The sequence below is a fragment of the Diplotaxodon limnothrissa genome, linkage group LG3, assembly GCF_057381915.1.
Source record: "Diplotaxodon limnothrissa isolate DT_005_m linkage group LG3, D_limnothrissa_male_GT1.1, whole genome shotgun sequence".
Lineage (NCBI taxonomy): Eukaryota > Metazoa > Chordata > Actinopteri > Cichliformes > Cichlidae > Diplotaxodon > Diplotaxodon limnothrissa.
In genome coordinates, this window is record NC_140598.1 from 55,138,672 (window position 1) to 55,282,235 (window position 143,564).

The window sequence follows — 143,564 nt, forward strand, 5'->3', positions numbered from 1 at the left end:
GATACAAACCACTGCAGTGCAGTACCTGTAATACCTACAGCATGTTCTAATCACTCTAATAGGATATTATGGTCGACAGTATCGAATGCTGCACTGAGGTCTAGCAGGACAAGCACAGAGATGAGTCCACTGTCAGAGGCCATAAGAAGATCATTTGTAACCTTCACTAAAGCTGTTTCTGTGCTGTGATGAGCTCTGAAACCTGACTGAAACTCTTCAAATAAACCATTCCTCTGCAGATGATCAGTTAGCTGTTTGACAACTACTCTTTCAAGGATTTTTGATATGAAAGGAAGGTTGGAGATTGACCTATAATTAGCTAAGACTGCTGGGTCTAGAGATGGCTTTTTGAGTAAAGGTTTAACTACAGCCAGCTTGAAGGCCTGTGGTACATAGCTGATTATTAGAGATAGGTTGATCGTATCAAAGAATTAATTAATGGCAGGACTTCTTTGAGCAGTTATGCAGGAATGGGGTCTAAAAGACACGTTGATGGTTTGGAGGAAGTAATTATTGAAGTTAACTCAGAAAGATCAATTAGAGAAAAAGAGTCTAACTTAACATCAATGGTACTAAGAGTAGCTGTAGATAATATTACATCTGTGGGATGATTACTGGTAATTTTTTCTCTAATGATAAAAATTTTATTTGTGAAGAAGTTCATGAAGTCATTACTAGTTAACGTTAAAGGGATGGTTGGCTCAAAAGAGCTCTGACTTTTTGTCAGCCTGGCTACAGTGCTGAAGAGAAACCTGGGGTTGTTCTTATTTTCTTCAATCAGTGATGAATAGTAAGATGTTCTGGCTTTGCGGAGGGCTTTCTTATAAAGCAGCAAACTATTTCTCCAGGCTAAATGATGATCCTCTGAATTTGTGACACGCCATTTCCTCTCCAGCTTACGAGTCATCTGCTTTAGGCTACGTGTTTGAGAATTATACCACGGAGTCAGGTACTTCTGATTAGAGACCTTAATTCTCACAGGAGCTACAGTGTCCAGAGTCGTACGTAGTGAGGAGGTAAAATTATTAACAAGATAATCGACCTCTGACATAATCGACCTCTGTCGTACGTGAGCTAACAACCCCAACTACCAGATTCATCTTGTAATTGGCTAAAAATAACTTAGCCTACCTGTGAGAGGGACGTGCTAGCTGGCAGTTTTTTCAAGTGATGTTGAAATTTCCACATTCCAACACTAAAAATGCGTCAGGAGCTGTACGCTCAGCACAGCGTCAGCACCGCAGAAATAAACGGATGCATCCGTAGACTCGAGGCAGAATTCACAATGTGTTTTCGGGACTTTCAGGTGTATGGACCAATGTTTGCTTTTCTAATCAAACCAGAAAGCTTTAATGAGCAGCTGGATTTGTCTCACATTAACAGGCTGAGAAAATGCCAGTTAATGCGACATTGAATTGCAGCTGATTGAACTGAAAACCTTGACTCTGTGGGGGTCAAAGTTTGCGGAACTATGAACGCAGCTGGAATCCACAGCTGTGCGTGTTCATGGAGCTTGTATTTTCACCTGCTGGACATCACTATCTCACAAGTTTAACTGTCTTCAGAACATTGCAGAGGCCTTATTGACAGTATTTGGTTCTACATATCTGTGTGAGCAGATTTTCTCTCACACGAAGAGTGTCCTTAGGTAGCCGTCTGAACACTGGACACTCGGAGACCTTTTTATCTGAGTGGGAGACCAGATATCACATTAACATGTGTATCTCTGTATTAACAAACATGCCATATTTGCCCAGTTTATTTTTCTTATTTTTCTTTATTGTTGTGAGGAGACCATAAATAGCATTTGCATTTTCTGTTGTACAGTTCATTTGCTGTTATGGAGTTCTTCTTATGGATAAAAAGTGTCTTTTTTTGTTTCAAAATAGCTGATAACTATTTGCTGATAGCTGCCAACATCTGCGAACAAAATATAATTCTATAAAGTGGTTCTATATAGTGTGTAACTGTTCATAAAGAGCGTTATTAAATGTATTGCTAATGCAATCATATGGCACATTGACTTCTGAGGAAATTTTAGAGGGCACTACTCATCAGAAAGGTTGCCGACCCCTGAACTAAAGGATGAATTCATTTATATTCGTTAATGGGTAAAATAAATAGTAAACCTCAGACGCTTGTATTGCCATCTTTGAACTAAACCTTCTATGGGGATTTTACATAATTGTTCACCAGTTTTCAGTATTGATTTGCTGTAATGACCAGTGTTCTCTGCAAAGTTCCATCAGCGTCGGGGTTTTCTCACCTTTAATGCCCATTTCAAATCCTCATACAACATTTTATTTTTTCAAGTTGTTATGTTAATTTGCTAACATAATTATAGATTTGTGCAGCATTGAAGCCCATAACATTCTAGCATAGAAAAAAGAAAGTTAGAGGGTTCTGGTTTAGTTGCCTGGTAGGTACCTGCATGTTTTCTAGATGCTGATAAAATAGATCTGATGTCTGGTGTGCTATTCTTGTATGGTTAATGGAAAAACTGAAAGCTGTGTTTAGACCCACCTGCCAGCAGGTTTAGAAACAGTGCATAGTTCATGGTAGCAGCTGATGCTTATCCAAGCATGAGGATGTACAACTGATACTACTGCAAACACAAAGAGAAAACAAATTCAGTTCATTTTTCCTCTAGAATTTGTAGTGAAAAGCTTCATTCCATCAGAAGAATCTTTGACATCATGTTCAAGTTCAAGTTATTTTACTATGTGCTGTGCATAATGCACATTCTTATGTCCACTGATAAATATAAAAAGCAAGACTTTAAAGGAAAAGATCTGATAAATGAATCGGGTAATAAAGTCAAAGTGAATCTATATGTACATATACTGTATGTGCATAAAATATACATTACAAGGTGTAGTATTTTCCTCCAGTAGACAAACCAAAAACATCTTTTTATGTTGTTTGTGTTATTGTAAATTTAAGGTTGTACATTAAGTTGTACTTGTTTTACTGGACAAACATGAGGACTTTTGCATTAAATGTTGCCCTTTAGTACAAATGATTGTCAACAAAATTTAATACTATGAATGTGGGAAATAATACTGCTTTACCACCAGACTCTCCGCACCTAAAAGGCATGTATATTATGGATAATGCATATACATATATATATGTGTGTGTGTGTGCATACACATGGGGAATACTTTTATATACAGGTAAACAGCTATAGTAAAAATGTAGGTTTTCAGGAAACTCTGTAAGTATTTGGAGCAAAGGTGTTTTTACAACCAATCAACATATTACCTTAACAAAAAAACTGGTCAAATCATAGAATATTGTCTGAACCTCTGATTAGTGTCTTAAACATGTGCACTTTTCTTCCCGCTATTCCCCCCCTTTCCTTCTGATTCTAGAGAATCACAGTCTTAAAAAGATGTAATAATTAAGAGTTTAACGGTGGCCAGATCTAACTTGGACACATTCCTGAACCAACGTGAAACAGACAGAGGAAGAAGTTCAAATATGGCAAGTTGGGAAGACCCAAGGTTGGGAGTCATAAAATCTAAAAATCATACTCACCTTTCAACACCACTGATACTTAATCTAGTGCAAATCTTCAGTTCACCATCAAGCGTAAATAAGATTAAAAAAGAAATAAAAGATGAACTGTGTAGAGTCACTTTCTGAAACCAGTTGTTCCTGCTTCATACACCTGTGAGTGTGGCATCTCACAGCCGTTACAATGTAAACAGGTCAGATGCAAATCAGTGACTACTGTGACTGCTGTAAATTTAAGGAAGTGGTTTACAAAGAAGGAATATATGACTAGTGCAAATGTTTTATTTCAAATAATTAAACTTCTATGAGTTTGTCACCTGAGCAGTTGCTTTTCATTGGAAAAAATGACAAAACATGATGGACTTCTTTCTCGATTGTAACTAAAAATGTTTCCTCATCTTTTCTGATCATCAGTGATACCTGGGATCCTGTTCAACAAGTTTTTCTGTCTCACTATGACGCAGAAGTCTGGCCCCTGCACAAAAAAATCTCCATGAATTTCTTTAACACTGTTTAGACACACCCAACACAGACGAACGGAGTAAAGATCATGGCTGATAACTGATCATTTTTTATACCAGAGCTTGATTGTGCGTTAGTAACTAAAGAACTATGTTTTGCACCTGAGCAAAATCTCTTATAATTGTTATAATTTGATTACTGAGAGTATCTAATTTCCAAAAGTAGCAGCCAGTTATTTACCTGTGTTCTTGTGTGTGCAGCCACATTTTAAACAGGGCTCTCTGAGAAGATCGAAGGTAACAAATGTGTCAATTTGTTTCTTGTTAAGATTTAGTATAAATGTTCTTTGAAAATAGCAAAACACATAAAATGAAAACTATGCAGCACAATAAAATATACACTACATGAAATACAACAAAAAAATACACGAGAACAAGAGAAAAAGATTACAAATGAGACACGGTACACTGAAAAAAATCTACACTACAAACCTAACTTTTATATTTCAATTTTACTTTATTTTTTAATTTTACTGTGTTTCAGGTTTATGTGGTCGTACTGTACTCACTTATGTGCTCACAGACATACATTTTTTAACTGCACTTTACAATGACATAGGCAAATATGTAATACAGTTTTTATTCATTTTTTAGCACTAAATCACAACAGCAGTCACCTCAATGTTCTTTATATTGTATATTGAAAACCATCAACAAACGAGCAGTCCCCTGTGAGCAAGCACTTGGGGAGGGTGAGAAGGAAAAACTCTCTTTTAGCTGAAAGAAACTTTTGTCAGAACGAGGCTCAGGGAGGGGCAGCTATCTGCCCCAATTGGTTGGGGTGAGGGTAAGGAGACAAGACAAAGACACACTGTAGACGTGTGTCTTTGTCTTAGATAATGATTAGATATAATTGTTTTATAAGCTGTAGTTGTTTTAGAAGTAATGTAGGCCGGGTTTAATACTTAACATCTCAATTTTTACTGATTTCACTAGAAATTGCACGTATGTTGTCACTGTCAAATTGAGTACACAATATTAAAACGAGTCAAGTGAATAACACTCTTAACAAATGAAATGGCAAGCAGATTATCTGCTGAGAGGCACACCTGCTGCAGGCCTTTCTGACTCTGTGGTGCACTTTGCACTTTCTTTGGAATAGTCTGCTAGGGCAGCTGCTTCTAAAAGGATGACAGAAAATAAATAATCAACACTGTGCACCCTAGAACCAGGGCAGTATTAAATACGGTGTCCTCCTTGTTAGAGGAGGATGCCTGTATAGGACACTGAGTAAAAACTGAGCAGCTCCTTCAATAACGGGCTGCTTCACAAAAACGCACAGCTTAGGTCCGGCTCCATGAGCACCACTGCTCCCATTTGTCCACACAGACAGGATTGAAATATGTCACTGATGTGCAGTTTTATTGTTGTGTAACGTCACATGTCGTCAAATGTATTTACACTTCTGTTCTTTCAACTATAACATGCATTTTCTCCATTACTGCATTTTGAACAACCCAAGTCATCTACTGCCAACATCCCCTAAGCATGTTATGTCCATGCTTTAAAGACTCAAAGCTGTTTTTACTGAACACGGTTCTAGATAGGTGATAATATGGATAATCAGTGTATAATAAACCAATTTATGCATATTATTAGATATCTAAGTGAGTTTGGGGTTTCTACAAAGTTCATATGAAACATGGTTTGTTGGAAAGTTATGAAATTTTAAAAAATCACTTCTGTGCCAAGTTTCATCAACTGACTGCAGTCAGATGTTCCTCTGTGTTCAAACCTGTTAAACAAGCAACTTCACATTTCTTGTAGTTGGTTGCAACATAACCAAGCCAATTATGGTAACTGACTAAAACAAAGGACAGTTGTAATAAAACAAGGAACTTTCTGCATTTTCCCAGCCACTCCTCTCACATGGCTGTGCCACAGCTAATAATAACACATTTCTCACGTATTTGTTTGTGGAGCGGATCCTTTCTTTATCATTTCATCCACCATGCAGAAAATATCATGAATTATGATCAGTGACACAGTCACACCTACCTTTATCAAGTTTTTCATACAAACTGCGTGATATGTGAAAGCTACTTGTTCATTGTTTAGGGTTCAGCTAAAGCCGCTTTAGCCTGCTATAAAAAAAAAAGAATTTAAAAAAATATATCTTTTTAATTCATTTTTTAAATATAACTGTCTATTATTTAGTTATTAGGGAATACACAATGTAACCCAAATAATAAAAGATAATGAGTTATAAAATATTCATAAAATACAATATATGGTTAACTGATGTATTTTGTGTTGTTGTTGTTGTTACACAACCCAAACTGTATGTTACATTCCAAAACTACCTTTCCCATACACGTCCGCCCTCATCAGTATGGAAGCCGGTCAGTCCAAAACTGACGTTGTCATACTGGCTCGTCTGCCGCTGTTACTCTTAAAGGAGACGTACCTCATTCGAGGGTACTCCCGGTCAAACAAATATGAGGTATGCTATAGCTTTAAGAACTAAATAATACTGGATATTTCTAAAATAATATGCGTCATTAAACTTATATATTTTAAATAATCTATTTTGCTATTTATGCAGTGGCACAAAAATTGATCGTTGGCCAGGCTAACGAAACTTGGGCTGGCTCTGGCCTTGTATGGTGGGCCTTCATTGTGAACGCTCATAAGTAACTAGACTTAAGTAATCACTAAAGTCGGTAAAGGCTATAACTGTAAGAGCGAAATGGAGTCTGGGAAAGGCGAGGTTTCAGGCACTGGTCCTGGAACTCGGACCGCAGAGTCGACAGCGGCCTCAAAACCATCCGCGGACTCGAGTGAGCCCTCCTGCGGTAGAGCCAGAAGCAAAAGGCGGACAAAAACATCCTTGTTCTTCCCGGACTCCGGTGAGACTCGTTCCGTCACCTCAGGCTCTGTGCGTGTGTTACGATCAAGGGAAGCTGGAGCTGGTACGACCTGCGAGTCCAGAAATATCACATGCAAGAAAAAAGCGACCAGTTCAGGGGACGCACGCAGTCGACCTGCAGGATCACGCACCAGAAACACACCTGTCATACAGTAAGTGCGTGCGCTGCTACTTTGATGGACGAAACTATTTGAAGAAGCTAGACACATCCTTGACAACAAGTTTGTTTACACCTCAGAAGTGTTATTTCAGTGGGACTTCTTAAAACTGTGTATTTACTGCATACAAAAAATAAATAAAATAAAACTAAACCTTTAAATGTGTTGATTCTTAACTTTCTTTCTTGCAGAAGTGCAATAAAGAAACCAACAGCCAGTCGGGGTAATGCACATATGTGAATCCCGTTCATCTGCAAGCAGTCATTTTACCTTTTACCACTTAACAAGTGTGTTATTAACCCATGTTCACATTTATTTCCCCAGCATCCACAAAAACAATTGGACCAAAGCTTCCCAAAACTAGAAAAGGTGGGGGGAAACCTTCAACCAGAGCCTCACACACATCAGCAGCAACATGCAAGCTCGAAGCTGAGTCAGGGGCGTTTTCATGTGGTAAGAGAAGACCCCTTGCATCCTTTTTGTTGTGCACTTGTTGAACTGTGTGAATATCTTGAAATGAAAGTGCAAGCAACTCAAAATAAACTGACAGACGTGTGTGGTTTTTTTCAGTGAGGGACACTGGTTCTGTGAAAGAAAGCAATGGCAGGTGAGTGATAACTTATCAAAAGCACATCAGAGGGAACGAGGGAGGATGTTACCAGCGGTACTGTGAAATTCAACATGTCCAGTGTCGTGTTAATGTCCCTATTAGCGTTGCAGATCCAGATGTGGCTCTCAAGGAGGACCTTGCATTAAGAGATGATCCAAATGACCTTGTCAAAACTGAGACAAAGACGTACGTCGATTATGCTACCTGATCACCGATCGTGCAATTTACTTCACATCAGATTAAGCACATTAGTGGTAAAATTTGCTCTTTTTTCTTTATTTTTCCCCTCTGCTTAGGAATAAATCAAAGCGCCACACAACATCACAACACAATGAATTCAAGAAAGAAGAGTCAGAGAAGGAGGAAGAAGATTGTGGCATTAAAAAGGAAGAAACCACCAGGAATGTAGCTCAGGGTCAAGATGGAGTCACTGGCACTGATCCTGAGCCAGTCAGGAAGTAAGTAGGAGATGATAGTAAACCAAAAGATAATAGAGGGGGGGTTTTGCCCATGTGAGAATTTTTGGCACCTTGTTTTGGTCCCAAAAAAAAAAAAAGAAAGTAAAGGAAAAATTACAAGAATTTATCAGCTGTGGTTCACTTACTAAGATATAGCATTTTTTACTTATCAAAAGGCCAATAAAGACAAATAAAGCACCCTGATTTCTGTCACATCAGTTAGCCGAGATATGAGTGTGAACACGCTTTTTAGTTCGTTTGCTTTATTTTTGCTTTTGTTTGTTTTTTAAATCAAACACCCAAGCACATGCCTTTTTGTGTGAGACTGTGTGATCTGAAATGAAGACTCTTTAGCTTTTAAGAAAGTTTGAGTTAAAGAAAGTCCCAGCAGTAGAACTACACACTGAGTAGGGGTCTGGGGGTCATCCGACATTACGAATTTGAGTGTCGGACAGTTTGGTTTAGATTTTTAGATTGTACAGCTTTTATAGAATTATTCTCAGTTTTGCTTATTTAATAGCTTATAGGGTAATGAGCTGTAGCCAATTTTGCTTCAGTTGTTTGGGGCAGTAACCCGTTTTAAGTGTGTTTCACATTTGGCTTAATATTCTGGATTGGATTTTAAACCAATCTGAGTTTCAAGGGTCGGATGGATTTCAATCTAAACATTCAAATCATATCACACACACAGGTTGTTTTATTTTGTTGTTGTTGTTGTTTTTTGTTTAGAAATGTGCATTGTTATTGAGGCTGACTAAAAGAGGGATTCGTTGAGATTAATTGACAATATAGCATATAGATTGTGTATTTTATTGTTGATTTAGTGACTGTGTGTATTGTATATTTTGAATTTATTATACACTTTGGTCAGCTGAGTTTGTTTTAATTGTGTTATCGAAATAAACTGACTTGACTAATATAACTAACTCATAACTGATGTAGATGTTAAGGGGTTGAAGAAAGCTCACTGACGTAGTTTCAGTGACCATGCCAGTGGAAAGCATTCTTTCCACAGCGAGTCACGTTGTAGGTTTTGGTTTCGTCTCTCTAGTTCTCATGTTCGTGAAAGTTAAACAACTCAAGAGTGGGATTGTTAACAGTAAAACGCATTACTGATTTTTATCATAGAAATCTGAATTCATTTAAAGCCAAATCTGAAATCTGTTTTGAATCTAAATCTCTCTTCTTCCTTTTTTCACTGTAGGCGAGGTAAACGAGATGATAGATCCCCTCGGCAGCCAAAACGAAGGTAAAGTGTTCGTTATAACTCCCTAGTGCTTTTTTTTTGTTGATGTTGTTATTTGTATTTAAAAGAGCGTCCTTTTTAATTACTCTAGTCATTACAGTTCATAACATACCACCACACACATACATACCTAGGGGGGCAGGTGCATTACCCATAGGCTGGTGAGTGGGCCTGCTGCAGTGGCCCCATTCAAACTCTTGGGGGCACTGCAGATGGTGCGGTTGAGCCACTATGTCTGCTTGTGGGTCCTGGGGTGCATTGTTGTGGCTTCCCTCCCCCATTATCAAGTACATTTATGACAAAGACACAGGCATTCCTACACACTCTCGCTCTGTCTCTCACACACACACTGTAAGAGGATTGTTGATTTATATATCTGTGTATGTTCTAATTTGTGTGTTACAGGTGCTGTGTGTTTGTTTTTTTCTTCATCATACCCCCCTCCCCCTTCTTTGTAAAAAAATAATTTTTCCTTCCTGTCCTGCCTCATACATCATCATACTATACAACATATAAAGTAATAACTGAAGTAACACAAATATAAAATGAATAAGTAAACAGACAAAAGTTTCACATGAACAAGTAGAGCAAAAGCAAAATATGTTTGGCACCACAGTGCATTTAGATCAGAATTCTGATTGCAAAAGCCGCCAGACAGGACGGGATTTTCTTTAAAGCCTTGTTGATTATACATTTCTTTTTTCCCATCTTCACAGGAAAAAGCCACCGGTGCAGTATGTCCGCTGTGAAATAGAGGGCTGCGGTACTGTTTTGGCCCACCCACGCTATCTACAGGTCTGCTGTCACCAGGGGAACTGAAATGGATCGATTACTCTGTGATGTTTGCCTTTTAACCAGTTTCATTTCTCCTCATCTCTCGATTTCAGCATCATATAAAGTACCAGCACTTGTTAAAAAAGAAGTACGTGTGTGATCACCCCTCATGTGGGCGCTTGTTTCGCCTGCAGAAGCAGCTGCTGCGCCACGCTAAACATCACACAGGTGATACAAAGATGTTTATACTCAATGCTGGTAACAATTTTCATTAGACTAGGAAAAAGATGTACCCACAAAGCAAAAAGATGTTTCATTTAAAACTCAATTACATTCTTTTTTTTTCCATACTTAGTGTTCTTGTCTTCTTCACATGTTTCTCTCAGATCAGAGGGACTACATCTGTGAGTATTGTGCTCGGGCCTTCAAGAGCTCCCATAATCTGGCTGTGCACAGGATGATCCACACAGGAGAGAAGCCAATACAGTGAGTTTATACATCTGATAATGTAACACAAGTAAACAAGGAAGAAATGAAATGAAAAACAAACAGTCACGTCTGAGTGTCTGACATAAGTTCCAGTAACAAAAGAAGGAAGCACGTCTTTTTCAAGAAAAATCTTGTATAACCCCACTGTGGGATCACATGTCTTAAAATTAGCTACAAGAATTTTTGGCAGACAAATGACATCAAGTGACATCAAAGTCATCTATGTCATAGCACTCGCTAGTATAAACACGTCACACAAGTGTTTGTATTACACATGCAGAATATACTGCTGACTCGTTTCAGTTGAATGAAAACGTTTCAACTCCTCTTTACAAACAATGTATCAGCGGATGGGAGAGGTTGGATTATTATTGTTTCTTATTAGATAATGATTTAATCATTAGTGCGATAGCTTTTTTTCAGCTGATCATCTTAGTGATACAGTATTCATTTATTTAAACGTCACTCAAAAGGATTTTAATTTCTCCCTAAGGCTCCCTGAAACCCTTTTTCTTTTCTCAGCAGGGAACAGAGTGCAAAGTTTACTGGTACAGTGTGGTAAATAAAATTCTAGGAAAATTATACTTTATTTAGTTTTTTATTTTGTAACGTTACACATTAGAGCCCAACTGATGTAGACGTTTTAAGAAGGGTATCAATGTTTGGTGATTTAAAACCACATTGTACTGGCTGATATTTTTTCAGACACAAGATATAAACAGATTTTTGTAACATTTGTTATTGTCAGTTATTTGAGAGTCCTTAGTAAGATATAAGGGAAGGTGTAGAGTGGCCTCAGGTGGTGAAACTATGGTAAATGGCCTGTATTTATATAGCGCTTTACTAGTCCCTAAGGACCCCAAAGCGCTTTACATATCCAGTCATCCACCCATTCACACACTGGTGATGGCAAGCTACATTGTAGCCACAGCCGCCCTGGGGCACACTGACAGAGGCGAGGCTGCCGGACACTGGCGCCACCGGGCCCTCTGACCACCACCAGTAGGCAATGGGTGAAGTGTCTCGCCCAAGGACACAACGACGGAGACTGTCCAAGCCGGGGCTCGAACCGGCAACCTTCCGATTACAAGGCGAACTCCCAACTCTTGAGCCACGATCGCCCCGGCTTGGTGAAACTATGCAACATCACTCACAGCATGGTTGAAGGTGTTTTTTCTTGTCTAATCTCTACTTCTTTAATTGTCTTTTATCGGTTGCTATAAACATGAGTATCGGTATGTTGGTCAATTTCACACATGATTTTTACCTTAAAGGTCATAGGTCAGGTTTGTATAAATTAGGGTTTATCTCGCATATTAAAAATGTTATGCATCCATCAAGGAGATTTTGGCCTCCCACCCAAAAACAAACAAACAAAAAATCAAATACAAATATAGGAATATATTAGAACAATTTTTAATTTTTCAAGTATGGTTCAATTGCTTAAACTTAAAATACATTTTGTTTAATCATATGGCCAAATGAACAAAAGAAATGTGTAGACCTGTGTTACTAAAGTTGCTTAACTCTGTCTTGGTTTTTTGCTGAGTCATTCCCAAAAGGAAGCACTCTTTATAAGGCAGTGTCAATGACAGTAACAATCAAACATTATGATTGTGACATTTCTTGTTTTTACATATTTTGCTGATACAAAATGTTGATCTTAAATGCTGATTTTTTTTAAATTTTAATAAAATCCATGCCTTTAAAAAAATGAACTGCTCTTCCTGTTCCACACAATAGTCCACATCCCAGCAAATAAATGACCTGTTTAACTTAATTCTCCAAAAAGAAATCTTTTCAGAAATTCAGAAGTACAACAAACTTTTCTTCTCGCTCATTCTCTGCAAGAGAAATCGAGGTCTTGCACACATTTCCATAAAGGTTCTCCAACCCTGTTCCAACAATACTTGTTTATACTTAAATTTGACATCTTTCCAGTGGAAGGTCTGAAATATTTTTCCTATTCACTCTGCAACATTTGGTCAGTGAGGGAATGTACTGGAATTTATTCTACTCTAATTTTAATTAAAATACATAAAACTTCTCTCACTGATTCAGGAAAAAAATCAACTAAAACTAAAGTGTCTTAAGTGAGGCTTGATCTCAGTGTGCGTTCAGACCTTAAGCTGTTTTTTGTCTCCATCTTGTGGCAGGTGTGAAATCTGCGGCTTCACCTGCCGTCAGAAGGCCTCCTTGAACTGGCACATGAAGAAGCATGACGCAGAAGCCTCCTACCAGTTCTCTTGCTCCATTTGTGGAAAAAAGTTTGAGAAAAAGGACTCTGTTGTTGCCCATAAAGCCAAGACCCACCCTGAGGTGCTCATAGCAGAAGCTTTAGCAGCCAACGGAGGAGAAGTAATAAGCACACCCACCCCAGTCCTCGAGACTCTTCCAGCAGTCATCCAGCCTGAGCAGCCTTCTGTCAGCCAGCAGAGTTGCTCAGTAATAAGCACTACCACCCCGGTCCTCGAGACAACTCCACTACTCACTAAGCCTGTGCAGCCGTCTGTTAGCCAGCAGAGCCACAAGGACCAAAAGAGTCAGGAGAGCCAGGAAGCGGCAAGCGGTGGGCTCACTCCACTGCAGCAGGTGGTGCTCCCAGTTGCTCCACAGTCTGAACAGGATGTATCTCAAGGACAGTTTCTCCAACTGCCCCACATGGTGCAAGTTTCACATCAGCAGCAGGGCCCAACCTTGATGCACTTCTCCAGCACCAGCTACCCTCAGCTCATCCAGCTCTCCACTCTTCCAGTTAGTGCAGTCACATCCGTGGCTTGTGTGGAACCCCAGAGCACACTCCTCACCCTGAGCTCCGTCACCACCCTGGCCTCCACAGCATCTGTGGCTCCCCAGCAGGCCGTGCACTGGGGGAGGGAGGGGGACGCGGATGCGCAAATTTGCGGAGAGGGTGATCTGTGGGAAAGGGTGGTGGTGGCAGGGGGCGGACAGGATGTAGGGGAAATGATGTGGGGGGGTAACGCGGAGAGGAGGAAGGAAAATGAAGGCACTGTTTGGGAGAGGGAGGGAGAGCGGATGTCACAGTGTGCAGATGTAGGTGGAGACAGTTTGATCTAGATGTAAAGAGGGCGAAATGAACTGAAGGGCGACTTTATGTTTATGAAGGAAACGCACATTTTATTCCAATAAAACACTGAAACACTTGAAATGCATACATGATGGATATTTAAAATAATAGAAGCTGTCTTTGTGATCTATATACAGTCACTTTCAGTACAGAGCTACTTTGTATCAGGGAGTTGTTGTTTTTTTAAATTAATACAATGGATTACATACTTTTTGACCACCTAATATTTTATAAATTTTGGAGTTTGTCATGTAATTTCGAGATCAAATGATTGTTGGTTATGCACAAGAAGATCACAGCTTATTTGTATTTCCCTGTAGTATTCCTGTTGTGTTGATGTGTGTCCTTTTGAATGGTGAACTAATGAGAATTACAAGGTGCAATTAATCCTCAAACTATAAAAAACAACCATACCTGATTTCAGTTTGGTTGCTTGTCCTTTTAAGGGCAAAACCTTACAAATCACTGTGAGGCTGAGCTTGGATCGCTCCTTGAAAGGCCCATTGTGACCATTTGTATTTGGAGAGTCTCAGGCATGGGGTTTGGACATTCATGGAGTTGTGCACCATAAATTCTTCCTACATGGGAAAAAAAGAAATCATCTGGAGGCATCTGAGGGAAAATATTCAGCTTAAACGACCTGAATAATACAGTCGTCACTCACCACCTTCATCTTTTTCTCATTTTAACACTATCTCGATACATAAATGCACAAGTTCAAGTGGTCTGAACAGGACTTCCAGGGACTGATGTCAAAGTGACAGGACCCCAGGAAGAGACCCGGCACTTCATAAGGATCTGATGAGGCTGATGTCAAAGCCAGCACATTTCGATTCCACCTTGTACTGATGTAACTGAGTTCAAATCTGTTAACATATGTCTCACTCCAGTCCTCGTGAGTTGAAATAGTAGGACAGTGGGTTATAAACACAAGGCCAGAATCGGCCTGGGAAAGACTCCGGTGTAGCTTTGGAAAATGTGAAGGAGTGCTTAGATTTGTAACTATTAACTCTTTCATCAGGTAAACAGCTGTTCCTATTAACAAAAATATCCCTCATTGCCATTCATTCTACACCAAAGTAATTAAGTAATAGAATTTTTTTTTACATTTCACAGTAAAAAAGTAAAAAGACTGGTGGAGTTTCCCTGATCTTGTTATTTGAGATCAAAGTGAACTGTATGTGGTCCACAATGTAAGCTGATGCTGTAGTGTATAAATGTTTCTGTTCTAGTGGCCCAGCCACTGTGACAGAGAGTTAGCGTGAACAACTCTGAAAACCACCTACGTTTGTTCTTCTCTTGCTCCTCTTCCTTCTCATATGTTGCAGTTTGTAAAGAAAAGATTTAAGTTGCTTTCTGTGCTTCATTATATTTCAGTAAACCAGGAGCATCACACTTGGGAAATAAACTGTTTTTCCAAATCTTCACGTTCTTCACAGGCAGCAGTATCATGTTAGGAAAATATGTTCCCTCTGAAATTAATTTGATAATTTTTGTGTGGTTTTATCAGACCACTGTAATATGATACAAATTATATAAACCTCTGTATGTTGCTAATATTAAACATACAAGATAAGTTCAGAATGTGTTCAGAATAATTATTAAAAATAAATCTGTTCTCAACTCTTTATGTGTCACATGTCATTGATGTGATATACTTCACATTTCTTTCTTCTCCTTAGCCTCTCTTGTCTGGCAGTCTTTGCAGAAGTGTGATCTTAATGCACTGTTTTGTGATATTTACATGACAAAATTGTAATATAAATATGGCACTTTAAAGCACTAATTCAACCTCTGGACAGTTGGGCTCTAATGCGCCTGGTCTTTAAAGGAATAAAATGCAAATGAGAATCAAGTTGTATATAGAAAGATAGTATAAATACAAAACTAGGAAAGATTGCTAAGAGTCTGTGTTGCTAGGTTGCTCAGGGATCGGGCACACTTTTGAAGTGCAGCCACAACTTCCTGATTGGATTGAGAACCAGGCTAGAAAATATATCTTCTCTCCAGTCGTAGTTCTCCTGTGGATATAGAGTATCCTCCAGGATCTGACCAAAGAACCCTCTTCCAATTAACTTCAGAGTCTCCGACATCCCTTTGAATGAATTCCAGGCAAGATTTCATGCAAGCTTTTTTCAGTTTTCTCTTTATCACTCTCCCATCCTGGCAGACAGTTCTAATATGTACACTCTTTCCCATCAGATCCACTGAAGCTCTTTCAGTGTTACAGGTGTATTGGTGGCCTCTCTTATTTAGTTTGTGAGTGATGGCCAGATCTATGCAGCTTTAGACTAAGTGATATACTTCTTCCATTTCTTAAAGATGGATTTAACTGAACTCTGTGGGATGTCCAGTGAACTGGAAATCTTTTTGCAGCCATCTCTTGACTTCTGTGAGTTGCTTGGAGTCAATTGTAGCAGGAATACTGATGAACCAGAGACAAAATGTTTTCACTACATGTCAAGTCAAAGTAAACTTTATTGTCATCTCTGCTATATACAGTTCAGTATATAGAGAGACGAGATGACGAGGCTCCATTTCCATACATTGCAAAAGAACAACAATAAATATAGCAAGAGTAAGAATAAGAAGAATAAATATATATACACTTTGAGACTGAGGTAAGGGGAGCAAATATACACTTTGGGGTAAAGGGGTTAATAACAGTCTAAAATTTACAATTGAGATTTAAAGTGACTTTGACGTGGTTTAAAATGACCAACATAGCAACTTTACGGTTTACAGTGTGAATACACATCAACTGTAGTCAGGTGGTCACCGTTTCACTAATTGTGACACTTCTGGAATCAATTAGATGTACCTCTGTTGAATTGATTGTTAATTTAAAAGATTCTCAAAGTCAGAATTTCTTCCCCACTTTAAGGCACTCCTTCTTGGTATGGCTTCTTCCTTGCTAGTGCTTCCCCTGGTGGACACATTGTGCAATACATTTTATTTATGTTCATTTTCATTTCTGTTTTAACAAATAATTTTATGCATTGATACCTAGAGACTAGCAGAGTAGAGCATTGGCTTAGCATATTATAGTGAAAACTTGGGGTGTTCTTTTTATGATCATTTCTAACTGCTTAAGTATATTCTTCTGACTCTATTGGAGTAGTTTTTTGCTCAGAGGTATGAGCTGTCACACAGGTCAGAAATCTTTAAATCATCCATCCAGGTGGTCGTAGGAATAGGAATATCTATATTTTAAAGGGTTTTGCTCATTAGCAAATGTATTCAAGCACTTTGCAACTTGTCCTTTTAATGTGTGCCTTTCTCTTGTTTTGTATATATTACTCTTGTTTGTTATTTATTCGTGTTGTCTTACTATTTATATGTCCTGTACAGTTTGTGTGGAGTACCCACAATGTTGTTGTACATGTACAATGACGATAAAGAGCTATTCTATTCTATTCTAGTCTATTCTGCATATTTCTGGCTTTCTTCTGATCTCTGTCAGATTAGTTTTGAATGAATTTTCATTTGAAAAATAAAATGAAATAAAATAAATAATTTACTTACACTGGGTCTTAGGTCAACCTCTCAGTTAACTTAGAGCCTGAAATTAGCGTTCTTTCCTTTTAAGGCCCACTCCCTTTAAGCCAACGTTCTCCTGATAGGCTATCCCTTACAAACAGAAGGTTTCAATACTAGGTGGGTGGGGCCTCTGTGCTCACAGCCAAAGCTGTGTGTCTCAGATATTAGATGTTAGGCATATCCACTCTTTTTGACATCATACTGTGTTTAGTGCAGTCTGTAGCCAGAGATTTTCATACCCTGACTTCATTGTTTAACTCTGGTTGTGTTTAATATGTTCATCAACCACCGTCACAGTGAAAGAAAATGGGAAATAGGTGCAGCGATTTATTGAAATATCCAAATGTGCATGGTAATACAGCATATACAGCTAGGTCAATATATATTTGGACACTGCCTCAAGTTTTGTTTTGTTTTGTTATCTGTTTACTGAAACATATTCCAATTATAATTCTATGATGGACATGGACATATTGTGTAGAATGTCAGCTTTCATTTGAATTGGATGAAGGGTTTAGAAGTTTCAGCTCCTTAACATGTGCCACCCTCTTTCGAAAGGGACCAAAAGTAAGTGGACATTGACTCAAAGGCTATTTAATGGGCAGGTGTGGGCAAATCCTTCATTATGTCATTATCAATTAGGCAGATAAAAGGCCTGGACTTGATCTGAGGTGACTGTGTAGTGTTTGCATTTCGAAGATTGTCCAACATGCAGTCAAAGGAGCTCTCCGTGCAAGTAAAACAAGACATCCTTAAGCTGTGAAAACAGAAAAAGTAAACAAAAACATGTGTTAAAACTGTGTTATCTTTGGCATTTTTTGTCACTTCAAGAAATTAGGGGAAATTTTGCAATTTAAAACTGGTCCTCTGCTAAGTTTTCTGTCACGTGTAGACACAACACTGGTTCATCCCTTTGAGTTAGGTGCGTTTATATGGTTGAATGATTAATAGGTCGGTGTAAATGGTTGAAAAAGCAAAAAACATTCCTCTGAAAATGGTCAGGCACAAGGACACAGCAGCTAATGTCCAAAGAAAAACTTTGACAGACCTACAGAAACCCTAAAAAACTATTATTTAAGACCACTTCAAAAATAAATCACAAGAAGTAAAATATAAAGAAATGAAGGGTAGCGCTAGACTTTTTGCACAAAGCTGTGTGTAGACACAAAATAAGGAGAATAAAATGGGTCCACGTTAAACATTAATTGAGATATACTTTCCCACACATCTCCAGCGCATTGCAAAATTAATTGTTAGCCTTGGCCTTTTAATAAAAACTATAAAAAATTAAACAAGCAATGCATTGAACAAAAATAAACTTGTTCTCTTTTTTTACTTATACAATAAACCTATGTAGTTTTCCATCGTTGTTTACAGCTGCTGGAGAGAAGGGGGGGGAAAGCTATTCCAATAAACAGAGTTTTTATTATGCGTGGAAGGGTGGGTGGGCCGCATGGTGACGTTTTCTGTACACCCCACCACACACACGCGCACAGACACGCACATCGTGGCTGGCGGAACCAATTACATCCCCTCTTGTTGGTGTACATGCCAAATGAGCACCCGCACAATCGGGCTCCACTGGCTGTCCCCCCGCGTGCATCTCCGGCTCGTGTTCGGACCGCAAAAGTATCCAGAAACAGCCACACGGCGTAGTTTCGCTGCCAGAGGGGAGGGGGACTGTTTCTGCTCCTGTCGGTCGGTCTGCGCCCCGCTCGCTGCTAGCCCACCTTTGACATAAACACGGCTGAGAGCAAATGGCAGAGCAGGAGGAGCAGCCGATAGCTGGCCGGTCGCTGACGGGACAAGCGGTGGCTCTTGCCCGGCTACTGCACCATGAGTGTACCAGTCTGCTCCGGCTATACGTGAGTGATCAGAGTAGCCACTCTTTCTGCTTAGCTCATGCGGGTCATTCTGTCTGGGACGCTCCCCTCCCAGTTATTTGGAGCTTTCTTTAAAGCCGTAGTGTTTCAGTATCCAGGCAGCTTGCTACCTGTCGCTTTTGGACTGTGTCTGTCTTTCACAGCAGGATTTAACGCTGACTAGTTTGTTTTTGGAGCAGATACTGGAGGGAGGGGGGTAATTACACTAAAAAATACCCTCCACCCCCACCACTCAATTTCCCAAGGGGAACCTAATGGATAGATTGTATTGGATTTTTTTTTCCCCTGCTGCCATCCATCCTTTTAGAAAAGCTCTTAACCGATCAGTTTAATCAATGGTTATCTCTTGGTCCCTGAAATAGACTTATACTAAAATGAGATTAAAGGGTGCAAGGTAAGTGACCTGTTTGCATCGGAGTGGGACAAATTTATATTTATTTATCTTTTCAGACGGAGAGGGAGACCTTCCTGTCCAGCTACACCCCAGATGGGAAGCGCCTCGTGTCCGCGTCCCCAGAATCTGAGGAGCCCAGCACGGAGGAGCAGGTGCACTTGCTGCACTCTGCTCTGCGACAGTGCCTCGGGCTGCTCCACCGTGTCATCCAGAAGGAAGAGGAGGAGTGGGGCAAGCTGGAGGATGAGTACGAGTCCATGAGGAAGAACGTGCGAGCCCGACTGGAACACTTGCTCTACAGCACCAAAAGTTTGGTGGAGACTGACGGCACCAACCTGGAGGTTACCCCTGATAATCAGTGTAATGAGGTAAATGAGGTGCCGTTTCGGGGGTTTTGTAGTTAGTCATGTCCTTGTGGCCTTTCCTCTATTATGGTGACACTCACAACTGTCCACAGCCCATAACACATTAAAAGTGGCAGTGGGCAATACGGCCTCAAAATATATCACAATATTTCAAGAACGTTTGGGAGATTTCTGACAATCTAGGGGAAAATACCGAAGAACGTTTTATTGATACTTGCAACCTAGCAGCATTTTTCACCCTTTTCCAGTGAGCTGACACACTTCCTTATTGTGAAGTGTGAATCTATGGAAACAGGTGCCAGCAGCAGTTGCATTATAGTGCAATAGCAGTGACGAAGGACAGGAAAATGTGAGCTCAGAAGTAGCTTAGGTAGAGTTTTCCCCGGAAATTTTAACTAATGTATAAAATAACTTCTTCACACTGAGATCCAGTGTGAACCCTCTGCTCCCTCTAACTCTGCAGGAGCAGCACAGTATCATCACATAATAACACTGAAAATATATGCTTTGCCTGTGATGTTGTATCTCAGCTCAAGCTTTTTAACCAGCTGCTTAAATCCCTCCTTCACCGCCGTGTAACCGCATCAGTAATTTCCATCCACTGTCTGCTCTTCCTGACGCATCGAGTGCAGCTAGTGAGCGCTCCAGCGATGCTCGTGGAGTCATCTGATCGCTGTGTGGTGGCGCATCACCAGCTGATCATCTCTCCTCCTTCATTGCTTGGTAGTAATAGTGTGGTTTCTGTCTAATGTAGTGAACCAAGCTTGTCATTTCCACCTTCAGTGGGAGCAGATGTTTTCTGTTTTGTTTGGGCTTGTTGCAGTAGCTCCCTTTTTAGGTACTAAATCATCATCACTGGAGGCTGACGCACAGCTCTCGGCGTCAGACATGCCCAGGTTTGTCTCCTTTATTTATATTTATACTCTAGGGAATGTAAATGGTGTCGGAATAGCAGTAAAGTCAGCAGTGATTTATTTTACATCACGTAAAAATTCATACAGATATCATCGCATGTGATATGGTTCGACACAACCCTGATTAAAAATTAAACTTTGTGGCATCATATAGACTAAAACCGTGCATGCAGCGCAGTATGCTGTAAAGGTTTATTATGATGTGTCTTTATGTCCCTGGCTTTCTCCATGTAACTGATTTCAACCCTTTGACATCAGGTTGACCAAGTAAACCCCCTGAAGTGGATAAAATTCAGTTTCAACACCTACATCTATGAGCTTAAATGCATTTATTTTAAAGTCATCACAAAATCTGACTAAGAACCCGAAAAAAAAAGTTTATTTTAGAGTAGCCAGGCTCTGACTTTACATTCTCATCAGATGGAAAACCTAAAATCTCAGCACGGTTGTGACTAAACCCTGTATTACATGAATTACAGCTTTTGTGTGAATGTGACTAACGCTGTTTACAAACAGTTCAAATCATTAGTTCAGGCCCTGAAATGTTCAAGAAAACCCTGGTTGTATTTGTCCTTTTACATCGACAACAGACTAAACGGATGGATATTTCTCCCACAGGTTGGTGGGGAACAAAATAGAGGGCTGTAGGTCACCCCAATAGAGCACTTCTCTCCCAGACTGCTGGCTTACTTGGTGTTACTAGAGTATTTAAAAGTAGAATGGGAGGCAGAGGCTTCAGCTTTCAGGCTCTTCTTCTGTTGAACCAGCTCCCAGTTTGGATTAGGAAGACAGAAACCCTCTGTACTTTTAAAATTCAAATTCAAATTCAAATTCAAATTTTATTTGTCACGTACACAGTCATACACAGTACGATATGTAGTGAAATGCTTGGACAACTGCTCGTGACCTAAAGAAAACAAAAAAGGAAAAGGCTATGAATAAGATAGGAAATAAATATGAAAAATTAAAAAGGGTAAATTTAACTAGGAAGGAATAAAATATAAATTAAGGTTAAAAATGAAATAACTGTACAACACAAATTAGAATGAAGGGTAAATTTAACTGGGAAGAATAAGATAAAATATATAAATTAAAGTTGAAAATAAAATAACTGTACAACAAAATACACAATATAGAACTATATAAGAATGTATGAAGAAATCTAAATATAAATAAATATATACACAATAACAGCAACTGTACAAGTATTAACCGGAAATGAAGAATATAGTGACCAGTGTTGTGCAAAAACAATGTCCAGAAAGTCCAGTGTGTGTGTAAGAACCATATGTGTGGGTCAGTACTGTGTGGTGGTGTGATTGAGAGACCGTATCGCCTGCGGGAAGAAGCTCCTCCTCAGTCTCTCTGTGTTAGTCTTCAGGGAGCGGAATCGCTTTCCTGACCTCAGCAGAGAGAACAGTCTGTTGTTGGGATGGCTGAGGTCCTTCACCATCTTCCTGGCCTTGGTCCAGCACCGCCTGCTGTAGATTGAGTGCAGGTCAGGGAGCTCGGAGCGGATGGTGCGCTCAGCTGATCGCACAACCCTCTGTAGAGCTCGTCTGTCCTGCATGGTGCTGTTCCCGAACCAGGTTAAGATGTTTCCCGCCAGGATGCTCTCTATGGTGCACGAGTAAAAGTTCCTGAGCACCTTGGAGGGCAGTTGGAAGTCTCTCAAGCGTCTGAGGTGGTAGAGACGCTGTCGGGCCTTTTTCACCACGGTGTTGATGTGACAGGACCATGACAGGTCCTGCGTGATGTGAACTCCGAGGTATTTGAAGCTGTTCACTCTCTCCACTGGGCACTCGTTGATGACGGGGGTCTGGTAGTTCCTCTCCTGCTTAGTGCTGAAGTCCACTATCAGCTCCTTTGTCTTACTGACGTTTAGAAGGAGGTTGTTCCTCTGGCACCAGTTCTCCAGATTCCTAATCTCCTTCAGGTAGGCCGTCTCGTTGTTATCAGAGATCAGGCCCACCACGACGGTGTCGTCAGCAAACTTGATGATGGTGGTGGAGCTGGTAGTGGCCACACAGTCATATGTGTACAAAGAGTACAGCAGGGGGCTCAGAACACACCCCTGGGGGGCTCCAGTGCTGAGAAATTAGGCCTAAAACTTTCCTTTTTGATGAAGGATATAGTTAGGGCTGCATCAGGTGACCCTGAATCCTCCATTGCTGCTGCAAGCTTCCCATAATCCACTGTTTATTCTTTATTCACTTTTTTCCACTCACTGTGGCTCTCTTCCACAGTGTGTCTCTGTCCTTTCTTCCTCCCCTCACATCCAGCAGATCCAGTCCCATGTGGTCCCAGCAGATAGCCGCTCCTCCCTGAGACTGGTTCTGCTAGAGGTTACTTCCTGTTAAAAGGGAGTTTTTCCTTCCCTTGGTTGCCAACTGCATGCTCATAGGGGATCGTCTGATTATTGAAGTCTTCACCTTACAATATAAACCACCTTAAAGTGACTCCTGTTGTGATTTGGCACTATATAAAACTGAATTGAAGCACCAAATATTTAATGTGAAGTCATCTGGTTGTTGATAACTTCAGATGTATGCTAATGGTACTTTGTAGCCATTGGATGTGTGATTTAAGTGCTTGTGTGTGTGAAATTGTCATTGTCAAATATAAAGGGCGGCATTAATTTTAATTAGTTATTTAGTAAACAATCCAAATGAGTTTCACCAAGTGTGGACATGTTCATTAGGCCAAAACAGTTTCTTAGCAGATTTTGAATGCAAGGGCTCACTCCTAATGAGAGACATCTATTGCTCTGTCTTGCTCTCTTCTGTGTAGGAAACCGACGGCTCTGGGGGAGTTTTCGGGTTCAAACTCTGGACCTACCAAGTGCTGCTGGAGCTGATCCACTGGTCTGATCATGCTGCGAAAACTCTCCATGTGTTGCACACGGAGAGAGAAGGAGCAGAGGAGGCCTAAATTCCCTAGTTAGAGTCGATCGGCATCTACGAACGAGCTTATTCAGCAGCCAGCTTTCCCCTTGATGTATTCCAAATTCAAAATTGTAAGGTGATGTGGAATATACTCTGTGAACACTCAAATAAAATCCCAGCTAAGCTCCTTTAGCCAAGTAAACAGCTTTTCTTAGGCATTACTATTTCCACAGCAAGCGCTAAAGAGCCCTCTGGTTTCCCACAGTTGTCGGTTCTTTGGACAAAAAAAAAGAGTGTGCAGACTTTACACTTGTGTAACCATCAGTTTGCTTTGTGCAGTGGCATTTAAGAGCGTTTGAAAGTGACTTTTTTGTGTATGCTGTGTATACCGTAATTTATTTTATTTAAGTAGATTTACTTTTGATGACTAACTACCTGCTGTTCTTAACACTCCAAAATCTGACTGCTAGACTAACACCATAAAAACACGACTGTTAAACTGTGACTGACATGCAGCTAAATATGTAGCCATTTACTAATTTAAACAGCTTTTTTTCATGTACCACGTTACTAACACATCTAACGATTCCAAATTAGATTTCATGTTGTCGTGTATAGGCTGGCCGATCGGATGTTTATGGGGCTGGCACAGTCTCTGATGATCAAGTGTCATGTTTTGCTGCTTTGGTCGCCAGGTTCTCTCCTGTTGTTATACTTGAATTTGCTGCTACACTGTTCACAAGTTGGAACTATTAGACCAGTGGTTCTCAAACTTTATTTTTTTTCTCTCCTGCCCTCGGATGGATATTTTACAGTAGAGCCGTACTGTCTGTTACCAAAACTATCAAACATTCTGAAACGCAGCGATTTCACTGTAGTCTAAAATGCCTGACACAGTATACGCTCACGCAGTGAATGAGCTGTGACTTGCACACTTGCCGGTATGGTGAATATCCGATGACCATGCTTTTCTTTTATGTCTGTGATGAATAACTGGATGTTTATTGAAGATTAAAAGCTCATCTTAATCTTTGTTTTTTGTTGGTATTGGTTCTACTTTGTCTTCTGGGTCGTGTCCTATGAACTCTGATGTCAAGCGTGTCGCTGTGGCATTGGATACAAGTTAATTCAAGCCACACTGTAAAAGATCAAATATCTATAATAAACATGGCTAGGGCATCAAGTCTGAGGCATGCAGACAGTATGATGAACTGCACTTAGGATTAGGTTTTTAGACAATTGCACATTTCGGTCTAATTTTTTTTCTTTGCAAACCACTACGGAGGGTTTTAATGCAGTTTTCAGCTTTAACTTCAGGGCTTTAATGAAAATACTGCTTGACCTTTTTAGAAATTACGATCGTTTTTATACACAACCCCCATTTTTAGGAACTGAAAATCCCTGGACAACTGGCTTGTCTGTTTATTTAAAATCCACTTTGGTGGCATACAGAAGCATAATGACAGAAATTGTGTCAATGTTACTACTGACCTAACAGCAGGTCATACCCAGCAAACATGCCCCCTTCCTGACGCAGCCCTCAAGGGATAGTTATCTCCTAGCTGTTTTGGTGCCAAGAAAATAAACCATTAGTATAGATGAGGGGTGGACACTTAATTTTCCAAAGACCTCCTGTGAGAAACTGGGACTGTTGTGAAAGGCTGCACCAGTAAGATTAACTCCATTCTGCTCAATTTCATCTTTTTATAAGCTTGGTGCGGACCTCCACTGCAGTCACAGTTTTTCAAATAGCCTCTTAGGAAAATGAATTGTCCACCTCTGATAATAAAAATATGATTTAGACTTGTCACATAATATGTAATAATTGGTAAATCATTTCAATTTTGTGTTTACTTTTTCTTTGCTTTTTAAACCAGTCGCACTTTGTTTTAGGTTCTTGTTAAGATCGCTTGAGCAGTACAATTGCTGATCATGGATGACCCTGAGGACATGTAACGTCTAGTGAAGTAAGAGAGAGGAAGGTTCGGTAGTGGTGTAAGTCGGGGGAATGATTGAAGAAAAAGCATAAGAGTTCAAAGACCTCTCCCATGTGATATATAAGCCACAACCATCTCACAACCTACATGCTACAATGTAACAAGCTCGTCGACAAGTGTGTCCTCTCTCTGAATAAAATCAATGTCTGAAAGTCGTGATGCACACAGCATAGCACCCATGAAGCTATTACATACAAACGTTGCATACTTAAGCGTCAGTATATAACAGAGAGGTAATGCTGCTGCAGCTGAGATTAGGTCAAAGGTCATTTTACTGTACATCTGTTGATATATTAAGCAGTTATCATAAAATGTACAATGTTACTCTTTCCCATCATTGTTTAATATATTTTATGATACTTTAGTCCTTTCTCTTTAAAAAAAAAGTGTGAAAAAGTCAACACTGTATTCGAAACTGTTTCCTGCTTTGTAACCAACAAATCACTCAACATAGAAAGAAACTGTGTGTTTACTTTCACTGAGGCCAAGTAATCTTACATTAAAGATGAATTTCACTACAGGACATCAACACCTGTAGGGATGGTGCTTAGGGAACGCTGAGAAACTTTGTTACATGACATAAAAGAATACAAACACAAAAATGCATGCATTTTCAAAAAGATTTGAATTCTCGGATATTGTAGCACAAAAATAAATAGAAACTGAGGGAAAAAGGTCAATGCAGAATAAAAGGATTTCCATGATCAGTTTGCCACAGCAGCATTTTGTGTCTTTTTTGGGGTCAGGTCACAGATTCTCAAGATTATCAGACACAATTTTATCCCGAGCTAAAGCAGCGTGAAGAAATATTCCACAACAAGTAAACTGATCCATGCCACCCACCATTTTTATCCTGAAGCCATAACTGGTTTCCATGAGAAACAAAAAAAAAAAAAAAAAGCAGGAAGAAAATGACTTTGCGTTTTCACTTAGGGAATTGCATGTAATGATTTTTCACATTTGCGAAGCTACATTTCTTGAAACCTTCCACCTTTTTATCTCAAAAGTGCAAAAGCCAGTTGTTAAAAATACATTCACAAAATCTCCGACTCTTGACAACACCAAACATCAAAACAGTTTTATCAATGCTCACAGCCAATGTTTTCAGATCACACACACAGCGCACCGATGGTAAAAAAAAAAAAAAAAAGAACCACACAACTGTGTAAAAAACAAAACAAGAGAAAAACATGCAGTTAAATCATATATTATCATTATATGATGTGAATATGTATACAGCAACATTCAGGATTGCTACAAAATGATAAATGATACGTGACCTCTTTGTCCTGCTTCATTCATCCATATATGCAAACCAAAGATAAAATTGTTAATAAAGCCTTATGTAACGTGTACTTTATGTCTCGTGTTTTCTGAAATTTTCTGAAATCGTTCGTTTTTGAGTGAGAAAATGAGTTTCAAAGTATTGTAATTATTTAAGTGGCGTATTAAACATATTAAACATTCACTAGCAGGGGAAACAAGTAAGTCTTTCATTTTTGTAAAAATGTGTTATGTATATGTATTGTCATTGAGCAAATAAGAACATCACCAGCCAACCCCCCTTATCTCTAAAAAAAAAACAGCTTTTCGTGCACTCAGAAAACCTGTTTTCATCTTTGTGATAGTCCATTTTGCAGATGGTAATTAAAAATGTTTATTTAGCTTTTCAGCTTAAAAGTTAGGGCAATTTTATCAACGTATAATCATTCTGTATATTATACACTAACATTTAGTTGGTTTTCACTGGGATTGAGGGTATGAAAGACTGTAATCTGAGACGTAATGACTAAAGCTGTAAAACAGCCTAGACTTTAAAATGCTCTTCTGTGTTATCGTGAGGTATACGAAATTTAAACGCACTTGGATACGTGTATTTAGCAGGTATAGTTATATTAGTTGTATTTCACTCGTGTCTGCTGCTAGTCTTTATTTCTGTTTTAGGTCTTTGAAAGTTAAACTGTCGTCATATGAAGTAAACATATACATAAATAACACGCCAATAAAATTAAACTAGCTTCTCGCTCATAGAGGTGAGTGCACCCCATTTTACCAATAGAACCCCAAAGGATGTTGTGCACATGCGCGTTGTGCAATCTACCGGAGCGCGAGAGGTAGGGAAGGCAGTTCTAATGGCGGAGAATGTTCGGTCGCCTTTTGACTACCGGGAGCCACCGACCCTCGACAGCGACGGGGATGGAAGCAAACCGCCGCCACCACGGGGGTGAGTGAGACCGGCGAGCCTCCGGTTTGTGGCCGCGAGCGATCCTTTTTTCTCAGCGGAGATTTGTGAGCAAAATGCAACGCCGTAGACGCACGCGCCGTGCGCGTCTCTTTAGTTACCATTAGAAGCCCTTTTTTCGCGTGCATGATTTCAGCGTAATATTGCAGAAAACGGGGAATGGAAAGTGATTTTCGTTCAGCTGCGGGTTGCAGCTGGTGTGCCCGGCGAAGGTGCATCTCTCCCCCATCCAACCCGCTGTGCATTTAAGCGCCATCCTTTTATTTTTTGAGATTTTGACGGGACAGAAGTACCAACGTTAGCCGTTGGAAGCTAACGGGGCTAGCCGTGGTTTAGCATTAATGTTAGCATGTCCTCAACAGGAGCCGTCAGCTGTGTAACCCAGACTGTCAGTTATATCTCTCCCTCTCCTCGGTAACGTCAGTCATATGATTTCTTAGACTGAACGTATTATTCAAAGACAATGTCGTTCAGCTCTCAGCACTTCTCGAGTGCTCAGCTGCTGTAGATCATGACTCGTGGCTTGTGTGGTGTAAGTAAACAAAGTTGCTGACCGCGACCAAAATGCCCCCAAAAACACTTAACTGTCACCGTGCTCAGTGAATTAGGCACGCAGTGTTTTGCTAATCATGCTTCTTTTTTTTCTTTTTTTTGGTCATTTCCTTTTTACAGACTGACGTGATTGCTTAAAGGGGTGGGGCCATTTTTGATTAATAAGTGTAGTGTTAAGCCTCACAATAGCTGTGCAGTAGATCAGGGTTTGTTAATCCTCTCCAATGATCACCTCTTCTCTGCATTTTTATTAGTTAGCCACATGATGTAAATCCAGTAGTATTTGAGTAGACTGCATGAGATTATTTTTCCGTTGAATGCAATGATCTATTTGTTTGTAGAACAATAACTTAAACACAAATATGTCCCTATGAAGCTTATATGTTGTCTTATATTAAACTTATAGGGACATAATGCAAGAGATTTTCTGGGAAGTAGTTTGGAATTGGTCTCCAGCAGCTTTGACGCCATGCTTTTTTACGTGTGTGTGTGTGGGGGGGTTGTTTTAATACTCTTGGCACCATCTGCAGCACATGTTCACATCAGTGCTTAGCAGGTGGTGGTGCAGAGTCCAGAGGGGTCAGATAATTTCTAAATGGGCGACAACTACCACCGTGAGGACTTCCTGTTTCATTGAGGGTGCTGGCAAAATTGTGCAGAATGAGTTGAGCCCTCTGAAGCTGTAGACCTACAATGTAATCTAATGTTCACGATGCGATTTTTAAAAAATCTGTTAGTTTTCAGTGTAAGGCCATTGCCGTTTTAATTTCACACAAACTAGCAGCAGCCACGAAATAATAGTTACGGTCCACCACCACAGCAAGCTGGGTATTTAAACTTCTAATGTGCATGGTAATTTGTGTAGTCACACTCCCAATGATTGCAAATTGTGTTTATCTTTCACAATCGATGAGTCTTTATCCAAACAATCAACACACTTTACCAGGCTGCCAGCATTTTAAAGGCAAAGTAACCTTTCCTGTAAGAAAAGAAATAATAATAAAAAAGAATAACATTCATAGTTTTTAATAGAGCAGGGCGATATGGCCAAAAATATTTATCACGATATATATTTGAAAATTTGCGATAACGATATAACCGACGATATAATTGATGCGAGACAAAATACAACTCCACAACATTACTAGCGCAAAAAGACAACCTTCCATTTATTTTCACTTAAACAAGAAGCTGGTTTTTATGTACATTAAAGCTTTATAAAAATGTAACAGTGCAAATGCAAATTCCTTGCTGAAAGTTTAACCAAAAGGCATTTCCAGTAGAAATGGGCTGACATATCCTGAGCATAACCATGTATAATATCCACTGAAGTTAAAAAGAGGTGCTTTGCAACATTAAACTGCAGTGTGCAGTACGCATTTTTCAGACCATAAGGTGCACGGGATTATAAGGCACATTAAGCGAAACAAAGCAGTCAGGAAATCAAACTTTATTAAACTCATTCTTCTTGCTTCCTCCACTTCTGTACCATTGATTCATTAATGTTGAATTCTCTGGCAGCTGCTCTATTCCCATGTTGTTGCAGTATATTAATGACTAACCTCGTATTGTGGATGGATTATCTCAGTTGTTCTCCTGACTGAAGTTTGGTCCTTTTACAGCATCCTGCCATGCGATTGCATTTGTTTCTAACCATGAAGAACCTTCACGTTAACTTTTATAAGTGGAAAAGTGTTAGTGTTCGTCCTCCAGCTTCACTGTTTATGTTATGCTAACATAGCTGTGTCGCTAGCGATCACGTAGCACATCATTATATACCAGCTAGCCCAACTTCAGTAACCCTACAAACGTCACTGCTGTTTAGTTTCCTGTCTTCATTTATGTTGGAAGTGATAGCAGAGCTGTACGTTTGATTTTTTTCAGAAATCTCTCAGTCAGAACATGCAATATCATGCTTAGGTAACTAGCGAAACTAGCGAGCTAACTTCCGCTAGCTTCCTGCTAACTTCTAACTCCGTTAAATGTAATAACTTTTGTTTTCATGGATGCCTGGAAGTTAAACTTCATAGTTACACCTGGTAAAGCAGCAATGCTGATCGTTTTATTAAAGATGAAAGAATTTAGACAGTTTTTAACTCTAAGTGATGCTGCAGTGTTGTTTGACCTGAAGCATACGGAGTTTAGGACCCAGATTACTCCCAGATTTAAGAGCATCTTAGTCCGACAAATATGACAATAACAACGGCCGCTTGCATGTTCTGCAAAAAAATGTGCTTTGTTGTGTATCTGACGGACAAACACCAAACCAGTTCCACATCACTGAAGTTGCACCATTTTTACAAACCAATTCTGGTTCATCTGTTTCACTCAACAATCGGCCATGTGTGTATGAAAACAAAGGCACTGCGCATGCGCGTTTTACTCCCATTCTATCGCGATATTTCATTTTCCTATCGTTGCCTAACATTATACCGGTATTACCGTGAACGGTATAATATGGCCCAGCCCTAGTTTTTAATTAACGTTCAGACATATAGTCAGTGTTACATCCATCTACAAATATTATTTTGTGTGTAAATAATTGTATTTTTTTCACCATGTAGGTGAATTGAAGTCAAAGAGTCAATGTAACTGGGTTCATCGGAAGTGAACAGGTTCTCCATAGGTGAACTCTGTTGATATAAGAGGTTATAAGTTTCTAATGTTTGTGAAATACATTAAAGATTTCTTTAGCAAATCACTAATTATATAGAAGTGTTATTTATAAAGACAGCAGTCAGTACAAACGTTACTGAACATATATGTTGTCCTGTAAAAACAAGTACACCTTTACGCCTTCCACGCCTCCTGACAACCGAGGATGCAAGTATCTTATAGTTTAACTCTTTTTGGGAAGTCCTGCCTATCTGAAGTTAAGAGGCCACCCGAACACATGAGATATCATTGGAAAGGCCAGGATGTCCTCCTTTGAGCACAGCAGAACTTTTCAGGGTAGCTCAAATAAGTCAAAAGATATAGACCAACAGAATGGCTCTTTTTTTTTTCTCTCTCTGCATGATAATTGTATAAAATGACAGAAAAGGTTCTGGTAGCTTACTGCCCCGGGTGTCTTGAATCTATACAACATAGTGTTTGATTTTTTTTTCTTTTTAACCAAAGCCCGTCTATAACTGAAATGGAAGTAGTAGACCTGTTTTATTTAATCTGTAGTAGATAGCGGAGAAACATGAACTTCTGTCATTTAGTTGTTTATCTATGACTTAACCACCTTGGTGTAGTATGAATGATGATGGCGGTGGAGACTTTATCAATAGGAAAAGCTGAAAAAAGATTAAACATTACAGCTAAAAGGTCAAAATCTAAGCACTCCTTCACATTTTCTAAAGCGTTCCAGTGGGCCAGATTGGAGTCTGGTCAGTTCTGGCCCTGGGCTTTAACGTTTGACATCCTTGATCTACAGGCCTCAGTTAGCATGTTAAATATTAAAGTTCATGACAGTGAGCAATTAGAAAAAACTGAATAAGTATGGCTTGTTGGAAAAGGTTGCTAGGAGGAAGTCTGTTTTCTAAAAGGAACATGTTTACAAAGTTACATCTGAGCAAACCATAAGACTTCTGGAGCGATATCCTTTGGCTAGTTTAGACCAAAGTGCAGATGACCTCTTACCAGCTGTCAGCAGAGTGGTGGAGGGGTGATGATTTGGGTTTTCTGTGCAGCCACATAACTGAACAGCTTGTAGTCATTGAGTTAACCACGAGCTCTCTGTATACCAAAGTATTCTTTAGTCAGATGTGAGGCTATCTGTCTGACAGCTAAAGCTTGGCAGAAACTGGGTCGAGCAGCAGGACAGTGATCTCAATCACAGCAGCAAATCTACAACAGAATGACTGAAAAACAAAAGAATTGAGGTGCTGCGATGACCCAGTCAGAGTCCAGACCTCTACAAAACTGAAATACTGAAGCGAGACTCGAGCATAAACAAATGCCTCCAAACCACAATGAACTGAAGCTACGCTGTAAAGAAGGCTGGACCAAAATTCCTGATAAAATCATGGAGAACACAATTCCTTCAAGCTGAGGTGGTTCTTTAAGCTGTTCAATCATGGTGTTGTACTATATTAGAGTTTGTTTGGTTGTTGTTGTTTTTCTTTTTTAAACTACGTCAATCTCAAAATTCAATGCTAGTCATGCCAAACAAATTTAAATATGTTTGGTAGGGTTTAGTACAATTTTCTGTGATACTTGTATGTATTTGTGTTTTTAAAGCATTTGTTAGATCACAATATCTAAACTTTGGGCATTTGATGAGACAGATTACTGATTCAGTACCAGTGTTGAGCTAGTACAATATATTCCTCATTGAGGAGACTGGGGATATTTCAATGTATGTGATGACATCAGGCTTGACTTAAACACTGCATTCCTAACTTTATAAAACAAAATGTAGAAAATTGAATATTTATTAGTAAAAGAATTATCGAAAGCACACATTTTATTTTTATTATTAACCTAATTTATTAGAACTGGTCTCATTTCAGCTCAGCTGTAAAGATTTTACCACATCCTCTTGCCACTTAAAGTCAGACTAGTTTACTCTTTTCCCTGCTGACACTGTGAGTGCACCTGCTTTCTCTCTCTCACACACACACACACACACACACACACACACATATGTAGAGTAGAGCTGAGATGTATTAACATGAAGTTGAGTTGACAACTAAATATTAAGTTACAGTAAATGCAATATAAAAAAAATTCCACACAGATGTTGCATCAACATAACGAGAGTGACAGCGAGTCAGAGCGCGAGAGAAAGAGAGGTGCTGACAGGGAAAGTGTTGACATCAGTCGTGCCAGCTCGCTCAGCCACAATTTGTGGTTAAGTTACAAATGCTGTTGGCTGCACCGGCAGCAGACTGTTTCCTGTTAGCTTCCTTCTTTCCTTGTTTGCTCTCCCACTAGCAGGTGGTGCACTGATGTAGATGTGCAGTGTAGTAAATGCATAAAGTCACAGAATCCATTTTTAATAGATCAACCCACCACTGAAGTTTCTAGATCCTGCTCTAGTCCTCATCATATATCCCAAAAAAAATTTTAAAGTCACAAGTTTAAAATGGTTTTCTTATCACTTTTTACCACCGTGACTAGTTAAGTAGGTCATCCACGTGAGCATACACCTGTATTGCTTTGCTGCAGGTACACATGATCACTTTGTTTGCTCTGCGATCCATTCCCGTGTTTATACAAAGTCTTCATGTGAGTGTGCTGGGTTTTTTTGTTTGTTTGTTTTCTAAATGAAGACCTGACTTTGTTTCTACAGCCGTGTGTGTGGGAGGAAAAGGAAGGGAACACCTGTAAAGGTGTGTGACCGAGCATATGTGACAGAAGATGAAGAGGAGGAGAGCATGTCAGAGCACAGCTACAGCCCCGGTAAATGTGAAGACTCACACAATGTGTTTGCCACCTGGTGTTGATGTGTTTTTGTCCACTGATACCTAGGTGAGAGAAAGAAAATGTTACTTTCCAAACCTGTGAAGTGATAACAAGTGTGAGTGGAGCTATTATGCTAATTTCCAACTCAGATGACCCAGTATATAACAGCTTGTTTCAATCTGTTTTCTTTTACTTTAAAGGCAACCTCCATTTACTGCTACTTTCTTTTTTCTTTTCTTGCTGATTGGATGTCCCTCAATTTTTAGCAGCAAGTGGGTGGGGATTCTGTATCCACAACCAAAGCTATGTAGCTGAGAGGACCTTGTTATGGATAGCCTTTAACGGCATACAGAGCCAAGCATAAAAAAAAAAACAAGCTTCAGGGTCGTTCTGAGCTCATGCAGACCTGAAGTTTTGAAACTTGCCATGCTTAATAAACGAATTCACCATTTTAACATTGTGTATATATGGGAAAAGGAATATGGAGAAGCATAATGGGTCCTATTTAAAACGTTTACTCTGTCCCAGGTGATGGCCAGTACCCTGAGGGTGCAGAAGACCGCCTCCCTCCACCAGGGAGTCCCTACTACCTGCCTGACCCCACTCAGCTCTGGTAAGTAGGACCCTCACCACTTTGCTCAGATGATCTTTGAGGGGAAAAAAAGACTCATGTGGAGCTAGCCACACCTGCAAGCTAGCGCAGTGTCACAGAAAAGGAAAGTTAATTCTGTAGGCAGAAAGTTTCAAGAGAGGTGCTAAATTGAGTTTGCTTTTTCGTCAGCGAAAAAACAAAGGCTCCTACATTCATCAACCTCAGAACATTCATATGTGCTTTTCATTGTCATTTTGAAACCACACACATGTAAAGACGTGGAGCCACGTAGGGGTACAGAGGCTTCAGAAAGTCACTGAAATGGAAAAGAGGCAGAGAGCTGCAACTTTCTGGTTCAACTGTAAAGGAAAGTTTCATTATATGAAAGGAAATTGCTAAGTTGGTTAGGCCATTCAGATGGTGATTTTACACCAAAAAAACCAAACTGTGAGGTTGATGATTTGTAAGTTTTTATGTGCATCCATGTGTTTTGCTTTTTTTGAAATTTCCCACTGAATGATAGTCATGTTCAGGCCTGTGAAGCAAGCAGTGTACCTGTATAAATTAGAGATGGACCGATCCGATATTACGTATCGGTATCGGTCCGATACTGACCTAAATTACTGGATCGGATATCGGAGAAAAATAAAAAATGTAATCCGATCCATTAAATATCACGAAAGCACCTCACAAAACTTGCAACACGCCGTAACTCACCTCAGAACGTTAGCACTCGGAGCAGTATGCATCACGTGATAGAGCGGCTGTGGCATGCGGGACCTGTCGGTGGTCTGGATAGCATGTGGAGCTTCGCTAGCAACCCGGCATTTCATCTCCGACAAAGTTATCCCGAGAGAAGTAAAGCAAGTGTGTAAGTCCATCTCTGAATGTAAAGCATTCCTGCGTTAAGCTTAACGAGCGACTGCCTCTCGCTCTCCGGCTGCTACTTCAATCATGAAACTGCTTAACGATCAGCTGATCGGCTTTTCTGTCGCGAGTCCGTCTCTCTAGTTTGCTTTTGGCCCACTTTGCACCAGAAAGAGGAAACCAGCGGCTGAACAACAGCAGAACGTTTAAGCTTGATCAGCTGTTGTTAGAATGTATTTATTATTACTTTCTACTCGAGGATCTTTTTCTACGTAGCTGACGCTGGTAACTGTGCAGGGGCGGATCTAGCAAAGTTTAGCCAGGGGGGCCGATAGGGCATGAACAGGGAAAAGGGGGCACAAAGACATACTTTTCTTTCTTATTCTCATTTAAAATGTCTCGCTTTTAATAAATAATTATCTGACACCCAAAGTTTTAATTTGATGCAAAATGAATAGAAGTCCATTACTGTATATAGTGACTATTAAGTCTAATATATATACCCTAGTAAGCTATAGTACTTTTTCCTTTGGGAAGGTACCATCTGTGCAGTCTGCAATTTTGTTGAAGAAAGATGTTGAATCTATTTAATATTTCTTGAAAAATAATTGATTTCTGTGCATTTTTTTTCACACTGCATCAAATTAAGGTTGATTACGTCGATTAAGCATCATGAGGTGGAGCGTGAGGGGTGGTTCCCTATTTTTTTATTTATTTATTTTTGTTGTTGCTGGGAGTTGGAACCCTATTAGTTAGGTTGCTTAATATTTACGCTAAGTACTCTTTAAAATACCAGAATAGGGAGGATGGTGTAGGTTTAAGTTTATTAGATTGATCAGTATTGCTGAACTATGAAATATTTTTTTTTTGCATACAGGTATAACAGAATAGCTTTAGTGTAGTTGTTGTTTTAAACTTGAGTATGAACTTATACAAAATGCAGCAAGATATTTAAAAAACAGTTTTGTTGATTAAAAAACACTATATCGGATTCATATCGGTATCGGCAGATATCCAAATTTATGATATCGGTATCGGTATCGGACATAAAAAAGTGGTATCGTGCCATCTCTAGTATAAATATAACTGCAGAGAAAAAATAACTAAACTGGCTTTAGCATAAACATGTGACTGATTTTTATTAATGCACCACACTCCCAGCAGATACCATATTCATGTTGACGCAGGTTGGTTTTATTGTGGCCTTCTTGTAAAACACTTTCGGTTGATTAACTGGAGTAATGGCTAAGCAGGGCTCTAGAGTGCAACCAATTTGGTCACAAATACGACCAAATTTTTCAGTGGTGCGACTAAAAAAAAAAAAATATTTGGTTGCACCTGTGAGACCAACTGTTCGGGTAGGGAAAAAAAAAAAAAAAAAAATCTGCAACCTTCCCTGTGGTCAACAACAGACACACATTATGCCCCTATCGTGGACTAAACCAATCAGAGATAGTAAGGGGCAGGACCTCTCTGATTGGCCGTGGTCCAGTTGAAAGTGCAGGTGGAAGTGGGAGGTGAGTAGCTTGAATAAAGCGATATCAATTCATTAAATCCTGAATCGACTTTTAAATATAACTGTGTTTTGCCAGAAACGCCAGATTCTCAGATTAAAGCTCACAAAACCATTTCAACAACAACCAAACAGCAAATGAGAGCAGGTACACGGATTCCACACAAAGACGTAAACACAGAACGGACCGACGCTTCAGAATCAACTTTGTCTTTCTCGGCTTTCTCACCCGACGGCCCGTAGACAGACACGCTGTCGGAGCTTGCGGTTCTGATGCGTCCGGTCCGCGCTGTGATTACGTCTTTTTGTGCTGATTCTGAGCTGCAGGTTTTGTCTCTCTCCAACCAAAATTCACCGAGCCAGCAGCAAAAGAAGCAGCAAACTGCGCTTCACATTTGATCAATGTCGTCGTGAATTTTGCTGTTTTGCTTCCACGACTATTAAAATCACACTCCATGCACAGCTAGCTCTCTCTCTGTACTTCAAGAACAGTTTCCCGTCTCCAATCTCTGTTTTCTGTATTATTCATTCGCTTATTACCCACCAGTCTACCGTTGTTTACAGCGCTGCTGTCTTTTCTTTTCTTTTTCTTTTTTTCACTTAAATGACCTCGGACAAGAAAGCCTATTTTTTCTGTTGTTCAATACTGAAGAAATTTAAACTTAATATGCAGAACATTGTAGAATATTTTTAAGGTTATCTGCTATAAAAAGCCAGACCAGGAAAATCTCCTTCATGTTTTTCTGTGTTTTATTCTCAGTTACTTTCACACAAAGGCATCTGCTGTGATGCTCACAATTCTGATGAAGTCAGTACTGATAAATGATCAGAGTTATAATATTTCTGACTATCTGAGGCTAAATTGAATCGAATCGGGACTTTGAAAACCGGAATCAAATGGATTATAGAAATCAGTGATGATACCCAGCCCTAGTGAGCAGCCTAGGCACGACAGAAGTGGATGTAGCTGTAATAGGAAAAGAACTATTGCTAACTTTTCTGTTAAGTTAAGGCCTGATCCTTCTGAAATTCATAGCCAGTGCTCTGACACGGTGTCATCAATCTTTGAATGCTGAAAAAGCACAGTGTATCCAGAAAAACACATTATATTATATAAATTATTATAAAATTTGTGTGCGCCTAACTTTTGTGCCGGTACGCCTAACTTTTTAAAGTTAGGCGTACCGGTACACCCATGGCAAAAAGTTAGTCTAGAGCCCTGCTAAGACTTGTTGAATTGTTTTGATTTGTTCAAGCCTTTATGTGGACCACTTGTGTTTAAATCAAGTTTGACATCATGTTTTCTAGTGTGCCAGAGTTGGGGGAGGAGGGGGGAAGTGGTGTTCGAGGACCCGTGCTCTTCCACCCTCCGCCAAACTGCCGGATTCGAGAAGTCCACTGCGGAACCCAGGTGCGATTAGTTGTCATAGCGATCCGAGACATCGCCAAAGGGGAGGAGATCACAGTGGACTACAGCCTAACGGACTGGGGCGAGAATGCAATGGTGAGTTACCAACTGATGGAAACGTGACATGTTTGGTGTTATTCTGTATTTGTCTCTGGCATGAAAAGATAAAAGCTCAACTGCGACTAGAGCCTTCTAAGAGTTTTCCTTACAATTGTTCTGTGTCATAGACCCCTGTTGCTATGAGGTGACAGTCCACCAATGCATAATCAAGCTTTAAGCCCTAATGCTAAAAGCTACAGATGGTAGCTGTGTGGGGAATTATTTTCCCGTTCATAAACGTGACTGTGTCCTCAGTAGGATCCAGGAGACTCTCAAATGGGCACTGCAGACAGAATGAAGTTTGAAACGATTGAGAGACACACATGAGGACTTTTTTCTTTTTGATTTTTGCCTGTGAACTAAAAAAAAAATACATCTTTTATTTTTTTTTAATCTGTCCATTTAGGAGGAAGAGGCTGGCCCCCACCCTCTATCGCTCTCTGTTTCTGATTACCTTACCCCCTCGTGGTCATTATCGCCCTCTTCCTCCCCACTCACCCACTCTGAACCCAGTGACTCAGACCGGGAGGAGGATGAAGAGGAGGAAGATGATGACGACGACGACGATGATGAAGAAGAGGAAATGGAAGAGATAAGGGGTCGAATGCTTCGGCGCCGCAAGAAACGCAAGTTGCCTGCGGCGGTCAATTCGAAGAAGAAGAATAATGCGCCCACTTCTTCCAGAGGACCTGGGCGCCCCTGCTCCTCCTTCTCCCGCCCGACACCTGTTGCACCCCCACCTAGATCCCAGCCCGCAGTCAGTTCTCTGACACCCCCAACCACTAACATAAACAATAACATCAACATAAACATCGGCAGTTCTAGTAGTCCCACGGTGAGCCGGCGGCAGCACTGCCCGTACTGCGGCCGGCACTACCGATCCCTGGCACGCCACCTGGAGAAGCACCACGCCAACCAACCGGAAGTCAGAACAGCCATGGAGCTGGCTCACCTCCACACGCACAGCTCTTCAAATGGCAGCGCCTCGCAACCCCACCCCTCTTCATCCTCCACCTCTGCTACTCACAGTCATTCCTTCGCAGTCCCTCAGTCGTCCTCCTCCAACCCAACTCCCCCATCTCTCTTCCCCAGGGAGAGGGAATCACCTGCCACCCGTTCGAGCACAGGCGCCGTCTCGTTCTCCCTTTCGCTTTCACCAAATGCTTCGGCTCAGCCTGCAGCTGCTAAGAAAGCACCCAGCTTACCACTGCCCGCTACAAAACCCCCAGCACCCCCGATGGTGCCCCGGGTAAAGAGTCCGTCACCTCCGCCACTGTCTACCCCCAGAAGGGGCCGGAGGATGAAGAAAGAAAAGCATGAAGAACCGCAAAAAGTCGAAGTGGAGAGTCCAAGAAATCAAGAGGAGTTAGTTCCACCTCCTACACCGGACCCAGACATCGATCCAGATGAAGAGCTGGAGCTGAGCGCGGAAGGGGAGGACGATGCACCTGAAGAGAAGAATGGAGAGATTGTAAGGTGTGGTGAATTATTGTCTTTTTTCTGCTCTGCTGTATCTGAGTGTTTTTATGTTTGAGGTTTTTTGAAAGTTGGTTGAGATTCAACTGTTAATTTAAAAGCATGTTTCTCTTTCTTCCCTTTCCAGCACACACAGACATCACATGTCTCCACTACTCTCCTCCCTTTCTTGCCTGGTCCTGTATCTCCGTCGTCAGCAGCACTCCTCCTTCCTTTCTTTGACTCGTTCTCCTCATTCTGCCGAGGCCTGGCGCCTGCTCTGCCACTCCAGCCTCTCTCTGCTCATCCTCTACAATCGCCACCGAGAATGCGAGGTGGCCAAGCTCACTATCCAGGACTACCGTAACCGCATCACCCCTCAGCCCAACGCCAGCAACAGCTCCCCTTCTGGCATGGAAGCTTTCCTGTCCCCCTTTGAGCGCCAGGTCTTGTGTCATCTCCCACGGGCTGGTGTCTTAGGCAAGCGAGGGCGCATTCAGCCACTAATTCTCCCGCCACACTGCGAATCCTGCCTCGACCTGCTTCTTCGAACCAGCCCCAACGTAGGGGTGGACCCAGAGAGCCCCTATGTCTTCTCCCGGCCCTACCACTCCCCTGCTACCCCACTCCGTGGCACAGACCTCCTGAGAAACCTGGCTCGAGCCAGTGGTGCTAAAAACCCCGGAGCATTAACGGCAACACGAGTGCGGCGACAGGTTGCCATCCTTACCCAGCTGCTACTGCTGGAGGAGGGTGACACCCAGGGAGGAGCCATCAAACGACTGGAGGACTTCCTGGAGCACGAGTACCACGTGATCCAGAACTGCTCCACTATCATACGAGACCCAGCACTGATGGGTCGTGTGGGTCGAGTCGTTCTCTATGGAGAGAGGGAGGGAGTGCTTTTCAGAGGGATGAGCCTGCAGCACATCTGCCTCGAGTTGGACGGTAAGGAAACCCTTTTTTTTTTTTTTTTTTTTTAACTTAATTTTTTTTCTATTCAGTAGAAATGATTGAGTGTTTGAGGAGTGTTTGCCCATCAACGTCTATTTAATGCATGAATTTCTGTCTTCCTTTTTTTTTCTTTTCTTTTTTAAATTTTTTTTTAGAAAGTTCAGTGAACCCTAATTTCACCGGTTAAGAGTGCAGCTTTCATGGATTTAAAACAAACTAGTGCAGCTAGATGGCACTAGAGGTTAATATGAAACTTGGCGGGGGAGGGGGGGTTGTTTTTTAAACAAGGGTAAAGAATTGTCAGTGTGTTTGAGTGACTCTGTAGTGTGCTCATTGAATAAAATAAGAGTATCAATGGAACTCCGGCTCATCTTTAAAAAATGAGCATCAGCCAGCTGCTGGTTAGCTTTGCTTTGCATAAAATCAACAGGGAAAACGATTAGCCAGTCATTATGCTATGTTATGCTAAATCAAACACCTGCTGGCTGGCTCATTTTAAAAACTTGAATAATGTAAATTGTAGTTCTAAAAATGCAAAGTAGTTACTGAAATTTCATTTTTAAAATGTATTCAGTTATTTTCATGCAACATTATTTAAATACTGTAGTCTCCAATTTAAACTGCAACACACCCATGAGAGGAAGTTTACAAATCCGAGACCCATTTTAAGCCCTCGAGAAAAAACTTCATCATTTTGTCTGAGAAGAACATTTTACAACTTTGAACTTATTTATTACCATTTGAAGTAACATTAACCGTGTGGTTGAACAGTTTTGCTTTGCTAGTACGTTTGGATAACTAACCTCTGTTTGATCTCTTTTCATGCAGTCATGTCTGGCAACTCGGCAGATTCCTTCTCAGAAGATTCTGAGGCAGAGGAAGTGAAAGAGGAAATTAAAGAGAAGACAGAGGTCACGGTGAAAAAGAAGGGACCGGGCCGACCTCCGCGGAAGAAAAAGGCGCCCGTTCCATCACCTGTCGTCAGCCCGTCTTTAGCTAATGCCCATAAGAGAAGAAACATTCCACCTAAATCAGGTAAAATCTGTCATCATTAGTGCGTGACCTCACAAACATCTGTGTTAATACTTCAGTCATTAAACCGTGTCACTCCTCTGCCTCGGTCACACAGGGAAGCGCGGCGTCCTGAAGCGTCCCTGGTCAGAAGCCGAGCGTGTAGCAGTGGAGACTCACCTGAAGAGAAACCTCATGGAACTGCGCGTCCCTGCGAAGGCGGACTGCGAACGATGCCTCGAACTCTGCCCTCTGTTGGTGAGCAACCAGCGAGACTGGAGGGCGATCAAGTTCTACGTCCACAACCGCATCCAGCTGCTGAAGAAGCAGGGGAGGAGGGAGAGCGCGGCTGCAGTCTGCTAGGGCCGAGCGCTAGCAGGACAGATATCATAATGTAAAAACCACCAGCAATCACAATGAAGAGGAAAAACTCTAGATCACGATCGGACGCAGTTTCTCTTTCCCCTTTATTTTTATTTTATTTTTTACATGGGTGCCGTACTCTGAAGTATAGCTGCATTCCCCGTCTCTGGTCATATGGGAGTAGTGTAATAACAATGAGTAAGCTAAGAAGACAGATGGGTTACTCCAGTTAAGGATGATGAGTGTACTCGGTGTTGCGGATGCCCGGTGTCTCTTTTTTTTTTTTTTTTTTAAATGTCTTTTCAAGCGGTTGTACAAAAATGTACTTTTGTGTGAATATGCATTGAAACACAACGAATGATTTTTTTTTTTGTATTATTTTATTATTATTTTTTTATGTCATTTTGCTTTACTACAAAACAGTGGCAAGCGAGTGAGTGTAACGGAGAGAGAGAAGAAACAAGCAACAAAGGTCTGTGACTACAGCAGGTAGTCCTTGGTCCAGCATTTCTTTCCACTGAAGGCTGAAGACCAAACATGAATGTGTAAAGCTTTGGAAGAAGAAACCAGTGGTTCTGATCTTTATAACTAGACTACATGTCATGTGAAAAAAATGTATGAAACTGTATAGTTTGTGTTTGATACTGACTGACGTTGTTCTCCCAACTCATGGCTCCCACATGAAGAGTGTATTAAAGTATTCTTCAAAATCTCGGACCATGATGCACCTGTGAAGTGTTTTTTGCAAACCTCTGTACCATGATCATAGTCGAACTAGTATGTATCAAGGCACGCCTGAATTTATTGCGTAACATAATTTAAAAAAAAATAATTGTATTTCAAAATCAACATATGGTCTTATTCACAATGTAAATACTTACTAATCTATCAAAGTATGCAGTAGTGATTACAAAGTATTGTGTTATTGTGTACATACTGTAAATACTATCTGTACTTATTAAAGTGTATGACATTTTGCTGTGTTTTCGTAAACTGGTTTGTGTAAGCTGAAGACAAAAATGAAATGACAAATTTTCTCATCCTGTATCGATTTTGTTTATTTAAAAAAAAAAAGGCAGTTCTGCAAAATGTCAACATTATCAAACAAAATGCACATCAATCTTTTACATTGTTTTACAAACACAACGAAAAATATCAGAGCTTTGCAGTACACAAACAACATGTTGTCAGGTACACTGCTTTCTGATTAGTATTCAAAATGCATGCTAATTACTGTAATGCTTAATTCAGAGTATTTGAAAGGCTATTCTATTTACATATGCATACCATCAAAACTTGACAACAATACAAAGACCACTACAGTAGTGACCCATCACAAAATTTAAAATGGAAAGTGATCTAACACATCAGTACACCCTCACCCCCACACCAAAAAAGAAACTTAAAAATGGTCATGTGATGCTAACAAATCTTATAGCTACTGCACAAGCAACACATGTCCTAATCACACTATAAATAAAACGAGATGGTGTTATTGGCATACAAATACACTCCGTATACAAAGTAAAACACGCAACATCCAACATTGGTTCCACATTAAGACGAGAGGGGTTTGAGAACAACTGTAAAACTAACCAAGCCACAGACACTGCTGCAATCACAGTATCCTACACACTTGGGTATAAGAAGAAGGTACTGAGTGATACTAACTACTATGTACAGATCTGTGGTATTCTCCAGGATCAATTATTGTGCTCTGTGTTACCACAGGGTCAGCTTTGTCAACAACCACAGTAATCATTGCATCACTGAAACACTGTCAGATACTGATGGCTGGATGTGTAGTGTTCTCTGTTTGTATTAATATTTTTGGTAGTATTTTACTATTTTGTCGTATTTTTGGTTTGTAACAGTGATAAACTATCAATGATCGGTTATTGATAAGCTAACCCTGTGGTATTTGTGTTAGCTTATCAAGAATCATAATTTATGGCACTATCGTCATCATTACGCACATTAACTGTTGTTTCACACAAGTTGGAGATGCAAGGCAGTGACCTCACATTCCAGGATTTTATCATTTAGGGAATATCACAAAGGTAAGGAGCTTTTATTCCCAGGATGATGATAAGAAAGTTTGCCCTCTTTACCACTGGCAGAAGCACAGTAACACACTGCTAACAGAAATAGTCCATTACCTGTGTATAGAATTTTAGAGCAGCCATTGTTTTAGTTTACAAAAAAACCTCCACAGCACTACTCATTTTGTTTATCGTATTTTGCTTCCACTTGGAATCGAATGTGTTAAAGGCATAAAGGTTTTCTTTCTTGTTTGCCTGCCTAAATTTTAATAGATATTATTTAACTTTTTTAACCATAAGCAAGAAATTCATAGTTTCAATTGTATTTACATAAAATGATGCTGCAGCCATGGAGTTTGAGTTAATATGACCTCCAAATTTTTAAACGGTATAAATAACCTGAACATGAGACAGAATTGATGGATTTAATGTCTCAGTAAGTCAGTATAAAAGTAATGTGAGGTCATTCGTTACTTTTCCCATAAAAACAAAGAAAATGTTTCAGCTTGTACAGTTTTCCTTACTTACAATATTAAGTTTCAGTCTTGTTCTCAACTGATTCTGCACAGTTTCCTTCATCACCTGTTTGACTCTGTACTACCTCCATAGGTGATGTGTCACCTTTTCCAGGGTTAAATAATGGAAAGATTTCACCTTTGAATGTAGCCGTGAAAGATCCAATTAGTGTTTTCTCTTCTACATTATAAAATGAAAGCTCACCACTGTCACGATCCAAATACACACCGACCGTCTCTGGTCTTGAATGGAAAGGTATTAAAATCTCAGGTTGTGTGCTAAACTGAAAACTATTTGCTCTTTTGGGAGACGAAGACAGAAACCAGAAACCATTCGATGTGTTTGGAAAAGATGTGGATGAATTACTGGGGATTTCAGCTGCACTTGTAACTCCTACCCACCAGGACTGTTTGATGCCTAGCTTCTCATCTATCCTCATAGAAACCTCCCAGTAGTGTTTTCCAGAAGAGAAGCCAGATGTTCCTTTGATAGCTGTGACACAGGTAACCATCTCTCCATCAGGAAATTCTATCTGGGCCTCTCTCACTCTGTTGCCTACAACCTTGAGGTATGGGTTGTTTCTGTCCTCAAGTTTAACATTAACTGTTGAAAATTGAATCAGAAAGAGTGACAAAAGTCATGAAAGAGAAAAAACTGTGAAAATGTGAGATTGTCAACAAAATGAATGAAGTTATTACCATAATGATTTCTAGCTTCTGAAATGGACATTGGCTGCACCACTTCTGTGGGGAAATAGAGAATACATGTGTTTATAATATTATGTCCTAATGACATAACCTTCATGTGTCACCGTGATTCTAAGAACAAGGACAGCTTTAGTAACGTCTTACCTCCTGCTAAAAGTTTATCAGTCTCTGTAGAGAAATACAACAAATAGTTTATCTGTATTTTTCGTTTTAATGGAAGAATCATTTGAATCAGATTTCTTTGTCATGTCAACACTGTGCAAATGATTACAGAATGTCTTGTGTAGCTTTCCACAGTGATACTGATGGGTCAGTGTGGGATACTGCAATCCTATAACTTTTGCAATGTAGGAGGTGTATCTGATATCGGATGATCTGATATCCTCGTGTTGGTGTTGCTCCCAGACCATCATGAAAATGTTGTTCCAGGTTCAACATTGCAAGTGACCAATCACATTGTTGTGACGTTATTCTTTTGTGCGCCAAGCCATTCGTGCATTTATGAAATTCCAATGTTGCAAGGACAATATCAATTCTGCTTACTGTTTATTAAAGGGTTACGGTTAGGGTCAGGGTCCGTTGATCGGCGGACAGAGGCGGTTTCATGCAGCTTTAGTACAGTTTTTTGTTTTACGCCGGTTTTTCCCGAAGTCGCAAAAGTATGACGTCACAACATTCTGATTGGTCACTTGCAATGTTGATCCTGGAACAACATTTAGTATGATGATCTGGGAACAACACCAACACGAGGATATCAGATCAACCATCTGATATCTCCATGTTGGTGTTGTTCCTGCATCATCATAAAACTCTAGGTCCAGGATCAAGATTGCAACCAACCAATCACAATGTTGTGATGTCCATTTTTGCAGTGTGGGGGAAAAGAATAAACTGTCTTGGCTTAGATAAAACTCTCTTCTGAAAGACATGACAAGTATTTTGAGTGTTTCACTTATTATTTTTTTCAGTATAACAAATATATTATCAGATTAGCTTTGCTGTTAGCCAAATTTAGGCTACTCCTGTTGGTTTCCTAGTGACAGTTTTTAAAGCATCAGCTAACTTCTTGGCTAATGCTAACGAAGTGCTCAGACAATATGATTGGAGACTTGCAATATTGATCCTGGACCAACATTATGATGATGATGTAAGCACAACACCAGCATGGGGATAACAAATCACAGAGAGAATAGGATCCAGGTTGTGTCAGAGGCTGACTTTGCTCCATCTTCAAGCAAATGCATCATTCTTTTATCCCGTTATTACATATATAACAAAACCACAGCTGATGTGAAAAATGATTTGTTCAGTGTGACATTCTTACCACTTAAGCCGTTCCCTGAAACACAAAATATTCATGTCAGGATTCATTTTCCGCCCGGACACATATTTATATAACTGAGAGCATTAATTTGAACTTGTCGTGTGCTCTTTCTTACCATCAATTTGGTTTCTTCCTGATTGGGCGTTCCTCACTGAAACACAAAACAAACATATCAGGATTTAATTTCAGACAGTGAACACTTTCTTATGACAGTGATAACTTTAAAGTGTTATCTATTTAAAGATATTATATAAATATATTGTGTATGTATTCGGTACCTTTCTTTCTGTAGTACATCACTCCCAATGCAGCCAACACTAATGCAGCTACAAGAAGCAGTGCAAAGGCCACCCACCCACCTGGCGAGGACTCTAATAAACAAAAAGCAAGAAATCTTGTATTTCAGCTTTTACTGTATTTACAATCAAAAACAAATAAACATAATATAACTATTACACACACACAAAAAGTCTCTTTACCAGGTTCAAGAGTCTTATGAAGAGTTCCCAGGCTCACTTTGGCCTCCTTTACCTCTTTATCAGAGAGACCCACTGAGCAGGAAGGCTCAGAGGTGGAGGAAAGAAGAAGCCAACTGTGGACTAAAAAAAGTCCAGAAGACAGATTTCTGTACACCAGACTTTGAGGTTTCACATCCTGCTTCTTGTCTGACCAGCGCAGCACAGGCTGTGGATACCAGCCTTCAGATTCACAGCTCACGTTCACCTTGTCATCTTCTCCCCACACTACTGATAGAAAAGGAGGACTTCCCGAAGCTAGATAAAAGGGTCCGAGGAGGAAGATGAAGAACATTTTAATGCGACGGTTTAGAGCAAAGCTTTTAACATCATATACATTTCCACCCCTAAGTCACTCACCTGTCACGAGTAGATTAACAGGTGCACTATCATATCCCTGGTTGCTGCTGACATAACAAAAAAAATCTCCTGTATCCTCAGTTGTGACGTTCAGCAGCTTCAGGCTCACATCGCCTGATTTCAGCCCGCCTGACGCTGCATCCTTGAGTCCAAATGAGACTCGGCCAACGTAGGCAGGTTCTTGATATTTGAACTTTTTTGACTGGTAGTGCATTACCGGGCTGTCAAAGCGATTAGTACGGTACCAGCGTACCTCCAGCTCCTCTGCATTTTGCTGTGGACTGAGCCAGCACGGCAATGTGACCTGATGGCCACGAGTCCCAGTGACAGGAGACGTGGTGGTAACCACCAAGTTGGTTGAAGCTGTAAGATAAATAACGCTGGCATCATTTATCTTTTACACTGGCAGAGTGGAAAAGATGGTTAAACACAGAAAGATAAATCTTATTATAACGAAGTCAATCAAGTTTCCAGGTTTAGCAAGAGAAGTAACAATAACATGGCTAAACTTGAAAAAATCAGAAACATTAAAGGTATGAGCAGAATCAGACACTGAGATTGTGTGTGTGTGTGTGTGTGTGCTACTAATCAGAGACTTACTGGGAGCAGCAGTGCAGGAAGATATAAACAGCGTCAGGAGACACAGACCTGTCACCCGTCGATCTGTAAAAAGGGAGGTGACGGAAAATTGTAAGGAGACGTTATAATTTCCTCCCCATAACTCAAATCCAGCAACGCTTAAGAAAACAAGCGTTTAATGTTGACGGCAGAAAAAAAGGGCCGAGGGCTAGTTCACGATTAGCATGCTGCTAAACGACAAAACAAGTGATCAGTGTCGACCTACCCATCGTGTTTCTGTAGCTCCACCGAGAAATCACCCTCACACAGTCAGAGATGTGCAGCTTAAAGGGACGGACGAGAAAACGTGAAATCCAGCAGTCCGGGTAGTCCTTTCTTTCTCTGCAGTTTCTCCGCTGACCTCGATAGCTTGCTGCTTGCATTACTCTTACTTTCACTTTCATTTTCATTTTCGTCGGAGAGGGCGGAGAGACGAGGATTTGAACTCTGAAACAACTTTTATTATATCGATCTCAGGATGTCTGTAAGTACAACGTCTCCCGTTTGGGCCAATCTCAGCGAAACTTTGCGCGAACATCGCCACACATACAGTCATGATTACAATCGCTATGATTTTTTTAAAAAGACTTAATGTGAATCTAAAATGTTTTTGACTTCAGTGTAACGCTACTCTCCGTTTGCGTTTGTTTCACGTGACACGCTCAACGTAGGTTGCCCGTATGTAACTTAACGGTCACCGTAGTTTGTATCGGCCACGTGATTTTGTTTCATGCATCGCTACGAATGACTGCACACTTTGAAAAAGAGCCGCAGACTGGGTCGATGGCGTGCAGCTCTGTGCCCTCATACAGACTAAAATGGCTCATACCACTTTTTATGTCCGATACTGATATCATAAATTTGGATATCTGCCGATACTGATATGAATCTGATATAGTGTATTTTATAATCAATAAAACCGTTTTTTATGTCTTGTTGCATTTTGTATAAGTACATACTCAAGTTTTAAAAAACAAAACTCCAAAGCTATTCTATTATACCCGTATGCAAAAATACATTACACCGAAAACATTTAAAGTTCACCAATACTGTTCTTTTTATTTAAACTTTTGGTAGAACTTAAGTATTTTAAGAAATATTCAAAAAGTAATTCAAAATGCAATTCTATGCATATTTAAAAAACTCTTTGGCTCTGGAAAAAAAAAAAGAAGTGCAGTATCAGCACAAAAATAATGTTTATATTCAACAACTTAAAAAACAATAACAACACATTGTAGAATGGACCCTTTTATACTTAAAGCTGAACATAAATTGACACCCAGACTGGAAAGCAGTGCAAATAAATGCAAACATGGCTTCATGACACTCATATTTTATCAAGACGGAAGCTGTTTCTATCACATTTAACCTGAGACTGAATTTTGTGTAATTTCTACACACAGCTTAACACAAGTATAAAAAACTTCTTTTTCATAGTTCCTGTTTTTTTAACCACGAAACGGTTTCGTCTGCAACACTGCTTTTTCCAAAGAAAGACTTGAGTCTATCCATTGAACGGTCAGATTTAATAATGACAACGCACAGACCTCTGAGCTGCATATATCGGCTGTAAAGCTTAATGTAGGAATGCTTTAAAAACATTCAGAGATGAACTTACGCACTTGCTTCACATTTCTGGGATAGGTTGCTCGGAGATTAAATGCCGGTTTGGCAGCATGTAGCGAGGCTCCAAATGCTTTCAGTGTGAAGCAACTCCAGACTGCTGACAGGTCTTGCAAAACCAGCGATATAGGATCGATACATTGTTTCTATCCTCTGTTCGGTATGTAGCCCTCTGAATTGTGTCAGATATTTATTTATTTATTTATTTATTTGAAATGAAAAAATAAAAATGTCTGAACGTTTTGTCTGTTTTATTTATAAAAGTCCCAGTTTCAAAATTAATGAAAAGCTGAAAGGTGTTTTGTTGTGTTAACTAATTATTGTGGAAAATAAAACTCACAGTGATTTAGTGGTGATTAAAATGAAAAATCAGAGTTTGCAAATTGATCATTCATCTCATAAGTTATTATGACACACGGATCTCCCCTACATAAGCTGGTGTTTATTAGCTAAAAATATCAGTATTGTAATGATATCGGCAATGATAGACCACTCAAACTAGGGGCGTAATTTCCCGGGGGGTTATGCCCCCCCCCCCCCCCCCCCCCAATAATTAGTTTCAGGTATTACCAGCAAATTAGTTGCATGTTTAATCATCTGGAAATTTACCCAAATATATTTATTTATTTATTTATTTAGACAGAGATCTTGACACCCCCAATGTTCAGCACAAAGTTACGCCGATGACTGAAACTTATCACAATATGAGAAAAAGAAGTACAGTTCCAGCATTATGTACTAGATTTTCCATGAGATAGAGAAACTGCTATAGTAAATGGAAAAAACTTTCAGTTTGAATCTGACTGTTAAATTTTAAGAAACAAATGTGTAAAATTACAGGAAAAGATTCTGATCAGTCCCCAGACGGTCCTCTAATTATAAAAGAGAAAGTTTGTGTTAATTAGCCAAAAAATGTATTTTTTGCAAAAAAATAAAAATAAAAATTTTTTTAAACTAAAAACAGACGTCAGTAGTTAAAAACTGTTTTGTTGTTTATTACTTAATTACTGCGGTGTAATATTTATTGGCACTGGGGAGGTTTTTATAAGCTAACTCTGTTAGCAAGATAATGACATTCATCATTGATATTTAAATCAGTTTTGATGACACATCATGATGTACAGTATTTATTCTCTAAAGTAAAAACAGAAAAATTTAAAAAATGACAATAACAGACACCCAACTGTATATAAGGTGGTAACGAGGTGATGTACGGGTTGGAGACAGTGACACTGACAAAACGACTAAAGGTGGCAGAGCAGACGATGCAATGACTTTAGCTGTGTAACAGGAGGTCCTTGTGGAGAAACAGAGAAAGACCAGAGGAGGTGTGTGGATGTAGTGAGGAAGAAAAGACACCTTTGACTAAAACCAAGAAATTTTTTAAAAACATTTGTCCTGCACACACTCAAAACACTGTTCTAAATAAGAGTTATTTTATACAAATTTAAACAATTTGCTTAGCATTATTTAATTAATAAGCTACGAGTTCAAAGGTTTTGCAATAGGCTGTTAGAATTGAGTTATTGCACTTGAATTCTGTAAAATATATAGCATAGTCCCATTGTGGACAGATGATGAACACTGTTGCTGCATGTGAGAGGATGTTAATAAGGCTTAACTGTAAAAATGACAAGGAAAGACCACTGGGACAGTTTATGTGGGTTCAAATCCAAAGACAAAGTGGAAACATAACCTGTATTGATCTTGAGACTGTGCACTAGATGTTTGGCAAATGTATATCACCCAATAACTCACTGTACACATTTCTTTGCACACCGTACTCTATGTCAGTGTATTTGAACTGCCTTGTTCTGTGTTTATGTTTTTATATGTAATTCAGTAAACCTTTAAATTATAAGAAAAACACACCCATTCTTTTTAGAGGTTCATAAAATGCGATTGAAACATGTTTAGATGAAGTAAGTTGAGCTCTTGGAATATTTTAATCCTTCACAATTTTGTCATTTTATTTCAACACTATTCAATAACTTTTAGCCCAATACTACTTGGTCACTTAAATACTACATGTTGTCTTCATATTACATAATGTTCAACAAAGTCTAGAGTCTGGTTACCATATAAAGTGAATGGATCTACAACAACTACCGTCCTCCTATTTTTATCCTGGTTGCAGGGGGGCTGGGGCCTAATCCTGAAGTGATAGGTTACACCCCAGACAGCTCACCATTCTATCACAGAGACAAACAACCATTTGTGCCAGATGGTGGATTTGAACGAGGACCTTCTTACTGGGAGACAGCAGCACTAACCATCATGCCACCAATCCAGGCTTATCAAAAGTAGGAAAGCTATGATTTCAAGGCTTGATGCAGAATTTTCTTTACATTTTTGTCCTTGACAGGTTAAACCACAATAAATAGCAATAGCATACACGTGGTGTGTCTAGTTGTCTGCCTCTTATAACTCCAGTGATTTTCCTGCAATTTGAAATCTCATGTGATTTAATACTTTAATAGTGCCACGAGTAGATTAAAAGGTGATCTGTCATAACCCTTGATCTACCTTAATACTCAGGTCACTCACACATGAACTATATTCAGACCAAGTCCTCTGCACTATTTTCAAGCATGTTGCATCCTGTTCACTAATGTGTGTCCTTCTATTGTTTTGTATATATTCCTCTTGTTTTGTACATATTTCTCCTGTTTGTTATTTATTTATGCCGTCTTGATATTTATATTTTATTCCTGTAGAATTTTGTTGTACATGTACAATTACAATAAAGGACTATTTTATTCTATTCTATTCTACTCTAATTTTTCACATATAAAAGTCAATAATTGTGCTCAGATTCTTCTACATTAAAGCTGAACTAGTTGCCCTTTAAATAACTTTTGTATCAGCCCCGCACTATAACTGCATCCACCAATCGCAGCACGGCGTCCTTCTCGCCGATCCAATCAAGTGACCCTCGGACTGTGTTTGGGTGGTTTGCTAGTTTTCACGTGAGCGCGGTTCGTCAAGGTGCGCGCTAACAGTCGAGTAAACACGGATGTTATTCGAAATTAGCGTCTAAAACACTGCGCAGCCTGTGCAACAACAAAGGAAAGACACCTCAGAGTGTTTAATGTTTATATAAATAATTTCATGTTAAGTTTTTGATAAGATATGATAAGCGTACTGAAGAAAAAACTCGGCAGAACACAGTTGGGACTCAATTTGCCTTATTTTGAAAGAATTTACCGGAAGCCGATGCTTAAATAATGGGTGCCTTGCGTGTTAGAGCTGTCACTGATATCATAGTCCAGCTTTGCGTGTTTTTATGTGGCGTACTGTGCTTTGTTCTTGGTAAAACGACCGTTTATCATGGTTTGCGGTATCAGTTAGACTCGTGCATATGACTTAAGGGGCCAAATGTTTCTCCCTAACGTTAGCTAGCTAGCTACCCGGAGCTTTATGGGAGAGGTGAAAGTTAGCAAGTGTCGTTCACTGACCCTCGACTACATGGCGACCTAAAAGTACTGTTTTGCTTTTTCAAAGTCCACGGGTGGAGTCATAATATCGCAGAGTTAGTGTTTTGTTAAAAGATGTCTCAACCTGAACCCGACAGCACCACCCCGCTGCTCAGGGATGAGAGGAGCAGGTAAGTCCAGATAGCCGCCTCCCTAAATAAAAACAACGAGAGGAAGCTTGAGTATGAATACACTGTTACCCAACAGGTTGTAGAAGCACTGGATTTACTGGCCTTGTGTTGTGTCTGTTTTGCCGTATGTAAGCAACAGAGCTAAGCTACAAAGCAACTTAACATAGGTAGACTTTATTTACAGTCGCTAAATAAAACACGCAACTGCAGTCAGAGATGGTGGGTGCAGCAGCTTTATTCACCTTTATTCTTTAACCCAGTTTTTCTTCATCATACTGTGTTCTCGCTCCTATAAAAAGGAGACGCTGACCTGTCACTTGGCCATATATCTTGCTGGCTCGTACATTACTCGTATAGGTTACATTGTCTTGCTGGTATGTCATCCTTTATGGATAATCTGTACTCCATGTCAGCAGCGATGACTCGCAGGATGATGACTACAGAAGTCGGTGGAGGTCCATCAGAGTCATGTACTTCACTATGTTCCTCAGTAGTGTAGGTGAGGACACGGGAATATAACACTTTTATCACGTTCAAAGTAATGATCTCAGCACTGTTACAGGAAAAACTGTGGTTTCTGACCTGTGATGCCATTTGAAGAGACATGAAATAACTTCAGTCACTTCTAGCCTAAAAACATGTTGAGCATCTTCAACAGCTTGTGTGTCATTAATGTGATCTGTGCTCTCTCTCAGGTTTCACTATTGTCATCACATCACTTTGGCCCTATTTGCAAAAGGTAAGTAAGTATGACACGGTGTCTTTTGGGCTGAAGATTGTTGCCTGATTCAACTGATGTCAATAATACAAACTAAGCTCCGTGGTTTGTTTTTGCTACTTAAATGCAGTCTTGGGTGTTTAAAGAGGAAGTGAAAGATGCAAAGAGGATTGTTGGGGATTTAATTTAGGATATAGTGCCCTGCTCTTTGCCCTGGTCAAATGACTGAAAGATTAAGCACTTGTAAGCAGGGTTCCTATACGGGTGCTGGAGAATACTTGAATTTATGTAGTGTTTTCAAGGTTTACAAAGGTGCTTGGATTTTTAATTGAGTGCTTTAAACTGCTTTGAATGTAACTGCAGTCTGTTCAAGTATATAATGAACAGACTGCAGTTACATGACCCATGATGTGTTTTAATAGGATGATCCACTGTTTTCTGTTAGCCTGTCATGCCTGCCGCTGAGTTCATTTATCTCCTTGAACTTCTGCTGTTTTTTTTTTGTTTTTTTTTGCTTGTTCCATTGTGTTTATTTCAACTTCTGTCTTGCTTAAGTTGCAGTATACTTCAGTTGCACCACATGTTGTGCTTTTGAAGCTACGCTTCAGCAGTATATGTTCATGTATGTCACTTCAGTGTCCTAAAACTGGATTCCAAGTATATTTGAAAACCTGAAATGCTGTTACCTTTCTACATACACTTGTATGCAATGAAGAGGTGAAATAATGTGTATAAGCCCCCCTTATGGTTAGACAATGTGTAGGACCCTGCATGTTCTGATTTTACTGTTACACTGAGACATTTTAGCCAGAACACGGTGGTCTACCAGTGAACTTTCCTCCCACTTCATGCAGCTTGGAAGCCGGTGGAATTATTGCCTAAACATGTATTCAGTTTAATATGTGGTGGCTTTGATCAACAGTGGGGTTTGATGTTGTACTAGGTTTCCTATGAGGTCTAATGTGGAGCATTCATTTCTTACAGACTGATGACAGCACTGATGCCAGCTTCCTGGGATGGGTGGTTGCAGCATACAGCATCGGACAGATGGTGGCCTCACCCATTTTTGGCTGGTGGTCCAATCATCGGCCACGCAGGGAACCACTGGTGTGTTCCATCTCCATTAACTTGGCAGCCAACATCTACTATGCCTACGCGTACCTGCCGAAGACCTATAACAAGTATCACATCCTCATGTCCAGAGTCTTTGTGGGCTTTGGAGCAGGTGATCATTTAAATATAGACTTAAAAGTTTGATATAATTTCCTTAGTAAGCAAATTGATCTGTTTCCTTTATGATGATCCATGACACGTTTCAGTCTTTCCATGTCAGGTAACGTAGCTGTGGTGAGGTCCTATGTTGCTGGAGCAACATCACTGAACGAGAGGACTGGTGCCATGGCTAACATGAGTGCCTGCCAGGCCCTCGGTTTCATCCTCGGGCCAGGTAAGTTTGACAACAGGGAGCAAAGCTGTGAGTTTGCTGAAGGAAAAATCAGTTTTAATGTTTGTTTATTTTTCTGTGTACATGTCAGCCCTGCAGGCATGTCTGTCCTTCATTGGAGAGGAAGGTGTCACACTGGACTTCATAGCGCTGAAGCTCAACATGTACACCACCCCAGCGTTACTGGCTGCAGTGTTCGGCCTCATCAACATCCTGCTCGTCGTTATTCTGCTGAGGTGACTGAACAAATTCTTGATGTGACTTCTTGTTTGTTTATAGTTTTGCCATAAACTTGATCTCTGTACTGTAGTAAATCTGTCTTCATCCCTCAACTGGGCCTTTTTTTTTTCTTTTTTCTTTCTTTGTTTTTTGAGGCACTACCTAAATGAACTTTAGCGGTCAGCAGGGTCAAAGATTTAAATCAGGACTGTTTGAGAGTTTAGTATTATTGATCTGTCAGTTTATGTATAATTAATGTTTTTAAAGATAAGAGATAAGATAGAACTTTATTAATCCCTCGGGTGGGTTCCTCTGGGAAATTCGATTTCCAAAAAAGCACAGCAACGACAGAAGTTACAGAGTTATACACACACACATATATATATATAAATACAGAGACAATATAAATAAAATATACGAAGGGGATAAATAGAATAAATAGGAATAAAAATAAAAATACAAGTGAATTGCACATTTCAAGTATTGAGTCTATTGCACCGTTGACTATTTACAAAAGTATTGCACAAAAGGTATTGCACAGTGAGGTGAAGAGGCACTACAGCTTAGTTGTTCCCCCCTCCTTTGTCCTCCTGTTTCCCCTCCCTCTCCCCTCCAGAGAGGAGTTAAACAGTCTGATGGCGTGTGGGACAAAGGAGTTTTTAAGTCTGTTAGTTCTTGTCTTGGGGAGAAGCAACCTGTCACTGAACAGACTCTTCTGGTTGTTAATGGCCGTGTGCAGAGGATGCCCAGCATTGTCCATAATGTCCATCAGTTTCTTTAATGTCCTTTTCTCTGCCACTGTCACCAGAGTGTCCAGCTTCATGCCGACCACAGAGCCAGCCCTCCTGATCAGTTTCTCCAGCCTGGATGAGTCCTTCTTTGCTGTGCTGCTCCCCCAGCACACCACAGCATAGTAAAGTACTCCAGCAACCACTGACTGGTAAAACATCCTCAGGAGCTTCCTGCAGATGTTAAAAGACCTCAGCCTCCTGAGGAAGTACAGTCGGCTTTGGGCTTTTTTATACAGGTGCTCTGTGTTGCATGACCAGTCCAGTTTATTGTCCACCCACAGCCCGAGGTACTTGTACTTGTTGACCACCTCCACCTCCTCCCCCTCTATCTGAACCGGCAGTGGACCTGCTCTAGACCTCCCGAAGTCCACAACCAGTTCCTTAGTCTTTGAGGTGTTGAGTTGCAGGTGGTTTGTGTGACTCCATGCGACAAAGTTCCTCACCAGACTTCTGTACTCCTCTTCCTGATCATCCCAGATACACCCCATGATAGCTGTGTCGTCTGCAAACTTCTGAATGTGGCATAATTCAGAGTTGTAGCAGAAGTCAGAGGTGTACAGGGTGAAGAGAAGAGGGGACAGCACAGTTCCCTGTGGTGCTCCTGTGCTGCTGACCACTGTGTCAGACGTGATGTCCTTCAGCCTGACGTACTGTGGTCTGTCGGTGAGGTAGTCGGAGATCCAAGCCACCAGGCAGGGGTCCACCTCCATCCTGTTCAGTTTTTCTTGAAGCATACAGGGCCGGATGGTATTAAAGGCACTGGAAAAGTCAAGAAACAGGATCCTGACCGTGCCTTTTCCCCCATCCAGGTGTGAGTGGGCTCTGTGTAGGAGGTACAGGATGGCATCCTCCACTCCGACACCCGCCTTGTATGCAAACTGTAGTGGGTCCTGGGCATGTTGTACCTGTGGTCGGAGGAGGTTGAGGAAGAGCCGCTCTAGAGTCTTCATAAGATGTGACGTCAGTGCCACCGGTCGGAAGTCATTCAGCTCATTGGGCCGGTTCTTTTTGGGGACCGGGACGATGCAGGATGTCTTCCATAGGGCGGGCACTCTCCCCAGTCGCAGACTGAGGTTGAAGACTCGTTGTAGTGGCTCCCCAAGTTCAGCAGCACACGCCTTTAGCATCCTAGGACACACCTTGTCTGGGCCTGCTGCCTTTCTGGGGCGAAGCTTCCTCAGTTGTCTCCTGACCTGATCCACTGTGACACTGGGAGATGTTTGGGAAGAGGGGAGGGGGGGAGATGTCTTGCTGCTGAGAGAGGGATTGGAGGAGGGGGGTGTCATGGTGTCAGGAAGGGGGGGAAGCGAGGGAGGCAGGAGAGTGGGGAGAGGACTCTGTAGTGAAGGTGAGGGTGAGGGTGGGGGGGTTGTGGGCTGGTCAAACCTGTTGAAGAAGTTGTTGAGTTCGTTTGCCTTCTCCACAGTCCCCCCCACTGTGCTTTTCTTGGTGTTGTGGCCTGTGATGGTTTTCACACCATTCCAGACCTCCCTCATATTGTTCCTCTCCAACTTCTGCTCCACCTTCCTCCTGTAGGTGTCCTTTGCTTCCCTCAGGCAGCGTTTCACCTTCCGCTGTGCTGCCTTCATCTCCTCCTTCACTTTGCTCCTGAAAGCCGCCTTCTTCATGTTGAGGACAGCTTTGACTTCCTTTGCCGTATAAATGTGAAGGTTCACAATTCTTTCGAATTCTGTCTTAAAGCACTATTTGTGCTTTTGGTTTTTATTGAACATACTGAAAAAATGATCCAAGTTTCTCTTCATAACCTAAAAAACATAAGTTGAGATCAGGTGACTTGAATTTGAAGAACATCTGATTTTGCTGATTTGAGAAACTCATATTGCTTTTGCAGTTTGCTTTGGGTCATTATCTGTTTACACAGTCTGATCAGGAGCGTTTGGTTGAATCCGAGCAGAGAGTGCAGCCCTGTTGCTTCCATCAGCAGTCACAAAACACCACTGACAGTCATACATGTCTATGCCATAATATTAGCCCCTCCATGTTAGACAGATGATGTGGTATGCTTCAGATCATGAGCTATTTCTCTCCTGCTCCATACCTTTCTCTTCCCATCATTTTGATACAAGTTAATAAAAGTTAATCTTGGGTTTATCTGACCAAACATTTTTTTTTACAGAGCTGTGCTCTTTTAGATGTTTGCTGGCAAAGTCTAGTCTGGCCTTCAAGTGGTTGCTTGCACCTTTTAAATCCTCCATATTTACATTCATGAAGGTGATTGTAGACCTTGACAATGATACTCCTGCATCCTGAAATATTTTTGACTTGTCTTTAACGTGTGAAGTTGTTTTTCCTTAACCATTTTTTTTTTTTTTTTTTTTTTTGAAGGGAAAAAAAAAAAGGATCGGTCTTCAGTAGGATAGTTCTGGAAAATTTCAGTATTTGACTGTTTATTTCGTTATTTTACATGGACTAAAAAATACTGTGGATATACCCTTTAACTAAAATGTTTGATTCTTTCCATCAGAGAGCATCACGTTGATGAAGATGGAAGGCACATTCAATCTATCAACTACACATCAGAAGGTGTATCTATTTTTCTTTAGCATTTACTGTATGCCAAGGAAAGACCACTTGCTGAAGTCAATTTACAGAAAAAATGAAAACTATTTGGACTAAAACATTTATTTATTTTTAAGTCATTTAACATACAGAGTGACATAAAGCAGTACTGCACTGAGTCTGAATGGCTAATGTTAAAGGAATCATACATTTTGAATATGGAAATAAATGAGTCATGTTTTACAGTTTCTGATGGAAGATACATTTGTTTTCTAGAGAGAGTTGATATTTCAGAAGAAACTGTTGAAAGCATCGATCAGGTGGCTGTCATGACATCCAACATCCTGTTCTTCATCATCATGTTCATCTTTGCCATCTTTGAGACGTATGTATTTCTTCAAAGACGTCAGACTCACAGATGGTACATAAAAGCTGGTTCCAAGTAGGGCTGGGTATCGCCACTGATTTCTATTAGTTATTCAATTTTGATTGATGAGGTCCCGGTTTGATTTCATTTTGACTCAGTCAGAAATATTGTGATAATGATCATTTACAAGTACATGTGAGACTTCATCAGAGGTGTAAGCATCACAGCAGATAACTTTGTGTCAAAGTAACTGAGGATAAAACAGAAAAATATAAAGGAGATCATTTTATACATTATCTCTGCGATTGACAAGCTTCCTGGTTTCAAAACGCAAGCATGGTGACAGTTCTCAGCCAGAGCTATGCCTGTCTTTTATATCCAGTCTAGGCAGTCTTTCTCTCTCTTTAAAACCTCTTTTGTACTCTGTTGTGATTCTGTGTTTTTCTTCAGAATTACCACGCCCCTATCTATGGACATGTTTGCCTGGACAAGGAAAGAAGCTGTGCTGTACAACGGGATCATTCTCTGCTGCATCGGATTTGTATCAATCTTGGTGTTTCTGGCTGTAAAAGTGGCTGCTCTTAGGTATCACCCCTCTCACTGCACATATAAATTACATCAAAAAAAGAATCGCCTTTCCTGAATTTCGTTAATTTCCTTCCAGATTCGGAGATCGGCCTGTGTTGTTAATCGGCTTGGTCATTATTTTCTGTGGCTTCTTTATTCTTCTTCCATGGGGAAACCATTATCCTAAAATCCAGTGGGCAGGTATTGATCGGTTGAATTAAGTAGTCAGATTAGTTTCCAGTTGTTGCCATTTTGACTCTTGACAGCTCAGTGTGTAGTTGTTACATCTTTCCAAGCATCTGTTTAGATTTAAACTAATTTCTACCCTCCTCTTTCACAAACAGACATAAAAAACAACTCCTTTGTGACTCAGATGCCTGACCTCATGCTAGCCCCGAACAGTACTGTGGAGCCAACGGGGTGTCCCATCGAACAAACCTGGTGCCAGTATACTCCTGCTATACACATAGCTCAGTTCTTCTCAGCGGACTTCCTCATTGGAGTGGGATACCCAGCCTGCAATGTGATGTCCTACACACTGTATTCCAAAATCCTTGGACCCAAACCTCAGGTAAATACTAACATGTGTGATGCTTTAAAATAATTTTGAACGCGCCCATATACTTCTCAAATGTTTCACCAGGGTGTGTACATGGGCTGGCTGACGGCGTCGGGCAGCGGGGCACGGACACTCGGCCCGGTCTTCGTCTCCCATGTCTACACCCACCTGGGACCTCGCTGGACCTTCAGCCTCATCTGCGGCATGGTGGCAGGAGCCATCATCCTCCTCATCTCGGCCTACCGCAGACTCATTGCCTTTTCTGTTCGCCATGGAAGGATTGTAGAGTAGCATTGATGGAAACCGATCGCCGTTTGTTATACTTGCTTTCAGCACATAAGTCCTGGCCATCATGACATTCTGTCGCTGCCACTTTGAAAAGTGGGGACGGATAAACTTTTAAAAGTTTGTAACTCAGGGTTTTGACTTTTTAACTCTTGCAAAGACAGTTTTTTTTTCATAACATGATCGAAGACCGCTGCTTCATGATTTATAAAGGAGCTAAAACTGCAGTGAACGCGCCGCTCACTTGTTGGGAAAGAAAACATGACAGAAGTGTGTCTTTGAGTGATGAACATAATTACACATGCATTACATCATAGAACATTACATTTGACAATTTTAACATTTCCTGCTAAACTCTTTTTCTTAATGGAAAAAAATACTGATATTATTTTTCCTTCTGTTAATGGCTTAACCTGTAGTTGTTTAAAACTGCGGGTTTTTGTCTATTGGAAAATATTCAGAAATGTCTGGGTGGGTGCGGGTGTGTATGGTAACAATAAACTGATTAATAAATAAACTGTTTAAGATTTTATCTAACCCTGTGCTGGCAGTATTTAATGTGTATATCTTATGATGAGGTGGGCTTCTTTATATCAGACAATGTATTATGTGTAGCCTAACATTGTTGCTCCTCAGAGAAGGCTTAAGCAGCTGTGCACTTTAAATTGTTAAAGAAAAAACATAACAAAAAAAAAAACATGAGAAGAGGCAGGAAGTGTTCCCTCTCTTTAAAGAAAAAATAACACTGCAGACCTCTTCGGGCAATCGGATGGATGACTCTGCATTTGGTTGCCAGGAGAACGATACTTTCTGACTAATAAAGTTTTGTGGTGGGGGGATTATGGCGTGAGTTTGTTTTTCATTCAAAGTGAAAGGAACTCTTAAAGCTTCAGCATACTGACATCTTGGACGTCCCCAACTTTGTGGAAACAGTTTGAGGATGGACCCTTCTGTTCTAGCATGACTGAACACCAGTGGACAAAGTAAGGTCCATAAAGACAGTGAGTTTGGTGTGGAAAAACTTGACTGGCCTGCACAAAGTCTTGACCTCAACCAGAGAACACTGTTAGCATGAAAAAACAGGAGACCTTCTCATGTAAACCCTACTTTGCACTTTTGGAAGAATGGTTTAAAAAAAAAAATCCTAAACACACTCCTGAACCTTGGAGAAAGCCTCTCCATGAGATCTGGAAGCTGTAAAAGCTGTGGATCAACATCATATTAAACCTAAAGATGGCCGCTGAAGTTCATATGCGTGTGAAGGCAGACGAACCAATGCTTTTGCCAATCCAGTGTCTACGGTGCGTACTTGGCTATATTGTTATAATGACATAACATTTACAACACAGTCTAATGCTGTTAATTCCTACCAAATTCCATACCAAAGTAGGCTTTGCAGAGCTAGCAGACACATCTGCAGGTTCAAGGACTGAAACAGACCCACTACATTTACATTTTTATTGCAAATAAACAACAAAAGGTCATCCATGTGTCCGGGAAGGGGGCAGGAAGACGGCGCGCATGCGTTCAATAAAAGCCAAGTCCCGCCCGTCCGCTCGTGTGCGTTCACGCGATGTTGAAAGTGATCGAGAGGGAGCGCGCCAGTATGTTGGCAGCAAAAGTTAGAGGCTGCTAACATTAGCATTAGTAATGAAACTTAGGGTGAAATTAACTGCGTCGTGAGAGTGTGTAAAGCCGTGACAGGACTTATATTAGTAAACATGGAGATTTATAGAGAAGAGGAGGGTAAGAAAGCGCTTTTTGTGTCTTTTAAAAAGTTGTTGGCTAACGTGGCTACGAAGCTAGCTCGCTTGTAGGAGTCATGTTTGTGTAGAGAGGAGCCAAAGCCTGGTTATTGAACCGACTGTATTTATATTGCTCTTTGTTCTTTTGTTTGCTTTTGCAGAGATTCCGGATCCTCATATGTTCGTAAGTATGCTCTCTTCCTTAAAGTTTACGCGCGCGTTAGCTTACGCTTTGTGGAAAAGCTCCCCGCGTGTTGGCTCTTACTTCGTGGGGGGAGTTTATGGGTCTGGGGACCGGATGGGTAAGGTGTTAAGATCATCAATGGGTTCCTCGCAGGTTGGCCGTAAAAGCAGCACAGTCTAATTTGCTGAATGGAAACATGTAAACACTGCGCCGTGTCACTTCCTGTACATATCCTGTATTCAGAGAAACGCTGTACGTGCACAGCTGCTTCTTACGGAAATCTAAACACAGTTTTACCAGTGAGCAGGATGTCTGTGAAATGGTTTAGAAAACAGTGATATTAGTAATCCGTCTACAAGGAATTACAAACCACGCTTTGCTTTTTTGCGTGACAGTGAGGCGGATATTTGAGGTAATAATCTCGTATTGTACGTGCAAAGTGGTCTTAATTGGACATTTCTGCTCCGAATATAATATATTGACTCCATAACAAATCCTAAACCAGTCCGTGGATTATTCTAAGGAAAAGTGCCGTCTTCGTATCTGTTGGGTTAGTGACATTTCTTCATTAAGTGGCATGTTGTTGCCCCACCAACCTTCTATTTGCATTTGTGCTCAACATTACAGCTCTTATAGTGATTCTTCTATAAGTCTGACTAAAATAAACGATAGTATTCAGTATGAGAATATGCTCCACATCCCCAAATTAGATGCAGGCTGCTTTGTTGTTGCATTCACGTGTATTTATTATAGTGCAAGACCAGAGAAAGGGGCTTGCCTGCTGATCCAGTGACTCAGAGCTTCTGGATAAAGGAAAGTGAAACTCTTGGACATGGTGCTTTTCAGTGCCAGCATTCTTACTGGAGCTCAGAGGCATGCTGAGTAGTGGCAGTGGTGCAGTTTTTCAGCAGCTGTGGGAATACTCCACACTTATCATACTGGGATCCAGATGTAGGTGGAATGTGGGTAAGAATTCAAGGCTGGAGAGGCTGCGAGCGAGGACTGTACGTGACTGTTTGTGAATACTTTTCAAATCTCTTTGTCTCTCTCCCTCCTGTTTAGAGAACTGTTTTAGGGATGTTTGAAGGACGTCCTCATATGCAAAGAATAATAAGATGTGGCCTTCTTGGTAAGGAGATATTGTGCAACATGTCTGCTGTGCACATTTGAGTGTGTCGGTCTTTATTTGTGTGACTGTATGAAACTTGTTGTTGTTCCTACAGGTATTGACTACGATGACGATCTAGACGACCCAGGCAATGATGATTATGTTACCGGTAGTTGGAGTCATGATTTCCATGGATACCCTGCAAACCGCCTGAGGTCATCCAGCGCTGTATATCAGCCTGTATACCCTTCAGCCCGTAATTCTTCTTGCCCGTCCCCTTTAAGATTTCAGACAAAGGAGCACGTAAGTGTTTAGTTTTACCGTTTTCTTTTTGATGTGAAGTTGTGCTGCAGACTCTAAATGATTCAAATCTGCTTCTTTAGGATGCTGAGAGAAAAGCCAGATTATTAGAAGAATCTAAAAAAATGAAAGACAAAGCTGAGAAGAAGCGGCTTAAGAAACGGGTAAATCCTGCTTTCTTGAATATGAAGTGATTGGTAATAAATGTCAGCCCGTGTGAGTAATGTTCACTGCGTGTGTTTGTTGATCAGAAACAGAAGGAAAGGAAACGTCTCGAGAAGCTGGAGAAGGACAAGCTGAACCCTGAAAAAAACGAGGAGGTGATGATTGTTTTATGCAACACGTTTCGAAAAAAGAAACGGTCCTCTTATTTCACAAACTTGTCTTCTGTGCTTTACAGGGAAAAGATGATGCAGAGGAGGGTGAAGCTGTTAATGATGAACACAGAGCCAATAACAATACTAGTGTTAAACCGCAGGCCTCAGCCAAAGATACAGACAGCAGTGACAGTAGCGACGTTTCCAGTGATGAAGACGGCAACTCCAAGAACGACTCAGGCGACTCAGAGGTAGCACTTTTAAGAGTGGATATCATTCTCAAAATGAACCACTGATTGATGCCTGATGGTGTAAAGTGCCATTAACCTGATACTGTTCTTTTAATCCAATTTACTGAATACAGGAAAAGATGATCGCATAAGATTTGGCTGTAAATTATATCACTTTCTGTTCATCAATTACATTTTTTTTCTCGTCTCTTTTTAAGGAACTTGATATGACGAGTAGTTTTGTGAGAAAAGCTGCTCTTATAGCCATGCATAAACTGGAGCAGAAGCCCAAACTGGAGAAGAAGGAGAAAAGGAAGATGCCAGAAAAAGAAGAATACAAAACAGTCCCCGAAAAATCACATGAAGAACGGGAGGCTGCAAAGAAGGTGAAGAAGCTCGCATACAGATCAGATTGATGCAGTGTTTCCTCCATACGAGTGAGTTAAGTAGGAGATGGAAACTACGCTTTTCCTCCTTCTTACTTGTGTGTGTTTGTACCCGTTTAGACGTCTTTGTTGGGACCAAAAATTGGAATTTTACTATATTTGTGTGGACCAACAGTCACATGTGAGGACAGAAGTGCCTCTCCTCACGGGTTTGAAGGAAGTTTTGAGACTCAAAATGTGGTTTTAGTGTCAGGGCTACATTTAGGTTATGGTTAGGTTTAGGCTAAGGGTTAGGTAAGCATTATGTCAATTAGATGTCCTCACTAAGATGTCAAAACGAAAGTGTGTTGGTGTGTGAAACTCACCGCAGAGAAATGAAATGTGTGCACATCTGTTAGTTAAACATCTTAGATAAAACAGCAGTGATGAAGGAAACGCTGGAGAATGACCACAAAGCTGTAAAACCTGCTGTATTGTGTCTTTTGGTGCACGTTAAAGGTTGAAACTCTGTTCTTGCTGTCTACGCAGGACTCTGCTGCGTCCAGCGTTCCCTCCTTTGAAGACCATGTAAAAATAAGCACAGAGCTTGCCGGTAAGTTTCGTCATTATTCATTCACATAAATTCTCAGTGAGGTGATTTGACTTTTAAAGAATACGTAAAATAAATATTTATCTTCCTTTTTTTTCCCCCTAGTCATTGGAAATAAGCATGCGAGTGCTGGAGACTTTAATATGGCTGTGAAGTATTTCACAGATGCAATTAAGCACAACCCTAAAGAGTTTAAGTAAGAACATCTCACTTTAAGTAACAGCAGTGATTTCACTTGCACCACTAGCTTTAATGCCATCTTTGCATCTGTCGCAGGCTATTTGGAAATCGGTCCTTCTGTTTTGAGAAGTTGCAAGAATACGAGAAGGCGTTAATGGATGCAGAGTTGTCGCTTGGCATATGTCCAGGTTGGGATAAAGGCCTGTATAGGAAGGGAAGAGCTCTGGCTGGTCTAAAGGTAAAAATAAAGCTTTTATCTAATCTTAGCAACCCTCACATGTCATGTTTAATATGCTGTGTGTTTCTGATTTTAAGAGCAGACTCTTGTGCAACAGTGTCCTTTGTTACAAAGCACTCTTTAACCAAAGTAGCAACACATTTTTCCAACCAATGAGAAACATTATAAAGGGACATACATTTGAGTGCTGGTCACAGGGAAGTTAGCTTAGTCTTAACTTGTTGATGCAGCTGCAGTCGGCTGTGTAGCGGCACATACTGGATGTGACCCGTCAGCGGTTGTAATGTTTACAGTTCAGGTTACAGCGACTTTGACAATGTCGCCTTGTTTGCAGCATCACTGCAGTTGTTGCACAGGTTCACATTATTTTCCCCTAAGACCAACTCGGCTCAGTTCAACTCAGTTTTCAGGGTTTTCCATTACGTAGTAATACCTGGAACCAGGAACTTTTTTTCCTACTCGGTCGGGGTTCCAAGTGAGCTGAGTCAATCTGAGAATGTGACCTGAAGAGATCGCGTGCCACTGATTGGCCAGTCAGTCACGTCACTTGATGAGTCATGAGAGCGCCAGTTCTGAAACCTGTCAATGAGGGAAATGGCTCCACAAAGTCCGTTTAAAAAGCAGTGTACTATCGCCTCACATACAGATGACATCAGCCGTGTTGCTATAACAACCCCACACACATTGAGGTGATCCTCAACTGTAACAGAGAGCAACTGAAACAGTCGAGTCGAGTAGATACTATTGAGAAAGAAGCATTAGACTTTTTCTGACTCAGTGTTCTGACAGCAATTAGGCCAATTAGTGAAGCAACAAATTGATCTGAACCCAGGTTTACTTTGAATTGAAGTTCTTGCTGTCCGTAATGTTTCAGAGGTATGAGGAAGCTGCCCTGGCCTTCACGGAAGTTCTCAAACTGGACAGTTCGTGTGCAGAAGCTGCGCAGGAGCTGATGCGTGTGCAGATAACACAGCTAATGGTATGTAGCAGCTGCGCTTAGTGGTGCAGTCACACTACATGCATGTAACTACATTGTGTACTTGAATCCAACCAGAAACAGTGCTAACATGTTCATAGTTGAGATGAGAAAAATGGCCTGCAGCTCGAGGTTTCAGCTGTGAGGGAAAGTTGGGAAAATGAAGACTGAGCCTTTTTTTTTTTTTTTGAATGTGCTTCTTACTGTGTGTTTCTGTTTTGCTTCAGGAGTTCGGTTTTACTCGAGAGCAGAGCTCAAATGCTTTAATAATTCATGGGACGGTTAAAAAAGCACTAGAAGTGCTGTCTAAGTTAAACGATCGACCAGGTGAGTTTCTCACTCCACGCAGTTGTGGAAATAAGTATTTTGTTCTTGTAGCCCACCTGTGTATTATCCACAGAGAGTATCACTTGTATATTAGGCTTAAACTGACGAAATGTGTTTAACTGTGTATTTTTATCCAGTTTAATTGCTGATCTTTGTGTGCAGGAGCTCTTCCGAACGGCTCTCTCCCACCTGTTCAAGTAGCAAATGTCACTGGAGTGTCTCCAATCCTTTCAGCCAACACAATCGCTGCACCTGCTGCCGCTGTGCGTCCTGCTCAGTCCAAGGATGCGCTGAAAAAAACACTTATGAACAAACCTTTGGGCGCAGTCCAGAATACATCTGCTGCTCAGAGTCAATCAAAGCCTATTCTTACTCAGCCCATGAAGGCCAGCAACGGCGTTAATCGACCATCACTGTGAGTACTGATTCACTCTCACCGCAGGGTGCTTACGTGGAAGGTTGAGATGTTGCATTTTTAACATGATAATGTTTATAGTGGACATTGAAGGATCTTTTGAAGTGATGATTCACTCTCACCGCAGGGTGCTTACGTGGAAGGTTGAGATGTTGCATTTTTAACATGATAATGTTTATAGTGGACATTGAAGGATCTTTTGAAGTGATGGTGGGGGAAAAAAATCCAGACTGGACTCTTGGCTTAAAGTTCTCAAAATACATTAGTTTTGATTTCACAACCGATTAATTCTTGGAGTAAATGTAGTCTAATATAACTGTGCAGAAGTAACAATGTGGGATTGAGGTTGTACACCAGGAGCCCTTTAATTTCTCTGCTTACTGTTCCCGTGCGGCACCACTAATGAAGCGAGAGAACACCGTAAGCACGCCACTCACTCAGCTTGGATTTAGGGCTGCCACGATGAGTCGACTAGTCACGATTACGTCGACTATCAAAATCGTCAACGACTAATTTAATAGTCGACGCGTCGTTTGAAGCTTTGTAAGATCACAAAAGACGCAGGAATAAGTAGTAGGATTTAAGAGTGTAATAATGGACTGAAACAGAAGATGGCAGCACTGCATGTACAAGGATGCCAGCTGCCGTTAAACCCAGAAGAAGAAGCAGCTGTGTCCCAGAATTCATAGCTCAGTTTCCAACAATGGCGGCAGCTAGTTAGTTTTAATATTACTCTTATTATTCTTTCTGGGTCACAAAATAAACGTTTAACATATTTGCAGGCGAGAATGCAGCTGTGTAAACCTCAAATATCTGCTCAGTTTATCAGGACACCACATATTTTCAAAAGCGCTCCGACGTTTTCGGAGACGTCTGTTACCCACTAGCTCGATAGCTAGCCGGGAGCTAGGCTGACTGGAGTCCGTGAGAACACCGGACTCCCAGCTAATTGTTTTCAAACCCACTGCCGTCTTTCGCTACTCAGGTTAAACATATATAAGTCACTTAGATAACTTAATGTTATTGTTTGGCTTTTTTAGTATTTTATTTGTTCCTGAGTAAATCGGTTTGGCTGAGATTAAAGTTATAGTTTTTACACAGCTGAATAAACATCAAGCAGACAGCTGATTATCAGAAGTGTGAGATGCTGGAGAATATACTCCGGTGTCCTGTTATATTTTAGATAGCAAGGAGTTTATTAAACTTCACCGAAACAATCTGCAAATTTCATTAAAATTTAATAAACTATCATCTTGTCTTTATTTTTAGTTAGCACAGACCTTAAACACTTAAAGCTGTAAGCTAATGATAGTTATATAAGAGCAGATGTAGGCTGGTGCAATAAGCTGTAGTTTTACATCCAATGGACGTAAAACGTACAGCGACTAATCAGTACGTACGTGATCTGATTAGTCGACTAATCGCAAAAATAATCGGTGACTAGTCGACTATCAAAATTGTTTGTGGCAGCCCTACTTGGATTGAATCTATGCCTAAAAAAACAAAAGCGGAGTTTGATATTTTAACTCAAAAATGGCCCTTTGTGTTACTATTGCTGATTTACTGGTTTCCAATTGGATAATAATGACCTCAAATGGCACAGCCTCAAACTTCATAACCACCACTTCATCCACAGCTAGTGTAAACAGGTGGATTGATTACATGAAGCAGAAGCAGCGTGGGTATATGTGGCGAGACAGGAAGGTTAATATAAAAAAAAACAACAACTGATTCTCAATCGGTTTTTGTAATTGCAAAATTTAATTAGTCAACAGACAAGGTACTTTATTGGTATTCTTTCACCTTTAATTAGACGGTGTAGCCCAGGAAATCATTAGAGCAGAAAGTCATTAGGCTTTTTTTTTTTTTTAAACTGTTTACTATGCATATTATAAATTATTGTATAGCTATCCCCAAAACAGACTTTGTGCATAGGTCGTATATTGTTTTTTTAAATGGTGTCTTCTTTCAACAGGGAGCTGTTTCCAGTTTGGGTGGGAAACCTGAATTTCCCAGTAACCGACTCCATGCTTGCAAACCTGTTTAACAAGTAAGAGCCTGTAGTGGAGTTCTAGGGTTTGTTATGTAATAAAAGTAAATAGCTCTGTAGTGTAGTGAGACACTTTTTATGGTAACTTTGTTTTGTTTTTTTACACACTCCTGTCCTGCAGGGTCGGGGTCGTCTATAGCGTCAAGGTTTTGACTGCCAAACGATGTGCCTTTGTTAACTATACAAAACAAGAACATTGTGATGAAGCAATCCGACGTTTTCATGTAAGTGCATCCTTTATTGTGGTACTGTGTTGTAATTCCATAGTACTGTTTGTGAAGTTGCAGAGAGGCAGTCGCTGTTGTAATTTGCAGGATGGCTCTCTGGTGGAAATCCAGGAAGCGGGGCCGCTTTAGATTCTTTAATGTATCATTAAATTTTAACTCCCTGAGACACCGAAGCTACAAAAGCCCTTGAATTTATGAAAGGAGTTTTAATTTGTCATTTATCTATTCAACTAAATATGAATAATAAAAATTCAGACTGCAGGCAAAGAAGTGCATCAATCTCCAGAGTCAGAAATCTGCCCTGCTTCAAGCCCTGAATTTTGCATTTTAGGGGTTCGTCTTTATGTGTGCCCCCTTTCCTAATCTCCTTAGGCCAGTTTTTTTTCTACACTTGTGTCTGTCTAGTTTTTGTTTGAGTCGTCTGAAACTGTCTGGATCATGCTGTGAATGCGTTGTTGATGTGTAACTCTTATCACCCGGTCACGCGTCGCTCTGTGATTTTGGTGAATACTTTGTCACGTGCCCAGGTTACTCCTCCACCCACTAAACTAGTATTGTGTTCACTCGTCAGGGCTTTGAGCTGAATCACAACAAGCTCGCTGTCAGGTATCCGGACAGGATTCCTGCAGGCTTGGGTATTTCCAGATCTGCCCTGAGAGCTGATGACCTGCCAGATTAGAACGTGAGGTGAGTCCTTTCATACCAGACTTCACAGCTCTGACTGTGCTGCCTCCTGCTCGCTCTACCCGGGCGGCTCTCTCACCTGAACCAAACAGAGTACTTTAAGTAGTGAGAGAGTGTCGGTGTCAGTCTGATTACTGGAAGTGTCCTGCTGAAAGCTACATAAGAAAAGGACACCTGGGGACACCATCCTGCTAGGATGAGACTTAATGTGTGAAAATGGGCCAAGAGTTTAAAGGAATAGTTCAAAACTTTATTCCCTGGCATAAAGGAGCAAGCTATTTAATTATCCAACACATAAATAGCAGGATTATAATGCGATTATGTGTTTAAACTGCTAAATTTAAGTGACTCATACCTAAAATGTAGTTTTGTTTTTATTGCAGGCATAACGAGAAAAGCCAAAGGACAGTACGTCCTTAGAAACCCATCCCCGACCACAGAGGGGACTACTGAATGAAGACCCAGCTGCTACTTGGCCTGAATGTTGTTTTCAATAAATACTTCTTGTCCAGTACAGACTAATCAACAGTATCTACAGGTTCTCCTGATGTAATAGCTTTATGTAAAATTACCTGGTAAGTTATGTCTGAAAATATCATGTTATTGTAAGGTGATGAATCCAGATGTTAACAAACGCTTCATGTTGCCAAAATTTTCAGTCTGACAATTTACATGGAAGGGTTGGGTATGTATTTTAAATGTTAGTATTCAGAAAAAAACAGTATATAATTTACATATTTGTTTATTTAAAGTCTGCGGATTAGTCTAAGACTGCAGAGCAGGCTTACAGCTAAGCACACCAGTCTGTTTGAGTAAATAAGTACATTTGAGTGTTAATTAAAAAGTTGTTCTGTGGACAATTTTTGAGTGATGCAAGTAACATTGGTCATCAAATACAGTATTACATAATTTCTTTTAAACATGTTAAGCAGCAGGAATCCCTAAAGTTTTATGTCGAAATACTTAAATAATATATAGAGCCTAAACATGTGGTCAGCTGGTTTTCCAAAATTATCTGTAGTCATTATGGTCATCCATAATTCTTATACGCTTAATACAGCTGTATAACACAAGCATTATGCGGTTTCAGTGCTCCTAGTTTATTTTTACCTGAAACGTGTCTTAAATGAAAAACCTCAAGGGTTGAAATGCCATTGCACATTTCTTTTTTTAAAATATATAAGTCCTCAAATTGTGAAGGTTGTTCTTAATCCAACAATTAAAGTTTCTTTATACTCTGGACTCCTGCATCATCCTTTTCTTTCTTTTTCTTTTTCTTTTTAAAGATATGAACTAACTTCATGGGGCATAGATGGACCTTTCTAGAGAAAGCTTGTAGTGGGGTGTCCTGTTACAGATGTGATTGAAAGTGTAGAAGTGGACCAGATCTGTGTGAATCAGGTCTTGATCTTGACATCACATTTACGGCTATTCCAGCTCCCCCCTACAGAAGGGCATTGTTTACACAAATCACACCATCTGCAATCCAAACAGGTGAAAATGAAACAGAAAAATATCTCGCTAAAAAGATTTCCTTACAGCGGGTACACACAAGAAAAACGGTGGAACACCAAAATCAGAGCAAAATGTCATTTTTCAAACTCATAAGTAGAGACAACTAAAGAGTCAAAGCCGTCTTCTTCCAGTTATTCCATACAGGGTTGTAGTTGTGCTGAAGACTGTTGCTGCTGTGAGGTGAGAGGTAGGCTACACCTGCATACTTTTGAACTTTGGGAGGAAGTCTTAAGTGTCATGAGAGACCAACCCAGACACGGGGAGAGCATGCAAACTCATCAGCCAGTGGATTCAAACCCAAGACCTTGCTGTGAGGCAACAGTGTTAACCACCATGGTGATGGGGCACCCACTCACCCTGTTGGCTCATGTCTTGAACTTTTGTCATAATCGGCCTTAAACTTTTGTTTTGCTGTGAAGTCACCTGACGCTTTGACCAACATGATCAGTTCATCCCTAAACATGAGTCAAAGTGCCAAAATTGTATGGAGCCCATTCCAGGAGATGCAGAAATCTTGGTAAATCAGAATACTGAAATCCACGTTTCTGCCCAGGGTGTATCCCACTTGTGGTAGCTGGGATAGGCCCCAGCCTGCCCATGACCCTGATGAGGATAAGTAAAAGAAAAGGGATGAAAACAATTACGTCTGGATTGAAGACTAATTTATATTTTTCTTGAAAACTGCGCTGGTGTGTGGACGTAGGTAAATGTCAAACTTGGAAAATGTGCACATAAGATGGAGCTCTTGATGAACATTTAGAGCAGGACTTACGTAATTAAATATATGTGATCAGTGCATATGTCTACAGTAAACTAAATCAAAAATAATTAGCTCTCAGTAAACTGTGGGAGTGGCTCTCGGGACATGTGCCCTTTGTGTTCAGGCAGTAATCCAGCTTTGAACAGGGAGCTGTAAATGTGAGACCTATATCAGCCAATAGATGGCAGCAAAATCAAGCGAATTAAAATGTGAGCCAGAAGTAAATGGTGTTCCAGCCTGGAAAAAAATCCTGACAAATTATATTTTATAAATTCACCCTTATGGCACATGGAGTTACAATCATGGACCACACACCTTTGTAGCACCTGGAGCTACAGCAGCTTCAACATTTGCCACCATTAAACATGCTTTCTCCACTGGAAACATTAATACACACCCACTCTAATAAACACCACGGTTTTGTGTTACTGACTTTTCTTTGCAGCCTCAATTTTGAGTCATTTTGTTACGTGGGTGACTGCAGGTATAGTGCTCTACAAATCTATCGCATCGTGCTACGAGTGTGCTTAATATTTTACTCAAAGACAGGAGTGAAACAGAAAGCTTGGCAAGATGCGTTCAACCTGTGAATAGAGAGCCACGTGCACGAAGAAGACGAAGAAAATGCTGGCATTTTAACAACATGGCATCTCATCAGCAAAAGCTCTGAACAGGTGTATGAATTGGACAGATCTGAACAGAAGCACAAACTGAGGATAAAATCTGAACTTTTTCTGGCTCGGCACGCCAAACAATCAAGCCTCCCCCTCCCTTTGGGATCAGAAACAAATACCCACACTGAGCTTCTTAACTGATATGCATATGAAGGTGTGAATCCAAAGCAGGGATACTCTCAGAGGTCTTAAGCATATGGTGCGTGTTTGAGTCAAATGAATGCTTCAGCATGATCACAAATGCAAAGAGGCCGTCTTTAGCTGGGAGCGAAAACACTCAACTCCCCAATGTGAACAGATTTCCTCTCACCTGTCACCCTACTCCCTTCATACGGGGTTTATGTATTCTTACAGGTGGAGGGGAGCGAGTTATTAGTTTGGAGATTTGATGCGACTTCTGAAGGGGCCTGCGGTGTTAATTGTGTGAATCGTCTAACTACCTGCTTGCCGCAGAGCCCCTCTTGAAAAGCGAGACTTTAAAATACAGCAGCCACAGAGTTCCTGCGACACCAATCGGGTTCCTTGATGGCAACTTTGGACCTAATTAGAGGCAGAAAACGTGTGAAGTGCACCCAGCCGTGAATGTACAGCAGCGGGCTCGATAATATCAGCTCTTAACCCTGCTCCTTAAACACTCTCCTCTGCCTCTTCTGTTCAGACTGCCTGTGGCAGAGAAAAAAGGTTTTATAATGCTCCTGCTCCCGTGCACGACGAACATTACGGGCAGAGAGAATTATGAAAAAGAGAGGTAGCGGCGTCTGTTAAAAGGCAGGTTTGAATCATTTCTGCTGCTTTTTCAGACTGCTGTTCATTCCTCTCCAGGCCACAGGCTGGAAAAGCAGGGCATTTTTTTCCTCCCCCCTTCACTGGATGTGTCATCGTAAGTACTCCAAAAACTTCCCTTTTTGTCTCGCAATTTATAAGAATAAAACTCTAGGCTGGCTCCGATTAACCGGGTGGGGTTTGGAAAATGAGCGTATCAACCTGCAGCGCCGTTATGCATTTTTCTGGGTGTAATTCGTCCAATCTATAGAGGCTTTGCACCATGACATCACCCTATAACACAAGCCCCTATAGTCTCTCATGCAGAGTGGAAAATGCACAAACCTTCTGCAAGAAAATGTGGCTAAAATGTTAAAGAGCTGCAATGCAACAGACAGCAGAAATGTATTCAGAAAGAATTCTGATACTTGCAGAGAAGCTAAAGCATCACAGCTATGAAAGTACTGGTGGATAACATGTTGTGTCTTTCTCTGGCTTTTCGTTTTCTTCAGCCAGAGATATTTCACACGAGAGAAGAGAACCTAAATACAGTCTGCAAATCATTTACTGACCTTAAATAAACAGGTATGTTTAAATTAAATGTAATAATATAATTTAGGTTTTTGTCTGTCACATGTCATTGCTAAACGTGCACCACACACCCTGTGGGACAAAGCTGCAGCGGCCACACAGATGACACGTGCACGGCAACTTAAAGGGTTAGTTTGGAGTTTTGTAAGTCTGGTAGTACTTGAGTATTACCTACAGCATCCACCAGTATGAAAGAGGACACTGGAGTACCAGCTGAGCCTCAAGACCTAAAAAGAAAGAAGCAAGATAGTGAATATCAGTTAAGGTGTACAGCATGCATTATATAAAATACCTTGAGATGACTATTAAATACATTTCCATCCATCCACGTTCTTAAACACTTGTTTAATTTAAGGTCGCAGGAAGCTGGAGACTATCCCAGCTGTCATAGCAGGAAAGGTGGGGCACGCCTTGAGCAGGTCACCAGTTTGTCTTAGAGGGCAAACACACAGAGAGACACACAACCATCCACACTCACGTCTACAGCAAATTTTGATTCACTAAGTCACCCAACGTGCATTTGTCTGGAGTTTAGTTTAGACTAATCGCAGCTTTGATGGTACACGGCTTTGCTTGTTTGTCAACTTTGCCACTAATTTCAGCTTTTGTGAGGCTTAATCTGAAGATGGTCTGTGCCTTCTTTGGTGCTGACTTGGGGAAAATAACAAACGTGCCCGGTGTATTAAATGCTTTAACAACATTCAGTATGGCAGAAACTGACTTAATAGGGTGCTTTGAAATTGGCTTGATGCAAGTTATCCAACCACACCTAATTTTTTTGTGAAGTACGACTTAAATGCACTTTCAACTTCTGCCCTACTGGTGGCGCTGTAGTACTCGAGAATCGGGGGACTTTCCCCTGTCATTGAACAAATGTCAAAGAAACACTTACCACAAGGTCCATTGACCTGCTGTTCTGGAGCTTTTGATCACATAATGTTCATTCTTTGTAGTTTAAGTTATCCTCGATTCAGCTAAACTTAATTTTCAACACAATGAATATCACATAATATGTGATATACGCTCCAAACGTGTACTCTCAATGAGACGGTCTTCCAGCTAAAGTTGTAGTACATCATGTCACAGTTATCTTAGAGAGCGAAGTCTTTGGAAATCTGTCCACCTGAACCTCGGGGAATAGTTAAATGTCAAGAACGATGAGTGCCACACAGAAACAAGTTTAATACACAGCCTCTGACAGAGTAGAAAACAAACACACACCACCTATTGAGATCATTCAAAAACAAAAACAATCTAAATTTTTTCATAGACTGCATATAAAACATGGATAAACCTGCATTTTCTTTAATGACCAGCAGAGGGCGACTCATCTTGTTGCGAAAGAAGCTCGACTGTATGAGAAAATGATCCTACTTCTCTCTTCATGAACACATTAAACCATTTTCTGTCATGTTTTGGGCTCAATCAGTATTTTCAGGGCTACTTTAACAAACGTCACCATTGGTGCCATCAAGGACAAACTGGGTAATGCGTGTAGTTAGCAAGTTTTTTTTGTATGTTTGTGCAGTGTTGCTCAGTTTGTTAGATCTAACAAAGATGTGACCATCAAAAAGCTACACTCAAGGCTTCACACACCTGTTAGCGGCTTTGCAGTGATTATGTCCATCTTTTATATTCAGTCTATGGGATTTTTAGAGGGAAAAACATCATTGTGCTTACTCCACTTTCTACCATTACAGCTAATGTCTGACTCCAGCTGCACAGACAGTTTTAGAATGAAGCCATTTAAAGCTGAAGGCACCTGTGTTTCATCCATCCCCACCTCTCCTCTTCTTCCTTATCATAAAAACAGTCACTGCCTGCCAGCACTCAACCTGGAGTAGAAAAATAAAAGTCGTGTCCTCTGAATCTAATAAGGAGATGGAGGCTCTCCTCTCCGTGTGGGATATTCCTGATTTCAGAGAGCCGCCGCGACTTCCACTGGTGGAAGAGTCCTGACCTCCTTCAACGCACTGCAGGTAGCAACCTGGATGCTTCTGTGCTGACCTGACTGCAGTCTCTCTTACCAGCTCCATCTCAGTGTCCCACTCTGTCATTTGTACCATCGGAGAGACCCATCCCGCTCTCTGCAGCTCCAGAGCAGATGTTCTAACTGTCACCGCTCAACCGCCGCTGCTCCCAGGTCAGCTCCAGAGGCAGATGTTGCTCATGGCCTGGCAGGTGGAGCTGCTCTCTGCGGGAGAGAGGTAGATCTTGCCACTGGGACAAACGCACACCTCGTACACGGTCTGCTCCTGCGAGGCCTGCCTGGGCGACACTGTGTAGGTGCCGAGCGGGAGGCCTCCAAACTGAATGGCGTTGGCATCTAAAAGTATCTGGAAGGACACAACGTTGGAGACAAGCTGGAAGTCATTCAAATAACACTGTCAGGGGTGTCCTGGAGTGATATAGTACCAACTGGAACTGATAAATGACTGTGGCACAATCAGTAAATACAGTAGCAGGTGGAGTGAGATACAGCAGTCCTGATCTGATGAGTTAGATCAGCAGTGAAGGTGGCCTGGAACATTAAATTGGTCTCTCTCTCTTTTTGTTTTTTTGGCCACACTAGTGGCTCAAGGGAGCCGAGTGTCAGTTGGTGGGTCGCTGCTTTGGTTCAGACTGAAATGGCTCAACAACTATTAAACAGACTGCCAAGGTTTCCCAATTAGTGACTGACAATTCTCTAAACAACCATTATTAGAACTCTGGAGATCTGTTTCCATCCACCACCAGGCTCAAATGTTAAAAAGAAAAACAGAAAAGTAAAACGACTTCATTTCCACCATATCCACAGGCTCAAAGCAACTGGACAAACTCATAAATATAAGGATTGCATTGTGACTTTGTTGCAGACTGTTTGCAGTCAGTTACCACCTGCAGTCTGAAAGCAATGACATCACTAAATGCGCTGCCAGGCCTTTACTGCAGCTGCCTTCTGTCTCAGCGTTCGTGGCTCAGTTTTTGTCTCAGATAAGTGAACAGCTGGCTCGGTTGGGTTAAAAAAATCAAGCAAGTGACTCATCGATTTAAGAGCATTAAATATCCTTTGCCTTCTGAAGCTCTTGGGTTGTTTTGGGATGTTTGAGGTCACTGTTCATTTGCACCGTAAAAAAACGTCCTTTTCGTTTTACAGCACTTGGCTGAATCTGAGCAGGAAGTAGAGCCACGGCCCAGAATTTAGCCTGCTTCTTTTATCAGCATTCACAACAAGAGACTACAAAAACCCAGCCAAGGCTGATCATTTCCTCCGCACCATGCACGAGTTCCTGGATCCAGAAGGATATCTGAATTTAGACTAGTTTGTAAAATGACAAATTTGAAATAAATAAGTTGAGCCAAGCCCGGGCTCTGGCCAAGTTTTCATGCAAATCATCTTCAACTTTTTGAGTCATCCGGCTAACAAACAGACTAAATAAACAAACCACATAACCTCCTTGCTGAAGCTAATTAATACTACAGACCTAGCTCCACAGGTAGCCGTACATGCAATCACAATGCATCCTCCATATTTGACAAGTAATGATGTTTGCTTTGGATAATTAGTCCTTGCTTTCCCTCTCTTTCCATCATCCAGGTAACAAGGGCAGAGGGTACTGATACGCCAGAGTACTGCAATAGTTTGAGAGATAATACTGTATTGATACAGACCCATCAAATATTGATATTTTATTATATGATCTGCAAAGACAATACTAACTTTTTAGCCCTAGAATAATAAAAGAAATTACTTTAACAGTTCAACAGATGGTGATCTTGTGTTTTTTTTCCCCAAGTGACATCGGCATACGGGAGGAAGTTTTTAAAACAGATGGCAGCATTGTAGAAAAAAAGAACTTGGACTTATGTTTGGATTTACAAAAAAGGAAGGGACAAAGGAGGTGGATATAATACACGGGAGTGTCATAAAATACTCTGGGAGAACTATGAACATTAGCTTGGCTGATGCAAATTTTCGGTTATTCTCTATGTGTGACCTGCTCATAGTGATCTTTGCTAAATCTAATTTTCTACATTATAAAATTCTTCAAACTAAAATGAATTATTCGATTTTGCAGCACGTGCTCTCACACTGAAACCGAAAAACTGCTCTGACACTGGAGACAGCTACAAATAATTAATTAAAAGGGAGCTGCTGCACATCCACCTTTACCTGACATATTTGCCTCAAACAAAAGCAAAAAATTTACATGACAAAACAAATGTCAGGTTCTTACATCACTTTTAGGGTGTTTTTAAAAAGTCACCAGATGAGCCCTTTTCTCTTTTTTTGACTCGTCTCCATAATTTCCCCTCATCACAGTCTTGATCCTTTGCTCATACCGAGGCTCCTAGCTCGCGGTTGGCTCTGAGCTCTGAATAGCTTTAGCTTTGTTCGTGTTGCCTTTGTTAGTTTCATGAAAACGTTCATGTTTGTGAAGGTGAAATAGTATCTGGTTGGGTTTATTATTAGGGACGTTTTCGTGGTGGTCCACCATACAGTTTACTTTGGCAAACTTTCTGTCCTCACTGCTGGCTGCTGTCTCTACAAAACAACCAACACTGGGACCACTGACAAAACTACCTCCCAATTCAGAGCTAAGAAAATATTTATAGGTGCCTTTTAAGAAACTCAAGGACACCTGGCTGTGCAACTACGTGGAGGACAAAAAGAAGCATTTTCCCCTCCCCAATCTCAAGGCACTGGAACCCAGGTGTGTGACACATTTGATGGATACAGCTGTACCCAGGCTCTACAGAGAGGTTAGGCATAAATGTGAGTACAGCAAAGGGTTGCATTAACTTGAGACATCTGGACATTACATGCTGTGGATTCATATGTGGCTCATTATCTCACAGACTGGCTACCGCTGCTTAAAATACCTTTAATAGTACAGCAGCCCGCACATTTGAATTCAGTCGCACACAATGTAACACAATGTAGCACAAACAGCTCAGTCTGTCAGGTGCATGCAACATTTTGATGGGTGTTAATGACCGTGTTGGTCAGTCCGTCTGCTTCACAGTTCTATTTTGCTGCAATAAAATGACAGAAATGCGAGAACTTTACAAAGTAAAAGAAAGAGATGCTGACCAAGTTTGGAAAAAAAGGGAATAAATCGCAATATATGTTAATGTGATACTCAGCATATAGCAAAACGTTTAAAATCGCAATAATATCACATCAGGAGTATCATGACAGCGGTGTTCTTGACTTGAATAAATACTGCATTTGCATTTTTCATGAATATAAATTGAACACTTGGAATCAACTCCAGACTTGTGAGTTCCTTAATTTATGATTAAAGAAACAATGACAGATCTTTAAGTCTGTGAAAATGGAAAGACTATAAAAAAAGTCTCTTATTTCCTCCTGTGTTAAAGCTAAAACTACTCAGTCACATTTGATTGCTTCATATCACATGCCTTGTGGTAGAATATTTAAAACAAATATATAGATATACATATATAGAAACGAATGCTCCTCACCTCTCCTTCAGTGGACTCTAGCCGTAGATCCTTGCGACCGCTGACCTTCAGCGACCCTTCAGCGGCACTCACTTCCACCCCTCTGGGAGCCTCCATGGTCAGGGTTCGTGTGGAAGACTCGAGCCTGACAAAAAAAAAGAAAGAAAAAAAAAAAAAAAGAAGCAGCTCAGTGATGCAGCGGATGAGCTCATTGATTTATTCTGCTTATACTTTCAGCATGTTTGCATTATTAAAACGTTGCCTTTCAGTTGGATTTAATAGCTAAGGATACAAAATTCATTCAAGGTTACACTGATTGTTATTCAGTTGATATTTTATACATCTCTCCGTGTTTAGGCCAGATTAATGACGTGAATCGTCTTTGTTTTCATAACAAATCCAAGGATTTCAAATTTGAGTCAAAATGTCTCAAATTTAACAAGAAAGAAGGAAAGAAAGCGCACTGATATTTCTGTCTGAGCAAGTGCAGCTTGGGGTTTGCCGTACCAACTGCTTCCCTACCGGAGGAATATTAAAGCTGCTGTTCATGTTTAAATAGCTGCTTTCATTATTCCAAAGCAGTATGGCTGTCCTAAACAGCCCATAATTGTATCAGCTGATGTTGACCTTCAGCCACGCTGAGGCTAATGCAATTTGCATTTTCCTCCTGTGGACTATTTGTTTACACAGGGAAAGATAAGTGTGAGAGCCAATCAATGTGGAATTTGTTTTCATAACTCATAACCGTTTCAAATTGATTCCGCCCCCCCCACGCGCACATTTCTCTCAAATCTGTTTTCAATGAATTTTAAATGGAAGACTTTAAGGAGCTGCCTTTAAATCGCTTAAATCTCCATACGCTCTGAAAGTGACACATATTTTGGATTATGCACTAGTGGAAATAAGGGTGCGAAGAAAGACGAGCAAATGAATTTCATCTGCATTTGAAAAGCCTGTCAGTAGATACAGTCTGAAGGGGATCTGTGAAAACGTGCCTTTGACCCGGGATTGTTTGTGCTCTAGACGTGAAGGAATAAAGAAGATAGAGTGGCTTTTCTTTTAATACCCATCTATTGTTTTCTCCGTGAAAGCTGTTCAGTGAGCAGATACGCCACGCTTCAGCATACAGTGTTATGACATGTTTGTTTGCGTATTACGTTTTCCAATTTAATTTTAATCTCAAACCCTTCATGTTGTTGGTTTTGTGAATGCAAATAACGGCTTATTACAGAAAAAAGGCAAGAATGTAATTTTAAGTACTAATTTCAAATTTTTTATTTATTGTGTAAAAACAAACAAACCCAAAACAAACAAAAAAACAACCTCATTCATCTCCAGTGGCAGCACTCAAAATCCCATCTCTCCTCTTAAACCCCCCAATAATTATTTGTTAAGAGTCTGCTGATTCTCTATGGACAGGGCAGTCATTAAAAGATCCATTTAAAACACCGTCCACTGAGCCGTGCCGTAAGAAATCTGTGATATGTAATGCATGAGCCTGTGATATTTTCACTCCATTCAAAGCAGTTCTGTCATCACCCACTGAGCGCACACACACACACACGCACACACACAGCAGAGCAGGCGCTTCTGCCAAAAGACAAAGTGCTCAATTTCCATGAGTGCTTGTTTCAGGCACAGTCCAGAAGAAAAAAAAGCATTAAATGAATTAAGTTAAAAATGTCTCTTCGGTTTTATAACCGTCTCAGACTCCTTCCATTATCATGTATGGCCTTTGTGAGGCTAACGCAGCAGCGTGAAGTCACACTTCACTCTGCCTGAGACTGACTGGTGTAATAAATAAATAAATAAACCCAGCAATCACTAACGACATATCAACTGGAATTCATCGATGGCTGCTCAAGACATGTGTACATTAGATTCATTTAAATCCAATATTCCTGATAACTGTATTAAATATAGTGAATGGAAAAGAGCCGTGTGTGAGTTTAATAAGTTCCACATGTTAAAAGGTTGACACTAACATTTAGGCCAGCATCAGCACTTTCTGGCATTGATAAAATGTTTAATTTCCTTTTTTTTTTTTGCTTTGCTGATGATAGAAAGGACCATTGTTTTTTTGTGCGTGGGGGGGTTTGTTTTGTCTTCTAGTTTTGTTATTTTGTTTAATGTTGTGCTTTTTTGTGAAGTGTTTTATTGTGTTTGTGCTTTTAAATGCCAGGTTCTAATTTACCACAGTAGTTATCTGTTTTTCTTAGTAAGCTGTGAATCATTAGAAGCCGTCGCTCAGGGGGTGCAGATGAAAATGGCCTTTAAGCTAAATCTAGCACACTATACACTCGCTGGCCAATTTGTTAGGTAGACCTGTTCAGCTGCTTGTTAATGCAAATAATTAACCAGCAAGTCACATGGCAGCAAGCCAAAGCATTCAGGCATGTAGACATGATCTAGAGTACCTGCTGAAGTTCAAACTGAGCACTAGAATGGGGAAGAAAGGTGATTGTTGCCCTGGCTTCATGTTTAGGGTCGTTGTCCTGCTGCAAGGTGAACCTCCGCCCCAGTCTCAAGTCTTTCGCAGACTCCAAGAGGTTTTCTTCCAAGATTGCCCTGTATTTGGCTCCATCCATCCTCCCATCAACTTTGACCAGCTTCCCTGTCCCTGCAGAAGAGAAGCTCCCCCAGAGCACGATGCTGCCACCATTATATTTGACAGTGGGGATGGTGTGTTCAGAGTGATGTGCAGTTTTCCGCCACACATAGCGTTTTGCATTTTGGCCAAAAAGTTCAATTTTGGTCTCATCTGACCAGAGCACTTTCTTCCACATGTTTGCTGTGTCCCCCACATGGCTTGAGGCAAACTGCAAACGGGACTTCTTATGGTTTTCTGTTAACAATGGCTTTCTTCTTGCCACTCTTCCACAAAGGCCAACTTTGTGCAGTGCACGACTAATAGTTGTCCTATGGACAGATTCCCCCACCTGAGCTATAGATCTCTGCGGCTCGTCCAGAGTCACCATGGGCCTCTTGGCTGCATTTCTGATCAGCGCTCTCCTTGTTCGGCCTGTGAGTTTAGGTGGACGGCCTTGTCTTGGTAGGTTTACAGTTGTGCCATACTCCTTCCATTTCTGAATGATCGCTTGAGCAGTGCTCTGTGGGATGTTCAAGGCTTGGGAAATCTTTTTGTAGCCCAAGCCTGCTTTAAATTTCTCAATAACTTTATCCCTGACCTGTCTGGTGTCTAAATCCAATCGAGAATCTGTCGCAAGATCTGAAAACTGCTGTTCACAAACGCTGTCCATCTAATCTGACTGAGCTGGAGCTGTTTTGCGAAGAAGAATGGGAAAGGATTTCAGTCTGTAGATGTGCAAAGCTGGTAGAGACATACCCTAAAAGATTGGCAGCTGTAACTGCAGCAAAAGGTGGTTCTACAAAGTATTGACTCAGGGGGCTGAATAATTACACACACCCCACTTTGCAGTTATTTAATTGTAAAAAATGTTTGGAATCATGTATGATTGTTGTTCCACTTCTCACGTGTGCACCACTTTGTATCGGTCTTTCACGTGGAATTCCAATAAACTTGATTCATGTTTGTGGCTGTAATGTGACAAAATGTAGAAAAGTTCAAGGGGGCTGAATACTTTTGCAGGCCACTGTATAGTGCTTTTCTACGCTTTCTGAGCACTCAAAGCGCTTTACACCGTTCACACAAGCACTTTTCTTCTAAGCTCTTTCTATATAACACCTATACTCATTCATACTCTAATCGATGCATCGAAGAGCAACTTGGTGTTAGTATCTTGCCCAAGGATATTTGGCATGCAGACAAATTGAACCATCAACCTTCCGATTAGCAGGTGATCTGCGCTACCTCCTGAGCTAGAGCCACTCCAGTGGAGTTAGTGCCCCTTGAATCAGTGATTCAGGCTGGTGGTGTAATGGTGTTGGGGATAATTCCTTGGCAAACTCTGAGCTCCTCAGTACCAACTGACCAAAGTCTAAACACCACAGACTACCTGAGTATTGTTGCTGATCATGTCCATCCCCCTTTATGACTGCAGTGTACCATCTTCTGATGCCTGCTTCCAGTAGGATAGCGCACCGTGTCACAAAACTCAAATCATCTCAAACTGGTTTCTTGAACACAAAAATGAGTTCACTATGCTTAGATTGTAAAAAAAAAAGAGCACCTTTTGGGATGTCCAAATCTTCTTCAACTGCGTGATGCTATTGTGTCAATATGGACCAAAATCTTTGGGGAATGATCCAGAACTTTCTTGAATCTGTGCCACAAAGAACTGAGGCAGTTCTGAAGTCTACAATGGGGCTCTAACCCAGTACTAGACGCAAGGTCAGTGAGTGTGTACAGTCTGCATTTAACATTTTTGGATTGACTTGATTGAGTTGTTTGTGTTCTGCTTCTCAAATTTAACAAATCAGCAGTTAAATTTCTCTACCGTGTCACAGATTTCAACCACATTTTAAAAGACTTGGGTAAAAATACAGAAAAACACAGCTTTTCATTAAACATTTTTTAAATTAGTTCAACATTTTTTTTTACAAAGTTGGTAAACTGTCTTCTGCCTTTGCAGAAGAATGGGAAAATGTGATAAAACATTAAATGAGTTTTTCTTAAAATGTCACAATTCCCCAAAACGTTACGATCATTAGGCTGACTGATGAGGGCGTCAGTTAAAAGAGGTTGACGCATCCACCATATTTCAGGGCTTTGAAACGTAAAGCCGTCACAAGTGATAACTTATCTGGTATTTGCAGTCGTAAAGGCTGTTTATGACAGGCTCTCCCGCTCTCTGGGAAACCTGACCAACCTTTTGTGGTGTATTCAAGCTGACCTTTACGTCCACATAAAGGTCACCGTATCACAGAGCTTTGGAGGAAAATAGCTGTAGGATGTGCTGATGACCAAAAAGGTGATACCAAAGAGAAAGAGATTTGTTTAAATAGTGCATATCTAGCATGTTTGCTTGGGGGGTGAAAGACTAATTTATTTTTATATGTTACTATCACTTACAGGGATCCACTGGGCTTTATATACTACCATCTTTATCAGTTTCCCTTTTAGCACAAGTTCAATAACTGGTTGTGGTGAATGTGTGGCAGTACCCAAAAACTATCTCAAACATTACACAGCAAAAGAAAAACTTTCCAAAACTACTACAGCATACCACTAAACAGTAATGTGATGGGTGCAGAATGAAAAAAAGGTAATATGCTACTGTTTTCCCCACCATAAATATGAAAGCTATATTCAGGCTTGTGGCCACAAAAACATAGGATGGAGTATGAAAAATATAAAACATGGACAGAATTTAAACTATGCCACAATGGAAGGACACATATTCATCAACATGGAAAGCTTCATATTAGCAGCTGATCAGAAACATTTAAAAGGGCCTCTTTAGATACACTATTAGAAATCTCATCTTTAAGGTAAAAGCCATGCATGCACAGACATTACTTGAACTCCCAGTGAACTCTTTCAGATGCAATCTAAAATGGCACAACAAAAGAGGCAGGACATGAATGGTTTTTGCAGTACAAAACTAAAATCAACCTAATTGTTCCTCAGGTCACAATCTCCTGTCAGGCGAGTAAAATATAGAACCCACCCAAACTTAAACCAAACATGAGTCATGAAGAGACACCATCTCTGCCAATCACCAGTGGTCGACGCCACCACCAACCCCAGAAATGTGATATTATGGACACGTCATCCACCGACTGCTCATGAGCATACATTTCCTGTCTTATCAACCCGCCCTTTAGTAATCTCCCATAGGAGAGACAAAGAGGATGGAACATCCATCCATCCTCATCCGCTTTGAAATGGCTCAAACTGTTCAAATACACAGAAAATATGACACAGGTCAGATGCTGTAGTATCAGAAATCTTTCAGACCAATTGAAATATGTAAACTGCAGACAGCTTCAACTCAACGCAATTACAAGGCGTTTACAACAAGGTGCAAACCAGCTCGTTGCACTAAACGATGAGAAGGGCATTTACATTTCACCAGAAAACATCTAAAAGAGCCTGCACATGCCTGAAGAAAATCTTTTGAGAGACAAAGCCAAGGTTTACTTGTACCAGAATGATAGACAGAGAAAAGTATAGAGAAGGAGAGAAACTGCTCGTGATCCAGAGTTAATGTATGGGCATGTAAGGCTGCCAGTGAAACCAGGCCACGAGTGTTTATTGATGATGTGACTGCTGACAGAAGGATGAACTGTGAAGTGTACACGGCTCTACTCTCTGCTCAGATTCAGCCAAAATAATCTGCACATCACCCAAAGCGTAATGCGAAAGCAACCCAAGAACTTCTCAAAGAAAACAAATGGGATGTTCTTCAACGGCCAAAAGTAGAGACGCACAAACATGCACGAAGTGAAGGTGTTCTCATTAAAAGCCTGGCAAAGCATCTCAGCAATCCTTACATTTAAAATGATGTCCAATTACATTTGAGCCACAGCTAATGGAGTACTTTTGTTATAAATGAAATAAAAGCTGAGAGTCTGCACTTCAGTTACATATTGTCTGTTTGACTTTAAATACAATGTGGTGGTGTACAGAGGCCAATTGTGTAGCTGTCCAAATACTTAAGGACCTAACCGTATGCTGAGATTTGATGGCGTCTGGACCTTTAGGAAGGGGGTACGATAATAGATATCCCAAAAGCTCCACACACTTGTCCATGTCTTTACTTATGAAGACACATGGAGAAGCAAGTACGACAGTGAATCAGTATCCCTAACAAGGTTTACACCAATTATTTCCAATATATCTGTAAGTAATGTTATCAGCAGTCCAAACATTCTTCATCTGGTCTACAAGACCACTGCAATAACCAAGAAACAATATTTCACTGCTGCAGTCAAAATAAGAGGAAAAGAACATGTGCACACTTCTGTAATAACTCTGTGCTCCCTAACTGGTAGCAGTAGTAGAGTCCGACCAGAGCTAAGTGGGAACAAGAAGAGTTTTTATCTCTTTAATGAACATGTCAGTCATGTGTGGACACGGCTAGAGCACGGACTGTCCTCAGAGCTGCTTAGATAAACTGTAGACAGACGTGCAGCTGGCCGCATTGCAGAGGAGAGCTCTAGTAGCAGAAAGTTACAGAGAAAACGAAATGAAAAACTATTTTTCTGCTCTCTGATTCTGGGCCTGATTCATCATGTGATGTCTGCACTGTAAGAACCCAGAGAGCCTTCAAATCCTGTCTGTCCTGCCTTTGCTGCTTAATGTCAGACTTGTCTCACTGCAGATTCCTGTGTGGGTTCAAGCAGCAGTTTATAGCCAGCAAAAAAAACCCCCAAAAAACTGAGTATGTTCGTTCTTGATACAATTGAGACCTGGAGACTTTGTGTCACATTGATTAGAAGTGAATCTACCATCTGTTGTCAAGAGATGTCAAAAGAATAGATGAAGTCTCCCTAAGTGTATGCAAACTAGATGACAGAAGTATCGCAGCTACACCAGGATAATATCACAGCAGTATCACACAGCTTCCTTTGCCTGTCCTGATGGATTTGGGACATTCGCATTAGGAATCAGAGCACCATCCTTCAGAATGAGATGTGAAATTATGTCATTATGTAATTGACAGAAACATTTTAATATTTAAGCCTATAATTGTGGGCTACAAGCAAGCTGCTCCTTATCATCAAGCTAAGAGGGCAGTTAGGTAGAGAGTCGGAGCCAAGTTTACAGCAATTATCTCTCTCGTTTTGTCTCAAACTCAGTCTCGGGGGCGCATTTTACGAGTGGAACTGAACTAAAGAAATTACTGTGGGGCGAGGGAGCTGATCGGAGTCTGAAAACAGCTATGTCTAAAGGTAATGAAGCTGTGAGCTGAGAGCAAGAGATGACAAACTGGCGCCTCTCCAGCAGGACCAGATCCGCTTCATAACTGCAATCCCCTCGTTTTACAGACCTAACATCAAGAGTTCTCTTCTTTGTCAGCACAAGTGCAATTATCCACAAGTCGCAGCACGCAAGCATACCTTTTAGTTAGCAGGTGACGAAGCAGAGGACCAAACACTCTACTCAGTTGTAAACCTTGCACATTGCTGTCACAGCATTCATTACACAGGAGACTAAAGCATAAACAGTAGCGTGATTAAGTAATTAGTTAGATTCTTACTTATGCAGAGAGCAGTGTTGTCAAAGTATTCAGAAATTAAGAATTTAATTTTGTCTTTTGATATTTGTGGCTGAAATTACTTCAGAATGACTTTTTCTGTTTTCATCAAACATGAGGACCGGTTGCTAGAACCATCCCACCAAATGGACCAATTCAGCCCCCTAGAGTGCGGTGGAAAGTGTGGAAATTGCAGTGAAGTCATTAATATCTGACATGAGGTGATGTCAGTGTTACTGTGAAGAAAATAGTCGGTCTCAGAAAATCAGTTTCAACAAGTTGTTTGAATCATAAAAAGTGAAATACTTCTGTTGTTCAACGTTACCTGTCAAGGTTTTTTGCTTTTGCAGATTCGGTGAAATATGCAGTGCACATGTGGTAATCAATATTGCTAAATATTACTACAATTATTATTAGTGAGAATCTCAGATGTTCATCACAACTTTATAAATTGTTTGTTCACTGTTTTTACAATATACCTGTAGTTCTAGAAAGTCAGGTTATTATGCAGCTTTGTTTATACATTACCCATAAACAAGAGTGAGTTTAACACCCCTGGTCTTTGTTTTTCATCTTTAATATAATGCTCATTTCTGCTTATCAAGGTCTCTTACCCCTTCCTGAAAGACAAAACTCATTTGGGAGGGAGTAAGAGACAGCCTTTGCATACAGGAAGTCCTGAGGGACTCGGTCAAATGCCAAATCTTAAGTCCACAAAACACGTAGACTCATTGGGCAAACTTCCGTGCATATTAGGTAACCTCGAGACGATTAAAAAGCTCGTCCAGTGTTCCACGACCAGAATCAAAACCACATTGCCCCTCTTTAATCGTAACTTTGATTTAAAAAAAAAAAAAGGACTCTCTTCCCCAGCAGCTTGGCATATAAGATGGGACCAACACCCTAGTCTCCCATTCCATTGGCTCTGTCCCCAACTTCCACATGTATTTTTGTTGTGCCTGAAATGAACAAATAAATGAATGAAATGAATGAATGAATGCTGCACAAGTGTGTTAACCAAAACAGCCTTACAAATCCCAGCTTTTTAACACGACAATGATGAGCAAGTCAACCCACCACCCCCAAATTCTGCTCCTGCTACATAAGGGATATCAGTGGGACTTAAAATATCCTCAGCTGCAGTCAGGCGGTACTGCATCCTGACTGTGCACAGTATAGAGTCAGGATTACACAGTGTGATATTCCTGCTTCCTGTTTCCAAGAATTGCCTTAAGGATGACCGAAAGTCTTGCTTACCGAACTCCTCCAACATCCAAATTTTGACTTCAGCTGTGGTTGCAACCCACTTGGCCTGTTGGCCTGACTTGTCGGCTGCCTGTGAAATCAAACTCAATAGGACTACTTCTTCAACTTGACAGCTGCCCTCTGGTGTCCAATATCTGGTTTGAGGTTACCACCAGACCAGGCACCAACCACTGAGTGGACCAGACCAGGCACCAGACCACCAGTCTCCCTCAGAATGCTGTCAAAGCTCTGCTGGAGGTGGGAACTGAAGATCTTGTAGATCAGGGCCTCTGATAAGTGAGCACCCTCTCACCACCTGGTTTTGATTAGTTGAAAGCTTTGCTCCACTCTTTACCTTAGTGTCCAACACATAAGGTCTGATGATATGATTATAAAATCAATCATCAAGTTCTGACTTAGGATGTCCTGTTGCCAAGTGCACTAATGGCGAAAAAGTGATTACCATGAAAGCAAAACAAATACAAAAACACTATTATTTTGTAAGGCTGTACCTTCCAACGGTCACACAGTTGTTTACCATGTGAGCATTGAAATTCCCCAGCAGGACAGAGTCCCAAGCACGTAAGGCTTTCAGATTGTCCCCACAAATTCACTTGAAGCTGTGTCACAAAAGTCTATCAGGTGATATTCTCACATAGACTAAGAACTCTCACAAGGCAACCAGCCAATAAAACAAATTAAGAAAAAGCAGATGACTCAGCAGATGAAGAAAAGTAAGCACAATCTTTCCAGTATGTGAAACTATGTCTGATTTTATTCCTGCTCTTGATTGTAGTTTGGAAAGATGTAGTTCTCCTGCTAGGTCTGCATCTACATCAACAAATATACATATTATAGATTTACAAATTCAGATTTCCAGTTCTCTCATTCCAGTTTAAACTTGTACATCTCAGTTGTCTCACGCTTAAATAGGCTGCCAACGCAAAAGATGCTGGAAGCCACTCTGGCTAAGTCATTTGCACTTGTCCACCAGTAAAAGTCACACATAATAAGTAATTAAATCACAAAAGGCAATGATCATAACAAACAAAGACAGACTTGAGTGCCAGCGTACACGGGTAAACTCCAGGAGAAGAACAGGTGCTTCAAAGAGGAAGAAGTTCTCATGTGGCTTTCTTTGATTTGACTCTGCTCTGTTCATCTCCCAGATTACTCCTGGCTTTCAGGGAAATAAAACGCATCACAAAGAGAGTGATGTTTCTTTAAACGGGGAAAGAAAGGTGATGTGGACGCAAGCCAAGCTGTGTCCTTATCATCCGGAGGGGCTTACTGCACAGGTGACACATGATTTGCAAGGAGGGCTTAACTTGTCATGATTTCAGCGAGGTGGCGGGAGGGAAGAGCCTCATTAGCATTTACGGAAAGGCCCAGAGCTGCATACATAAACAATGCTGAACAAGGCAAATGCCACTTTTAAAAGAAATACTGGAGATGTGGGAAAAAATGTTTTCTTTGGATAAATAATCAGATTGTTGAATGAGCTATATTGGGCATTAAAGTAAAAATCTAAGTATATATTTTACTTTAGTGACAGTGTTTTCTGAAGATGATGTCACCTTACTGACTACTTTATTAGATCTACATGTGTAATCATTCGAGGCTGTTCCAGCTCACATTTTACTGTTTGGCTATATCATGAAAAGTCTCTGCTTTGCGATTGTGGGGATGGAGTTTTGCTGGCACGGTGTGAGAGTTGGGTTATTTTAGGAAACAGTCACGCTTTCACAGACTCAAAACATGGCTGCTTTAACTGCTCATTGCTGGAAAAAAAAACACATCTAATGGACAAAGGAAAGTAGTTTCTAAATCACTAATTCAAGGTTAAGATTACATTTTAATTTTTTTGTGGACAAAATATTAAACGTTCCACTTCATCCAATTTCTACTGTAAAGCCTAGTTTAGTATTTAAAAAATGTAACCACTGACATACTGAATTTAAAATATGCAAGAGACTTTTACTCTTTAATCTGAATCTTGGTCATTTACACTCATGTGGACAAGAAAGTTTTCACAGGAATCTCTGAAAAACCAAGAACACCCCACGAATCACAAGTTTGGCAGCAATAAGTTTAAGTAATCGTTTTCAGCATCTATACATCAACTTCTCACATTCTTGTGGATGACTTTTACGCATCTCTTCTTTACAATGTTGCTTCAGTTCATTGATGTTTACGGGCTTTCATTTATGCACAGCTCTCTTAAGGTAATACCCAACATTATTTCAGTTTCAGTTGAAGTCTGGACTTTGGCTGAAATTGGGTCATGGACAATGATCCAAAGCACAGCGACAAATCTGCTAAAAAAGAAAAGCATCAGGATGTTGCAGTGGTCCAGTCAAAGTTTATCTGTTGGACAGATGTCCTCACATTGGACTTCAGAACACTTTGGTACTCAGAGGGGTTCATGGTCGACTCAGCCAGTGCAAGATATCCAGCACCTGTGGCTGCAAAACAAACCCAAGTCTTCATCCCATCCACCACCGTGCTTTACAGCTGGTATGAAGTGTTACGTTTTCTCCAAATTTGGTGCTGCACGTTATAACCAAACATCACTTTGGTCTCATCTCTCTGAAGAAGTCTTGTGTTCAGATGCCACTTTAAAACATAGCCCATACTGATATATTCTTTCTCTTCACAAGCCATGCTTGTTATTGTTTTTCCAATTTTACTGTCATGATCTTTAACATTTAACATGCTAACTGAGGCCTGTACAGTCTCAGTAAAGCTCTTGGGTTTTCGGTAGTTTCTCTGAGCATAGTTTGAACTTGGTGTGAATTTGCTGGCACTTCCACTCCTGAAAAGATTGTGGCATTGTGTTAACGCACAGTTAAATGCTCCAGACCAGCAAAATGCCAAAACCTTTGCTTTCATTGAGGTGCTCACACTTGCTGATGATCAATTAAGCAAGTATATTTGATTAGAATTACCTTGCTGTGACTTCTTAACTACCATGGAAGCATTAAGGGTCTGCTTAAGTTTTTCACAAGAGAAGAGTCCTGCATTTTTTTTCCATGACTGCAACTAAGAGATAAAAATTGTGATTTTGCTAATTTGCAGGTAAAAATCCATTTGGTTGTAGATTTAAATTTGAAAAAAATCTGATTAAAAAGCTTGTTTAATGATTATTTTAATAGCTTGCAATAACTAAAGAGGAAGCAGGTCCCCCAGGATATCCTCTGAAGATTTCTGTGAATTATAATAAAATAAAATAAATTAACTTTTATATTTATTTTGCATCAACTGCAATGTTGTTTTTCCCACAACCCACTTATTCAATAAACAGACAGAATGTTATTAGGCTTCAAGTGATGTCATAAATAACTCACAGGATTATGTTTCCTTCATTTCACTTTTTTAAGAAAACATAAAAAATAAAGAAATAAAAATCTTTCATAAGACATTTGGAAAGAAAATTAGGTCTATATAAAAGGAGTCTTTATTTAGTCCTCACAGTACAGTTTGTACATCTGTTTGCTTGGAAATACTTCAGTAATTCACCAGTGAGGGAAGACAGTCGTCCACAGTCAGACGGCATCGTGGATTTTAGGAAATTCAATTTGGAAATCTTTAAATTAAACCCAAACAGAATCAACCTTTGATAAATTAAATATCTTTGATCGAATATGCTTTTAAACAGAAGAAAATCAGAGCCCAGCTTAAGTCATGTTGCCGTTTCTGTGTGTCGACCGTCTCCTGTTCGGTTTCCTCTCATTAAGACTTTGACCACATTGCAGATGGTCGCTCCTGAGCTGAGCCTGTGTGTGTCTGTGTGAGTCCTGTGTGTGCGCACACGCTTTAAAGTGAAACTCATCAGTATTCCTCTCACTCTGGGGGAATTAGCTGCCAGAACACCGCTTTTTCTGCCAACTTTGATCCCAGCCCTCCTTTCAGGACCAGTAAGGTGGACAACAAACCACACTCGTTATAGCTCGTTAATGGACCGACGCAGGGCTCAGAGCCTCAGGCAGAGTGCAGTGAGGATCACATGCACGAGGGAGTATAGGACTCCAACACGTAGCTCAACCTTACCCCCTTCTCTCCAAGCTCTCTTAGTGCTTTAATCAAATCCTGCCTGCCAGAGAATAACTAACAAATTAGCTCAACCCTCGGCTGTAAAACTGGTCAAATCTTCTTTTACATTTGTATCATAACAAGGCGACCAGGAGACGCTTGAGTACAAGAGGGTGCTTGAGATAATGATATTGGTGAATAATGGCTCCTGCCACATGTGTTTTTTTTAAGCACAGTCATTGACTTTGAAATGCCACAGAACATCTATCATCATTATTTAAAGATCTTAATTTTAATTTAACAGAACATGAACAGATGACATTAAGCTTTAATGAATTTCAGTAAAGTCATTGAATATGAACTTACTTCAGGTCTTCAGAAGCCCTCGCCTGGATCAGAGGAGTCTCCACTGAATGTCCGAACACGGCTCCTTCCGAGCCTGCGGATAAAACAAATCCCAGATCGTGTTCAGTGCAGCTTTATATTATGTTCCACAAAATACTTTTTTGGTAACGATTTAAACATAGAAACTAAATCCATATTTTTCAGTGACTTGCATGATTCAATTACATTATATCACCATTTAAAAGAGAAGAAAAAACAAGTGAACAGACTGCAGGCAATGGGCACGTATTGTCCACATAAACCTCCTGCTGCAGTCTTTCAATCATTAAAATCCTTAGAACAGCTAAGCCCAGCACTGGCTGTGTGATTAGCTCTGCTGCCTTTTTACTTGCCAAGCAAATGTGTAAAACCAGAAGACCAATGGAGGCAACTCGTTCATGCTGTTGTTTACACCAAATTCTGACCCTAACATCATGATGTGGCAGGAAAAAGACTCACCCAACCAGGTGACCAATATCCAATTTTGGTCAGCCTGTGTCAACTGTAGCCTCAGTTTCCTGTTTGGAGCTGAGAGTGTCACCCAGTGTGGTCTTCTGCTGTATATTTGCATTCAGAGATGCTCTTCTGCATACCTTGGTTGTAACGAGTGATTATTGGAGCTACTGTTGCCTTCCAATTAGCATGAAGCAGTCTGACCTCTGGCATCAACAAAGCACCCAGAGAACAGCTGCTCATGGAATATTTTCTGTTTTTTTGGACCCGTCTTTGCAAACTCTAGAGATGTTTTAGAGGGAAAATCCTAGTAGATCAATCACGCCACGTTCAAAGTCATCTGACTGCATGCCCAAATGCATTGCTGCCATGGCTGATTAGATAACTGACAAACAAGCAGCCAAACGGGTGTACCAAATGAAATCACCAGATAGTGTATATTACTTGTGTTGACATATTGTGGATTAAAGTCTTAAGTCTTACTTATGCCTTACTCATTAATGTGCTGGACTTCTAATATACTCCGGGAAAACCTACAGTACAAAAACTTAAGATTCAAATCTGCCCTTTTAGTTTTAGACAATACACCATTGATCACGGTTTATTTAAGATATCCAAAGACAACTGAGTGAGACTCCAGCATCGTCTTACCTGTGACTGTGAACTTTTCTGCTGCCATGATGACCTCCTCCTCGTCGGCAGTGAACAGAAGTGTGCCCCCGTCTCTGCTTCGCACCTCCAGCCTCTGACACTGGGCTTCCACAGCCTCGGGACCTGCAAGAGAGACGTAGATACTCAAGTTTCCATTGAAAACCTTCAGTAAACGTTGCTGAGTGCACTCAATTTAACGGCAAAGGAACGATTCAGCTTATTTGTATTCATTTACCTCTACTGCATTTTCCAGTATTTTATGAATGTTTCTAGATCTAACTATACATTTTAGTTACGATTAGAAAAATTTCCACCTCAAAAGTTTTATTAGTCTGCAGTGGTAACAACTTTCACTTTTTGAAAATATCGCTGTCAAATAAAGGTTGACTTATGCGACTCTGGTCTTTTAAATCTGCTCCGGGAAGCTACAGTATGTTTGTGCATGTAAGACTATTAGCAATCTGAAATACTTTGTGGAGTGCTTGCTTTGCAAATGAAAGGCTCCTAACAAAGCTGGATCAGCCATGCTTCTCTGATGAATGAAGACAAATCAGTAATCTGTTCCGCTGGTGAGGAATATTAATTCCTGTTCTCCAGACTTTGGTGTTTTTCCAGATGTGCATGCACAAAATTCGTCTCCTTTTCTTGCTCTCCTCTCCTCTCTCTGCCATTAATCCATGCCCTGCGACGGCTGGGGAATTTAATTATTCTCGCTGAGTTTCATCTCATTTCAGACGAAACGCAGTACCCACAAAAGCAGGCGTAATTTTCAGAGGAAGGTCAAGCGTGACCAAAACGTGTCATATCAACAGTCTTGTCAAATCACCATCAACTCTCTACTTATGCTGGCTAAGATCAATAGCTATTAATGTTAATAAGCAGGTCATTTGCTTTCTAGTGGTGATTAATCATGTAAATGACTTTGGTAATTTAGTCTGACTGATGGCTGAACCTGATGATAAAGAGATGAAACTATTGCTCTTTCAATAAGAGCATCAAAGGTTAGCGTCTGGAAAAAAAACAAACTACTCGAATAAGATGTAGAAGCATTAAAGAGAACTTCAAGATAAATTGTTGTGCTAATCTTAAATGAAGTCATCAACAAATGGTATTGATCTGGTAATTTATACAGCTGTGGCCAGATTAATCCAAGACCAGTTTTTTTCAATAATAAGTTGTACAAAGAGAGAGGAATACAATGCTGTGCAAAAGTCTGGAAGTGCATCTTATTTCTTCATATATTTTATTAGAAAAACATTCATAAGCCAAAAACAGAGATTCTACAACTCTAACAAGCTTGAAAGTCAGTATCTGGTATAAAAATGTGATTCTTCAACACAGCCTGAACTGTTAGGCAGCTTTCTTGTCATTTAAATAGTCTTCAGGAACAGTTTTCCAGGCTTCTTAAAGGACATTCAAAGCTCTTCTTTGGATGTTGGCTGCTTTTTGTTCTGTTCTCTGTCGAGTTGATCCCAAACTGCTTCAATAATGTGCAGCTCTAGGATCTGGGGAGGCCAATCCATGACGGACAGCATACCACTGTGTGTTTATTTCTATCCAGGTATTCTTTTACTGCATTGGCAGTGTGTTTTGGATCATTGTCATGCTGAAAAATGAATTGAGTTGCCAATCAGAAGCTTTCCAGATTGTATTACATGTTGGATCAAAATCTAATCGCGTGTTTCTTTTCCAGTTCTTTTGTAATTTGGCAGAACTCAGCCTTTTCTCCTTGTTTTGCTTCCTTAAGAATGGCTTCTTTGGCACCCGTTTAGGTTACTGGTTGAGCAAGCGCCCATATGCCTTGTGGATGAAATGGAGCAGCAAAGGTTCGAGTCGAACCTGTGGCCTAATCTCTCAGGTCTCTGTCAGGACTTTTTTCCTTTTGTTAAGAACATAACTTTCAGATACTGTTCTTCTACTAAAGATAGTTTTTGAAGGTAAGGTTTCAAAACAAAATTTTATGTTTGTCAAAATGTGTTCTCATAATCATAATTTTCATAAATACACATGATGAAAAGCCTTTTTGCGACAGCCTGCTGGTGATAAAATGCTTGAAAATACAATTTTAAATTGGAAAATGGAAAATAAGTGAAAAAGCAGCCAATCTCCAAGGAAAATATTTTATAAACCTTTAAAAAGCCTGGTCAACGTTTGCACAAGTTAAAGTTTAAAATGGCAAACAGCAACATATAATGAAATGAGGGGTGGCTCAAGACCTTTGCACAGCACTGTAAAAACTGAAACTACTTGTAGGCTACATTGCAGACAGTCATTCCACAGCAGGTGTTTCCTTGCAGGTGAGGCAAGCAGCAATTTATAGTTTCAGGATGGAAATGGCACCAGCAGTAGTAGTGTAGAGGTACACAAAGGAGGAAGTGGAAACTCACCCACTGTGAGCTGACCAGTTAGCAGGCCTTGTTCGTTTCTGGCATTCAGCGTTACGTTCTTGTCTGACCGCAAGACCAACAAGCTGTCCTAGGGGGAAGCATGGAGGGGGGAGGAAGAGACACACAGTGGGAGAGAGACGGAGAAGAGAGGAAAAAAAAATGCTGCATTAAAAAGCTTAAATCTCATAAACAGCGTTGGAAACTGTTAAACTTATTCTTTCAATGTTAAAGAACCACAGAGGAAGGAAGAAATTAAATATGTAAGATCACTGAACAGGAATTATTTAAATCCCCACACTCAGCAGCTATCAGAGGCTGCCTTGTCTTGTTGAAATCAGAATTAATGTAATTATGCTGGTTCGAAGTAGATTGTAGTCTACAGTAAAAAGGTTTCCCAAGTGGATCTTTCCTGGATAATAACCACCGAATTACACAACATTAAGGCTAAAATGGAACAAATTAAAACAGAATTATTGAAAGATGAGTGATGAAGTGAAGAAAGAGATAGAGGAGGAGGAAGGGGTTTGCGGGGCAGCCGAGGACGTGTGTGTGATGAGCGTGGGTGCATTCTTTTCATCGCTGCAGACATTTCGGCTGTGGACCTGTCCTGCTTTCTGGCAGCTTTGCATTTTGCAAGTTTATAGCTTGTTGACATTTGAATGATGGCACATGTGCATTTTGAAAAGGCTTTGAAATGCACCCATTCTACCTCAGACGTCTACATTTCCCAGTAACATCATCTTATGAATACATTTAGGAGGCTTCTACCTGGACTTTAGATTTTAAATACCTGACCGCTACAATCACACACTTGCTATCATACAAAGTATATATGGTTGAACATCAACATACTCTGGGAGGGTTATGTGAGTCTGCGAAAATGTGAAGCACATATCAGTGTTTCTTGTGTGTTGTATCGGTCTGTCAAACGTCCTAAAGCAGCTGGAGATCTTTCTCTTGGTACTTGACCAAAATATTTTATAAACCTATAAGAGCAACATAAATAAGAATTCTGTAAAAGCAGATGTTGCTGGAAGCTCAGTGACATAATGACAACTTGTGCTCTAGGGCTGCAAACCCAGACAGTATGTCAAGACTGCCTTAATTGATTTTTGGACATCTTCAGGCAGTATAAGAAGCTGTAGCAACACTGACCTAGCGCCACCGTATAACTCTTATGGTGAAAAGTTAGCAGTAAGCAGTTACTCTTTTACACATGCCACAGAGCGAAATTACCCTTCACTTGGAATTGTTTTGAGAGCTCTGTGTGTCGTTTCCTTTTTAAACACGCTGTTTTTATATTAAAAATGATCCCCTGTACACATGTAATTCAGCACAGTTTCATAACACAATTCAATCTATCCAACAAGACCATTCAGTGTAAATTAGTGGCAGAGGGCTGGTTGGGCGATACTTCTATGCGAGTTAGTCACCAGGAGGAAGTAAAGAGAGATGAATAACTGGTGCATCCCAACGATGTTTTAGCCACAGTGCTGAAAAGCTTTTCTGTAAAAGTGGATCTATTCTGCTTGCATGTGAGCTGAGATATATGTGCAAGTAATCCATGCGACTCCGCTGAACAGTCAATTCCAGGCGCTTTCTTCTATTTCTATGTCGATAAAAATGGGTATCCTTAATACGATCATATGATGTGTTAAGACCAGACTAAAGCTGCAACATACAGTACAACAACACGTGAGCTTTGCAGGGTCCATTTCAAGCATGTAATTTTAGCTTTTTTTTTGCCAGGTGCATGTTATTCACAGGTATGGGTAAACCATAAGGCATAAACATGCAAACATAATGACAGTTGATTTCTGAAATCCTTTTTTACCATATGGGTGTTTACTTAAGTCTTGAATACCAATATTTTATTACACATTTTATTAAATGGAGGTGGATTGTGTCTGGCTGACGAGTGTAGGAGTGCGCTTATTTTTCAGACAATGGAAAGCTGGCATTGTCCCGTGATCACACAGGGATTTAAATATATTTTACTCTATATAAACAGTACTATATTTAGCTTTGATTTATTCTTTTTGTTTTTTAAATTTTAATGTAATTAAGCAGTGCAGGATGCCAACTGCGCAAACAGACCAAACAGCATGGGCACTCATTGCCAGTGTGTTTTATTTTGCTATTTTAGTGGCCTGAATATATGAGAATTTACCTCCGTACATGTTAGTGGTACACTAGTACCTGTAGAAGGTTTTTTATGTTTAGTCAGGTAAGCCAGCTGCTACTTTCTTTAAAACACCAACTGGTGCTGATGGAGAATTTTACTATTACTTTACTGCAGCACTCTGATCGTTCTGCAGTGTGTTAGTCAACCACAGGCTCATTCTGACCCAGGAAAAACGTCATGTCACTAGCTCTACAATTGTACTAAAACAAGTGACATTTACAAGCATTTAATCACAGTCTAGTATTTGAGCAAATAATTCTGCCGTTCCCTTAATAATTATCTCAACTTTGCAGAGGTCATTTGGTTCATTTTCATTCCCCGCTCGCTCCTTTCCGATGTTAATGTGCATCATCAAGTTTCACCACGAGGCAGCGGCATCATGGAGAAATTTGACTTCTTGATTTGAAGTATCCCTTTAAAGAGTTTATAGGTGTTTAACAGTATCCTGAGGGGGCACGGCTGAGACGCTCGTGCTCTCCTTAAAACCTCCCCGGGATCACATAAAAGGCTTTTAAAGTCACTGTGTCTGCCGAGGAAGGTCAAGCGCAGATCAGAGTGAATGCACGTAAACGGAGCCTGTTGTTGTAGGTGTACCGGGCCCCATCAGACTGAAAAATTACCATGACTGGTATACGGCAGAGGATGCCTCCCCGCATATGATGAATAAGTTCAGAGCAGAAAGCGAGAGCACGTCACCCTGCTCCTAAGAAATAGTTTCAAAACAAAGCAAATGTGTGCTGTCTGACGCTGTTGACTTTCAGCGAGTGAGTATAAAATGAAAACTGTTTAAAGCACAGATAAAGAGCACTGTTCAGAGTTTAACTGTAAGCCTAACTATCTATTTGCATAGACACATTTAAATTTTAATTATACCGATTGTTGTGCTGGAGGCTCATTTACATACTGAGCGGCACAACTAAATGTAATTTTTTTAAAATGCCAGGCGTGAAAAAGCAATGCTTATTATGCCTTAATTTCCTCATTTAAATAAGAAATCTTGCAGCAGGCTGTTTAAAAACATGTCTGCAGTCATATTCAATATTAAAAGTTGCCTGTATTTTAGTGCAATGCAAATCAAAGCGGTTCTAGCTTTCCGAGGCGACGCTGCAGTTTGCGGTTTAAGCTGCTCGAGATTAACAGGTGGATGGCTTTAAGCCGTCTTTTGCCGACTTGAATTCAGAAATAGTGCTTACAATCAGCTCTCTCGTGCTTATCAAATGCAAGTAGGTGAGGCTTAGTGAAGGAGAAGTTTCACTCCAATAAAGATACACCTGCATCTGCGGCTATTTATAGATCAGTCAGGCTCCCCGGAGACGATAACGAGAGCCAACAGTCTGAACAGCAGAGATGTGATTAACTGTATCTGGGCACTGCGATGCACTCGTACCACTGTGTTCAGTTTTCAAATTCCAACCAAGTTTTCATTTGATTTACATCTTTATCAGCGACAGTACCATCTGTATCTAGTGGTTAAAAAGTTACAAGATCATTTATAAAAACCCCAGAAATGTTGTGTTATTATAAAATCCATGTCTGCTCCATGATTTGCGAAGATTACCTTTAAATAAAGACTGACTGCTCCCACATCTAGAGCCTCCCAGCTGTCAGATTTGATCTCCGTACTGTCGTTCCTAATGGGGGTAAAATTCTACAGTTGCAAGCAGCTGTGGCTTGAGAGGGTTAAAGAATTCAGCTACAATTACTTTACTATATAAATGGAGAATTTGTAGTTGGTGTACATCCCAGGCCTCCTGCCTTGTGTTATGTCCAGTCCAGCAGCTGATTTCTTTCTTTCTGTAAATGTTTGAGCTGGCAGAAGAAAAAAAAGTTCTTATCATAAATAAAAACACTTGCCTCTTAATCGCCAGTAATTGAAAGTTCTTGGAATTACATCATTAAATTACAAAAAAACAGCAAAAAGACTAATTAGAGTGGACTGGCCACTTTGCTAAAATATATCACTGCTGTTCACTGAATCTAATTTGACCACAGTTTGTCCTTAAAGGCAGCAGAGATTATTAGCCTAATGCATGTGCAAAACAGGAGCAATTCCAAAAGATAAATTGCTAAACTCAAGACGCGTCTCCTTTGTGCATTCATTTTCTGTTTGCAGAGAAATCTGCTGAGACTTTAAGCTACGCAATCCCACGTGCCTAAAATCTTTCATTTAACTTGACGTTAACCAACTTTAACTTTGCCCCAACCAAAATATTCAGATAGCCATATATATTCATCTGTGCAGTCCCAGTGTCATTTAAAAGTTTATACTAACCAGCTATCCAACCCTTATTTATTCCAACATCTTTGCAATACTGATAGTGATTAGTACTGATCTACCCTGTGAGAAGTTTCCTCTCGATGAAAGCGGGAGGGGGAAGAAGTGCCCGCTCACACGTCTGCTTTCACAAACACTTGAAATTATAAATGCAGTGTTCCTCTGACAGGTAAAACTCCAAGTGTGACGACGATTTCAAAAAGCCTGAAATTGCTGTTGCACTCAGACGGGCAAAAATGTTGAGTTCCAAACTGATTTGTCGTGCCTGAAATTATAACAGTATTGTGGCTTTCACAGGTGTAATTTAAGCTATTGTCTCGCAATCATATGCTTGAATTTTGTTGTAATCCAAACGTCTGATATTAAGGTCATCTCGCGGTATTGTTTTCACAGTCCTCATACAAGACTGTGTTTGGTGGGACAGCTCAAGTTTGCATGTAATGTGCTATCTGCAGAAGCTGACAGGTGACGGGAGAGAGGCGGGGAAGGAGGGAGGGCTAAGATAGGTGGACAGACATGCAGGCAGTGAGGAAGCCTTCGGGGCAGGAAAAAAAATAATATCGAAACTCTTCCTTCCATCCATCTGCCTGTCAGTTTTGACAGACAACTCAGCACAGGTACATATGAGAACTGCAGCAAAAGAGGCTAACATTATCACACATATTAAAACAAGCTGAGTGTTAGGCTCTAACGTTTTGCAAAGAAAAGCGTCTGGGGGGCGATTAGAGGATCATCAGGGGGTCCTTTTGTCCCTCTGTGGGGGGTTTCTCCAACTAGGTTTATATCTGGGACTCTCCACCATTTGACCTTAGAACTGAAGAAGCTTCTCGGATGAGAGGTGAAACGTCTTCAAGCAACTTAAAGAAGTCCAGACGCTTTTCGTTGCAAGCTCCTTTGACTACGATGACCTGGATGACTGAGAACCTTCACAGGCTCTAACGTTTTACACTTCATTTATGTCCTTACTATTTCAACTCTTCAACTCAACATTATGGTAACACTTAGAATGAATATAGATAATAGACCCTCATTTGATGGCGTGTGTGTTATTGAGCATTTTCTACAATATGGGCAAAGCATTTTTTATTAAAAGGAACAAAATTATTGAAATCTACTCAACCCTGTGTGAAAAAGTAATTGCCCCCTAAGCCTAATAACTGGTTGTGTCATCGTGGCAGCCTTTGTGATTATAGTCATTGAGTCTTTCAATCTGGAGGAATTTCGGCCAGTCCTCTTTGCAGAATTGTTTTAAGTTAGGCCAAACTGGATTTTCCAACATTAATGGCCTGTTTAAGGTCAAGCCAAAGCACCTCAATTGGATTTGATTCTGGACTTTGACTAGTAAAAGCTTAAATTTGCTTTTATGAGGCATTCAAAAGTGAACCTGGTGTGATTTGGATCATTGTCCTGCTGCATAACCCAAGTGTGTTTGAGCATCAGGGCACAAACTGATGGCCGGACATCCTCCTTCAGGATTTTCTGGTAGAGAGAAAAAGTCATCATTGCATCAGTTACAGCAAGACCTGAAAAAGCAAAGCAAACTACCACCACCATATCTCAATGCTGGTGTTCTTTTTATTTATTGCTGTGTTAGTTTCATGCAGACGTAAAAGGACAAAAAGTTCAACTTTTGTCTCGTCAGTCCGCAGAATATTTTCCAAAAGTCTCTGAGATCATCAAGACGGGTTTTGGCAAATGTGAGACGAGCCCTTGAGTTCCCTTTGGTCAGCAGTGGTTTTCTCCTTGTTCTCTCCCGTGGATGCCCAGTCTCTTTCTTTGGTTCAATCATGAACTCTGACCTTAAGTAAGACAAGTGAGGCCTGCGGCTCTTTGTACGTTGTTCTGGGTTCTTTTGTGACCTCCACAGTGAGTCGTCGGTAGCCCTAGAAGTGGCTTTATAACACTTTCCAGACTGATAGATGCCAAAGACTTCTTTAGATCGCATTTTTGCATTTTTGGCTTCTTTTTTAAAAACTTCTTCACTTTGTCAGACAGGTTCTGTTTGAGCGATTTCTTGATTCAGCAGGTCTTGTATGCATGGCTCGTAAAACTGAACTCAGCTTTCCAAAAAATGCAGTTTATCACAGTTAATTCATGACTTAACGGGGGGGCAATTACTTTTTCACACAGGGCCAAATAGATTTGAATTATTTCTTTCTCTTAATTAATCAACATTTAACAACTGCATCTGTGGCTATTTACTCAGGTTACCACAAAAAATGTGAGAAATATGCGAAAAACATAAAAGCAAAAAATCAGGAAGGAGCAAATACATTTTCATGGCTATAAGGTTACACAGACACGGCTGGAAAAACTTACTAATAATATCAAAACTGAAAGCAGCAATAATTGATTTTCTGACCACTTGGTAAAGTGCAACAAGCTGTGAACGCAGACATATGATCATCTCATGATGTTAGTATGGGTAACCCATTAACACTAACACACTATTTACACATACAGCAGCAGATGCTGACCATCATTAGCATTCCTTTGAACTGATGCTTTTAGGCGCTTTCCTTTTAACTCTGTTCGGTCATATATCGGGCTCTTTATCTGCAAAATGTTCAGCAGCAGACCGGCGACTCTGCCTGCTGTTTGGTGCCTAACAAGTTGTGAACAGTGATTTTATCAGAGGTTTCTACTCAAACAGCCATATGCTGCTGCTGAGGTTGACAGAGCGACTCAAAACGCTAAAGTTGTGGGTGAAAAAAACTAAAAAGACACACACACACACAAAATAAAACTGAAGAGCCTTTTTCTGTAGGTTCATCAAAACAAGAACTCTGATATACATATGGTTATGATACATGATTTTAAGCTCTCAATATGAAAAGGTTTACAAAAGTCACACAGAAATCCAAACATTCAGTGATCCTGTACACTGCCGAGACAAAACTTGTTACATGTAACCAATAAATACTGTTAAATAACAATTTATACTACAAGAAAAATGAAATAAAATGTGTTAAAAATCTAATTTAAACTCTTACTAATATATTTATTAAAACATTGCTTAAATCTTTAGCTTTTGTTTTGTGGGTAACTACCCTGATTTATTAATGTGGCCTATTTATGGTAAAATAAATGGTAAATGGCCTGTATTTATATAGTGCTTTACTAGTCCCTAAGGACCCCAAAGCGCTTTACATATCCAGTCATCCACCCATTATCACCAGTGTCACACAGAGATTGTAAACTGCATTAACCTACCATTAAATAAACACTAGGTTGGCGCAGCCCGCTCTCCAGCGGACTCGCACAAAAGAGATTTTAAATCTCAAGAGCTCCACTTCATGGTTAAATAAAGATTTAAACAAAACCGACAAGACTTTGGTTTTATGATTAACAGTGGCTTCTTTCTTCCTTCCTTTCTTATTTCCCTCCTGTCTGCCTCACTCCCCTGGGTGACAGGTAGGTGGATGCAATTAAATGTGCAGGAATAAACTGAACTTCAACTCAACTCATTTGAATTCAATTGAATTTGAAAGTAAGGCCAAACAGCAACAATGATACAGAATGACAGTAAAAAAAAAACAAAAACCCCACAACAACACACACACACACGCCTTTAAACAGAGCGTATCATCCACAGTGACTTTCTTTTAATCATTTCGACCTGCAAAAGAGTCTGCAGGTCAAAATGCTAACCTGCTGACACCTCACAAACACAACAAAAACAACCTGATTGCATTTTTCCCATGCCTTTTGCTCGGTTAATCAATGTAAACTGAAAGAGAACAGCTGTCACCTCGCAACATGCTACTCTGACGCTGCTCTGCCTTTTTAAGGGGCTACTCAGCATGTACTTTGCTGCCAGCGATCAGAGTTACTGCCAAAATAAGCAGAGGGAGTATTTCAATATGTTACCCGCAGATTACAGCTTCAGTTACTGATTAAAATTTAAAGCAATGATTGACTCGTGAAAAGGAAAAAAAACATATCAAACTACAGCTTACTGTGAGTTTAGCAGCTGCAGCTTGAAAAAATAAATAAATAAATAAATAAATAAATAAAGAAGGTCATGCTATATTTGATTTTAAGAAACCTTTGATGCACTACCAAGTTCACTGCCATTTGTGGTAATGGCTTATTGATCAATGCTGGTTATCTGACTGTAGAGAAGCACCGTGCACTGTTGTGTAAACATAACCATAATCCCTGCTCTGTGTGTGCTTGACATATTTCCTCAGGTGAGGAAATATTGAGTGACCCATGGAGACTTTTGTCCTGCAAATATCTCTGGTGCGGCAGATAAGAGGGGCCCTGCACAGCGCTGTCTGTAAAACAAGACCGTAAAAATGTCTGCAGGTGGTATTGAACTAAGCGGTGAAATATTGGCTTTGTCTAATACTCAGTTTTGGGCATCTGCTACGGCCGTGAGGTGGTTTTTCCTTCTACCGCTAAGGCACAAGAGCGTTATATTTAAATCAACATTTAGCTCCAAGTAGGACATCAAAGAGCACGAGTGGGCAATTCGGAGTTGTTTCTCAATCTGCTGTGGCAAATTGGAGCCATAATCGAGCCACTTCCTCCATCCATGTCCCTCAAAAAAAAAGAAAAAAAAGGAGAAAAAGCAGAAAAAAAAAAAAATCAAATTTATACTGGAACCCTAGCCTACAGTGCTTGAAATTGCTTTCTGCACCATGCCTAATCACTGAAAAAGGGGATGATCCAACTGAGTGTCTGTGATTTGTGTGGGAGAAGAACATTTGGATCAACTTTGGGCTGGAGCTGTGTTGGTTAATCTACTAAACATCAAAGAGGAGAAAGGAGAGGGAGGAAGTGCACAGGGGGAGGAATTTATCGTGTGGGCTTGATTGGAAATCCAGCAGGGACACTCTGGTCCCCCCCTGTAATCGTCTGTAATCTCCTGTAGGTTGTATGTGGCCTGAGAGGAGCTGAGAAGCAGCCTATTACCCACCTCCTGCCGATGGGAGGCCCTGATAATACGCCGTTTGAGGACGACGGGAAATGAGGGAAGCCGAAGAGGAAAGGAGTAATACACAGAGAGGAAAGGGGTCGTCTTTTATTTTATTTTATTTTTTAAACCCAGGCATGCATAAAGTCTGAGCTTGGAGGAACGTTGGCCTTTGTTGATAATAAATTGATCATAACTTCCTCAACAGTGAAAGATCAATATGAACTTGTCTGCAGCTTTAGAGACATCTTTCTCCCTGAGAGCTTTTCACATGCGTTTCAGTCAATGGTACTTATTCCTAGTGCATCAGAGTATTGATCAACAAGCAACTTGAAGCTGGTGAGAAAAGGGAGCAACTTACCCTTCTGGACTGAATCTCATTAACATACAGAGGCAAAAGAAACTCGCTGATTCCCTCCATGCGAATTCCATCCTGGTTCAGCTTGAGGTTTCCCATTCCATCCTGAAACAGAGTCATGATCATCAGTGACGCTGTAAGAAGCTGTGTTCATTTTCCTGATTTGATTTAAAGGGTTATAGCTTCCCAAACGTTTTTTAAAAAAGAAAAAAAAAAGGATCCTGGCGTCGGTGAAGTACATTAGACGGAGCTCAAGCTGTTGTGTAGCAGACAGGCCGGTGGACAGGCAGCGGGGCTGAGTGACAGGGAAGAAGTAGGACATGACATCGAGGTGACAATGCCACAGACACTCAGCACTGTCAGGGTGACAGGCTGCATGCAGTGGGAGGCAAACTGAGGAGGAACAGACTAATGTGGCAGCTATGGAAGCGAATGTTGAGAAGACTCATGGAAATAAGAAAGAAATTAGATTTATGGTCCTGCTGATTTGCATGAAATAGTATTAGCTCAATATTGTATATTAATATGCAAGTTTTGGGAGTTTTCTTCTTACCAAGGTCAAAGTGGGTAGTGTTGTACTGCACTGTGATACATTCAAAGCTGCTGCTAATGTTTTGTCCACTGCATTTACATAAATGGGCACGTGTGATAAATTGGACAAAATTAAAGACACTGCTGTGGAAAATAATGGCTGCGAACAATGTCAACAGAGCTTTTTTAACCATATGGGACCTGACAGTCACTGACACTTACACACCAGCTTTCTTTAACTGCTATCAAAACGGCTCAAGATGCTCCTCGCCACACACGGTTTAATGATTAATAACTGCAAGAGCCAGCCAACTCCTCTTTGAAAAAGGACCAACTTACATTTCAAGCAGCGCGCTGTATTAGAATTTAACAGTCAAATCAGACACTTGGCATGTAATAGCAGGAAAACCATTAGAAAGGAGAGGCACGTGACATTAAAGACATCCATATTCTGCAGAGATGGCCCGTTCCAGCTATTATCCATTATCTTACTCACCTTCAAGTTTTACATAAGCGCTTCTCAAACTGTGTGACTGAGCCCATAAACTCTGCAGGAAAGAGTTCACAGAGGTCAAGACGGAAAGCTGTTTTTCTCATATACTTCTATAGGACAGGAAGTCTTTCTGTAGCCACAACTATCGTGGTGGTGTTTAGATTTAAGCCATTTTGCACTGGCTTCATTGTTTTGTACCATCTTTGATACTTTTTGATGATTTGGCTACACAATGGGATGTGTCATTGAGGCTACATCCATCATTCATAAAATTAAAAAATAAAAAGTATGTGGTATGAACAAATAAACATCTTATATACATATCTATATATAAAAACAAGGAAGTTCGGGAAATCTCTCAAAAAAGTTGCTTAAAACTAGTTCAACGTTCAAGTTTAACCACTAAAGCTGATTCTTCTACTCAGGAATGCAAGAAAATAACTGATTTGGTATCTTGATTAAAAAAGCAACAATGTGCTTTACTCATTTTTTCTTTTTTGGTAAAACTGTACATTTGGAAATAAATGGTGTTAACATAAAAAAGGATTTTGGTAATTACCAGCTTATTTTTGTGTGTTGCATTATTGTCCCAATACTAGTACTTAAAATTATTTAAATTGTTCATTTATTTATTTATTGCTATATTTGTTTTAATTAAGTAATTTCTTTACTTTTAATTAATTAATTAATTTTTCACTCTGATTGTCCGGACTGTAAATATGTTCAATGCATCTTAGTTTGTGTTTTGCTATAGAAATAGAAAAATATTTTCAAAAAATTGATTCTCAAAAGAAATTTGTTCCACCTTAACTACCTTTCCACGTGTTCAGGATTTCACGTTTAAGTTTTCATTATTAATAGCACAACGTCTGGGTAACCGTAGCTGTTAATTAATGCTAGAATGAACAAAATAGGGATCGTTAATAACGAATTTGTTTCACTTGAGATTTTCCTGCAGTAAGAAGCTAAATTTAAACTTTTCAGCTTTAAAAGTTGTCTGGCCATCTGTGTGATTGAACTTTCTGAAAAGCAGCACATCATTGGTGGGATCTTTTGCTTCACCCAATAAAAGTCACACTGATTTTTCAACTATCTAGCTGTACAGCTAGTCCTACCTCTCTCCACAGGTAACAGCCCAGTGGTTTGCACTTAAATTGATTCTTTGCCATCCCGTTTCAACAGAAGCTACATCAATTTTAAAAAAAAATGAAATACCAAATACTGTATGAAATGAAGCATGATCCCGCAACTTCACCTCACATTTACTCGGGGGCTGATTTTGGGCTGTATATAATTCAGTAGAAATTGGACAAGGTTATGCCTAGCTGCACCACAATGAGCAGACTGAAGTGTGAGGGCAGCTTTGTAGAGATGTGTATGAACAGATTGGCCCTGAGGGACGTGTTGAAAGAGTCCATAGTGCTAGCGGCACAAATGGATGGAGTGAATTACAGAGGCAGAGAAAAGCAGGGAGAGCGCCATCATGCATGAGAGCAAAGAGCAGGGACAGACAGGAGAACAAAGTCAGGGGAGTTTCGGAGGTGTGTGCGGCAGTGTGGAGGTCAGACTGTGAAGTTGCTGCTGTGCTGGAAGGAGGCGGCATAGTGGGTGTGAAGAATTCAGCACACGCTGCAGTCACTTAAATAAGTAGATGGGAGGTAGGAGAAAAAGGAGGGCGTCACAAACAGCCCCAGTTCGATAATGTTCAAAGGCTAAAGGAGACCGTCAGCATCAGTGAAACAAAGGGTGATGTTCCAGAGGAGGAACTCCTGCCACAGTTAAAAGAGAAACTGTAGAGCCAAAAACAACCTGAGCTTTACCCCCTCTGCCCTCGACAGACGGGCAGAAGTTTTGGAGTTGTTTCTTTAATGCTACATATCTGCTTTATCATCCTATTTGATCCAGTCAGAGGATCCAAGATAGCACACGCACATAGCTTCACCCAGAAAAAAATTAATAAATAAATAAAAAGGGAAAACAGCCCACATGGTTTTCAGACCAGTGACTTCAAAAAGGATTGACTCACATAATCCATTTTCCCATATTTAGAGGGGAAAAAAGCATTTTCAGAGAAACTTTATTTTTAACAATCAATGCTTTTGAGTAGTGTGCATCATCAGGCTGCCCGTGTGATGTAACCGCAGAGATATTCACACACTCAGCTTGCTGGAAACATTCAGGTTGTGACTTCTGATTTACCGGGCAGCTTTGTGGTGAGTGTTTATCCCGTCCCACTGGATTATTAATCCTAAGATTAATAGTTGACTCAAAGTCTTACGAGCTTGATTGCTAGAACTGCAATGAATCCCTGTTGGCCTTACATCATAGTGCTTAACATCATTGTTTGAACTGAGCTAATAATGTTCATCCTGGAGATTATAAATACTGAACAACTACTTTTACTGAAATTCAGAATAGAGAGTCAAATTCAGAAGCAACTGAATGTGTGATTAGGTTGTCAGAGTTATGATAGAAGCACCGTGGTGTATCTCTAGCCAAACAGAATACCTGCTAATACATTAACATAGTGAACACGCAAGACAGTCTATTACTTTTCTAATGATGGAATTATCATTGAGCAATTACTTATACTGTATTTACACAACATATTACATGTCAAACCATGTTACCACAATAAAACAAACAAACTGTACTACCACGATACTGTATCAATACAAGGATACCAAATATCGATATTTCATCAAACAATTAAATGAAAACTCTCTGGAAATACTACAAATATGAGTGATCATCTGATGCACGACCATCCAGAGATAATGTTAGCCAAAAAAACTTACATTAAATTATCTTAACTGAATTACCATCCAGCAATAGACACACTTAGCTTGACAAAGCTAATTCAGCCAAACCTAATGGCTCAGTCACATGAGTAGAAATAGGAGAGCAACATCTCCAAAAAGAAAAAAAAAAAAAAAAAAGAATCAGGTGCTGTCTGATGACTGTTTTGAATTTTTTCATATTGTGTGGCAGACTAAGTGGTTACCCAGAACATGAGGGTGTTGCACACTCAAGATCACTTTTGAGGACAGGGCGATTGCACAGGTCACCTGATAGGAGGCAACCTTTCTGCAAACAGCTGCAGTCTGACTTGGACTGACTGCAATCGCTCTGAGAGAGATTGTTGAAGGTTTGCTGTCTCATTTATAGACAGATTACCAACATGTTGCCGTCAGTCTAAATGAGTCTTTGTCAGTGAGCACAACTCCAGGGGACTCGACCCAACTGACTGCCAGCTGGTTATAGTCTGGTTATATTTCTGTGGATTTCTGTCTACGTAGACAACAACAGATATGAGATTTTTCATGATTTATTACAGTTATATTACCAATTTGACTCCATTTAATCACTCACTGATAGCAGACTGACTCTTTCTGGCAACATTTATAGCAGGTTTTAATGAAATTTGTTGTTGTGCTTGACAATCTCATTTTGCCGCAACAAAATGCAGTAATGCAGTTTTTATGTACTGGAGAAAATGAAACTTAATGTTGAGGATTTTTTCCCTTGATAGGATTGTCAATATGGCTGCTGAGTGGAAAATCTTGCTTTATTTTAAATCAAGCATTGTTGCGTGCACCAAGTGTTCAAAGTGACTTATTTTTTTAATGCAAGTTCTCCAATACCGTCTCATTTTAATAAATGATAATCAGTGGCAACTTTAAAATGTAACAGCAATGCCCTCGTGGTGCGGTTCTTAGAAGCTACTGTTATGCTTTTTTTTTTTTAATGAAACTTGCTGAGTCCTGAGAGATCTGGAGCAGCGAAGTGCATTTTCTGAAGCAACACCAACACCACTGATAAGGTCTTTCACTCATGACATAGATTGATGACAGAAGGAGCAGAGGAGTGATTGTAATAGTCGAGGGGGTTTGGGGGGTTGGGAGGGGTGCTGCCATTGGGAATTTGTTGACAAAATGGTAAATTGTGTGCATTGTCCCTGAAAATGTCACGGGAGGAGCTCGCAGCTTCTGCCTGTTTGGATTTTGCTTGAGATTAACACGTTCTGCTGCCAAGGCTTTTCCTAATACTACAGAATCCAGACGAATCCAGTACACAGCACGAGATGCCCGTTATATATTTGATCCCCTATATTTGTAACCCTGCTGTCAATACTTGTTTAGTTTAGACACTAAAGCAGTCTCAATCAAATCTAACTGCTATACACTGGCTGATTTGTCTGATTTATATAATTATGTTATTACTATAAATGCTTTTCATAGGAGAGGGTTGGAACACAGCACAGACTGGAGTGTATCAGAGAGGGTAAAGACGGTAAAGCGAAGACAGTGCTGCCAACAACTTGTTAGCCTGCTCTAAGTGCAATAAAAGCTTCCAACGACTGTTAATGTGTCTGAGAGAACAAGACGCACACCACAAATGCTGTTCTGGATACAGCATTATGGTTCTCCTACTGAGTTAGCGGTCGACACCTCTGATAGGCACAGGAGGACGGGCTAAGACCAACACTTCATTTCAGTGATGCTGGATTTAATAAGAGTACAAGCCTTCCTTGCAACAATGAGCTTAATTGTGCACATCTGACAGCTCTGAAGGAGAGCCGGACAGCTTTAAGGAGAAATTCTGGACCAGTTTTCTTTACATGTTTGAGGACAGCACTAGAGATCCTATGAATATATGTATAAATATATGATCTCTAGTGCTGGTCTCAAATATCTACCTGCACATACAGAAATAAGATTTCCTCTCAGGCCACCCCAAACACAATACTGTTTTGTTTTTTTTTGTCTGATGAAATTCAGTCGGAGATTTATTTTTCCTGCAAACTTTACTCAGTCACCGTGACATTATTCTGCAAGATAATGTGGGAATTCATTTTCCCCTCAATAATGGGCACCTGTTAGGAATCAGAAGGCAGCAAAGCAGCCAAAATCATGACCGCTCCCTCTATCTACGGGAGTCCACAAATCACAGACAAGCCCTGGCTTATTCAAATACTCCTCTTCATACTTCAGATTAGAGCGGGACTGATATAGCAGCAGGCGGATATTATTGCCCAATATTATCCATTTGCTGATATATATCTACTGGGATTTTTATCAGCTGGCAAATAAACATTTAAAAATTACACAAGCAAGGTGAGAAACACTATTCCACCAATATTATGAGTCCTGGCATTGCATAGTCTGTCCACCAGAGGGCACTAACCAACTTCCTTGTAGGCATTATGTTTTTGGAAAGCCACAAACAAAAGTAGTCCACTTTGGTGACTCTGCAGCGGTCTACATAGGCCGGGTCCTTCAAAGAAAAAGCCGGAAGTGCAAGACTGAAATAGGACGGTCTAGCCTTCAGATTTGCGTCACCGCTGTCTCGGTGGAGTTTAATAAACTCAGCTGTCTGCTCCTTGCTGTCTAAAATATAACAGGACACTGCCGAAATTCTTGACCACCTCATACTTCTTTTTAATCAGTTTTCTGTTTGATGTTTATCCAGCTGTGTGAAAATACCAGAGGAACTCACCCGAGGGATTAATCAAGTTTTATTTAATCAAATCTAATCTAATAACTTTGATCTCAACCAAACCGATTTACTCAGGAACAAATAAAACACTGAAAAAAGCCAAACAATAACATTTTTAAGTTATCTGAGTGACTTACATATCATGTTTAACCTGAGTAGCGAAAGACATTGGGGGTCTGAAAACGATGAAGACGGGAGTCCGCTGTTCTAGTGACCCTTGAACCCCCAACTCGCTATCGATCTGGTGGGTAACAGACGTCTCCGAAAACATCGGAGCACTTTTGCAAATATGTGATGTCTTGATAAACCGAGCAGATATTTGAAGTTTACGCAGCTACATTCTCGCCTGAAACTATCTTAAAAGTTTATTTTGTGACCCACAAAGAATAAAAGAGTAATATTAAAACTTAGTAGCAGCTGCCATTGTTGGAAACTGGAATTGGCTGGGCCATGAAGGATACACCCGACCCACCCTTCAAATCTGGGGAAAAGGAGGAAGCATTTGTGGGCCGCATTCGTAGGAGTCTACGAATTGAGACAGCCTTTGTCGCGTCACTGTGACATAATCGGTCTACAAATGCGGCCTCAGGAGGATGCGGCCTACGTTTCGGGACACAGCTACTGTCTTCCTTAGCCTCTCTGTCATGTGGAATTCTTTTTTCCTCTTTACCGTCTCCTGCTGGGACTGATTTTTTTTTTTTTAACCATGGCGTTGTAAATTTGGGTGTTATCTGCATAGAAATGGTAAACATGTCCATAAAAATAATGATGTCAGCTTCCCTAAACCACTGCTGTAGTGCGCTGCTCCTCTCTTGATCCTGGGCCTTCTGCAGCCGTATATTAAAACCACAGTGGCTAATATTGGTCTCAAACTGGCCTTTCATTTTATGCAAGACAAGCAGATAAATTCTGTAAATTCTCTAATACAACCTATAGCTACAGAAAAGGCTAACATTGTTATCTTTTTACAAAAAAACAGCTAAACATGAGAGGTTTTTGGACAAAGTTTGTGTTCTCCATTCTTTAAGCACCGTTTAAGCACCGGCACCGTTTCAAAAGTACCGGTTTGGCACTGGTATCAGATAAAATCTAAACGATACCCATCCCTAAGTGGCACAAATAATTTGTGTGGCATCTTATTGAATGCAGAACAGCTGATTGTTCTGTAAATAGTTTGAAATGGTTATTTAAAAAAAATCAAGGTAAAAGGTAAATGGATGCAAATAATAAATAACTGCAAACTTTGTTTGCAAAACTTGTGCATAGGATTTTAGATTTGACTATTTATATTTGCATTTAAAGTTATGAAATATGATTCATTAAACATGTTTTTGGTTGTTACAGTAAAAAATATAACATTTTCTACTCTGATTTTGTTTTTTTGTCTAATTTTAGATCAATTGTGTTAATACAGTATGTCAAAATGAAAACACAACTGAGGTTGTGCTGAAAAGGATGATACCAAACAAGGCACAGGGTCACCTGCTCACTCACTGAGCTAAACTGGCTCCCTTTAAAACACATCTTAAAACTCATCTTTGTTCCTTGGTATTTAAATCAGAATGGTGTTTTCTTACCTTATATTTATTATTTAGTTGCGGGAAGCTTATTGTTTTTTGTTGATGAGTGAGTACACGGGTGGGATTTAATAAGTTTTCTTCGTCCCACTCCTTTTCAGGTAATTTTTGTTTTTGTTTTGTGCACTTTATGTTCAATATATGTATTTTTGTTGTGCCTGAAATGAACAAATAAATGAATGAATGAATGAATGAATGAATGAATGAATGAATGATTAATATTATTGGTAAGGGTTTTTTTGTTTCACTGACTTTTTGAGAGTGTACTGCTCCTTTGTATGAGACCTTGTCAAACTTGTGTTTTCAATAAAAAGTGCTCTATAAATAAACTGGATTGGAAAGATTGGAAAGAACCAGCTGATCTGGGCACAGTAATCCACGAGTTGTTGTGACAATAAAACAAGATCATTTTTAAACAGCAGTCATGTTATCTTAGTAAGAATTCACAAATAAATACATGTAACAAATGTTATTAAAAAAATCTGTTTATGTTTTTTGTGCCTGCAAGAAAAATAATTACTGGCCCAAATCAACTTTTTAAATCACCAAATATTAACATCAGTCAGAATCTATTCATATGTCGACTTTAATGATGAGATCATAGGCTTCCTTCTGATAACTCAAAGTGTGTGTTTGCCGTGCTGTACTCACCACTGAGAAGTTCATAACCTTTATGATCCAGACGGTGAGGGCCAGGTTAACTATCATGGTGACCAGGAGCAGTAGCAGGAAGAAATAAAGGCATCTTTTTCTCCACCCGTATAAACCCACCGGGTACACGGCATCGCAGCCTGGTCGTTGGAGGTGCAGGGACTGGGATGCAAGAATAAACTGCTCCTGGGTAATCTGGAAAACAAACCAAAAAAAAAAAACTGTGTGTTAGTCGGCTGTCAAGGATATATTCACTCCGCACAGAAGCAATCCCATATTCTAAGTGGTTATTACCTTGCAAGTGCCGCTAAAATGACTCTATGCTGAGGCACGGCTGTGTTATTTTACAATTTTTTTTAAAGTAGTGCCACTACGCAAAAAAACAAAAGATGAAAGCATGGCATGAATATCAGCTAGGGTATTACCTGGCATCTTAGACCACAGTTACAGATTTCTACTGAGAAAATTGCAAATAGCCAATTTATTTATTGGTTGTTTGCAATGTGCATAAACCTGGAAACACAAGCACAGTAGCCCAGTGATTAATCAAGCTGTGTCCAAAAGACAAAGTCATTTTCTGACTTAATTTTATTAAAAAACAACAACATAAGAAACCAAATCAAAGCCTTAAAAGGTTGTGCATTTCATCCCACTGAAGGAAAGAGGGATCGTCTGTCAACATTCATTGATCAGAAGAAAAGCCATCAGTTGTCGGAGTAACTGGCCCCGAAGTGGAAAAGCTCTTAAACAGCATACACTGCAAGTCAATGAGCATAAATCTACAGCCAAAACTAGATACTAACGAGCTAATCATAGTGATTAATGTAAGCTACACTCTGGAAAACAAGTTCCTTGACCTTTCTCTTCTTCTTGTATTTACGTTCTTTAAAAATCAAACTTCATTTGTACCGGCTTAATAACGTGTCACAGCTTTGTTTTCACTGCTAATTACTTGTTGACATTTTGTCATTCCAGTACTTGGAAAAGAAAGTCACTGAGAGCAACAGCTTCCTGCAGATGACCTGTGCAGCATTCGCCTCGGGCTGAGAACTTCACAATGTTACTACCCATCAACCTTTCAGTGGAAAATATTTCACATGGCTGGCTTTATGGAGCTACATCCAGCACAAGATGTGAAACACACTGCGACGGTTGCCACAGGCAGTCAGCACACGACTTAAGTATAGGAGTTCTGCCCAGACTATTTTATTTTCAATTATTTTTTTTTTCCAATTAATTTGACTTCCAATGATTATGAGAACGAGATAATCGAGAGGAAAATGGTCATTGTGCCATTTTCAGCTTCTCGGCGATGTTCTCGTTTTGCATCGTTGTAAATCCAGCCCACCTAAATTAACGTTTGAGAAAACACACTGTTAACAACCAAGTAAAATACTTGTGACATCGGCACAGACCAACATAATGCACGAAGCCCTGCTGATCAGTATGCAACTTAGAAACTCCCTCTGATTTTTACAACCAATTACTGTGATGAATGATTCATCTATTAAGTGTGTTTTGACAGTGACCATGGGTCAACTCCAGCCTCAAGTCAACACAAGATAAGAATTTATACCTTCAAATCAATATTACAGATTATCTTTTTTTTAAAGCTAAATCATCTGGATTTTGTTGGTCATGGGTAGCTGTGCCCAGCAGCTATCTGCAAACACTCACCTATGGTTACAAAAACAAAAATGTGCCAGCCAGTGCACCAACTCTGAGGCTTCAAATCGTGCGGCCAGAAAGTCAAAAGGTGATAGCCATCTTTTATGTACAGTCTAAGGTAAATTAGCATAAGTAATAGGGATGTGCCGACTCGATATTTGGACTGGATATCGGCCTGATATAGACCCAAAAAGATGGAGCCCATATCAATTCAATTCAGTTTTATTTATACAGCACCAAATCACAACAACAGTCGCCTCAAGGCGCTTTATATTGTAAGGTAATCTCTCTGACAATCATCCGGTGTCAGTCCCCTCAGTTCACTTCTCTGTTGGAGTTGGAGGTGTTTCACTGTAGCTACACCAACAGCTTCTGTCTGTATGTTTGCAAAACTGTTTCACGTAAGAACAAACTGTGGTTAAAGTGAGCCATCATGGGTGAAAAGATCAGATGTGGCTTTCTCTCTTTCTCTCACTCACTCTCACTTTGTTCAGAGAGTTTGTCCAAGACGTTAGAAGGACGCTGCTTTAAGCTCTCATTATACTTGTGATAAAGTAACGTGTTGTCAATGCCATTAAATAATATTTCACTTCAGCTGTCTCCTGTCAGCTCCGTAGCTGTTTGACAATGAAGCAGTAGCATTCACTTTGTGATTTTTAAAGTCAGTCCGATGCAAATAAATCAGATGCATAACACAAGTACATTGCTGTTCCATTGTATTTATCTTGTTGATATCAACCAAAAATTCTGGAAATTTCTTGGATGTATTTTTTTCTTAAACTTTATGTTACAAAGTTTGAAAGGATCTTTAAAGTTGAGTCTGATGTTTCTTTACACATATAACAATGATTCTCGGTCTCTGTTGTTCAGTTATGGTCACCCATTATTAATTTAACACTGGTATCGGCTCAGTTCCTGTTATCAGCAGATACACACAGTCGAGGTATCACTATGGAACTAGAAGAAAGCCGGATCAGGCCATCTTTAATAAGTAAAAGGCTAAAAAGGCGAGCTCTTCTCTCTACATCATTAAAGCTGCCTCCTTTTGGAGATTCAAACCACGCCAAAGCAATAACTTAAGCTACAGGCATGTTTAGCACTGCGGAGACACTGAAGTGTCCTGAGCCACTGCTCATCACTTTGTATTTGGTGGGAAAATAGTAAATAGCCTTCAGACATTTATTGAAATATTTGCAAACATACATGGAAATACAGTAAAAACAATTTCTAAAGTCAATAACGTGTAAGGTCACCTTTATTCTTCAACACAGCCTGAACTGTCTTCGGCAAGAAACTTTTACACAATGGAGCAAAAATCTCACTGCGCTTGTTTCCAACACCACTGAGCCTCCACCGTTTTCTGCAGACGTGGAAATGTCCAAATGTCCACAGAAAAACTTTGAAAGACCATTGGAAAGCCTGTAGGACTATTGCTCAAGACCAATTTTAAAAGGGAAGCAAATTATAAAGAAATCAAGGGCGTCTAAAGAATTTTGAACAATGCCGTATGTCTACACTCAGTCATCACAGATCGTTATCTTAAAAGATCTGAACATGTGCTCAGGGGGGTTAAAGCCCTGCTAGAGTCCCCTTCAGATCTTCATTTTGCTCTGTTCTGTCTGTCCTGTACAAATAGGCACCAGCAGATCTTAAAATCACTTCAATAAGCTTTTGGCTTCGTGGACAGTGATGGCCCTCTACACACTATGACTTCAAAGCTTTACGCTGATTTCTTACTAACATTTGTTTTTCTTTTTTCTACAATATGCCAGCATTTAGGGGTCTTAACTGTGAGATGGAACAATGTCTAATGAGGCACTGTTAGTGTGTAACGTTAAAAACAACTAAAAATAAATAAAAATGCACTTTTCTTTCATTTTTTTTTTATGCAGTCTGCTGAACCCAAAATAACAAAACATGACAGAGAATTTAGTGCTCCACTTCACCCCATCCACATAACACAGCTTAAATTACGATGCTCATTTCTGTGTTTTTCCATCCACTCCACATCAATCAAAACAGGATAAACTGGAATTTGATTGAAGGGTCGATTTTGCGCCATCAAAGTGCCTCACCACTCTGCCTGAATAACTAGGTGCCTGCCAGCCACGAAGAAGCTGCGACATGGGAGCTCTGATCTGAGATCAGAGAAGATGATGTCTGTCAAGTGCGGCTGTCCGAATGAGGGCGAGCAGTCGCTGTTCTTCAGCAGATCGTGACCGCTGGCTGACAGCGTGAAACTCTCGATCACAGGGTGCAAGGTTGGCTGAGCTCTCAGCTGCTCTGCTCAGCTGTAGCTGGCCTGAATTTATACTAAGTTTGCCATGCCACTCACTCACATAGATATACATGAAGAAAAGATACCAGCCCATACAATCCAAGATAAAACGTCCGTTTTATTATGTCAATTTTGTTCTTTTCTACTTTTTTTTTTTTAGACCAACAAAGCAGAAACTATAAATTTATCAAAGCAGTATGAAATGCTTTAATTCCATTACACACACATCCATAACTGACACACCTGTGCACAGTTCCCCTCTGAGAGACCCCCAGATGTGTAATGCATGCACAAGTAAAGCCATGCCCCACATGCTTTATTCACACTCAGCATGCCATTAGCATAATGTAACAAAAAATAATTTCCCCCAGGGATCAATAAAGTATTCTGATTCTGATTCTGATAAGACACTTATGGCAGGCATCATTAGCTTGTATGTGTTTTTCCCCCCCTGACAGGCTTTCATTAGCTGTGGCAGAACGGGCAAAGACTCTCAGCAGGGTAAAGACTTTTTCCAAGAAGAACTCAACTACTTTGCCAAGGTTTGAGCACGGTAAAGCAGAATATATATATATATATATATATATATATATGGTTGCAGACGTCTTACTTATAGAGGGAGTCTTATAGAGGGAGGGAACAATATCTGTTTTAACAGTCAGGCCAGAGTCGCAGTCTGTGAAGGTATTGTGTTGTTGCAACAAATCAATATCTCTTACAAGGGTGAGCGGTTGATGAATTTTAGTCATTATAAAAGCAGAGACACTGAAGGTGTTTTTGTACAACTGTGCAGCATTGCATCATCAGGCAGTGTGTGGAGTGGTGGTAAAAGGTTGGTGCTAGAAATAGACACAACCTTCGGGCTGCGGATGAGTTCATGGAAACGCCTGCATTTTTCTTTCTTTTTTCAGATTCTTTACTCCACAACTCCAACTCGTGACTTCATTGAAGAATGTGATATTCAAAAGACCAAGGGGACAAAACATGAATTAATCTTATAGCTTTCCTGCACTGAGGGGCAACCTATCACATCATGTATACACTATAACTATTCTGTAATATTTTATATATACACACACACGTAAATGGGACCTCTACTGCTCATTCCTTGCTCCATATTTTTATTCTTGAACTCTACTAGAGAGTTTTCATGACTCACACTTATCCTTCTTTATCTTATACCAGGCCTTCGTGCAGCTCCCCAGTTTATCCTCTGTGTGTAAAAAGTGTTTTTTTTTCCCTTCCCTTCTCCCCTCCCCTTCATGCCAACTTTCTTCCCACTGGATGCCCCTTTTAAAGAGAAGGTTTCATCAGCAGCAGGTGGGTGGGGCTTTTGTGCTCACAGCCAGAGCTGTGAGCATGACCGTATTCGGAATATCTTTTATCACTGACATCATGCAGAGCCAAGAATAGGAAAAAATGGTCAGTGTGAGCATTTAAGAGAGGACTGTGAACATAGGTTTTATACTACATGGCAAATATGGCCATTTATTTCAGTGGATTGAGGTATTTGATGTTATGGGAATGAAGGAGGTGCTTGGTGGCATATCAAATGACATTACCAGAATACATGTTTCTAATGCTAGCAAAATATTCCTGCCTAAACCACAACAAATACTCAGTCAGCACAAACTGCAGGCCCACCTGTAAGCCAAGGGACGGGGCACAGCGGGGCATTTAAACAGCGTGCAGAGAGAGAAAGAACAGATAATAAACTGGTAGTTAAATCCAAAATTAAGTCCACAACAGTTCGCCTGTCTCAACTGCTTCACTCAACACTTAATAGCCTAACTGCACTTGTGTGAGTGACTCAGTCTGACTCTCAATGTTTGCTGTGGGAGGCAAGTCTCTTCCTAGTGAGTACGAGAAGTTTCAGTGAGAGGAGGGAGTGAATGCTGTTAGGAGCAGTCACCTTCTTCTACTGGAGTGTGTCAATAAGCTGAGGATGCACTGGTTACTGAAAGATGCAATAAACTGGTGAGTAACCATCGCCTGTTTACAATATTAATCAGTTTTTGTTTACAACACTTAACAACACTATTTTTAACTATGATAGTTGACACTGGTAAGTCACAAACCCACAGACAGTCCCAAACCTAGGTCACCAATGCAATTCATCCACGTGATGCTAATCAGCCAGTCATGTCACTTCATTGAAAATGTCTGTGTGCGCAGGTGCGTAAACAGAAAAGTCTGTGACGAGATGAGATGCAGACGTGCCAAGAAGTAAGTGAGGGAAACAGAAAGAGAGAAAAGAGCTGCTGTCAGTGTTTCCTGAGCTTGGTTACATGTGAAATGTTGTTAATGAAAAAGAATGAAAGGGGAAACTCAAACTACTTTCTTTTGTTAATTTAAGGACTTGAGAAAACTTTCTCAAAAGCCCTTTTGAAATGTAAAAGAAGAAGTTTTATTTTTTTATTTGATAGCCCTCTAGCCCATATTGAGAATAAATATTATTGAAATACTGAATTGAATCTGCCGCCGCTTTGGTTTATTGCAGCCAGAAGTTAACATGGTTTCATTCATAAATTGGCATTTTCGCTCATGGAAAATGCAGCGTTTTCAAAACGCTCTCGAAATGCATACATTTGAAAACGGTGCTTTCACGTCGCAGTGTGGACAGCGAAAACTGAGACTTTCTAAAATGATGATGCAGTCATGTGACCAATTAAACTAAGATAGCGGAGGGCATTATACAGCAGCTGTTTTGTTTGCTCTCAATTTTGACAGCCCTATTAAAGATTAATATCAGTCTGTACATGCTCCACATAGCTTTTCTTCAAATTCTTTAATTCTCACTCGCTTTTGCAACTTTGTACTTTTGTGTTACTCGCAGCAACAACTCCACCTCATTGTTAGTCCATTTATTTATTTATTTATTTTTGATTTATTGATTAGCATTCAAATTCAAATCTCAGTGAAAACAGTGAAAAAACAAAACAAAACAGTGAAAACAGAACAAAAATCTACCATAAAGAAAGAAAGCATGAGACAAGGCTAATCAAAAGGTATTGGCTGAAGCATTTGCTTATTACGCCAACCCTTTTCACAAAATATCTTTTTGTATGCAGCTCCTGTACACAGGGCTTGAAGAAAATAATAAAACAAAGCAAAAACCAAACAAACAAACAAAAAAAAAAACAAAGAAAAAAAAACTTTCCACCTTAGATAAGTAACTACATCAAAGCAAAAGAATCAAGAGGTTGTTGTTGTTTTTTCTCCTTTTTGCTCTTTTCATTCTTGATTTATATATTTTTTTAATACTCTATTTTTAAACATGTTTTTAAACAAGGAAAATGAACTACACCTTTTTAAATCACTGTCATAACTATTCCACAGGTTAACTCCTCTAACAGAAACACATCTCTGCTTTATATTTGTCCTTATCTTGTTTTTTTTAAAGAAATCTGTTCCCCTTAAGTCATATTGACTTTCTCTGACTTTGAACAGCTTCTGAGTACTGGGGCAAAGCAAGTTATTTTGTGCTTTATACATTATCTGTGCCATTTTATATTCAACTAAATCATAAAATTTCAGGGTATTCAGATTAATAAACAAAATGTTAGTTGGTTCTATATAGTTTGATTGGTTTATAATTCTTATAGCTCTTTTTTGTAACTTGAAAATATGAAGAGTGTTCGTTTTATATGCATTACCCCATATCTCCAGACAGTAAGTCATATATGGAAGCAACAGAGTACAATAGAGTGTGTATAATGATTTTTTGTTCAGGACATGCTTTGTTTTATAGAGAATAGCAATGGTTTTTGACATTTTTGTTTTCACATGGTTTATATGAGACTTCCAACTCAGCTTATCATCAATTATCACTCCATGAAATTTATTTTCGTACACTCTTTCAATTTCAATTCCATTAACCCTTATTTTAGATACATTTTTCATTTGTCTAGTGCCAAAAATAATCAATTTTGTTTTCTTTATATTTAATGATAACTTATTTACATCAAACCAGTTTTTTAATATATTTAACTCCTTTTCCGCTGTAGTCAGAAGCTGTTCTAAGTTTTTACCTGAGCAGTACAGAGTGGTATCATCAGCAAACAATACACATTTTAACAGTTTGGAAACACTACATATGTCATTTATATATAATATAAATAATTTAGGGCCCAGCACAGAGCCCTGAGGAACGCCACAAGTTACCTTCAACTGCTTAGATTTTACATTATTGAATTCGACATATTGATATCTGTCATCCAGGTAACTTTTCATCCACTTGTATGCTATCCCTCTTATGCCATATCTCTCTAGTTTATTCATTAATATAGAATGATCAATTGTATCAAACGCCTTTTTTAAGTCTATAAAAACACCAACAGTATATTTAAAAAACTCGGTGCTTTTGCTCAACATTTTGCCGCGACGTTTCAAAGAGCCGGAAAGTAAATAAACGGCAGACAGAAATGCGTTTCGCGCATGCGCAGTACTAGAACGTAAGCATTTTCGGCCATTTCAATGTGGACGCACAACTCTGGCTGAAAACGCTAGGGGGACGTGGAGCGTTTTCCGACAAAAACGCCGTTTTTTCAAATCTATTCGGGCTAGTGTGGACGTAACCTTTGCCAAGCCAATTCTGGTCCCCGGGCCTTATGTTTGACACGCCTGACCAAGAGAAATTGCAATTTCTGCCACTTCCATGTTGGCACCATTATTTTGCTCTGGAAAAAACAACAACCTTTAGAGCAGCTTGAAGTCATACTTCAGACTGAGCCCAGCATCCACCATTGTCACCCTATGTAGTACAATAAACCCCCTTTTCTATGTTGACAGCTCATTCAATAATTAAAATAGCCATTAACTGCTGTGATGGATCCTTTAAAAAAAAAAAAAAAAAAAAAAAGCCATTCAAACATAGGACAGCTAAGCCTTGAAGAAAATACTAATACCTGCAAATAGCAGCATACCTCGCTGCAAACACGGCATCTAAAAGAAGACTCCCACAAGCTTTCTGCTGTTAAACAACCTAATCCACTCTTCAAGTGATTGTTTCCATGGATGGATAGTTTGGGTCACATCTGCTGGTGCTGGCAGATGTCTCACAAATGGATGTTGCGACTTAGCAGCAAATACAAATGACCCATATCGCTGGCCTAGAAATGTCAGTGATTCCAATTTAACCAGCAATACAGCTGAGGGACAAGAACACTATGAGAGGTGCTTACACAGAGGCATAAAATCAACTCTCTGTGTAGTCATGCAAGTCATTTTCACAGCCACAACTTTTCACAACACTGGAAGATGTTTACACAAAACTGACCTGAGCTACTGAACCCTCAAAATTATCATGAGATCTTTACACAACTGGTATCCAAGAGGACCTATCAACATTAATAACTCCAAGAAAAAAAAAAAAACTATTTCCAACCAATCTTTTAGCCTACAGCCATGGCCCTGCTGGACACTTTTAGTCTATTTTCAATCCACTGTTGCTAGGGGAAACTTCAGCACTTGTAATTTCTATGGCAACCCACTGTTCCCAATGCTAGCAGATCCTGTGATTTCTTTGCAAGGGTTTTTAATGCATATATTACCCTGGTCCACTCTTGCCTCCTAAAGCTTGGTTATTCATAGAGCTAATGGAGGAGTGCATAGTGGCTGGCACTTTGTCAATTTGTCATTTCAGCATGCTGGTCACAGCTGACGCTCACAAACACGCACGCCTGGACCGATGAAGATGTCCAATTGCATCAAAGTGTAAGAAACAACAGTGACTTTTAAGAAGAAAACACTGATAACAAATAGAACTGCTCTAATTCTCAGTTTTTTAATGATGGGCCCAGAATATCACAAGTTGTGCAATTAGAAAGAAGGTAAAAGTAGAGCCGAAACGGGGCATTTAAGCCCCTCATTGACATTTGGTGATTTAGAAATCTATTTTAATATATTTTTTCTTTCGGACAAAGCAAATCTCTGACATTTGTTAGGTGCAGTTATTTATGAGTCCTTAGTAAGAGAAAACTATAAACTTTAATGTTTTATTGTACCAACAAGTTGTGGATTACTCGTTTACTCTTGCCCAACTCCACTCGGATGTTGTGTTTGTGTTGTTTCAAACACGTGTTGACAACAGAGAAATTGCAGAGTGACCTCTAGTGGAAAAAGCAGGCAACATCAACACTGATACCATTGTTGAAGGGTGTTTCCTCCATCTCTTCTTTACTTTTCTAAACTTTAATTTATGAGCTGTTATAGAAACTGATACCGATACATCTAGCTAATAGCTAATATCAGTTGATACATAGGTTGGGTTTAAGCAAAAACTACTGAAGATTTAAGTCTACATTTTAGGCAAACCCAGATATCTTAATGGCCATTCAAGTGCATTTGGCAATTCATCAAAGTATTTTCTTTCTACATCTAGTTTATATGCCTGCTTCTACATCCACTTCAAAGCCTCTTGATTCTGTGTTGGAATTACGACTTGTTTAAAAGTCTGTACTACAAAGGCCACCTGTTTACCTGCTGACACTATTCACTGGCAACCATAAGACAGGATAATCACCAGAAACCCCACGATGCAATATTACTCAGATTTTTAGTACTGCAACGACATATATTGTGATTTATAACAATTTTCCACTCTAAATTATGTGCTTAAACTTAATCTTTGCCAATATATGCTGTATCCACTGAGATAAAGTTGTTGATTTTTTAATTATTAATTGTATTTTTTTTTTTTTTTTTACTGAAAAATTAGATCAAAAATACAATTCCTGTTATCACGTATATCAGTCTGTGATTGACTGGGGGTCAAGCTGGCAATTACATGCAGCCTTTTTCTAATAACACAACAATTAACTGTGATAAAGCACCAAACATCACATATACGTAAACTCACAATTAACTATGACATTTGCCCTCATCAGCCTTCCTGTTCTACAGGAATATAACCAGAGTACAAGCAGCTGGCAACGAGCTGAGTCCCCTCAGGTTGTGCTCATCGACAAAGACTCTTTCAGACTGATGGCAATCTGTTTGTAAATTAGACAACAGTTATTTGCAACCCTTTGACAATTTGAGAGTGACTGCAGTCAGTCCAAGTCAGACTGTGACTGCCTGCAGACAAGCTGTCTCCTATCAGGCGACCTGTGCCATCACCCTGTCATCAAAAGCGGTCACAATTGAAATTCAATACAATCACCAGGCAGACACTGGTTCTTGTTTTTAGATGTAGATGAACGATGATGCCTTCCTATTTTTACTGGTGCAACTCCTCCATCAGCTTTGTCTGAATTAGGCAGCTTTGTCAAACTAAGTGTACCCAGTGTTGGACGGATTTTCAGTTGAGCCAATTTAATGTAATTTTGCTCAGCTAACATTATAACAGGATGGTGGTGCATGGGATGATCCCTCTAGTTCGTATTATTCCCAGAGGATTTTAATTTATTTAATAAATATTTTAAATTTGGTCACCCTGTATCGACACATAATCACCATGCAACATGTCACAACACTATATGCTGTATCGATCCCCCACGCGCAACAACTACTCTTGTACGTGTGTAAATTTGTGATGAAGCATGTGTCGTTATAATATGTTGCACAGAGGTCATTCTTAAAAAAGAGATCACACGAATTTAAATAAAGGATTTATTATTATTATTATTATTGTTAATAATAATAATAATAATAATAATAATAATAATAATAATGACCTTTTAAATTTTGCACAGGTCACAAGAACTGCTTTAAAGTAAAAATAATCTGACCATTGTTGAGTATTCATGTAGTTTAACCAAAATGAGACTCGAAGCTTTAGAGTCTTCTGAAAATAAACAATTAAGCTTTACACCACTGACAACAACCATACGTTTGTGTTCACAATTGCAGGTCTGAGAATGATTTTAATCTGACGGCTAAAATCTGTAGGTACCGATTTGTATTTGTATGTAATTTAACAGAGCTATCAGTGCTGAAATCATCGAAATATGTTCTACAGCACTCAAGACAAATGTCAACGAATTATCGTGAACAGGTGGGTCTGAAATCCTCTCAGATGGTTTACCATCTACAACCTGTTTTACATGCAGGTTCTATTCATAGGAAGTAAACGCCTACACAGAAACTAGCTTCTCTGAGGTACAAAAGGCCAAAAAGCTGCTATCTCTGTAGATGAAACAGTGTGCTGGAAACATCCGCGTGGATTTGTTGCACAACCAAAGTTATCCTTGCACATGCCTCTTCATCAATCCCATTTAAGTTTGTGCTGAGATCTGAATCTGTCACTTTACTTTTCGCCTCGAGGGTGGGACTAGGTCCTGCTTTCACTACAGACCTTAAAGCTGGATCCAAAGCCAGCAATTACCCAGCAGTCCCTTCCCACTGCTGGCGTGCCTCATCTTCAGCAATTAGCACAGAGGGTGATACTCTACACGCTGCTTTGATCAAATGCACGACATGCTGCAGAGGCAGCAAAATACAGCTGAGAAGCCCCTAATGAAAGAAAATGAGACGTTATTAATGCTTGATAATGTTAATCAGCAAATCGGCGAGCGCTCTCTCGCTCAGCGGTGCCACTGGAGTCCCACAGGGCTGCCTCAGCTGGAGGTAAGAAAACATTTGAGACGCACTAATGACTGGAAAGCTCGTACGCGTCCATCCCGCGTGCGAGCGCTGCACAATCGCTGAGGCAGCAGCACGGAAAATAGATGGACACGATCTAGCTCCAAGTCTGACACACAGTATTAAAGCACCTATTTATTTCAGTTCTTTGGGCTTTTATTTTGACAGAAAGTTCAATCAAAAGGGTCGCACAGTTGAGCCTGAATACACGACTGTAAGCGGGAAAGCCAATTACGCTCCTCAAAGCCAAGCTCGCCGCATCGACGTTACTCTCTCACATTTTGTTGATGTGACAATCAAGCACTTGGGTGCGAGGGGTGGGTAGGGTGGTGCTGCTGTCAATAGTCATTCCACTTGTACGCGAAATCCAATTTTTGCGGCTCCTTCATCTCTGCAGGAGATACAATAGTTTGTCAGTGGGTTCATCTTCTGCGGTTTGGTTGCCCTTTCTAGGCAAATCGATGGACGGGCGCGCGCTTCCTTAAAAAGTCAAAGCAACAAGGTAACTCTACTGTAAGTACGAGACCAGCGGGGATCAAAGATCTCCAATAAGCCCAGCGCAACAAAAGGTCGCAGCTGTTCAGTCGGAGCACTCACAGGCACCAAGAGTGAGCATCACATCACAGGCTGTTTGAAGATGCCATTTGGGTGGGGGGCTGGGGGCGAGTTTCCTTTCTGCTTTTGAAGACACTTCCCTCAAATGGCAAATTGCCTGCACTTATACAGAGCCTTTGAGAGGTAGATGGGTTCTTACAGAGTGTTTTCACAATGTGTTTTCCTTGCGCACACAAACGGCAGCTGCCTCGGGGAGCAATTTGGGCCTTACTCAAGGACGCTGTGGCAACATGGGCAGGCCGGCCGTGGCTCACCTATCATGTGGCCGACGATACCTTCTGACCCTCGCATCGTTAATTACAGTCGAGAGCTGGTGTGAAGTCTCTTCAGCAGCTCTGGGGAGGTTGGAACGTGGTAGTGATGGTGTGCGAGACAGTCGACAAACTGCTGATGTAAACAGGCACACACTTCTCCACAGTAAACTAGCTTTCCCTGCTAATCCCTGGCAAATCCTTCGAGAGCCAACGGGGCCATTTTGGACAGCACCCCGTAGTCATCATTTGCATTCATCAGAGGAACGCACTGGGGGCAGGGGTAGGGTGAAGTGCCAGACTGAGCGCAGCGTTATCAACAGAAATACTGTCACAAAGCACCCCGAACAAAGCCTCTGTTTTAATTAGATAACACAGTGTCAATTCAGAGGATTCAACGGAGCACAGCCTTCGCAGGAAACGGGGAGGAAATGGTGAAAGGAAAAGTTGCAGGACGGACTCTGAGCGGGGCAGGAGGGGTTTCTCGACTGATAAGAGTCACCCAGCCACCGGGTGATGGGCTTCAGAGTAGCTTCTTTTTTTTTTCTTTGGAGGGGGGGGGCTGCAGAACTGACAAGATGCACATACTGTACCCAGGGGTTACTGCCTCCACTGCTAGGCTGGAATAATAATGAGAAAGCATAGCAGCAGAATATTCATAGGCTGTCACATTACAGTGATTCTTGAAGAGCAGGATGCATACAATATGAGGTGTAGTGCAAAGGAAGAGGGGGATGAGGAGGAGCAGGGGGAGATGTGTGAAGGAGTCCATGCAGACAGGCTTCTTGAAGTGCCTGAGCGCTGGTCAGTTGTTATTAATCACACTACTGCCTGTAGAGAGAAGCAGACACTTTCCATTCATCTTTAATTAGCTGGGAGTTTTTTTCTTTAACAGGAACACTTGAAGCCGGAGGGCGCACCTGTTGCAGAGAGGACTCTGCGCGAGTTTGAGCTGCTGCATTTAAAACAAACAACATCATCCACGTTGATAAAAATGTCACAGGCATCCACAGGTGTCCTCCTGCCGGCCAGAACACGCCTGAAACCCCTTTAATGCTGCCAAACTGGACATGCGCCTTAAGCTATGGTTAATGCCACCTGTGCACGTGCGCGGTTCCAATTAAAACGAAGACTAAAAAAGGTGTTTTTTCCCACTGTGACGGGCTTACCTTCAGAGTCTCTATGTCCAGAGTAGCCGACTGCTCCATTTTCCAGTGGCATTTATCACACTTCACATATTTCCACAAAGTTGAGGCGAACGCGTGAAATTCAGCTCCCCCGCCGCGCCGCTAGACCCACTTCTTCACTCTCATTAGAGAAAGAACAAGAGAGAAATGAAGGGGCATAAAAAAAATATACCTGCTGTTTCAGGAAGGCTGTTTTTTTTAAATGTATATATTAACGGTACACTTAAGTTGTGTTTAAGCTGTATTGTGTACGGAAGCCGGTGTTCAAACGAGCTGCGGTCTAATTAATGTACTCCGACTTGCGCGCTCCCCCTTCGCAGCTCGCTTTGACACGCTTCGCTCTCCTTTAAAACTCAACAGCCGACAAGTATGACGGAATAACCAGCTGGACTTCCGCTGCTTAACTTCAAAATAAAAGTCGGAAAATGATGTCGCTTATTCAGCGCCGCTCAAGAAAGGAAACCCACAGTAGTCAACATGCTGTTTGTTGTTACAAGAGTTTTTATTTACTTTAAATTAATCTGTATACAGAAGTGACCACCTTCTTCTTCATCTTCTTTAGTTGCTCCATTTAGCAGTCCCCATCATTCCTAGCATCCTCCTCTATCACACTAACCGTCTGCATGTCCTCCTTTACTACATACATGAGCCTCCTCTGAGGTCTTCCTCTTTTCCTCCCCACTGAAAGCTCCTTCTCCTACGTCCTTTGTTGGGTGGTCCTGGTTCTAGTTCAGGAGACAGAGCAGGTCATCTTGGAAGGTTGGTGGTTTGATCCCTGGCATGTCAGAGTATCCTCGGAAAAGACACTGAACCCCAAGTTTCTCTCTGATGCATTCATCAAAATGTGGGTGTGTTCAACTTAGTCACCTCAATGTGTGGTAAAGAGCCTAAAAAATATAGAGAGAAACCCCAGCAGCCACAGGCAACATTGGGAAGGAAAAACTCCCTTTTAAGAGGAAGAAACCTGTGGCTGAAAGTATCTGCTTTACAACAATACACCAGCACTTAAAGTATAAAGGTCAGTCTTTCAAGGATGTCAATGTTCACATTTTGGACTGAGAAGACATGTGTCTTGAAAAAGGGGTAAAGGAGGCTATTTATGTCCACTGTAAAGGACCATCATCAAAAGGAGATCATGGCTTATGACGAAAGCTGTCAGCCACCCACAATGCCATCTTGAAATCCCTTCAACCCCCACTCACACTTTGCCTCAGATGACCTCATTAGGTCGCATAATAGTATAGGCAGTGTTGGGAAGGTTACTTTTAAAATGTATTCCATTACAGAATACAGATTACATGCCCCAAAATGTATTCTGTAACGTATTCCGTTACGTTACTCAATGACAGTAACGTATTCTGAATACTTTGGATTACTTAATATATTATCATGCTGTTTACAACTACGTGAATGTACTATTGCTGTGTGATTTATTAATATTACTGAAGGTCCGCGACTCCGAACTGTAGTAGAGGGACCTCTGACTAATACGGCGGGGTCCCTGTCGGCTCGTAGCCGAAAAATAGCTTTACTTTGTTGTGTGGGTCAACTTTTCTTGCGAGAGACAGAGAGAGGCGTTGAAAGGCTGCTCCAACGGAACTTATTGTTTTCGGAGGAAAACACGAACACGGTGTACAGTCGAGTCTTAATAGCTTACTTACAACTGGGCTCGTCAGGCACTCTTCTTGGCTGAAGTGGTTATTATTATATTTAGATGCTTCCAGCTCCCGTTTTTCCTCGATGACAACTCGTACCTTTCCACTCCCCTTTTTCTCCCTCCTCGCGCTCACAGACCCATAACGTGTATGGCAGTCCATTCTCCCTTCAACACGGACTACACTGCCCATGATGCTACATTCTTTACGGTGTGTTCACACCGAACGCGAACAGCGAACACCGAAGCTATGCTTGTAGCATTCTGCCTGTTAGCTTAGCACAACAACAACGAAAAGGCGCTCTCTCACCCAGGAAACACACAGTCGCAGAGAGAGAGAGAGAGCGTCGCCCTGTAACCATGGCAACCGTAACGCTGCCGCCTGGAACAACAGAACACAGCTGTCAAACAAAACCCAAACAGTCCTGACCCGCGACAATATGAAACAGGAAAGTACCGCAGTGTAATCCATTTATTTCAACAAAGTAACTGTATTCTGAATACCACCTTTTTAAACGGTAACTGTAACGGAATACAGTTACTCATATTTTGTATTTTAAATACGTAACGGCGGTACATGTATTCCGTTACTCCCCAACACTGAGTATAGGGCACAATGATGACCCAAGCCTTTTTAATTACATTCATTGGACGACTCACACGATTAAGAGTGGGTCCACAGACTTCAAGACCACCTCCAAAGGGCACAACACCCACAAGGGGTTAAATACATGACATTTCTTAACAAATCTATTTTTTGAACTGAAGAAGCCCGAAGAGACCTAACAAGACGAGTCAAGTTCTCATAATAATAATAATAATAATAATAATAATAATAATAATAATAATAATAATAATAATAATAGCAATGATAATAATAATAGGGGGACATAACAAACATCAGATGCACTTTGTAATGACTAGAAAATTGAACTGAGCTTGTTTTAAACATGGCAAAGTAGATCGTTTTAATCTGAAAATAACACATTGTTCAATTTCCGGTTTATTCCTAGTGAACTCCGGTTGACTTTACAAAATATAAATCCCACTTAACGGACAATCCAAAGGCAGAAATTGGATTATTCTGAAAAAGCCTACGCTCTCCGGGAGAAATCAGTAGACACAAAAATGTGAGAGTATTTGACACTAAATGAACAAGCAGGTCAGCACAGAGTTTCCTCTCTGTTAGTTAAAGGCATCAATGTCACTGGCTCACTGTACAGCTCCATCAGCTCCCAAAAGTTGGTGATTGTTGCACCCTGCAGGAGGCACACCGACAGTGCAGCAAAAAGGAGGCGATCTTTATGTCAGCGTGAGTGTGTAAAAACACAAACAAACTTCTGGTGCTCATTAAACTGGGCTTGAAATCACAGATAATTTAGACTGTGCGTCGCTTAAGTTGCAATCTGCACTTCGTGCACCTCGTTTTTAGCGTTGGAGTCCCAGCAGAGGGGGGAAACGATGTTCCAGCCAGACAGATGCAATCAACCCAAGAGCTCCCCAGTTGAAGGATAAATAATCGACCGTGGATCAATTCATTCTTCATCACGAAGATGTCCGACGCTAAGCAACTAATGGCACAGAAAAGGTAGACCCCCCTGCTTTCCAACCTGCACTGCACCGTGCGTGGCGTATTTTGAAGCAATGACAGATGTCAGGAAATTAAAATGTTCAATCATATTCTCCATGTATTGCACTGGCTGACACTGTAGCAGCCAGGCGATGATCTATATGTGCTGCTTATTCTCGCTGTCGTGTAGTCCTCGTTTATTTGAATGATGATCTCGGTATATCTGTGTGTGTCTGTGCGTGTTTTCCTGCAGTGCTAAAATCGCCGCTGGAGCCGTTGTGTGTGTTGAAAGCGAAATAAGAGGAGATGTGACTATCGGTGAGTCTTTTATATTATTACTACCTTCAAAATAAAAAGAAAGAATAAAGAAATCTACAGCTGCTGCTTTAAGCTCCATGTAAATCCAGTTCTTCTTCATTCACAGGCGCTAGAACAGTGGTCCACCCAAAAGCGCGGATCATAGCAGAAGCAGGGCCTATAATCATCGGAGAGGGGAATCTAATAGAGGAGCAGGCGCTTATCATTAACAGGTAACCCATAGGTGATGTGTGACTTTTATTTATTTATTTATTTATTTATTTATTTATTTATTCGCTTTTATTTTTATTTTTTTAAATTTATTTTTTCCTGAGTGATCATTTTCATGCACGCTTACATCCCTTTAATGTCTCTTAATAGTTATCCAGAGAATATAATGCCAGACTCGGAGGGAGTCGAGCCAAAGGCCATGACAATCGGGACTAACAATGTGTTTGAAGTTGGATGTGGTATCCTTTGCTGTAACAATAGCCATTATTTATGTAGGCCCACGGATGCCAAAAATAATTAAATAAATACGTAATGAATCATTTAATTAAATGTGTGGTTAATTAATTAAAATGGAAATTAATAATTAATTAAATACATGAATCATTAATCATATATCAATTAATATAATACATTTAATTAATTATTTGTGTTTGTTTCCAATTTAATGATTTAATGACACATTTAATGATGTATTTGTTTGATTCATTTTGGCACTCGTGGCCCTCTATAATTATTAGCCTATTAAATAAATATATACAATCCTGATTTTTGTATTATTATTATTTTTTTAAATTATCATTTAAATTTTGTTGTTGTTGCTTTATAAGTTAAATGCTTTTTCTCATTTGGGAATATTGTTGTCCATATAGAGTTTGTCCACCAGAGAGCACTAACAGGCTTTGACTTGCTCATCACATACTATATACATACAGTACAGTGCAATTCCTTAATGCTCATTTCTATCTACTCCACACTCCTATTATATTCTAAAAGTAACTGTGCTGCCTCTAAATTCATCCACTCAACCCAGCTGTTTTCAAACATGTGGTGCAGGCCTCCTTGTGAGAGACTCATTTGATTTGGAGGACATGATTTGAATGTGACATGAACTGTTTTATGAAGGGTTAGTTAAGAAATAGGAGGCCAGTTTTTTTTTTCTTTCTTTTTTTGGCACAGCGTGTGAAAACGGTTTTGCTTCCGGTAATTTAAAAACATGTAGGTTACCATGCCAATAAGCAGTTTTAATCAATTTCTCTTTGTTTATTTTTTATGAATTTTTAACTCGAATATGTCAAACTGTGGCAATTCTTTGAAAGACGGTGATTTAGTAGAAAAATACTCAGTCATAGCAGCACATTCGTAAATGATTAAATCTCTGATTAAAAACTCCACCAGGTTTACAGGAAACCAATGATCACAACTCACACAGCGTCATCGCCTCAGGCTAAAGACGGAAAAGTTACCAGCAGTGCCAAAGGGAGCAATTTTTGTTGGCTGACTGGCCGAGTCGCACCCCTGTGCTGAGCAGGGATTTTCCTCTCACGCCCGAGAGGTTTAGGACAAAGTAGTGCCATGTTTAGTTGCAGTTTATGCCCCACAAACTGTTAAATAAACAACTTTCTTTTTGACATAGTTTTGAGAATGTTTGAAGACAGTGAAGTTAAGATAACAAACATTTCAAATATGGGAAAGTCTGATTATTCATCACTGTGTCATCGCTTCTTTGTAATTGTGCTCAGCTGGGATCCTTGGTATGCATTTTTGGCTAGTTTTTAACATACTGCATCACATCACATTCAAACTTATCTTGGATCTTTGTTATTTTATTGTTTATTGTAAAAAAAACAAAACAAAACAAAAAACCTAAAAAAAAATCAAACTTTTGGCTTCCGAAGCGGACATTGTGGAAAAATTTTAAGAACCATCATATTAAGACAACTTCCTTGTGATTGGCTGTCCCTATCAAACAGAAGGATTGAATGGCTGGTGGGTGGAGCTTCTGTGGTCACAGCTAGAGCTGTGTGCCTGAGATGACTATTTTTGAGCTATCCATTCGCTATGACATTGTACAGAGTAGAAAACGAGTTCAGTGGTCACAGGGATTACTTGTACATACGCTGACTTTAGTATTTAGTATTTGTCCATGTTTACTCACAACTGTAACAATATATATGACAGAAAATAAGGGAAAGCACGTATGAAAACAGCAATATAAGTCAGTATGCAATATCTTTTGATTACATATCAGTTGTTTCATTCCCCTGATGTACTGGTTGAAGTCCTTGACAAGTCTGACACAGTCTCTCAAGCTTTGAAAATTGGAGACAACAATGTGATTGAGTCCAAGGGTAAGTACTGCATTAACATTAGAAAAAACTTGAGTCTTGACCCCGCCCTGAGTTCTTGATATTTTGCTTCCAAGGATCCAGACTTTCTTACAATGTTTTAAAGTGCTCTTGAGCAATAATTCTCCAGGCTTTCTGAAGGTCTTTTAAAATTTCTCTTTGGATACTGGCTGCCTTTTCACCCATTTCCAGTCCAGTCCTTGTACCTAACCATTTTCGTTTGTCTTTTAAAGCCACTCACTACCAACCTATAAATCATTCAAGCAGAAAGTCACTTTGCTCAGAGATGAACTTTGTATTTGACAGTGTCACAACACATAATGGAAAACCTAGCAAAGATTGCAACAACGCATCATTAGGTACTATGTTACTAGCAGCCTGTCACAAAGACACATTGTTTGTTCACATGTCTTTACTTAAATCTACAAAAACCACTAAAACTCACATGTAAATATGGTTTTACAGTGAGCCCAGTTTTCATATTTTTGACAGTGTGTTTTTGTAATGTTCATTCCCAGCTGATCTCGGGAGAAACGTGATCCTGACCAGCGGCTGCATCGTCGGCGCGTGCTGTCAAATCAACACGTGCGAGGTCGTGCCGGAGAACACAGTCGTCTACGGATCAAACTGCGTCAGGCGTGTGCAGAGTGAAAAGCCACAGGTCAGTGCTTCACGCTGATGCTTGTCTGCGATCCTCCAGGTTCTGCTGGCTTGTAGGCACATTTGTAATAACCTGGGATGCTTTTTAATTTATTTTTTAATCACATAGCCTCAGACTCTGCAGCTGGACTTCCTCATGAAGATCCTGCCCAACTACCACCACCTGAAGAAAACGGTGAAAGGAAACGGCACGCCTGTAAGAAACTAATGAGAATCCAGAGGACTGAAACCTCCTGCAGTCCCAAGCACCTCCACACACAGACACCTTACTCGTGCACTTCACTTGAATTCATGTGTACTTATCTTACACTTCAGCATTTCGCTGTCTGATTCTGATTCTCCATGCCCGTCTTCACGGATCCAACGAAAACAACCACGTGCACTTTCGCTTTTTAGATCAATATTGTGACTATTTATGATCTACTTTGGACCTGAAATCTCAAATTTATCATGTCTGTTTATGCTAATGTGTCTCATCTATGTTTATAAATGTTCCAATAAAATGGCATAAATAATGCAGTAAAGATTCAAATAGGTTTCCTTTCAAGCTCAGTTTTTTAAATAATATTATTCGACCACTAGGAGGAACTGTTGAGCAGCTCTTGGCTACGAAGCCTTTGTTTCATCAGGTGATGCAAAATATCCAATTAAAGCAGCGTTCTTAAATAACACGACTAAAAATATCTTTTTTGTGTGTGTTCTAGAAATAATACTCACACGATCGAGTTTGTGTGTGGTTAAATATAATCCTTTCAAATGAAGCGTGATTTGGCTGTGACTCGTTTATGATTTAATAAATGCGATCACTGAGCAAAAGTGAGGCCTTGAAAAGATAAGGATGGGTGTGGCAGCCCCCTTTCTTGGATATGTTGGTGTTGCCAGTCATGTGTCCTCCCACCAGGGGTTACCAAATTGGTGCTGTGGGTGGGTAGAGTGGGAATTCCACACAGAGCGGGTGTGGTTCAATTTCTGCTGCAGAATGGGTCTGATTAATGCCTGGCTGCCCTCCCCTCATCGTGTCTAAGCCCCCTTTTAGAGTTGCTGAGCCCATCTGTAGCACAGACACAGATTTGAATGTGTGTGTGTGTTTGGTGGACAGTCAGTAGAGCATCACCGCCTGAATCACCTGACATAAAAAGTTCAGAAGTCACAGTTTACAGTTGCTTCCTTTAGCTGTAAAACAAGCTCAAGGCCACTGCTCATGCTCTTCGGAGTCTAAAGGGCTGGTGTCGTGCTCAGTGCATGCTACAGCGGCTCCCTGCAGGAGGCCCACAGCTGGTGTCGCACACTGCCAATACTCATTTGAACATGTCACGGTGGAGTCCCACGAGGAGTGCACGTCAACCAGGGGGCTAATTACTTCAACAACGGAGTGCAGCCGGGGCCACGTCTAGGCTCTTTTCTGTTCTCACTTCTTCAGCTTTCTTTTTTTTTTTTTCCACTACCCTCATTTTTATTTTGGGGTGTTGCTGAAGCGGTCAGTTTACTTTAATGTGACAAGGAAGACAGATGCTGCGCACAGTTGCACGGATGTGGAGAGTGACAAACACCTCATGGGGGGCTGGTGTGGCCTTTAATCTGCAGTGGGTTCTTTACGCAGGCAAAATGGCCATGGTGATAGCAGCTCATAGCAGGAATGTGAGGGGAAGTTCAAATATTGTGCTATATTTGGAAGCAGTTATTTATACCCCTCCCTTACTGTACAGTTCTGAAACTGAATTATCCAGCTTCCACTTATTTGTTAAAGTGGGCTGCTCTAGATTGCAGTGGTATTCACTTTTTTCTTTTTTTAAATCTCAAGTCTTTATTTGGCTTTAGCTACAATATGCAGCATTCTTTGAACACTCCATAATGTCTTATCTTAAACAAAGAGAAGTATGAGATCTTAGATGGGAAAACAGTGCTGGATACTGAGCAGGCTGCTGGAAAACAATGTGAGCCAGCACCGTTTGGAAACATGTAACTATTGGTATGAAAAAAAGGGTGAGAGAATGTGTTTTCTTGCTCTTTAATGAGCTATTATGGTGCTTTCAGCAGCACTTGCAGTCAGAGTCAGAGAGTCTTGGTCTAATCCACTGTAGTCCGTCATGTTCAAACAGGCCACCAGTTGCTTTTGGAGGACATAAAAGCTTTCTGACAGCTGACCTTTGCATCCAGGTCCGGTCCACCTTCGAAAAGTGAAATGTGACCTATAGGCCGCAGTGATTTCCATTGCAGTCCCACAGAAATAATTAATTTCATCACAAGGGGACCCACAACCTCTGGATGTCATGCCTTTTTTGCCGTGTTAACTGCCTGGCTCTGTGGCTTACAGCGTCACTCGGTTAGTGCAGCACTTTTGGTCAAATCTGAATTACTGTGGCTGCGCGGTTTCAGTACATACAGCACTTTATTTTATGACTAAACACCAAGTGACACCCTTGTTGAAAAGTGTGGAGTGGTATGCCACTCCTGGTTCAGTGGCATATGTCACATTCCCTGCTGCTCTCGGGTGGTATGTTGCTGGTATTCATTGAGCCACTTTCCAGTGGCAGGTGTTGCTTGAAGCTGGTTAACCATTATTGACTGTCACTTCAGTATGCGCACCTAATGCCAAGAGACTTTTTTGCTTGGCAAACATTTTGACTTTACAGCAGGGAAAGCACTGGTGGAATGATAAATGGATCACTTCCATTCAGTGTACCAGCAAGCCATTACAACCACACAGCTTGCTAGCTTACACCTACACTTTTACTTGGGAGACATTTAGATCCAAGTAATGCAGTAAACATAAAGATATTTACAGACAATGCAGCATGTGCTTGAAAGCATGTTTTTCTAAATGTGTGATTGTAAAATTATTTTATATGATTGGCACTGCAGAAAATAGCTTTAATTAAAGCTCTCATAAGCTAGCAGGCCAACTAAGCTAACATGGCCAAAGTTAGCTTAGTTTTAGTAGTATATGTGGGATGAAAGTAGTGGTAGGTCATGGTAGTAGTAGTGGTAACCAATGTTCCCTCTAATTTTTCATGTGTCTGAGCGAACACACAAACTCCCTGAGCGGTCCCTTGGACCACTGTGAGCAACAGCAGACGTGTGCACTGTGGTCACGCCAGCATCAAATCCATCCAAGTTACCTGGTTTATTAAAATAATCCAATTACAGCATTTACATTTATGTTAGACTACTTTTAATTAACTGCTTTAGCCCACATACAATGAAAATTTAAAAAAAAAATTGTTCATGACCTGTGTGGCATGTTAACACTATTGTAAGTAAACAATAACTTGAACTCCAATTTTGAAAACACAACTTTCTTTCTTTCTTTCTTTCTTTCTTTATATATATATATATATATATATATATATATATATATATATATATATATATATATATATTGTGGCGTGTTGGGGGAGCGGCTAGTTCTCTCCCATCATGCCTTGGGACTGCTGTTTGAATGTTCTTGTTTTGTTGTTTATGGTTACACTGCTTTTGGCTGTTGTCTTGAGTGTTGTGTTTGTACTGTGGTTCAAAGGCACTTACAGTGTTGTTTATAGAATGAATGCAACCATGGGTGAGTTCTGTTGTGCTGTTGATGACCCTCGAAGCACAGTGTAGCATCAGTGTGTGTTGTAATAAAGAGCTCCCTCTACCAGCTTGGGGTTGAATAACAATCTCTCTCTGTGAGCTTCTTTGTAAAGATTCCTCTGCATGCCACATTGGTGTCAGAAGTGGGATTCCAAGAGCATGGCCACTATTCTGAAGGAGGAAGAGGAGCTGAGGAAGATTGAGGAGCTTATCACTCACCTGGAAGCAGTGAATGGAGCACAATCGAAGAAGCGGGGAGAGCCCCGGGCAACAGCAAGCCAGCCAGGGGAAGATCTGTGGGGCTTACCAGATGGAGCCTCACACCCCCGCCCACTGGGGAGCTGTCGGAGCCGCCAAGGCATGCTGCAGGCTCCAAGACCACGAGCGACCGGCCAGCCTCCACTCATGGTGATGCCTGGGAGCAGCACACCCTCATCGTTGGCAGCCGAGGGGGACAACGCCAACTGTCTCCAGGACCAAGTGCAGCCGCCACTGCCATCAGGGGCTCCTGTCCGGGGGAGCATGAAGCTGCCACGCTTTAATGGGGAGGCACCTCCAGAGACCTACCTTATCCAGGTACAGCTGGCTGCTCAGCTAAACGGTTGGTCAACAGAGGAGACAGCTGTCCAAGTTGCCCTCGCCTTGGAAGGCAGGGCCCTGCAGATCCTCACAGATCTTCAGCCAGAAGAGCGTTTAAGTTGGCCTGCTGTTGCCAGAGCAATGCAGAGCAGGTTTGGCCTCCGTACACATGCAGATGATGCCCGAGATAAACTTGCTAGCCGCCCACGGAGACAAGAGGAGAGTCTGGGTGCCTATGCTGCTGACCTACGTCTTTATGTGTGATAGATTGATTATTTGTTGAAGTCCATAATGGAGTAAAAAGTTGTGGTTAAAAGTTACCCAATATATTATTCAATTTATTTCAAATATGTAAATGTATAAACAAGGGTAAAAGGAGACGTAATGTAACACAGGCTAAAATAGTTAAAAGAGTTCATGACTATGTTCAACCGGATAATAATCCTTAATGTGACTACAACCTGTGTAACATTCAATCTGTGATCTACTTGTCGAGCCTGGGAAATAATCCATGTGATTTAGTGATCATGATTGATTAGTTATGCCTGCTGTTGCCGGAAGGGGGAGCTCTGGCCACGATGCCTCATTCGCAATGAAGCTGCTGAAAGAGAAGCATCGTGTCTGAGCGTCGTCATTGACTTATCCCCTTTTCAGGTAATAATTGTGCAATTCTGCTGTTGGACTTTACAAATATGTATGTTGAGTTGTACTGACCGTGTTTCCAAATGTACCAAGAGGTTACTAGGAATACTTAGATGACCTGTGTTAACTGTGATGTTAGGATAAGCTATAAGCAGCAAGCTAAGCTAAGCGCTCTGTTGGTGGCTAGCATGAAGCATTATCGTGCCAGACTGTGTATGAAACATACATTGTGTGCATTTTGCATTTGATCTGGACGAAGAACATGTTTATTTTGTATGAAGAGACAAATGCCTATTAGTGTTTTTATATGAATATTTTGTTTATTTTCTGTACATTTCAGTTTAATGATCTAAGTTTGTCTATTGATTCATAAGATGTTTTTGTAAATTCTTACATTCAATTTAATCTGTAACTTATAGAAAAGGAAAGAAAACAGTCTTGAGGTATATTGTCTTACAACTAACAGAGACTGTACATCGTTGTTAAGATGTTTAATACTTTTGTATGTATGTTTATATTTCTGAATCATTCGCAATGAAGCTGCTGAAAGAGAAGCATCGTGTCTGAGCGTCGTCATTGACTTATCCCCTTTTCAGCCCCTTTTCAGGGTGTAACATTTTGGAGGCACCGCTGGGATGAATGCGATGAGGGCCCGCTGTCCCAGATAGACGCCCCAGACATCATTCAACCCCTCACATCAAATACCACGGTGGGAGATACAGTGTGCTGGTTTCGACAGTTACGCAGAGGGACCTGCATGCAACCTGAGGTTAACTACTGGTGCCAGGGAAGCTGCACTGACTCTTCTGCAAAGAGGTCTTACATCACACTAATCTTTTCCACAAGCCACAGACTGAAATGGAGTCTTCAGGGCTAGAGGACCTGAAGTTAGAAGTTGCTGGTACATTGTATACAGTGACAAGAGACATTTTGATCGAAGTTTGTGATTTCCTAAATATTGCTGGTTCAAAACTTGAAAGGGTATCGGGTAAAAGTCGTTCCTCTCTCATTTCCTATATAATACAGCACTTAGAAAGAGAGGAGCTGGATGAGCTTGAAGATGAGGGAATGTCTGAGCTACTGATTTTGAAAGACAAAATTTTGGAGTTGCAACAGGCTGCTCAGAACGGTACATCGGGACACAAAACCTCAGATACTAACCAGACAGATGAGGTGCAGGAACAGGTTGGTGAGGCCTCAGAAGAAGGACAACTGATAAAGGAAATAGAGACGCTTCAGT

General features: G+C 40.4%; 8 protein-coding genes across 9 annotated transcripts; 6 read left to right on the forward strand and 2 right to left on the reverse strand.

Annotated features, from left to right (window-relative positions):
* Positions 1-6,435: 6,435 nt before the first annotated feature.
* On the forward strand, positions 6,436-13,722 carry LOC146636625 (uncharacterized). The gene is made up of 11 exons (XM_085350944.1): positions 6,436-7,061; positions 7,259-7,290; positions 7,392-7,520; positions 7,638-7,674; positions 7,780-7,863; positions 7,974-8,135; positions 9,340-9,384; positions 10,098-10,176; positions 10,269-10,383; positions 10,542-10,641; positions 12,801-13,722. Exons 1-11 carry the CDS (start codon positions 6,730-6,732, stop codon positions 13,720-13,722), a joined length of 2,037 nt encoding a protein of 678 aa, XP_085207070.1. The 5' UTR covers positions 6,436-6,729.
* Positions 13,723-19,029: 5,307 nt separating this feature from the next.
* LOC146636626 (ciliary neurotrophic factor-like) lies at positions 19,030-23,759 on the forward strand. The gene is made up of 3 exons (XM_085350945.1): positions 19,030-19,137; positions 19,606-19,917; positions 23,619-23,759. Exons 1-3 carry the CDS (start codon positions 19,030-19,032, stop codon positions 23,757-23,759), a joined length of 561 nt encoding a protein of 186 aa, XP_085207071.1.
* Positions 23,760-27,791: 4,032 nt separating this feature from the next.
* LOC146636627 (uncharacterized) lies at positions 27,792-42,424 on the forward strand. The gene is made up of 8 exons (XM_085350946.1): positions 27,792-27,934; positions 33,786-33,895; positions 34,427-34,511; positions 38,179-38,374; positions 38,784-39,853; positions 39,981-40,780; positions 41,615-41,821; positions 41,916-42,424. The coding sequence occupies exons 1-8, from the start codon at positions 27,792-27,794 to the stop codon at positions 42,158-42,160; spliced, it is 2,856 nt and encodes a 951-aa protein (XP_085207072.1). The 3' UTR covers positions 42,161-42,424.
* Positions 42,425-44,499: 2,075 nt separating this feature from the next.
* LOC146636628 (butyrophilin subfamily 2 member A2-like) lies at positions 44,500-48,646 on the reverse strand. Its single transcript, XM_085349611.1, has 10 exons — positions 48,469-48,646; positions 48,225-48,287; positions 47,625-47,987; positions 47,229-47,522; positions 47,028-47,120; positions 46,865-46,900; positions 46,750-46,764; positions 45,570-45,593; positions 45,417-45,461; positions 44,500-45,321 (listed from the first exon to the last, which is right to left on the reverse strand). The coding sequence occupies exons 1-10, from the start codon at positions 48,644-48,646 to the stop codon at positions 44,735-44,737; spliced, it is 1,698 nt and encodes a 565-aa protein (XP_085205737.1). The 3' UTR covers positions 44,500-44,734.
* Positions 48,647-53,136: 4,490 nt separating this feature from the next.
* Positions 53,137-61,286, forward strand: mfsd8 (major facilitator superfamily domain containing 8). The gene is made up of 12 exons (XM_085349613.1): positions 53,137-53,472; positions 53,889-53,971; positions 54,168-54,211; positions 55,175-55,415; positions 55,524-55,637; positions 55,726-55,870; positions 59,130-59,188; positions 59,441-59,549; positions 59,982-60,116; positions 60,196-60,299; positions 60,443-60,669; positions 60,742-61,286. Exons 1-12 carry the CDS (start codon positions 53,417-53,419, stop codon positions 60,946-60,948), a joined length of 1,524 nt encoding a protein of 507 aa, XP_085205739.1. The 5' UTR covers positions 53,137-53,416; the 3' UTR covers positions 60,949-61,286.
* Positions 61,287-62,528: 1,242 nt separating this feature from the next.
* Positions 62,529-72,140, forward strand: LOC146636630 (uncharacterized). The gene is made up of 18 exons (XM_085349610.1): positions 62,529-62,688; positions 62,849-62,871; positions 63,934-64,000; positions 64,095-64,282; positions 64,363-64,443; positions 64,531-64,599; positions 64,680-64,847; positions 65,045-65,212; positions 65,741-65,804; positions 65,907-65,997; positions 66,078-66,219; positions 67,094-67,198; positions 67,423-67,522; positions 67,685-67,937; positions 69,913-69,987; positions 70,109-70,211; positions 70,786-70,901; positions 71,282-72,140. Exons 1-17 carry the CDS (start codon positions 62,664-62,666, stop codon positions 70,891-70,893), a joined length of 1,830 nt encoding a protein of 609 aa, XP_085205736.1. The 5' UTR covers positions 62,529-62,663; the 3' UTR covers positions 70,894-70,901; positions 71,282-72,140.
* A 5,204-nt stretch (positions 72,141-77,344) lies between these two features.
* On the reverse strand, positions 77,345-117,742 carry LOC146636631 (zeta-sarcoglycan-like). Its single transcript, XM_085350359.1, has 8 exons — positions 117,707-117,742; positions 116,414-116,608; positions 107,666-107,767; positions 97,924-98,011; positions 95,537-95,659; positions 94,415-94,487; positions 80,670-80,793; positions 77,345-77,536 (listed from the first exon to the last, which is right to left on the reverse strand). Exons 1-8 carry the CDS (start codon positions 117,740-117,742, stop codon positions 77,345-77,347), a joined length of 933 nt encoding a protein of 310 aa, XP_085206485.1.
* An 11,108-nt stretch (positions 117,743-128,850) lies between these two features.
* dctn6 (dynactin subunit 6) lies at positions 128,851-137,741 on the forward strand. Of its 2 annotated transcripts, none has more exons than XM_085350947.1 (7): positions 128,851-128,927; positions 134,473-134,537; positions 134,644-134,749; positions 134,898-134,986; positions 136,829-136,876; positions 137,392-137,534; positions 137,643-137,741. In XM_085350947.1, exons 1-7 carry the CDS (start codon positions 128,851-128,853, stop codon positions 137,739-137,741), a joined length of 627 nt encoding a protein of 208 aa, XP_085207073.1. The 2 variants fall into 2 exon arrangements, with proteins under 2 accessions (XP_085207073.1, XP_085207074.1); XM_085350948.1 differs by lacking the exon at positions 128,851-128,927 and adding an exon at positions 134,203-134,237.
* The last annotated feature ends 5,823 nt before the right edge of the window (positions 137,742-143,564 follow it).

Coding starts and splice junctions, on each gene's coding strand:
- LOC146636626 (XM_085350945.1), top strand. CDS start 19,030: ATGGCAGAGCAGGAGGAGCAGCCGATAGCTGGCCGGTCGCTGACGGGA. Junction 19,138..19,605: donor CCAGTCTGCTCCGGCTATAC/GTGAGTGATCAG, acceptor TTATCTTTTCAG/ACGGAGAGGGAGACCTTCCT. Junction 19,918..23,618: donor CTGATAATCAGTGTAATGAG/GTAAATGAGGTG, acceptor TCTTCTGTGTAG/GAAACCGACGGCTCTGGGGG.
- dctn6 (XM_085350947.1), top strand. CDS start 128,851: ATGTTAATCAGCAAATCGGCGAGCGCTCTCTCGCTCAGCGGTGCCACT. Junction 134,538..134,643: donor AAGAGGAGATGTGACTATCG/GTGAGTCTTTTA, acceptor CTTCATTCACAG/GCGCTAGAACAGTGGTCCAC. Junction 134,987..136,828: donor TGTGTTTGAAGTTGGATGTG/GTATCCTTTGCT, acceptor AGTCTGACACAG/TCTCTCAAGCTTTGAAAATT.
- LOC146636630 (XM_085349610.1), top strand. CDS start 62,664: ATGGAGATTTATAGAGAAGAGGAGG. Junction 62,872..63,933: donor TTCCGGATCCTCATATGTTC/GTAAGTATGCTC, acceptor CCTCCTGTTTAG/AGAACTGTTTTAGGGATGTT. Junction 65,213..65,740: donor AACGGGAGGCTGCAAAGAAG/GTGAAGAAGCTC, acceptor CTGTCTACGCAG/GACTCTGCTGCGTCCAGCGT.
- mfsd8 (XM_085349613.1), top strand. CDS start 53,417: ATGTCTCAACCTGAACCCGACAGCACCACCCCGCTGCTCAGGGATGAG. Junction 53,473..53,888: donor CTCAGGGATGAGAGGAGCAG/GTAAGTCCAGAT, acceptor CCATGTCAGCAG/CGATGACTCGCAGGATGATG. Junction 53,972..54,167: donor TATGTTCCTCAGTAGTGTAG/GTGAGGACACGG, acceptor GCTCTCTCTCAG/GTTTCACTATTGTCATCACA.
- LOC146636631 (XM_085350359.1), bottom strand. CDS start 117,742: ATGCAAAACGAGAACATCGCCGAGAAGCTGAAAATG. Junction 107,768..116,413: donor AGGTTATGAACTTCTCAGTG/GTGAGTACAGCA, acceptor ACTCTGTTTCAG/GATGGAATGGGAAACCTCAA. Junction 94,488..95,536: donor AGAAAAGTTCACAGTCACAG/GTAAGACGATGC, acceptor TTTTATCCGCAG/GCTCGGAAGGAGCCGTGTTC.
- LOC146636625 (XM_085350944.1), top strand. CDS start 6,730: ATGGAGTCTGGGAAAGGCGAGGTTTCAGGCACTGGTCCTGGAACTCGG. Junction 9,385..10,097: donor CCTCGGCAGCCAAAACGAAG/GTAAAGTGTTCG, acceptor CCATCTTCACAG/GAAAAAGCCACCGGTGCAGT. Junction 10,177..10,268: donor CCCACCCACGCTATCTACAG/GTCTGCTGTCAC, acceptor TCTCGATTTCAG/CATCATATAAAGTACCAGCA.
- LOC146636628 (XM_085349611.1), bottom strand. CDS start 48,646: ATGAAAGTGAAAGTAAGAGTAATGCAAGCAGCAAGCTATCGAGGTCAG. Junction 48,288..48,468: donor GAGCTACAGAAACACGATGG/GTAGGTCGACAC, acceptor CCCTTTTTACAG/ATCGACGGGTGACAGGTCTG. Junction 45,462..45,569: donor TGATAAACTTTTAGCAGGAG/GTAAGACGTTAC, acceptor ATTTCCCCACAG/AAGTGGTGCAGCCAATGTCC.
- LOC146636627 (XM_085350946.1), top strand. CDS start 27,792: ATGCGCGTTGTGCAATCTACCGGAGCGCGAGAGGTAGGGAAGGCAGTT. Junction 33,896..34,426: donor AGAGCACAGCTACAGCCCCG/GTAAATGTGAAG, acceptor ACTCTGTCCCAG/GTGATGGCCAGTACCCTGAG. Junction 39,854..39,980: donor AAGAATGGAGAGATTGTAAG/GTGTGGTGAATT, acceptor TTCCCTTTCCAG/CACACACAGACATCACATGT.